The sequence below is a fragment of the Diadema antillarum genome, unplaced genomic scaffold (assembly GCF_040938485.1).
Source record: "Diadema antillarum isolate AM-2024a unplaced genomic scaffold, OU_Dant_1.0 seq00001855_RagTag, whole genome shotgun sequence".
Lineage (NCBI taxonomy): Eukaryota > Metazoa > Echinodermata > Echinoidea > Diadematoida > Diadematidae > Diadema > Diadema antillarum.
The window spans coordinates 144,536-288,714 of record NW_027272527.1 but is presented as its reverse complement, the minus strand read 5'-3'; the positions used below and the strand labels follow the sequence as shown (position 1 = coordinate 288,714).

At 38.6% G+C, this 144,179-nt stretch overlaps 6 protein-coding genes across 6 annotated transcripts in view; 1 reads left to right on the top strand and 5 right to left on the bottom strand.

Moving 5' to 3' along the window:
* Positions 1–28,088, bottom strand: part of LOC139712783 (uncharacterized) — a 31,383-nt gene extending 3,295 nt beyond the window's left edge. Inside the window, exons 1-19 of the mRNA XM_071624575.1 lie at positions 27,850–28,088; positions 27,190–27,225; positions 25,850–26,044; positions 25,181–25,360; positions 24,705–24,878; positions 22,334–22,506; positions 21,910–22,067; positions 20,523–20,701; positions 19,865–19,912; positions 15,218–15,407; positions 14,780–14,898; positions 13,991–14,101; positions 12,303–12,431; positions 11,474–11,631; positions 5,958–6,078; positions 5,511–5,696; positions 4,015–4,257; positions 3,306–3,332; positions 2,354–2,464 (exon numbers count right to left, since the gene is read on the bottom strand). Coding sequence (XP_071480676.1) covers positions 2,354–2,464; positions 3,306–3,332; positions 4,015–4,257; positions 5,511–5,696; positions 5,958–6,078; positions 11,474–11,631; positions 12,303–12,431; positions 13,991–14,101; positions 14,780–14,898; positions 15,218–15,407; positions 19,865–19,912; positions 20,523–20,701; positions 21,910–22,067; positions 22,334–22,506; positions 24,705–24,878; positions 25,181–25,360; positions 25,850–26,044; positions 27,190–27,225; positions 27,850–27,931 — 2,620 coding nt within the window. The 5' untranslated portion in view covers positions 27,932–28,088. The remainder of the gene's footprint in view (positions 1–2,353; positions 2,465–3,305; positions 3,333–4,014; positions 4,258–5,510; positions 5,697–5,957; positions 6,079–11,473; positions 11,632–12,302; positions 12,432–13,990; positions 14,102–14,779; positions 14,899–15,217; positions 15,408–19,864; positions 19,913–20,522; positions 20,702–21,909; positions 22,068–22,333; positions 22,507–24,704; positions 24,879–25,180; positions 25,361–25,849; positions 26,045–27,189; positions 27,226–27,849) is intronic.
* A 4,444-nt stretch (positions 28,089–32,532) lies between these two features.
* On the bottom strand, positions 32,533–67,398 carry LOC139712782 (uncharacterized). Its single transcript, XM_071624574.1, has 27 exons — positions 67,140–67,398; positions 66,512–66,789; positions 64,401–64,476; positions 57,768–57,971; positions 56,764–56,943; positions 55,330–55,503; positions 54,385–54,557; positions 52,672–52,829; positions 51,742–51,920; positions 51,232–51,279; positions 50,379–50,568; positions 48,589–48,707; positions 47,784–47,894; positions 47,094–47,222; positions 45,830–45,987; positions 45,009–45,129; positions 43,796–43,981; positions 42,619–42,861; positions 41,400–41,426; positions 40,410–40,520; positions 39,572–39,688; positions 38,511–38,681; positions 37,486–37,740; positions 36,517–36,693; positions 34,628–34,743; positions 33,413–33,602; positions 32,533–32,804 (listed from the first exon to the last, which is right to left on the bottom strand). Exons 1-27 carry the CDS (start codon positions 67,396–67,398, stop codon positions 32,533–32,535), a joined length of 4,422 nt encoding a protein of 1,473 aa, XP_071480675.1.
* A 6,905-nt stretch (positions 67,399–74,303) lies between these two features.
* LOC139712781 (uncharacterized) lies at positions 74,304–90,761 on the bottom strand. Its single transcript, XM_071624573.1, has 11 exons — positions 90,662–90,761; positions 89,633–89,952; positions 88,468–88,623; positions 87,409–87,524; positions 86,668–86,750; positions 85,609–85,657; positions 84,045–84,278; positions 78,808–79,032; positions 76,843–77,013; positions 75,501–75,683; positions 74,304–74,432 (listed from the first exon to the last, which is right to left on the bottom strand). Exons 2-11 carry the CDS (start codon positions 89,931–89,933, stop codon positions 74,304–74,306), a joined length of 1,647 nt encoding a protein of 548 aa, XP_071480674.1. The 5' UTR covers positions 89,934–89,952; positions 90,662–90,761.
* A 3,312-nt stretch (positions 90,762–94,073) lies between these two features.
* On the top strand, positions 94,074–109,609 carry LOC139712780 (heparanase-like). The gene is made up of 10 exons (XM_071624572.1): positions 94,074–94,168; positions 97,659–97,817; positions 100,067–100,221; positions 100,775–100,945; positions 104,104–104,317; positions 106,661–106,921; positions 107,228–107,339; positions 107,773–107,912; positions 108,678–108,824; positions 109,411–109,609. Exons 1-10 carry the CDS (start codon positions 94,074–94,076, stop codon positions 109,607–109,609), a joined length of 1,653 nt encoding a protein of 550 aa, XP_071480673.1.
* A 2,370-nt stretch (positions 109,610–111,979) lies between these two features.
* Positions 111,980–122,682, bottom strand: LOC139712779 (heparanase-like). Its single transcript, XM_071624571.1, has 10 exons — positions 122,546–122,682; positions 121,416–121,556; positions 118,840–118,988; positions 118,222–118,392; positions 117,565–117,760; positions 116,421–116,672; positions 115,828–115,945; positions 114,115–114,251; positions 112,644–112,793; positions 111,980–112,139 (listed from the first exon to the last, which is right to left on the bottom strand). The coding sequence occupies exons 1-10, from the start codon at positions 122,680–122,682 to the stop codon at positions 111,980–111,982; spliced, it is 1,611 nt and encodes a 536-aa protein (XP_071480672.1).
* A 7,307-nt stretch (positions 122,683–129,989) lies between these two features.
* On the bottom strand, positions 129,990–131,066 carry LOC139712778 (uncharacterized). Its single transcript, XM_071624570.1, has one exon. It carries the CDS (start codon positions 131,064–131,066, stop codon positions 129,990–129,992), a length of 1,077 nt encoding a protein of 358 aa, XP_071480671.1.
* Between the last annotated feature and the right edge of the window lie 13,113 nt (positions 131,067–144,179).

Below are 144,179 nucleotides of genomic sequence, written 5' to 3'. Positions count from 1 at the left end.
TGAGACTTTTTTAAAAACACACACAACTAGGTTGGCATGTGTTTGAGATAAATTTCTTTTTAGGCAAACTTAGCTCTTCAAAAGTGGCACTTTATTCAGGCCCGTAAACTAGGGTTTTCAGGGGGGGGGGGTCAAAATTGGAAACAGTGGACCTTTCTGAGGGAGTTAAGCAACCAAGCGGGATAGGGTCTCACTCTGGGAGAGGTATATTTTCAAACGTAAAAACAATAAATTCTTCACCTTTAATAGTTCGGTTTGACACATGTGTCAGCCATAAAAAAAAGTCTCTGATCATCTTCGTGCCTATACTGAATTGTTCTTATACAAGCGCGGCGGAACCCTTTTTTTTTTTGGGGGGGGGGCAAAATCTCGATCGACGAGCATTTAAAAGCAAATTTCTAGGAAATTACACATAATGGAAAAATTTAGTGCGAAGGACTATGCTTATAACATACGGGGGGTACATTTATGTGACGGTGTAAGATCCTCGGCGAGGGAGCGAAGCGACCGAGCGGGGGGGGGGGGGAGGGTGTGGGAGGGGGGATCCCACGGTAGGAACTTTTTGTAAAAACAGACTACAAAAGTCGCGTTTATAGAGCATTTAAAAATAAATTTCTAGGAAATTAAACTTAGGTAAAAAAAAAATTAGTGCAAAGGACTATGACTATAACATACGGGGGGGGGGGTGTACATTTTGATGTGACGGTTTGAGATCCTCGGTGAGGGAGGATGTGAGAGGGCGAATACCCCCCTCCTACGGTAGGGACTTTTTGTAAAAACAAAGTACAAAGGTCGCGCTTATAGAGCATTTAAAAGCAAATTTCTAGGAAATTAAACATAGTGAAAAATTTGTGCGAAGGGCTATGATTATAACATACGGGGTACATTTATGTGAACGTGTGAGATCCTCGGCGAGGGTGTGGGAGGGGGATATCCCCCTCCCACGGTAGGGACCTTTTGTAAAAACAGAGTACAAAAGTCGCGTTTATAGAGCATAAAAGCAAATTTCAAGGGAATTAAACATGGCGGAAAAAAAATAGTGTGAAGGACTACGATTATAACATACGGGGGTACATTATGTGACGGTGTGAGATCCTTGGCGAGGGTGTTGGAGGGGGGTAAAACAAACATCTCTGCGAAGGACTATCATCATAACTTATGAAAACTTCATTTTACTATTAATGTACGGGCAGAGCGAGCGAGCCACTTTCACTTTGCCATTCGTCTGAAATGTATTCATTAAAAGCTTAAACGTGATCCTATTGTTCAAGCAATAAAAAATATTCTTATATTGCTAAAAAGCATAGAAGAAAGGGAAAATGTAAGGTTCACAAAAGGTATGTTTCAGGAGGCACACTCGAGGACGCGAGGCTAGCATCTATCATACACTAAATCTACTCATAAATAAATATCAGTGTATAGATATCATAGTGTATATTAGTAATGAATTATGATTTTCGCCCCGTTAGGGGTGAAAATTTTGCATTTTCGGGTATGAAATTGACACCTTTTAGACAAGAAAAGTGCCTTTATTGTTCATATTGGTCTTTAAATAATTGATTAATTATTTGTTACAGGGGGCAGGGGGGGGGGCAAAAACTCGTTTTGCCCCCAAAAAATTTTATGGGGGGGGGGGGCAAGTGCCACCCATGCCCCCCCCCCCCCCCCCCCCCCCGCTTCCGGCGCCCTTGTTCTTATACCTATTACCTATACCAAGTTCAGCATCATCCTTCTTGGATTTGTGTTGCTGAAGATATCAAGCACCTCTTCCAGTTTGATCACTGTGTGGTAGTGAATATGGAGAAGCGCAAGAGACGTTAGTTGAGTTTGGGTCATGCTGGCTATTTGTTTTTGCTTTTGTTTTATTTTGGTTATTTTTGTTGTTGTTTTATCTTTAAGAATCATTCTTCTGTCGTATTTGGAGCTTTGGAAAGACGTTTTCACTTTTTTTTTTGTTCAAGCGGACCCTGCTCGCTAGCGGGGGGGGGGGGGGGGGGGGGGTTCGTTCGAACCCCCTGAACCCCTCCTAATTACGGGCCTGTTATTTGAAATCCTCTTGTAGGTCATAATTTGGGTACATCCCACGAGACCCGAACCCACGAGTCATACGGCCCATGAGTTCGACACTGGGCAAATAAAGCTCATGAGTTCGATACTAGTGAGCCCTTTTTGCCCAGTGTCGAACTCATGGACTGTATAGCTTGTGGGCCTATCATACTTGATGTCGAACTCGTGGGCTGTCGTGGGCTGTATGACTCGTGAGCATGGTGGGTATCGGTCTCGTGACGTGCATCCATAATTTGAAGAGCAAATCAATAATTATTTCTGAGTTCCTGGAAATAGAAATTCTTACCTCCCTGCTCCTGGCAATACACTTCGGCGTCGTACCAGCTAAGGGAGGACTTCACGGGGAGGTAGCAGGCTGAGTTATATTCTGCCCAGCCACTGTTACAGTTGTTTGTCTCTGTGTGGAGGAGCAATGGAAGCCTTGTCACTTATGATGGAACACTGCATGACAAACATTATTGTGTCGCAAAGTGCGGAAACAAAAACATTAACTCTTTCCATTTCCATCTGTAGCTCCGTGCGCCTGTCACGTCCTCCTCCTTCTCCCAGTTTTCTTGATTGTGTTTCTGCCTCAATAAAATATATTATATTCGCTATAAGATTATACAATACAATACGATCAGATCATTTATATAGCGCTCTTACACAGTCAATGACTGATTTCACCGCACTTTACAACAAAAATTCAGTCACAGATTGGCATTGAAAAGAGAAGTCTTCTTGAAGAATTTTATCGAAAAAAAATGATAGATTTGTATATGTTCACTATGATTTCGTTTCATCAAAGTCCGATGATACACCAATTTATAGCATAACTTTTCTGGACAAAATAATCACATTCAGTTATTTTGATGAGCGTTCCTTTATTGGCCTGATACGAAAATGTAGTCACAATTTGATCGCTCAAAGGTGTAGCTGAGGTACACGTTTGATCAGTTGTTCAGCCACAGCGAGATACTAGTGCTCTATGCTTGAAGCACAATATCAACATGACTTCACAATCTCCTCAAATCTTTCTTCCCTTTGAGCAGAATCCAATCATGACAAAATGTGTGAGTCGTTCTTATTATAATCGGTTATTAACACTTCTTAATTCTCCGTTCTGGAAAATGAGAAGATGTCATGTTCAGTTGAACTCGGTTAGTGGTTTCAATGCCCATAAACAATACATGGATTATTCAGAATATGAATCATGGCGTCGGTATATTCCATACATGTCGGATTACATTTTGCGTTACCTGCTACTGGGTCTTCTTTTCGATCAACTGTCACAAAGGGAAAAGAAATAAAAAGGAAATACTGAAAGAGAAAATGAATGAGCGTAATCTCAACACTTTTGTAATCAGAATGAGCAACAATATTAGAATTAACGGTATGGTAAACTCGGCCCCGTTTCATAAAACTTGTTATCAATAGCAAGTTACGATAGTTGCTTATATAAGCATGATAAGCTACCGAAATCCTTGCATCTGATTGGCTGAGAGCAAATTTGTCATAGAAATATGGCAGTTGTTACTGATAACAAGATGTATGAAACGGGACCCAGGTCTAAAGTCAAATATCTTTTAAGAATAAAGAGGGGTATTAACTGCATTGGAATATCGTGGAAACATAACAATAGATTGACAACATTAAATGCCGTTTCATAGGATTTCGTGTGTATGGTGGTGCTAAATTCACCTGTTGCAAACACAAATGTATGATAAACTGATGTACGTTTTGAAAACTTGTGCACAGTGCAAAATTATTCTTACAGAGCTGCATACAATTGACCATAAATCTGTAGACTACACTGCCACAGTTTCGAATAAATGATCAAGTAAATGTCCAGTCATAATCCCTACTTCGACTGTATATAAAACACGATGCATATTCAATTTTGCCTAATTCACACGTATAGGTAGAGAATCGTCGCTCTCTGATTTCATCTGCAACAATTATACTTACAAATGCGAATGTACAAGTGGTAGGTGGAGTGGGTGGATGCGCTGACAGTCTGGTCATTCTCTTCGCTCAACCAACAGGTGTTTGAGGATGGCTGGAAGTCAAACGATCGGCAGGTAAAGGTGGTTCGAGATGCGCACGCCGCTGCGCAGTCGTTTGGCGTGACGCCCGACACGACTTCGTTGTTGTAGCCTGAAATCGCCATTTTCTTTATCAGCATAAAGTCCGTTCGAGATGTCACCAGAACTGTGAAGGAGCATTTCATCAAAGAAGTGATGGTTAGACTGTCCAAATGGATGATACAACATATTCAGATACACTGCACGGTCTCTCGTTGGAATAACTGAGACATCAACTGACGTTAAATTTCTAACGCGAGCATTCTATCAAAGAATTTCATTCAAACACGTCTTCACGTAAATATTCTTTTTTTATAAAATGGGTTCAAGAATGTAGCCAATTGGAAGCGCTGAAATGAGTCACGTGTGCGTGCATTATTTTCTTCGGGTATGCACTAAGAAGAGTCTCTCTTCCACCTCCCTGGCCTGACGTACGTCACAATGTTTTACACTAGCAGTGCGCACTCAATCAGTTGTGACAAGTGCGTCACGCGCTACTATACGCGCTGTCAATCCTGTAAACAACTTCTAGTTCGGGCCGCGGGCTGCCACAACAGCCGGCGGCCTTTCTTGTGCATAACAGTACGTGGCGTACTTATACTCTTATACGTACGTACAGTACTTATGTGCGGGATTTCCGAGTGCGACGTGCGTAAATGTTTGGGACGAACATCTTCGGACATCTTGACTTTTGAGCGAGTGCTACATGTAGCTGACTGGTATTGACCCACAAAGGTACGTGAATAATGCTGTTAGTTTTCGACCCATTTTATAAAACAGATGATGCACAGGATTATTTCGTGGCGTTAGTGAAGGTGCGGCTCACTCTCGAGTATTGACAACGGTTGCAAACATGCACTCGGCTGCGCCTCGTGCATGTCGCACCATTGTCAATACTCTCGAGCGCGCCGCACCTTCACTAACACACTCTATCCTGTGCATCATTAGTATACTATTATGAAACAACGTCGTGTGTTAGAAAGTTCAAGAGCTCAAATTTTGAAGAAAGTTTCCAAAAATAAATGGAAATGGGCAACAATATATGATATCATTGCAACCCTGTAGAGTTCTTCCCAACGACAAATACTACAGCTGCAAAATGATGTAAGCCAGCCAAATGAAATTGTAGCAGTATAATAGCGGTATTAGTAAAATTGATAAGTTCAGTGCAGTCGATACAAAAATTTTATTCAACCAATCGTTAAAAAGAAACTGCTTTTCTTCTTCTTGTCTCGGTGATAGGTGCTTTAAAAAGTCAATACTCTTAAAATTTGACGCATATAGAATGCATATTTAATACAAGGAGTCAGGGGGAACACAACAAGCAATCGAGAATATCTTTGAAATTATTTTGGCCGAGAATGAATTTCACAGACTTACATGATTCGTCGCCCTTGCAGTAGAGGGGTTCAAGGGTTATGTAACCCTCTTCGCTACCATCCCCGGTATCACCAAATCGTATCTCGGTCACCGGTAAGGTTGTCTTGTCCGTTAGATATCCCTCATCCGTTCGCCAAGTTGCATCGTTGTTGTTGCAGTTGCAAGCCTGTGAGTTTGTGCACGTTCCTGCCAAATTATGTTAGCAAGAAAACAGCAGAAAGTTTTCACCGGAAACATATCGGATAATTGGATGTATGGTATAAATGATATCGTGTTGGCCGGCATACTGACGACTCTCATCACACGTACACAGAACATGACAATTTTGACACTAATGATAACATAGAATCTACAGAATTATGCAGACAGCTATTGACAGAGGGGGTAAAGATAGTGCGTAGAAAGAAACAGTCTTAAAGTGACGCAGTCTTATTTGCAAATATTTACCTGCGGTTCCGCAGGCACACTGGCCACTATCCACGCCGGCGCCACCCCAGTAGTTCTTGCGATTTCCGTCTCGGTCGTACCACGCAGTGTATCCCGAAACATAGGAGCCGTGGCACTCCCACTGCAGGAAGTCGTTGTGACGTAACAGAGAAGAAGGAGATTACCCCATTGCTCGCGGGAACTTGGTTTACCATGCATAAACTTTAATGAAATTTATCAAATCTCACAGAAAGCGGGTTAAACTAGCGAAAAGTCGTGGTAACTCGCGTACAAACAGTCCATAAAGCAATTTCTTAGTTTCACTTTGCACATGAGCAGAAAAGGATCATTTTGCCATAAGAAACTTTTTTTTCACTGAGATAAGCATCTGTGATGTAATGAATATTCATGAAATTCTTATAGCTATTACTTAAAGGCACATCCACCAGACAGCAACAAAGTGTTTATAAAAGCCCAGTATTTGGCAATAATAATATAAGATGTTTGTTATAAACTTAGAAACTTAAAATATCCGCAGGTTTGTTTTTTTCCACATCATGTTATATACTGTTATAATTTCATTTTCATTTCATTTCATTTATTTCCACAGGGTAGATAAAAAGACATACAAACATTACATGAGCGCAACTTACATCATGCAAGATGCAATGCAATAGATATACACACGTGGGGGAATCAACAATAGGCCATAAAGGCCTTTCAAAGGCTGATCCCTGACAATTAAAAATGGTACAATTATTAATTACTATCACAGAACAAAACATTACAGAATACATTGGACTATACAGATGACAAAACATTACAATAAACAAGTGATTAGGCAAGCAATATATTATCTAAGTCATTCATGCGTGTGTCAAACGAGATTACTAAATCAAAAGAAATTGTTTATACTTTCTTTTAAATGACGAAAGACTAATGGTACTTTTAATGTTGTCTGGTAAGTTATTCCACAAAAGTGGGCCAGCATACCTTATAGTACGTCTAGAAGCATTGTATTTATAAAATGGAAGGTATAATTTATTACTTTGACGAGTACTGTATACAACACGAGTATTGTTTTCAATGAAGCAGTTGTCTAAGAAATGTGGCAAGATATTGTTGATATAGGAATATACAAATGTGCAGGTAACAAATTTATTAATTTCATACACAGAAAGCAATTCTAGCTTTTTAAACAAGGGACCTGTGTGAGTTTGGGGCTGTGAATGGGTAATAATACTTATTGCACGTTTTTGTAAAATATAAATACGGTTTGAAAGAGATTTAGCACAGTTCCCCCAGATGATATTGCAATACATAAAATGAGGGAAGATCATGGAATGATATAAACTTAAGAGTATGGCAGGAGGAACTATTGCACTTATTCTATTCATTGCTCCAATTGCCCTAGATACTTTAAAACATACATCCTCAACACGATTTTTCCATGTCAGATGATCGTCAAGTGTAACTCCTAAAAAATTTACTGTATGTATAATGGGAAGGCTGATACCTGCAATAAAAATATTAATATCATTAACTTTTATCACTTTGTTTCTTGTTTTAAATATCCATGATTTCTTGTCAATATTCAGCTTTAATTTGTTTGCTAAAAACCAATCTTGAACTTTGGCTAATTCATTATTCAATATTGCACAGGTACTGGTGATATCATTGCCAGAGATAAATAGATTGCTATCATCTGCATATAAAATTGAGTGTAAAATATTACTTGAATACTGCAGATCATTTATGTACAATACAAAAAGTAACGGACCTAAAACAGAGCTTTGTGGCACACCAACATTAATGTTTTGAGTTGGAGAAGAATAGCCATTTACATATAGATACTGCTTTATACGATTTTGTAGATAACTTATATGAACCATTCTAAAGCGATACCTCTAACACCATAAAAACTTAATTTGTGTAAAAGAATATCATGGCTTATGCAATCGAATGCTTTAGAAAGATCTAAAAAGACACCAATAACAAACTCCTTTTTCTCAAACGCCTGTGCAATGCTATGGCTATCACAAAAGTCAAGAAGAGCCATATACGTTGAGTACCCAGGTCTAAATCCAAATTGTTTGGGATATAAAATCCTAGCATGACACAAATAAGAGAGAAGACGTTTATGTACAAGTTTTTCGAATTTTGGAAAAAACAGATAAAAGAGATTGGTCTGTAATTTGATAAACTAGAAGTATCACCTTTCTTATAAATTGGTATAACTTTGGCAACTTTTAATGATGTTGGAAATACACCTTGTTCAAGAGATGAATTAAGGATACTGCACAGTGGTTTGGCAAAATTTTGAATAGATTGCTTTAACACATAAGAATCAATTTCGTCACAGCCTGGAGTCTTGTTGTTTTGAAATGTTAAAACAACATCAAATAATTCTTTTGGCTTTATAGGTTTCAAGAAAAAATAAGCAGAAGACTTTCTAAAACAGAAGTAATCACTGAATTTTCTGGATGTATTCGGTATCTTATCTACTATATCGGACCCAATAAACCTGAAGTAATTATTAAACAAATTATCAATTTCTTGAGGATCAGATATGTCCTTATCATTGTGTTGAAGATGTATATATTGCACTTTGTCCCTTGTTTTATTCAAAATATCATTTATTATACGCCATGTCCCTTTCATATTCTTACGTACTTTATCAAAACGGCTTTTACAATAATATTTCTTTTGTTGACGAATACAACGGGAAACTATGTTTCTGTATTGGGTATAAACCGATTTCCTATAATCTGTGGGGTTCTTCATGTATTTACGATACAAAATATGTTTTTTTCTATACAAATTCTTTTCAATTCTTTTATAAACTATGGATTTACATCTGGTTTTTTTTAATACAATTCTTCTTTCTGAGGGAAACATTCATCATAAATAATAGACAGTTTAGTCATAAAATATCAAATCTTCCGTCAACATCATTACTTTCATTTACATCGTTCCATTCTACAGAGTGTAAAAAACTATTAAATCTATTGATACTATTGTCATCTACAAAACGTTTACATAATTTAAATTGGGAACATTTATCTTTTTGATGATTAACAATTGCAAATACTCTTAGATGATCACTAACATCATTTACAAGAATACCACTGTTTGTTAGTGAATATATTGTCAATGAGGGTAGCCGTCTCATGAGTTATCCTTGTCGGGTTTAGAATCAGTGGTATACAAGAAAAAGATGTTAAAAGATCAATAAAACTATGGACATGCTGAGTGGTGGCCAAAAGATCTATGTTAAAATCACCTACGGTACAATAAAACACTGTTTTATTTTCACAACTTATTGCACTTAGCGGTTTTTCCAATGCAGATAAAAAGTCATATATACTTTGCCCAGGTAGCCTACAAACAGTAACAAAAATAATATTACCTGCTTTAAAAGATATTTCTATGAATATGGTTTCTATGCATGAATCAAAAACTTATAGATCTTTGCGCCGTTTACTCCGTAAGTCTTGTCTTATCAAACAACACACCCCACCCCCGCGTTTATTATTTCTCCCACTTCCCAAAAACTTATAATTTGGTATATAAATAGAGTCGACATCTGTTAACCAGGTTTCTGACAATGCTATACATGAAAATTGGCAAGAAATACTGGCAATAATGCTGCAAAGGTTATCGAAGTTTTTATTCACACTTCTACAATTGAAATGTACCATTGACAAAACATTGTTGTTTTCTGAACAAATGTTATTCATCAAGTCGTTAAAATCATTTGGAAGAATATGATTCACATCATCAAGAGTCATATATTCACTGGAAATGCTTTCGTATTCATGACCATTCAATATACACGCGTCACAATCTGAGTTGGAGGTATTTGATACAGTTTGCCTATAAAACACACAATTTGGACAAAGGAAACATACACATACACAGGGTTATAATTACATTCACAAAAATACATTAAATAAAACTGCACACATGCATATCAAATATCAACTGAAAAAATGCAATTAGATGTAGACTTATGAAGAAAAAAAGGGTATTGAAGTATGCAAAAGCTTGCCTAGAAAAAAAAAGTACTTATCAAAGTAAATCAAATTAAATTACATTACACCTGGAGATCTATTGCCAAAGAGCCAAAAGCGCCTTTTTCTATGTCATACATTATAAATACACTGTGTGTCGATTCATGTTCGTCGTTTCACATTTTGGCAAGATTTCACAAACTATCCAAGTCTCTTCTAGAGTGTACCAGCTTCGTCAGAGTACCGCCACTTGATGTGTTGATCGACACACAGATTCTGCCATCCACACTTATGCATAGGCGATTTTGCTGTTTGGCTTGCCTATCCTGGAGAAGGCATCCCACAACAACGCTCTATTTGCATCTGTCAAGTCTTCATGGATCGAGATCCCAGTTTTTTTCTCCTTCAGTTCCTTTCTGTTCATCAACAGGGTCTGGCGGTGCTGGTACGAAGTCAGCTTGACGATGATGGGTCGTGGCTTGCCGCGCATTCCTTCCTGATGAGGATTCCTTCGTCGCACCCGATGACTGCGATCAATGGCGCTGGACGGGAGATCCACACCAAGCATCTGCTTGGCGATGTGGCATATTGTCTCGTTGGTGTTCTCTTTGTCTGCCTCTGGGACTCCAAAGAAACGAAAACAGTTCCTTCGGGAGTATTGCTCCTGGTCATTCATTTTTGTTTTGAGCTTGCTGATCTCATTCATTGCACCTTCTCTCTCCTTCTTCAGTTGATCAAGGTCTTTTTCACACTTGTCAAGTTTGCACTGCAGGTCAAAGACTTTGCCCTCCTGTTGTTCCATGCGATGGAGGAGTTCATTCACTTTGACTTCAATGGCCTCTGCACCAGCATTTTTGATGGCTGTTAGAAATGTATTATCCTCAAGAATTTCCTTCAGTAATGCTGCTGTTTGACGGGTCATTGTTCAGACCAAAGGTGAGAACACAGGATTGCGGAATATCAAATAAGTCAGGTGTCCTGTGAGGGATAGATGCTGGTCACCGACCTGTACGTGTGCACTGTAGTATAAAGGTCTGGGAGCTGGTAAGAAAGAATAAATCCACCCCACTCCAAAAAGATCCTGTGGTACTATACGATATACTTTGCCGCAACAGTTTGAGAACACCATACAAAACTATCGGATATCACTCAAGAATATAAAGTTTTGGATCTCCAGGTGTTCAACTTACAGCTTATTCAAACATGCAGAATCCTTTCTGTAGATGTGAAATCCTCCAGCACAGTCCAAAAGTCAGAAAATAAGACAAATTAACACGACATCCTTCCACACAACCACACACAACACTTCACATGACACCTGAATATAAATAATAATACTGATGTTTGCCTTTAGTATTCTGTTATTTTGATTTTATTGTGTATCAATTAAACATAATAAGTCAACTTTAATATTGTGTATTTGAAATGAAAAGTACACATTGCTAGAATATTAAGTGTGGCTGATTTTAATAGTGCGAAGCGTGCAGGCGTGATAGACAAACCAGTGGAAACCCTACGTGATACCTTAATGTGCTGGTAGCATTCATTGCTGATGTCGGCGACAGTAGTGACTTGGTCTGTGCTGAGCTTTTCGTAGCGAATCGACCGAGAGTAACCCAAGGGACTCTCGTATCCAATGATTCTTGATCGATACGCCTCATTGTGGGTGAAGGTGGTGATACCTTGATGAAAACGACAACAAAGCATTCATTAATCAATTCATTCTGGTCCTGAGACTAACTCGGTCAATGCATAATTAAGTACGAAATTATCTCTCAGTTGAAACACATCTTATTGGCGTTTTGTGTCGTTGCTTTTATTCTGCAAGAGAAGCTAAACCTACACTCCTTTAATCTTTCGACTGATACATATTTCAAGTCAAGCTGGCTTGTCATTTATTTTTAAGATAATGTTTGGAGGCAGCTTTGTCGATAAACTCGCATGTTTTAATCAATGAAACTATTCTAATTCAATATTTCCAGGAGAGAGAAGAAATAAAAATACCTCGCTGGTATTCTGCTCGTTTGCCCATTGCAACGTATTATGTCCAACGGTCCAATGGCATAAGTCATAATAACGTTACTCTATCATTGAATTCTTGCGTCGAGTTGTTTTTGATTGCAACTGATTGACAAATTACCCTTCTTCGATCATTTGGTGGTATACCAGCAGCCACGATAAATATAAAAGCATGGGCGTATGTAATAATTAGGATACACTAAATAATCCATGCCTACTTACAGAAGGACAATTTTTTTATCAGTTGCAATAGATACAATAATGTTAATTTCGTACAACATTCCTGCAGGTCTTCCATTCTTCCCTGTAACTCTTGTCTTTGTTGAGAACGTACCCGTGTTTCCGTCGGATGACATGTCGCAGTAGACTCTGAAGGGGTCCACACCGTTGTTCCTTCCGTCAGGGTCTATGGTATAGTATCCACTGGAGGTATAACCCTTCCGTTTCCATTCGGCGCATGAAACTAAAGATCGTACAAGAATGACAGACGATTGCGGTCATTCATAAGGCTTGCACAGAACTTAATTTGCCGCCTTATTTTTTCTTGTTCAATCTCAAGTGAAAGTGGTATCTCGCACATCAAAGGCATATTCATTCAAACGCATACTTGTGGACAGCCCTTAGTATTTCATGGATAGCCGATGTTCATGCTTTCTCAGATGTCTTGAAATTTTATTACTTTCAGCGTAAAGAGATATGATCTGTACAAAAACTCTTTGTGTCTCGCTATAAATGAAACAAATGAAAATCATGAAACAAAGTAATCGAAAGGCAGCACCATAAAGCATGTGAACATCCAGCTGAGTTATGTTACCATTGCCTTTTAATATATGACACTTTAAAAGCAGCATCAATCACTATTTATACTATCCAGAAGACCCTACGTTATGACACATATATAAATACACATCGTTATCACAACTTGTATTCTTGTATTCTTGCATGTTTCGTTTTTTTTTTTGTCATTGACATATTGTAGTAAACGCTTAGATGGAACCTACATCCTTCAAGCTTTGCTTTTGATAGGTTTCTTATAATTACACATCACTTGTCCTTTACACATTATTGTGCAATTTTGTTTCAAATAGACTGTTGTGTTTAGCATTTTTTTTCTTCTGAAATCAAATGGAATATAAAACTTGTACGAAATGTGGAATATGGAACAAGAATAAAAACAAAAACAAAACTTTACTCCTACTCAGTAAGGCTACGTAGCAAACTTTCATCATTCCCTAATTGTGTGTTCGGCTTTATTTTGGAACCATTTTCATGCTTATGCTCAAGTTACCACGGAACCAACCACTTTAGTCCCGTCTGGATGACGACACGCAATGACAATGAGGTACCTTATCCATCATAAGGGACATTGCATTCAACACGGAGTCTCACATTATTTAGAGTAGTGACGGTCATCTACTGAACCACGGCAGCACCTCAGAAACTACTCAAATTTCTCTAGCTTGATGCTGTATATACTTATCTTGATATTCATATTCATAATCTATCAAATCATTATATTTATTGCTAGCATTTCATTAGTTACAAAACAAATGTATAATGTTTCATATAAGCCTCATTCTAGTGATTTACCACTACAAATTAAGGTTGACCAATTATTCCAAGCCTCTAAATTGTTAAATCCACATCTTATCCCTCAGGCGGCACAGTATTTTGAAAAGATCAGAGTTTAGGTTCTTTTACCCTTCAACTCCGTGGATGATTTGCTGCCGAAAGTAACATCTTTTCCCTTCAACTCCGTGGATGATTTGCTGCCGAAAGTAACATCTTTTCCCTTGAACTCCGTGGATGATTTGCTGCCGAAAGTAACATCTTTTCCATATCAATTCAGCAGCTCTGAATTCAATTGTGTGTCTTGTGTCGCGGAAAGACTAAGTGGAACCAGTGACTACAGTGTATTTATAAAACTACGAAATCAGAAAAATACAAAAACCTGCCAATTTACTGATAAACCCTTAAAATCCGTCAACGCAAGGTCCCAAAGACAGGTGGCGCATTTCCTACCCATGTTCAGCGGGTACTTGCAGATGTACCCGTAGGTAGACGAGCAACTTGCATCATTCCAAGATCCATCTTCACTCCATCTCAAGACCCCACAGTGCTCCGTCCCTCCAGCTGAGAGATAATTATTTAGACAATAAAAATCAATGCTACGTCATAAAGAGCTTTCAACGGGCATCATGAGTTTACACGATCCTTTACTGTCCATTGATGTCAAGGAATATTATCTCATGAAAGGAAAACAATATAGCATATTAAAAAGAAAAACAGTTTTTCAATTACAATGTTCTCGTACTTCTGTGATCAACCAATATGAAGCAATTCATATTAATATAATTTGGTGAAGTGTCACAGTAATGATGCTATCGTACCAAAATAATTGTGGTATACATCGTGTGGGATACATTACAAACTGCCGCTAAACGTTTTTAGAGATGTATGAGGTGAGACATGCGGCAAAAATTGGTCGACAGTTGGAAAAGTTAGTGGAACAACCAGATTGGGCTCATTCAATGCTTGTAGAATGCTTGATGACTACACGTGTAAGCTACAGATACTGCTAAAATACTGCACGAGCGAGGGGCGTGTATTGCGCACAGCTTCATATATTTCTTTATTTCGAATAACATGTCTAGAAAAAAAACGAAACGCCATGGACCTCTCTTTCAAGTCAATGGGCTCAATCATTTATTTCTCCCACACAATCTACCTACATAAATCCTTCATGGCGAGACTTAGTGAACAGTAGTTTGTAACCATATCGCCTTGTTGAAGAAGGCTCTTTGCACTTACACGGCTCGCCCGAATTCCAGTTGGTGTAGGCCTCTGGTGTCCCGTCCGTCCACTCCCACGTACCCTCCTCTGTGAGATCGTTGAAACCTATCCAGTAGGCGTTGGTTTCAAATGTGTGCCTGACACAAAAATACAAGATACACTTAAGTTAGCGAAAATAAACCAAACATGAAGAAAAATAAACATCACACACACACACACACTCTCTCTCTCTCTCTCTCACTCTCTCTCTCTCTCTTTCTCTTTCTCTCTTTCTCATAATGCAGATAAAAAAAAACCCCGCAGTGATCGGCCTATTGTATTTATATAATTAGGTAGATATACACTGTACGTGTTTTTTTATTTCTTGCTCTGTTTATGACAAATGGAATGACATCATTGCCTAGGTATATGTTTCGAGTTGGATGGTTGTGTTTGTGTTCACTTTGAATAACAAACCTCGAAAGAGTGAGGATAAAGTCGTTTTCGTTCTGGTCCATGACGCTGACTAGATCTCCGTAGTCATTGAGGAAGCGGCAGTTAGCGAGGGCCATGGTGTAGTCGACGGCGGTCTCGACCAACTGGTAACACGCGTTCCCGTTGCGGGTCCAACCGCTGTCGCATATCGTCGTGTCGTCCGTACCGTCGTCTAGAATGTGAACCGAATCACACATTCCGTGAATCTTTTTGAACTCGTCCATATTGTGATTTGTATGCCTCATTTCCCTTTCTTGGTCTATTTTCGCATGACATAAATTACAATACAATTACGTCAGTACGTGGAGCTCGATCTCTATCAACTTAGGTTAACATTTGCAAGTCCTTTTCAGTGTTCCCTTTACCCTGAATCAGATGGGAAAGACATGGGTATCTACCAATGTAATTGTAAATGTTTCGGCAGGAACCTCTGAGCCTGCTGAATAAGCAGTATTTTGTAATATATGACCATGTTGGGTTTTCTTTTTTTTTCCGCACCAGAAGTATATCCCTGGATGATGAATAAAACTGCTCGCAGGAGTTCTCATTGGAGGGGAACGTATCACCATAATTTAGCGCAGCGCAGTTTTCTGAATGATAATAGAGATTCAGGCAGTGAAGAAGGCGATCTTCATGTCAGTATAGTTAACAAAGATTATGGTTACCACAATTATCGTACTGGTGACTGGTAGAACATCATTCCGATATTAATGCACACTGTACAAATTTACATTAAGTCAAGATCAGATAATCGGTTCCCTCTCTTGGCATGTTTGGATCTTTTCCCTCCATACAACATGTACAAGAGCCGTTGTACCTTAACACTGAATACAGTGGTTTGTCGGGGATTCTTTTTTTTGGGGGGGGGGGGGATAACAAATGAATTGTTAAACAGATAATGAAATGAAATGAAACTTAACATTTCAAAAAGACAGTTCCGATGGGTTAATCATGTTAATTGTGTCAGGGAAAGACTACGGTTCCCTTTTTGACTGGATTTCCCTTCACCACTTGTCAGATGCTGGATATACTCATCGTTTGGTGACAGAATGAAGTTATTCACTGGCCAACTCGTTTCACTCCTGTTATTGTTGTGCATTCTGTTGTGCCTACTGAGACATTAGCCACGTTCTACATGCTGTCTATTCATTGTTTCTTATATCATTTCATTTTCTATTACACTATCAGCACTTCATTTCTCGTTAACAGCCAACTAGCCTTGTTATACAGTCCGCATGAATACAAAGAGCACGTACCTTTCACAGTCACGCATGATCGCTGCCCACTATTCTACCTTGCATTTGCTTTTATTCCGCAGTATCCCGTTTGGTTTCATCAATGGCGCGGATAATATACCTAGTCAGTAATGTCTCAATCCAGAATGGATGACGGAATAGATGTACCTTTTCATTCTATGTTAGACGATGAGTTCTTTGATTTAATCAGACCAACTACGCCTGAATCTGATCCCATAGAAAGAGAAGTTTCTAACAAACGTGCATTTTTTTATGAGGACTTTTTAAATCTATCCATATTAGCAATAGTTCATCCGAACCATTTTTAGGCGTAGGGTAACCCAAGAAAACTTGTCTTCCTTTTGTGCTTCTTTAGATGATCTCAGTTGGGATTATGTGTTTGATACTGATGACATTGATTTGGCTTTGAATAATTCTTTGGACATTTTTAATAATCATTTGGATATTTACATCCCTAAAAGAAAGGATAAACGAGGGAGTTATAAAACAACACCAAAGCTTCTTTGGATTTCGAAGTCCATTTTACGTTCGATAGATAGAAAAAAAATAAATTGTTTTATAAACTTGTATTTAAAATGAAAAAAAACTGAACAAGCACGATTGAAATATACCTCGTATAAGAATACCCTTATTAAGATAATACGTATTGAAAAGAAAAAATATTATTATAAGTAATTAGAAAGATATAGATGTGATATAAAAAGTACATGGAATGTATTAAAACAAGCAATGAATGTATCAAATGAAAAGTCTGGTATATCGAAAATAAGATTTAATGATGAAATTATTGATAATTCTGCGGATATAGCAAATATTTTTAAGACATATTTTACAACAATTGGAGAAAACATCGCTCAACAAATTCCTGATACTAATAAACATTTCTCTGATTTTTTAAATCAGTATAATATGCATTCAATATTTTTTACTCCTACCACTAGATATGAGGTTATTGATATTGTATAAGGCTTGAAAAAAATTCAGGTTATGATGACATAAGCAATATGACATTAAAAGGTGTTATATCTTCTGTTACGGATCCTCTGGCACATATATTTAATTTGTCAATGTCAACGGGTGTGTTTCCAGAACAAATGAAAGTAGCTAAAGTTATTCCTATATATGAGAAATGAGATAAGTTAGATATAAGTAAATACAGGCCTATTTCTTATTATCTTGTTTGTCCAAGATTTTAAAGAAAATTATATATAAAAGAACGTTGAAATTTCTGAAAATGTATGGTGTTTTTACAAATTCGCAGTTTGGGTTCCGAGAAAAGCATAGCACCTATCACGCTTTGTTAAATTTTGTTGATAAAGTAGCACATGCTTTAGATAATCACTCTCATTTGATTGGTATCTTCCTGGACTTCTCCAAGGCCTTCGACACTATAAATCATGATATTTTACTATACAAGTTGTCTCATTATGGTATACGCGGGAAGGCCTTGGAGTGGTTCAGGAGTTATTTAACTGATCGCAAACAGTATGTTTTTTTTTGAACAATCATGACTCTGATATGAGAGAATTTAAGTGTGGCGTCCCATAAGGTAGTTTATTGTTTAGAGGAATGATTTTTGTGTTTCTTCCGATGAGTTATCTTTCATACTTTTTGCCGACGATTCAAATGTATTTTATTCACATGAAGACCACAATACCCTAGTGCAGACAGTTAATTCTGAGTTTAATAAAACTACGTGAGTGGATACGAGCAAATAAGTTGTCTTTAAATATCCAAAAAACAAAACATACGCTTTTCAGTAATACTTTAGATAATTTGAATGTGGATATTTGTTTTGGTGATGCTGTTTTAGAAAGTGTTTCCCATACCAAGTTTCTCGGAATTACAGTCGATAATAAACTTCCCTGGAAATTTCACATTGATAATGTCTGTGAGAAAATTTCAAGTAACATAGGTGTTATAATAGACTAAAATTGTCTATTCCTCAATATTCGTTGTTTACATTGTCTTCATCTTTGATATTACCGTATTTAAATCATGGAATTTTAGTATGGGGAAACACTCATCAAATATTATTGGATAGGGTTTTACTGCTACAAAAGAAGGCTCTTCGCATTATTTGTAACACCGTTCCATATTCTCATACAGATCCTTTGTTTTTTTTATAATAAGATTCTGAAAATTAAAGATTTGTTTTTGTTTCAACTCGGGCAATTTATGTATACTTATAATAATAGCTGCCTTCCTTTTATCTTTAACTCCATGTTCATGCGCAACCGGACATGTATCATGGATATCCAACCAGACAGTCAAATGAATTTCATTTACCTTTATTAAGAACCGTGCTTGCTCAACAGACTTTCATTTATGTAGGTCCAAGATTCTGGAACTCCCTTCCCATGGACATAAAAAATACACCGTCATTGAATTCTTTAAAAAGAGATTGAAGATTTTTCTTTTGAAGTCTTATGATGCAACCGAACAAATATAATTCTGTAATGTATTTGGTAAGCACGACATTTTCTCCTCTTCTTTCACCATAGGCTGCGTTCTCTTGAGGCATCGACCATTTTTTACCGCGTTTAGTATTTTTGTATTCCATACGTGCACTCACGGTTACAGTGTGTTCCGCTGGAAAGCAGCTCGACACTGTTTCACTCTCGAAAACGCGTGGCTATTTGTCTCTGTGGGCTTCGCCCCTTGGTGTATGCATCAAAATAATTTAGGGTTTTTTCTCTCTCTCTTTCTCTCTCCCTTCCTCTTCTCCCTATTTTCTGTTTCCCTTTTTCACACTTTAGCTTTCTTTTTTCTTTTTTCTTTCTTTCTTTCTTTCTTTCTTTCTTTCTTTCTTTCTTTTTCTTTCTTTTGTTTTTCTATTTCCGACTTTCCCTGTTTCCCGCACTCTTTGTTGTTGTAAGTTTTCACCCCCCCTTTACTTCCCCTCTTTCCCCCTTTCCCTCAGAGGTACCCACATGTTACAAGCATAGTCTTTTGAGTGGGTACCTCCACTTTTTTTTTCACAGAGTGTATAAATAGAGTGTAAGTTTCTTTTTGTACTAAACACGTAGACATGAACATGTTGTTATCCCTGTCTGACTATGTATATTATCAACGACTCGCATGTCAAACCTATATCATATTGTTTCTTGTACATCCTGTTGGAAAAAAAAAGGGAAAATAAACTTTGAACTTTGTCTTAGGAAAAATGAATGAAACATTCACGCTTGAATAAGGGTTTGAGGGGACGTATATGAGCCTTTCAATAACAAAGGTGATCATAAGAAAGATCGTGGGACTTTGCTTTCGTCATTTCATTCAAAGTTTGATATTCCAGGATTGCAATCATACGTCACCAAGGCTATACTATAATTGTGTAAGAAGTCGGTATTTCTCGCACAATGTTATTACTTACGGTAATATTTATAGAAGATTGCAAACACATCTGGAAACCCTCGACTCCCTGACAAAAGAAAATGTACCGAAATTAATTCGACATTGCGACATGAGAATGGTTCTTTTTTTTCCTTTAAAATGAGATGTTCACGAAATATGTCATGCATTACTTCTGTTCTAAATTGTGATATTCTATTTAGAAATAGAAGTTGAATTGCACTAAATCAAATTAAACTGACTTTTCAAAGTAGATAGACTGTGGATACGATGGGTACGAAAAAAAAATAACTAAGACTGCTCCGTGACTTTGAAAAAACTTTGGAAAATTTTGAACTTTGACTAATTGTTTGTACAAGTAACATCTTTTGTACATGAATGCATGTATCATTTCTCCTAAATGAAATTGCACTGTTTGTCCTATACAGTCTAGGATTGTTCACATGTGTAGAACCACATAATTCAGTGTAAACTAAATTGAAAATACTACTCTGTATGTTACATTATTGCACCTATTTGCTACCCATACAGCAATACTGAAAAGTACCTTCATTGGTAATAAACGTTCAAAAGTATGGTCTTAAGCAGGAGACGCACAAGGGGGACAATCTACATTTAGAGACTAGTTATTAAAGTCATGACAGCCGAATGGTAAAAGCTTCATTATTAAATCAATTTACCTGACTCCCACACCGTATACGTGGATGAAGTGCTGTATATGAAATACGGTGTGGAGTAATATCCATCCCAAGTACAGTTGTAGTTGCTTCCGTAGTCGACGACTACCACCCAGCCGTTGTCGACGTTGCATCCACCGTAGCTTCGATTCATGTAGAAGCGACGATTTCCACCAGACGCACTGGCGATCCGAAGAAGGGGAGTCGAAGAGGTTAATCAGATCACGCTTTTGGAGCATTGCAAATTAATGTGTAAACACAAAATAATACGAACAAAATGATGGGGTTTCATGTTACGTAAGGATCTGATAACTATTTCCTAACTTCATGGCACACCACCTCCCCTCCCCCCTCCCCCAAGACACACACATTCATGTGCGCATACTTTGATGTTTTACACCCACGTTTAAAGGCAGCCGATTACCATCCCTTATGGTGTTCGTAAACTACGAACGACCGAAGTTTGTGCATGCAATTGCGCAATGACAGACTTGGTGCTATATCCATAAACGTGTGGGGCAATGCTGCCACTGAGACACGTGTGTGTGCGTGTGTGCGTGTGTGTGTACACATCATACACAAACATTGTCACCGCGAGCTGCGGTGATTGGAGGAGAGAGGCCAGAAGACGCGTGGCCCTTTTGGCCTCTCTTCATGCGCATGCGCACTGAGAGTGTGCGTCCATTCGGAAGCTCTCGTGGCTCGCTCGGACAGCCATTTTGGGTTAGGAGATTTGTAGCATAGAGCTCTTGTAGGTTAGCGTGTTGTTCGCTGACCCATTGAGCCAGCGCTATTCTCATTCGGGGTCACTACATTTGATACAGAATGGGGGTGGCAGCGTGTTGCGTTCGTCTCCATGCCGCACAAACCACTCGCCACGACTGAGTGCCTTTAAGAATGTTTAAAACTCGCTGGGTTAGGCAGACAAGTGAAATTCCTGTTGGCAAACTTCATTTTATGAAACTTTTTTTAGCCTCAAAGACCTCCCCCTTCCAGTGTCATTATGTCAGTCACCGTCTAACTATTGGCAACTATACCAATTATAATGTTCATCCGTATCAGGGCAATTACCCCCGAGGACAATTACTCCCCGGCTATAGTACTCGTTAGTGATAAGGTTAGAGTAAAGATTAGGGTTAGGTTTAGGGTTAGAGTTTGGTTTAGTGTTAGGCTTAAGTTCAGGATTGGGATTAGGGCTAGGGTCAGGGGAAGGGTCCGGGGTAATTGCCCAGGGGGTAATTGCCCCAGACTCCCGATTCAGACTTATGCGTGTACGTATTCACAGTAAGGACTCCCTTCGAATAGCCACGTGATCGGCAAGTATTATCCCCATATTATCAATCGATGATGTCAACAAGGGTCAAACAGGTGCGAAGTTCTCATGTCTTACCCCGCCATAGACTCGTAGTTCTTGGACTCGGACCAAATGTCGGTGTAAGGTGCGTAGGTGAGGTAGGCCGTGGTGTACCAACTTGTGTGACTCGTGCCCGACGTAGTGAAGGTGAAACTCATAATCTCCACTCCGCTTGAATAGAAGGCGAATTTTACCTGGTGTAAAAGGTGTTAGAGAGAGGGAGAGATGACGCACAAAATTGTGCTATTATGACGTCAAAATCGTGAGGCTCAAACTTCTTTTTTAAATTGGCTCTTCTAGTTTACCGATACTGCAAAACTCAACACTGACTGAGCTCAAAATGTGATGAGTTTATGACACATTCTGTCTTTTCACAAAACGAGCAGGGAAACATTTTTGGAGATGAATTTCACCCAGCTATTTGGAAATGGCAAAGCAAGGAGGCGGAAAACCCGCTGACCTCTTCGATGTCGCTGCTGTCATAGCTGTTGACAGCCGAGCTCTTGTACGACTCCGACGTGTCCGTCAGTATGTTGGCCGTCGTCGAGCCGTCGTTGTACGTATCCAACCCGGTGTACAGATTGTATGCGTTCAAGGAGGACCCTTTGAATGTCTTGAAAACCAATTGCCAATCTGTGCACACATTAAAGAAATGTCATCATTAAGGAGTTTTATTCTTGACCTGAGTCGGAAATGGAGAATGACCAGATAGGTGCTTGGGCAAACCGTCCGAAGAAACAGGTATTTTTTACGGTCCATTTTCTATTCTCCGCCAATAACCTAGAAATTGCAGCTCTTAAACCACAGACGGTTTCCTGACGATAAGGATCTTTGGGTTGTTAGGGCAACCATAACATCTGTCCATGTTGTGTCATTCACTCATGAGCAAAATGATGATAATGATTATGTAGGATATGGTTGTCTATCTAAGGTAAGTAGTCTGCTCTCCCTGAGAGGCATGTCGTTATCATTGTCATTAACCCTCTGTATGCCAAATTAATAACCTGTCCATAGGTTTGTGTGTGAAATTTGTGCACATTTGACTCATTGGCACAACAAGGGTCAAGGAGCTTTAGATTTTCGCCACACGGAACTTAAGAGAGAGAAAAAAACTTATTGCGCACGCTTACATTCGCTTATAAAAATCGTCCTCGCGTCGTGTGAGTTTGAATTTTCACTGTCGGTTCCGGGCCATTTTTGCGTCATCTCAAATTCACACAGTAGAGAGCCACTCGATACAATGATCCTATGGGGGGCGCCATTTTGCTTTGTAGAAGTTGCGTCCTCGCGTGATCTATACACAGCTACTAGGGAGTTTTCGCTACTCTACGGGAAGACCGAGAATATGCGGAAGCAACAGTCTAGTTTGCTGGCACAAACCCTTGTTGGTCGTAAGGGAGTCTGCGTGCGCCAAGACTAATACACGCACCACTGCACTGCAGGTGGAGTGGTGCATGTATTAGTCTTGGCGCAGACTCCTTTACGACCAACAATGGTTTGTACATATAGAACCTCTTTGTTTGTGCCTGCAAACTAGTGACAGTCCCCGTACTCGGACTCTCGTCCCCATATCCAAGCAGTTTCGCTTTCCTGTACAGGACGGAGGCGTGGGGACAAGATTGCTGATTGGCTGGCTGGCTGGCTGGCTCACTCCTGCCCAGCATCGGGACCGGACGCTATTTTGGCCACTCGTTTTCCCCAGGACGGGGACGGCACGTTCAATTCCCGGTCGCGTCGTGCTTGCGAAAACTCCCTATTTTGCAACACGACGCAGGGAGAGAGGAGAACAGCCAATGAAACCGTCATCTTAAACGTCCGCGCCGCAAATATAACACTCCCTAATATCATGAATGTCAATTGGAGAGTTCTATTGCAAAATGAGCTAAGAAACATTTTTAAACATTTCAAAGTAAGTACATCATCAGATAGAACAAAATTAAACCTTTCCATTAATACCTCACTTTTGACATAACAAGGAATATTCTATATTCTAGAAGTTTTGATTTAGAATATCCCGTAATTTTTTATTATTTTCTTTGTTTTTAGCAGCTTTTATCATGAATATCTCAACTTAACGAGAATGTATCTAGTTTGATCGTTTTGCGATAAAAGTCTTCAATTATTGTACCCCTTCACACACCTATAGGCCAAGAGGGATACTGTGGGCATTAATTTTGTCCAGGAATTGATTAATGCACTAGACAAGATTCGAACCCCGGAGACTTTGTTTACAGATCAAGACCATTATCCACCATATCACGGAGCTCTCATTGTATAAGTGAAAGAAGTTTTAATCTGTTCAGACTTATTTGACTACACTCTTTGGTCACTTAGTTGTACTGCATCTTACTCACATTCAATTATGAGTGCATTATATAATCAAATGAAAAGAAATTAAGTTAATGAAGTAAAACAGTATGATTTCTACATTATTTACAAAAAAAGTACGGGACTAGAAACTTATAAAAGACAAACAAACAGAACCGACTCATCTGCTGAATTAATACGTGTATGCGCTAAATACCTTTACATTCTATTCGCGCCTATTCACCACACTACCTTTCCTGTCACTTATACCACTACCAAACCGCCTTGTAGCGAATGTCACGAAAACTGACAACCTCATACGACACATGCTATTCATCCATGAAAATCATTTAACTTTATCTTAGTCCTCTCAAAACTCGCATGCATTGCTAGGCATTGCTTGAACAAATGAAGAGCTCGTTGGTTATGACATGACAATGATATAGACGATAGGATTGAATATGAAAAACCAGAAAAAAATAGCCACCTTCCAGTCAGAACGATGTCCCTGGGATTTGTCTTACCGTCGATAAGTTCGTTTGCATCGGAGCCACACTCGGAGTAGCTGGAATAGTAGCACTCGTTTGGATAGACTGATCCGCAGTGAGTGCCCCCGGTGTAACAGCAGGCACAGTCCTTACGAGTCGAGTCAAACGGGCAGGCACACCCTGTCCTGGTAGCAGTGTACTGGATGAGGGCTGATGAATGTGTGGTGAATACAGAATGATCATATAGTCATAGAGGGACAATTTACTCTGTGTGTAATCAATATCACGAGAGCTTCAAAATGGTGAAATATTTTCATCATCTGACTGGGTTGAATCTTCAATAAGGTGGTTATCACATTTTATAGACATAGTACACACACCACGTTGATGCCAGTATCACGCAAACAAACTTATGATAATAGTGATGATTATTGATGATAACAATAATGATAATAATCTTATATATTTCAGCTTACAAAACAGTCAAAGTCAAATGACAACGTCTGCCTTACCTTTGCAAACACTAACTAGTTGCGTCGTGCAGGGATAGTCATCCCACGTGCCGCTGGAATAGATCCCTCCGCAGTTAGTTTGGTAGTTGCCGTTCGGTTCGCCACCGTTCCAGTTGGTGTAGGTATTCATACTGCCATCGTACCAAGTCCACGTTCCATCCGCATCCAAATCAGTGAAACCTGCGTCACGTGACATCAGCCATTTATGACATGAAGTGGAATCGGCGCAAGAATTGATGTTTCTCATCACTCTCATTGTGATGTTTCAAAGAGTCATCAAAAGTTTGTATTGGCCTCTTGTGACTTCGAGACTGAAACTCTTCCTGCATGACATTCATCATATTTGGTATAAGAAATATCTTTGGGGTTCATTTTGACATTATACTATAAACTATAGATGGGAAATAGCGTAGTATCAGTAGGCCGTGCAATTTTCAATTTCCCAGCAACATGGGTATTACTCACTTGTTACCATTTTATGACTGCCATATTTCCGTTTCCCATTACAAAACTAAGTGATCACTAATCACTAATTCTATATCGAATTAACGTTTAACCAGAAATTTAGGAGATTGTAACAATGAAAATATGGAAGTCGATGTCACTCGCACGTTGAAGCAAGCAATTTAATGAAGATTTAAGATTTAAGATTTCATAATTATGATATACCGATATGAGCTTTGGAGTAGCCGCTGATGACGCTGGTCACGTGACTGTTGACGCCACTATCGGCGATGCTGGCGAGATTCCCGCCCTGCGTCACGCACCATGCTTGGGCGTCTGGCCACGTTAGCGTGTCCGAGTTGAGGTAGTAGCAAGCCGTGCCGTATTGCTGCCAATTTCTACGGCACTGCGACGCTCCGTCTGGCAGATAATGATAATAATAATGATAATAATAATAACAATAATAATAATAATAATAATAACAATAATAATTATTATCATCATTATTATTATTATCATATTGATAATAATGACAATATATTGATAGCAATAAAAAGGAGGAGGAAAATAATTCACAGATTTTTGTCCGTCACATTTCTTTCGAGCTCATTCTTTTCTTTGAAATCTGTACGTATGCATGGATATTTGCATGCTAACCGAGAACCTAAAAAAACGCCCATTATACACTATGATATTTACCACAATGAAAGGAGCCGCATTTCTGTTATTTGTTGAAGTTTCTTTCTTTCGTAGTTCTTTTAATGTTCTATAATTGCTTCATAAGATTTGGTAAACATATAATTCATGATATATATGATTAAATACTCATTTGATTCTTTAATTGCAGCACACTCTAGAAGATTAAAGTTTCTTTTCCCCTCCGAAATCGGCATATCTTTTTTCTTCTCTTTTTTTTTAAATGTCTTTCTACGTTTTTATGCAGATTAGTGAACATAATCATATAACGGTTCCGTAAAATATTTGTCAAATAGAGAACGTGTAGTAAAATTTAGAGGTGCCTTATTTTTAATCATGATAACTTTTGCTGCAAAAAAAAAGTATTAGTAGAAAATGCTGGTATTAAGTAGTCATCCGGTTTGAATATATTCTTCTCATTGATTCAAATAATTTGTAACGATCTATTCATCTGTTTGTTTGTGTTTTTTGAGGGGTGACGAAAGTGACATCTGTTGCAACAAAGAATGACCAATACCATTTATTCAGATTTTTATGGGATTGCTGAGGTGAATAACTTTTTAATCATAATGCAAAGAATAAGCGAATAGCAAATTGTGCTAACCTTTATAACATTTGCAGGGTTTACAAGAAATGTCATTTATAATGCTATTATACTTTTGGTCCGAGTGTGACTTGCGTGTCTAAATTCTCCCAATGATGGAACATAACCCCTGTCAGTTAGAATCGAGGTCGTAGATGTGGTTGTGAAGTTTACACATCTTGTAAACACATGTATTTTAGGATAAATTTCATTAATATTCGATACAAGTTTAGCCCAAATTGAAAATATCGTATCTCTAACAGATTTTGGAAAGAATCCGTCTTACCGACGCAGGACTTCGTGACCAGGAGCACAATGAGAACTATAGACAAAGAGATAGAACCAGTAAATATAAGTTGACTGATTTGGTATAGCATATCAGAGCTATCACTTGTGAAATCAAAGAAGATTTTTAAACTTCTAACTATCAAAAGAAAAATGCAGGGTGACCATTATCAGAAGTAGAGAGATCGTTATATTAGTACAGTGTATATGAATGCTTACGTACATTACGCCAACATTGTTGCTTAGCATGTAAAGAGAATGGAAACAATGATTTCACACTAAGTATAAAATAAATTCAACTGAAGTTATATTGAATTGTTTAGAATTGAAATGAATTCAACTTCAATGAAACTAAATAATAAAGACGTACAATGGCAGACATTAATACAAATATAGAACTCGAAATTAGTAAACCACAGAGCTACCTATATTCAATATGAAGTCTTCTGAAACTTTGCAACGGACATTCAATAAGTGATTGTATAGTCCCTATGTATACACGCATCTATACATCTTACATGTCTTAAGACATCCAAAAATTTAACGTGCATAATGCTTCCACCAGCAGACATTTTGATAAAATGACAAGCCTGAGCATAATATCTCACAAGTATATGTAAAAAGAATAAATCAGAGTCAATGACATGCGTAACAATATTACCTGAAATCCACGCCCTCATATTTGTGGCCATGGGAACAGAGAAATTATTCCCAAATCTTCCAGATAATATCCCACGGATCATACAGCGCGGCTCGCATCCAGCGCGACGTAAACATCACCTAGTACAGCTCTTTATCGATCGTTTCTTACATCTCCCATAGATCTAACATAAAAGGAGTTCTCTCACGAAGATACGGGAACCTTTCTTGTCACTTTAAAGCCGTGGTCACAACTCGCCGTGCGTGCTTTTGGTCCGTATGTTTTTGGCGGAGGCCACGGCATTCACGTTTTTTTCAGAAAACGTGGGGAGGGAATGACTATAGCAGGGAGGAAGTACGTCAACACACGACAATCGCACGGTTGCGCAGGGTGTAAGTACTAGGCCTGCACGCCACGCCTGGTCGTGAGGGGTTACGTGGATCGTACGTTGTGCACGTGGTAAGTGAGTTATACGTGTTTACAACGTACAATCTCCGTGCGATTGCCACGTTATCTTGCGGAGGCTGTAATTACACGTACTGGTCACGTACGGTATCCCTATATACTCTCTCGCATGTTGTAAGTGCGTGCAAGCGCGATGATTTTTTTTTTTCCGTCAGATGTTGGGGGTAGGCCTATAGGACCACCTTCTGAGATTCTTCAGATAGATAATCATACGTCTTCTCCATATGTGTACATGGCAGTTCAATCTCCTGTGTGCCCACTTTCATGTCCATAGGTTTGTATGTGAAATGTGAATATTCGACTCTCTGACAGAGAAAGGGTTAATACATCAGGTATAAACATATTGTATACAATGACATCGTATAACATAATTTTGGTTTAAATAGCCTAACACACTGGCACTAGAGATGAGCTGAGAATAGACGTTTGTTATTTCAGATGCATATGATTTGCTGTTATGAAGTCTGCCATCTTTACACCCAGTTTCAGAAGTCGCCAGTAGTTCATTTCAGCCACCCAGGCATATTTTGAGCTAGATTAACAGCATATATTGCTGGAACGATGAATGTAGGCCTATGGTTTTGCAGTTTTCTCTGAGTCTGAAGGTGTCACGTTTGCAATTTATATAAGGTAATACTGCTATCATAGTAATTTCTTCCTTGCTTAATTTCAAAATACACATTCTCAATTTCAACTAACTGAGAATTGTACTGACTTTATCACTGCTCTATAAAAACAATGATGACCAATGCATTTTAACCAAGCTTGTGCAACTCTTTAATGTAACAATTTTTCAGAGATAATTAGCATTTGCTTTGTTTCCTTCGACACATCTGCGTTGTCGGCGAATGGGGCATGGCTGCATTGCCTATTATTACTAACATTGTTTAGTTAAAGAGCAGGAAACTACGATTATTACAACCGACTAATCGTGACTATCACGAGAGAAGACACGACCGAAATTTGTGTAAATAAAATTATAGTCAGATAAAGACGTCAAAAGAACATACAAAGACTGAACAGGAAATGTAAATTGTCATAAATTGTTTTAATTGAAGCTTCACTCTAATTGTTACAAATAAGGTCTATGTATTACCGCCTACTTATTTACTTGAATACATCGTGATTTTTTTTTTTTTTTTGGTTAAGCATTCATTCAAGTTATTCCTATTCTATGCATACGCTGTACTCTGTCTGTGTATGGTGCATGGTGTTGCATAAAATCACATCTATCTGTTTTGAAATATATTTATGTTTTCAATCACGACCTAAATTTACATCAAACTGTTTTTACAAATGCAAAAATCAACTAGGCAGAAACTTCAGAATATTCCTTTCAAAGAGACACCAGAGCGACACGAACATTGGCATGGAGTATTGTGTGACAGTGATCATGATGCCCGACATGTTTCTTCAGCCACAATTTGCATTGTTTCAGACAAAACAAAAACAGTACACACTTAAACATATTAAAAGTCTCAAGTTTCAAAAGTAGTTGTGTTTCAGGCAACGTTAGTAAGCAAATGCCAGACGTGAAATTTGTTTCACATAAAAAAAGTCTGATGGTAAAAATCAGAAACAAAAGCCTGACTCTGACTAGTAGATTCTAGCAATGTCTACAGTGCACCTATCTAAAAGGACACACCGTTTTGTCTCAATCTTTCGCAAAAAGTTCATGCAGTTGTAACATACAATGAATGTAACTGAAGAAACTCAAATGTCATAGTGATTAAATACATATTTGCTTATGCAAGTAAAAACTACTCAAGGACCGTTTCTTCAGTTACAGCAACTTGAATATATATGTATACATATATAGCGTGATGATGCTGATACTCGTACCGTACGCCTCTGTCATCTTAGGAAGAATTATAGTTGAGACAATGTAGATGACAAAAGATGTCGCATGAAGCCGGCTATTACGAAGCTTTCGACCTTGGTCTTCCTCAACTTTATTATCTGTTTATGAAATAGAATATATGTTTTTGAGCATAACAAATCTGGAGTCATGAACACAATATATTAAATACAAGTTCAGCATGAGTTAATAGCTTCATAGCTTCATGTTGAAAAGTATGCCATGAAGCTATTAACTCATGCTGAACTTGTATTTAATATATTGTGTTCATGACTCCAGATTTGTTATGCTCAAAAACATATATTTCATTTCATAAACAGATAATAAAGCTGAGGAAGACCAAGGTCGAAAGCTTCGTAATAGCCGACTTCATGCGACATCTTTTGTCATCTACATTGTATACATATATATATAGATATAGATTAGGTTGTCCACGTGTTGGCAAGAAAAGATAAGAAACAAAAACTGGAACAAAGTCCATGCTGTATTCACCAACGGTTTATTTCTGCCCACAAATTTTCGAGCGTCTCGCCACCCTTTCTCAAGTGTTGATAGGAACAAAGTTCATGCTGTATTCACCAACGGTTTATTTCTGCTCACAAATTTTCGAGCGTCTCGCCGCCCTTTCTCAAGTGTTGATCAAGAGTACCAACACTTGAGAAAGGGCGGCGAGACGCTCGAAAATTTGTTAGCAGAAATAAACCGTTGGTGAATTCAGCATGAACTATATATAGTGAAAACTTTGAGCACTATTTATTAGTTTTTGCTTATCGTTCCCTTTCTTTGTTTCAATATATATATGTATATATATATATATACATATAGAAGGAAATTGACCAAAGATCGGATTTACTAGGACGTTACAAATTAAAAGCTTACCTTATCACTGCCACATCTTGAATTAAAAAAAAAACCGACCTCCTGTCACATGAGAAGTTCTCTAGACTAAGCTGTCATCCGTTTTTTACAAGGGACAGAAAGTTCTATTGGTTATTTGAGTTCATTTTACAAAATGGCTATATTTTCATCTAGTCTCTAGAGTATTTTAGTGATTTTTTGGTAAATAATCATATCGAAATGTTTGTATGTCACGACAACAATCATTATAAAATGGGTTCAAGAATGTAGCCAATTGGAAGCGTTGAAATGAGTCACGTGTGCGTGTATTAATTTCTCACTAACATGCACGGCCTGACGTCACAATGTTTACACTAGCAGTGCGCACTCAATCAGTTGTTACAAGTGCGTCGCGCGCTACTATACGCGCTGTCAATCCTGTAAACAACTTCTAGTTCGGGCTGCCGGCCGGCCTTTCTTGTGTGCATAACATGTGTGGCGTACGTATACTCTTATACGTACAGTACATGTACTTATATGTGCGGGATTTCCGAGTGCGACGTGCGTAAATGTCTGGGACGAACATCTTCGGACATCTTGACTCTTGAGCGAGTGCTACATGTAGCTGACTGGTATTGACCCACAAAGGTACGTGAAAAATGCTGTTAGTTTTCGACCCATTCTATAAAACAAATGATGCACAGGATTATTTCGTGGCGTTAGTGGAGATGCAGCTCCACTAACGCACTCTATCCTGTGCATCATTTGTATACTATACATGGTGCGCTGGGGTTTGACTGCTGCAGTTGAATTAGTATATTAGATTTTTAAAGGTACGTTCTGAGATCTTGTACATGTTAGGCAATATACCTTACGTTTACCAGATTGATCTGGAAGGCTATCAATTCTGGACTTTATTTGGCTTAAATTGGACGACACTGTCTAGATCTCCTGGTCAAGACATGTATTACAGCTGGAGGAAGATTTCTGCGATAAGAGTTACGTAGATTCAGTAAAAGTCATGGAGATCCATAATGATTTAGGTTTGATATTGTTAAGTGCCGGTGAAATCAATTGAACAATAAGAGACGAAGGATGGACAATTAGCTGAGCACAATCTCCACCTATACCGCAACAACATTTCAATTTTCTCGTCATAACATGACTAAGAAATCTCTTCGGTTGTATGAAGATTACTCGATCTTTAATATGGCTGATATACCTAAATATGGTTAATCATTTTTTTTTTTTTGCATCGGCAAGAGAAGTTTTGATGTGCCCAGATCGAGTTCAGGGTCGGCTCAGAACTATTGAACCTCGACTCCCACTAAACCATTACAGAAACATCAGAACTAGGATCTATCAAAGTATTTCACTCCACCAGTTCGCTCATAATGTACGTTGATTAATACAATGCGAAGCCTTATGTGACATCTTTTATTAAATTACTGCAGTTCAAATTTTCACATAAGTGCAAACGTGCAAGCAGAAGTGAGAAAATGCCACACTTGTGTAAGGAACAGAAAGTGGGTTCATACGGTAACTTAAAGTCCATCAATGCTACCGTAAATATATTCATCGTCGCGAACAAAGTCAGCATCATAATTGGTATGTGTTTCGCTGTTTAAGACGCAGCGCTTGAGGGATGCATGCGTCTTTCTATGAAAGTTCACCGAATAACAATTGTCGTCTTTGGTGCAGGAATTTGTGCATTGCGACATCTTGTACACTTCCACTTCGTAGAGGACGTGGTTCACCAGCTTGTAGCCGTTTTGCATCACGAATACCGCATTTCTCTCTCTTGAGCCGCGGACAACTGGAATGTAACCATGGTAACATGATGCAAGTCAGAAACGAAAACAATACCATCAGAAGGTTCAAAACAATGAATAAGAATCTGGATCTTTCTGGGGTATATTGTGTGTAGAATGCATAATGTAGTACACCTGTGAATACTATCTAATTTATATAGCCTCCTGAAAGATTAGAGTGCTAGCTTTAGAAGCTAGTTAGAGATAAGACTACCTCGTAGGTCAATGGGGGGGGGGGGGAAGGGGGAAATGGCACCCAATGAAGATGATGGGGGAGGAGCAAACATTATCATTTTGCCTCCACCCAAAGATATCTTGAGTTTGTTATAAACGTGCTTAGCATCACAAATCCATAGCTTTCGAAGTTTTATCCATTTTTTTTTACTATTCTGATAAAATTTCATTTCTTCTCTATGTTTGGATGCATCATTTTCTACAAAAGTTAATTTTACATGGAGTGAAACTTCTCTTAGGCTTATTTCTAGGCGTGCTCCCAAAATGATGACATTCTGTCGGACTACCTAAGTATTAGAAGATTGTAAGAATCCTGATAATTATGATTCATATTGTTTGCCATACAGACGACTATTTTGCTTCTAAGTAGTCAGGATACCTGCAGTCTCCGTAGTGGCGTTGAGTGGAGGGTCGCTCTCTGGGCCCACGCCGTAGTCGTTGTACGCTTGGATAATGAACTCGTAAGATTCGCTGGAAGCCAACCCCGTCAGAAAGTAATAGGACTGAGACGCAGGTATGTCGATGGTGTGGTTGTTCGTATTCCTCTTATCTCTCGGCCAGTAATAGACCTTTGGCGTGAAACGAGATGAACATATTATTATCATTACACATTATAAGCACAGGCAAGACAGGTACGGCACTCAAATTATATGACTGCAGTGAAACACAAAAAAGGTTCAACGCAATCACGAATCCAAATCAAACACGCTTTAAGCCACGATCCCACTATTTAAAGCTAAATCAAGAACGGACCAAATTCTTTCCGGGGACAATAGATGTTTATCTACAGAAATTAAGTGATATTCCAAAATTATGTCTAAATTATGCAATGAAATTTGATTTAATTGCATAACCTATCGGAACATGCAGAAGAGGTTGCAGAAGAAGTATATGAATATGATATTCAGTGATACAACTGCAATCTGTCAGTATCGTATGGTAAAACAAAGGAAGTTAAACCCAGGGAACACACAATTAACGCAGACATAAATGGAAGCTTGTAGTGGCAAAAAGTTTCGCGATTATTACCAAGTACGAAGGGAGAAAATATAATCACGTGAACATGATAATACAGATGAGAAGAAAGTGAGTTTATCAAGAAAAAATATATCTCGCAACGGTCAAATCCTGTAAATCTAACGTTTTACTGACAACGTGGATAAGATAGGAATCAGCAACTGTGACAATGTAAATCAAAATATATCCTTTGTGGAAAGATAAGATAATAATAATGGCATTCTCTATTACCATTCCCCACATAATACACCAGCTTGTTGGATGCGTTGAAAAACATCTGGAGATGAGGTTGTCAGTCTTCTCTTAGTGGTTCATTCTCGATATTTACTTCAGATAATTCCGCCCGGTTTAAGTTAATGTCAACATCATAGACAATTTATTAGAAATGTTGGTTTATCAAACCTCTCTAATACTCTGCAGTCCGGTACAGCCATCCAATAACCGTAACTGCTGTCTGTTAAGAACAAATTTCATGTTACTCTTTTCTATAGGTACCCCGGTTCTACCAATACAAATCTGACTTCAACAATACTAATATTAACAGCAAAAGAATGTTATTTGCCTCTGCATGACTTACGTAATATCCCACCACATCTGCGTTCTGCACAGCCTGTGGTATGGCTCCCCACGTTAAGAAAACGGAAGTCGGTCCCTTCACCGCCACACTGAAATCAGTCGGATACGACGTGGGATCTGATGGGTTAACGAACGAAAACAGGAACATGATTACAGCATCATGATAAGACGTTCAGATTTCATCACATTAGGTCAATTCATTTTATGTCATCACTAAGGTCAATTCATTTTATGTCATTTTTTTTCTTCCACAGAACGTAATATAATATACGAAAAAATATCAAACATGATCTTGAATTCATAAGAGTTGACTGTACCATGAAAATTAGAGGTGATTATGAACTAAAAAGCATACATAGCAACAAATTAACCTTGTTAAATGTTACATTATGTTACATTACAAAATAATGCTGCCCGTTTAGTTTCACTGTCACCTACAAGAAAACATGTAACGCCCTTACTTATCTCTCTACACTGGCTCCCCATTCATTATCGAATCATGTTCAAGTTACTGCTATTTGTTTTTCATTCATTACATGGAACTGCTCCTCACTACAACTGTAGTTTGATTACCCCTTACAATCCTTCTAGGCACCTTAGGTCTTCAAACTCATCTCTACTTGCCGTACCACAAACTCACAATTCTTGGGGTGATCGATCATTTCTGTATGCTGGCCCATTCCTATGGAATAGACTCCCACATAACATTCGCAATCTGTCCTCTCTAAGTGAGTTTAAGAGCTCACTGAAAACTTGGTTATTTAGACAAGCTTTTTCGTAAACATTTCCTTTATTCCTTTTCTCATACCTCCTTTTCACTGTTTTTTTTTCTCTGCCTCTCTTTCTTGCGCCATGAGCATCTTTTCATGATGGATACCGGCGCATTACAAGTGTTCATATTATTATTATTATTATTATTATTATTATTATTATTATTATTATTATGCATGCTCCGAGGTCAGAAAAAAAATAATTGAGGAGTCCACTTAAGAGCAGAGATTGTACATTGAGGATATCTCATGGAATCTACTAAAAAACTAGCAAAAGAAAAAAAAACTATAAAGGCATTCTGAACAAGACAGACATTACATCACAGATGAGACAGAAAGAACAAAACACAAATACAGTTATACAAAATCACAAGAACATTACATGACGGTATGATGCCTGTAATGCTTATAATGCCTGACTGTATAAATCACCATAGCCACCACAATAGAGTTTCATCGTCGAAGACGACGTCACTTCAAGGTATAGGGAATGTTATCCAATATTACAGCAGTAAATCATCAAGCAATAACTCGTTTGAAAAATAAAAAGAAAGGGTTGATATGAAGCATGAGGGGAGGGGTGGAGATGCAGGTGTAATAATTCAAATGATCCGTAAGTTCTGACTCTAAATCAAGCGTGGATCAACATGTACCAACGTTGGCAACTCACACACCGAGTATTTGATGAAAGAAGAATAGATCATCTCTTGAACTAGACACATTCAGACAAAGACAAATTCCCATAAACTTCCAACGACAAAGTATTTTTTTTTCATTTTCGTGCAAAAACAGGTTGAAAGTGTTGCAGCTATTGAGCGATCGTGAGCTCTCCACCAAGATAATTTTCGATGACAATTCACCTTATGAAGATTATGATAATTGAATGTAATTAATAAAAAAAAAATACAATTTGTCCGAATTTTCTAGAATTCATTTTGATCCGCGTTGCGCCTTTAAGTGAGCTTGTTCAATGAAAAAAAGAAAAAGAATATATATATACATATATATTTCCTTCGGCCCACTTCATACTGACCAGTGGAAATCAACCATTGATGCGACAAGTGTTGTCTAGTTTTTGTAGCCCCCATCCCTCGGATTGTGATGATATAATATGACTTACATGTGTCCATTTCACAAATGTAATAAAGTCCCGTAGAGCAGGCCTCGTCGCTGTAGGTGTTGGATGTGTCCAGCTCGACGCAGTGGGCACCCGACTGACTCCCATCAGGTTGCCCAGGCTTCCAGTGCGTACCCTCAAGCGACTCGTAGAAATGTCTGGTTTCCCATCGGTAGGCGTCTAACAAGATAAATCACAAACAAAAACAAACAAACAAAGAGATTGCTTGCATATGTAAATTCATGTACTATCTACAATAGCATATTTTCGGGTTTAACTTATATGTGGGAAAAACGCAATGCGTGAAACAAAGAATATTCTTCAACATTATTTTTTTTTTTGGCAAGTGATGCATTCCAGCGCAACAAATGCCTGGGGCAAAAAAAAAAAAAATCGATGTTTTATCATTCATGTACAGCCAGAACAGACAAGGGTAATTATTGCCACGAAAAGGGCAAGACCGACAGAAAAAAAAGAGACGTTTCATGCAAAGAAACTTGTACTCTTTCATTACAGTTCCTAAAGAAACGTGGAAAGGCAAAGGTCTAGGGTGACACGAGAGAGATACAAAACTGTACAGCAGTATGCCAAAATGCCTAAAGTGTGTTTCCGTATAAGATATGAAATAACCATAGAGATTTATCCCCCTCCAAAGACACGCACACACATACACACACACAAAACAAAAACAAAAACAGGAGAGTGCTAATTCGCAATGCACATAAATATCATCGATTTTGAAGTAGATTCATCTATACTCGAGAAAAAGACCGTTTTCACTTAATTTGCTAGCGGCTATAATTCATGAACTAGGTAACTTTTCTCTGTTTTTGAATGAGCTGCGAAAATTTCTTGTCGTTTTCGATTAGATTGTTCTGTTGCTTAAAGTAGTGATATGATGTCAGGTTTCCTACATAATGGTACTTTGAATTTGATGAGGTCCGCCCTCTATAGTTCCCCAATGGAACTTACCATCACCAGAACGGTACTTCAGACCAATCCAGTGTCGTCTTGACGAAAATCGGTATCGATAGTGATTGACTAGGAAGTTGAATTCCCGATTGCTCTCTACCGTCACGAGATCGGCTCCCTGATCCCGGCAGTAATCCTGAGCACCCGACCACGACCTCGTGTCCGAGCCGAAGAGATAGCAGCTGTGGTCGTCCCAGGTCCAGGAGCTACTGGGGCAAAGAGGGTGTGTGGTGGGCTGCGAGATTGCCGATGCACCTGTTTCACAGAAGAACCGAAAAGCTTGGTATTTTTTGACATTTCATTCCAAAAGATTGAGGAAAATTTTGGAACAATGTCAAAAACGTATACGCTGATATGGTACATTTGTTTGTGATGTTTTCTTGCAAGTTCCCTGGCATCGGCATACTGTATTTAGGACCGAAGAAGTATTTGACTTATTCGCAGGGCAGTGGATATTTCAACTACTGAAGCCTTTCAAGGTACGTGATATAAACGAATACTAATATTTTTCTTCCAGAGTAATCACAACTAGGCAGCTATGATATCATCTTCTTCTTTTTTTTTTTTGTCATCTGCAACGGTTTCTCTTCTTTGTATAGAAGTTTCCTCTTGACCTTACATTAAATTTTAGTGTAACATAGATTCCAATAATATAATATAATATAATACGATCCAATACAATACAATACAATACAATACAACACAATACAATAATGACATTCATCAACGTTTGACAAAGGGCTCAGATTATTTAGGTATAACAATGTGGATTATAATGATAATAGGGCCTAGTATCAAGAATTAGACATTTCTCTTGAAACTATAGTTAAACTAATTTGTAGTCGTACCAGCCTTCACGTTTCTCGTTAAAAGTAATCCTCGTTCTTCCCAAAACAGATTACCATTGACTACGTAATAATCAGCCCCTTCCCCCACCCCCACCTCCATCCCGGAAAGCCTGCCACAATCTATGTACACATTGATTTCAAAGATCAGGTTTCTGAGAGAGCCATATTTAAACTCACCTATGGCAGCCTTGCACATGAAGTAGTAGGAATTCGCCACACTGACGTCAACGTACTCCGTGCTGTCGTGGACGTACATGACGACACCATTTTCGCTCACCCCGCCATTCGGTTCGCCACTCTTGAACCTGATGTAAGTGATGTCATTACCTTCCGCGTCCTTCCAAACACCTGAGTGATAAATGCAGTTTTTATGGTAAACAAAGAACGATCTGGGACACGTTTCATAAAACTTGTCATCAGTGACAACTGCCACATTTCTATGACAAATTTGCTCTCAGCCAATCAAATGCAAGGATTTCAGTAGCTTGTCACATCTATGACAACTTGTCACTGATAACAAGTTTTATGAAACGGGCCCCTGGTGTTATGGTTGCCCTAAATACTGTCGTAATTTCCATTATTACAGTTTTGTATTTTCGTCACAGTTGTCAGGTGTATAAAAACCAGTTTAAGTGTCATCATTGATAGATACAATGATAGCAGAGTACGTCTTTAGATTGGAAAACGTGTCTGTTCATAAAGTCTGAACAATTTGCTTAGCCTCCTCACTTCAGACGTCGATGAATTTCCGTGACGTGAAGGTTGTGAGTGAAAGGAGAATCGGATTAGCAATAACGAACAGAGAGAGTATAGATGTTTTGCAGGTCACGCAGAAATTGATTAAAAAGTGGATTGCCTAACACAGCTTCCGGCGACAATTGCACAAAATGTGCGTGATTTTACTGGATTTAGTGAGACAATCAGTTAAAAAGCAATAAAGAATTCCAAGTAGCTCACAATTTGGTCAGTCACTGCATTTATTTTTTTTTCATATCATCTTTTGCAGAGAATTCAGAAAATAGTATTATCTTCCTCATCGATGTCATTGACAGCAAAAATAGATTAAAAATATATTGCATAACACTGTTTCATGCGACAATTGCACAAATCTACTTGATTTTACTGGTGAGACAATCAATTAAAAAGCAATAAAGAATAAAAAGTAGCTCACAATTTCTTCAGTCAGGGCATTTATTGTTTTTTTATCTTTTGCAGACAAACACCGAAACTAGCATTACCTTCCTCTTCGATGTCATTGAGTCCAATCCAAAAGACGCTGGTGGTGGTGATGGACCAACGGAACATTTTCCTCATGTAGTCGTACTCGTCATCACTCAACGGTGTTGCCAGATGTCCTACGAATTCAAGAGACACAACCATTATACGTGTCAGAACGATCAGTATCAGTGCGATTTCTGCTACTTAAAACTGTCAACTAAAAATAAATACTAATAGACGAAATTATATCATATACTATCTTATACTCTAAGGGGTATGATATACATTATATACGGTTTGTACATTCCGTAGATTTTATTATAGTCTCGTCATATTGAATTATTGCATGTGTTTCGTCATCTTTCGTAATTACCATGTTGTACTAAACGCTTGTATTGGAACCTACATCCTACAAGCTTTGCTTTTTAGTAGGTTCCTCATACCACACATCATTCTATACATGTCCTTATACATATGTGCAATTTTATCTCAAATTGACTGTTGTGTTAAACATACCCTTTAAATTTGTTGGATTAAAAAGTAATCTAATAGACCATAAGGAGGGACAAATCCAAATAAGATCGTTAATTTCAAATCTAATGGATTTAATTTCTAAATCAATTAGACTAAGAATTGTAATCTCATGTGGATTTGTCCCTCCTCGTGGTCTTATTAGATTACTTTTTAATCCAACTAATTTAGAGTGTATCTTATTTCGAAATCAAATGGAATACAAAGCCTGAATATGAAATGTTGAATATGGAAATGAATGAAAAAATGACTGCTATAGAGGGCTTTGAGAGACAAGTAAAATGTATGAGAAAGGTAGGCATGTACGACGATATAAAGTGCAGTCACCTCCTTGCTCTTGACAGTATGTTTCCGCGTTGAGCCAGCTGAGAGAGGAGTGAACAGGCTTGTAGCAGTACGAGCTGAATTCTGTCCAGCCGCCGGGACAGTTGTTACTCTCTAGTCAGAGAAAACCAAAAATAGTGGAGAGGGGAAACATCAGTAGACGATTAGAAAAAAAAGTTTAAATGTTAATTGCATAACCACTGTGTATTGGACATATTTTGTCTGGTGATCATGGTTAAGCATGTACATATCACAGAGACGAATACGGATGTATAGCTGTAAAAAAAAAGAAGAGACACCGGATGTACTCCATTTTGATACCCCGCACTGAGCATGAGATACGAGTGAAAACTGGTCGACAATCTTTTCAGCAATAATCACATTTGTGATGGTTTAGGAGTGAACGATACGATTCTGTAATCACAGGAGGAAAAATCAACCAAATCTGCTCCTTACCGTGTGACCATGGTGACGCTTTTCAATCTTTTATTGATTATGCCAGTTATCACTCCATAATTATCCATACAGGCCCCAATTCCAAAACGCAGTTTAGATTTAAAGCACCATACAATGTCCCAAGCGGCTGACTAAAGAAGTTACGGTTTAAACCGTTGACTAAATCTAGTCGTCGGTGATTTAGAACATTGTCAAAATGACATCATTATGACGTATTTAGAATATGGTCAAAATCAGATCGGGTTTTGGAATTCGGGTCACGGCGTTTATATCTACGTCGCAGTAACTACGTATAACATTTCATTATATCATCGTGCTGCCCCCACGTATCCCCCTCACGATCATGACGAAGGCATATCAACGGTACTTTTTGACGACGACATTTGAATAGCTTAAGTTTTACACACATCTGGGGCTGTCACAGAAACATACAAAAATACAAACTATTTTATGCGCCGAAATAGTGTAACAAACGTAATGTTAGAAAGAGGAACATGATCAAATCAAGAAGCATACAAACATTTACAAGTGACATACCTGTGAACGGATCAGTGACTTCGTCAACTGCGGATTGAGAACAAACGACATGCGTTGTTATGTAAACTGTTACATTTTGGTATTATAGCACGCTACGATATCGCGCACAGAGCTTAGATTTCAGCTGTTTAACGGACCTACGTCACGAGTTTGACATCCACGGGTAATACAGCCCACGTGTCATACAGCCAACAAGTCACGAGTCGACACTAAGGAAATGGTCCATCAACCCCATGATGTAAGGTCGGTCTCATGGGCCTTTTTGCGAAGTCTCGAATTCATTGGTCCTATTTGCCTAGTGTAAAGCTAATGGGCCACCTGACTCGTACCTTTTTGCCAAAGTCGAACTCGTGGACCATATAACTCGTGGGTGTCAGTCTTGTGGGATGACCCCTGTACCTCACTTAAAAAAGGAGCATATAACAGTGCTGGAAATTCAAATAGACAGCTGTTTTTTTAAGTAACTCCTGTCAAATCGTTGCGACCTCTCTTTATAGCATTAAAAAAGTAAAGTTATATCGTGAATTTCAGACGCAAGAGGAATTTACATGCTTACGAAAGAACGATGTGCTTATTTCCAGCAAAAATGAAACTATGATCTTATACTTAAAAAAAGAAGAAATTTCAAGGTTTTACGTATAGATACTAAATTAACAAATCTAATCAAAGGAATGCCAGAGATGTAAGACATTTACATCAAATGTATAATGATTATTTTTTCATTTGTTATTGAGTGGATAGAACTGTTATATGTGCTTCTTGCCCTACCTTAATGTCTTTTATTTCTTTAAGTTTAGTTCTCGTCTTGATATCGAATAGGAATAGTTTTGAGTTTCTTTGCGAGACTGTGATAAGATACACTTATGTTGTGATCATAGCCAGTAATGCCTAACAAATGATTAACATAGGGGGTGTTGCTAGAAAGTCGAGTTGCAATTAATTGCAACTTTCTTGCAACACCCCCATAGACTGGCAACCATTAATATACCATAAAATGCAAGGCAAATGTCATGGGACATAGAATAACTGTAAAAAAAAAAATGAAAACATACACACAAAAGGTGCGACAAACTCATCGTAACCTGACGATTTCTTTTCCCTCAACAAACAGGCCTCGCAGTTTGCATTGTCTCACTGTTACCTCGTTTGTGTAAGAATCACACACATAGGTTTTGTCGTTTTGCCTGAATAAATTTTTACAATGTATGTTCATACTCACAGATCCGAATGTACAAGTGGTAAGAGGCGGTCGTGCTGGCACCAACAGTCTGATCATTCTCTTCGCTCAAGTAACAGGTGTTTGAAGATGGCTCGAAGTCAAAGGATCGGCACGTAAAGGTTGGTCGGGATGCGCACGCCGCTGCGCAGTCGTTTGGCGTGACGCCGGACACGACTTCGTTGTTGTAGCCTGAAATCGCCGCATTCTTTATCAACATAAAGTCCGTTCGAGATGTCACCAAAACTGTTGTGAAAAGTGAGTGTAAAAGAAACATGGGTTGATACGTAGCTGGTTTGTTACGAAATAAAGCATCAATACTTGGAAACTCCTTGCACCAATAGAATCATGGACCACAAACTGTCTTTCCTCTATCGTTTTTATTGATTGTACCACGACTAATTAATATAACAACTCCATGACAGTTACGAATTAAGTTAGTGCCTCAGAGTGAATCACTTAAGATCTGTTATTGAATTGACAGAAATATATTGGAACAAACTAAACGACTGCAAAACACTGAAAGCAATACCACAAAAGCATCGATGAAATAATGTTTCAAAGAAAAGAAAAAAGACAAAATCGCAATCAGCATTATGATTATTTTTTTCAAATGTGAGCAGTGAAGGATCCCCGTGATTATCCCATTATTTTTTTTCCTTATTTCCATCCAACAAAGAGTGTGTATTACACAATCATAATTCAGCTTTTGTTGAGTTTGGAAGACTGTCAATTATATGATAAGATATAATATTTTATGCAATAAAGTACAATAGTTACGAACAAAAAAAAAAAAAAACCATACCTCGAAGGTCGACAGATACTTAGCAATGAAAAGAGTGATCCACTAAAAAGCACCATGGTCTATAACTCATATCAATCCTGGCCATAGCTGTCTAGGTATGTTCTCGATTACAATTAGTTTAAAATTAGATCATACAGACTACAATACACAGGCTGACATAAAATATTTGATACATGATACATGCACTTGCAATAGTTAATATTGTGATAGTGACAAATTGGAGGGGAGCTGGGGTACAATAAGGCCCTCAAAGTTCATATCTTTGTAAGATATTACGAGATTTCACCACTATAGGAAAAGGAATACAAAAAAAAGCACATGTACCATTACAAGACAATTCTTACGTCTAACTTTGAGATTTGAGTATTAACTTACAGGATTCGTCGCCCTTACAGTAGAGTGGATTAAGGGTTATATAGCCTTCTTCACTACCGTCCCCGGTATCACCGAATCGCATCTCGGTCACCGGTAAGGTTGTTTTGTCCGTTAGATATCCCTCGTCGACGCGCCAAGTCGCATCGTTGTTGTTGCAGTTGCAGGCTTGTGAGTTTGTGCACGTTCCTGTGAGAGTAAGACAATCCGTAGCAAGAAAGTTTTAACCGGATACCATTAGGTATATGACACACACACACACATACACACAGAGAGAGAGAGAGAGAGAGGGCCATCATTTGTCTTACATTTGGCTCATTTGAGTTCACACGGTCCAGAATGTTCTAGGCAGTGCCTACATAACTTATTTAGCTACTGATATGGTAGAAGACGCTAGAAGTACTTGATAATGTTTAAGCACAACACTCCTGATGGGTTAGCTTTGAAATGAGGTCATTCACATAGATAGACAGACAATGAGTCGAGGCTATTTGGGAATAAGATTGTAGAGCTTTATAGAATGTGCCAGAGTGGTTGAAGGAACTAAGCGGTTACAGATCCTTACAGAACATTCAAGAAAGGTTGAAGGGATCTACATTACAGTAAGCCACAAAAATTACAAAGTAGGCAAAGTACCGCTAACGCCTTTGCTCTGAGAGTGACGTCACTTCTGGCTCTGAAGCGACTCGTTAATAGTCCTACATAACCTGCTGACCGGTTAAGCGGTAGTTCGTGGAGAAAAAGCTGATTTTCCTACGCTTGTGGCAGACTCCCCTTTTTCATGTTCATGGACATAGCTGCATTGAAGCTTTGACTCGCTGGACAATCACGTTGTTTGATCATCAGTGGCACGTTGGCTGATCGATGTCGTCACGAAATTTTGATTCCATACGTATGACTGTGGATCTTTGGAATACGATAACCTGTGTCCTTTGATTTACATCTGAGTGGATAATTCATACGATTTTCTGACTTGTCCTAGGGATTACTTGGAATAAGTGGACATTGAAATCATCATTGAAGTTCATTAAGAGAAGGCAAATGTAAGTGATCGTATCATTGATATTGTAGGGCCTATAGATACTGATAGTGATTAGGTGATGTAAATGCTATTATTCATAAACCACCTGAACATTAATTCAGTGTTTTGTGCGATCATTCTCAGTGTGATTTTGGTCGCAGCAGTATCATTTCGATATGGGTAATCCATTGTTACCTGAGCTTCCGCACCCGCATTGCCCACTATCAACGTTGGCGCCACCCCAATAGTTCTTATAGTTGCCGCTCCGGTCATACCATGCAGTGTAGCCAGATACGTAAGAGCCGTGACATTCCCACTATTATATCGAGAGAAACGACAAAATATGACATAAAATTAGATTAGTGGAAGAAAAAAAGAGTTGACAAATATGTGACGATTATTTGATGCTAGCGACAAGAATGTAACATTATAGGCTCTTTCAAAAATCTATCTATTACTCTTCAACCATGTATCTTTTTTGCTATGTAATTATTATGTATAGAGGGATATAGCGACGACTTGACGAAGAAGCGATAAAAGTATCTATTTAAGATCAGACAACTTTACTGATTGCATCGGACAATGACCTTCAATTACGTACCTAATACACATACTTCGCCTAACTGAGGGATATTTGAAAGGAAACAAACAACATTTGATGCTGTATGAGGGCGCTGTGGCATAGTGAATAAGACTTCGACTCCCAGTCGGAGGACCCGAATTCGATTCCCGCCCAGTGCTTAGGCCCTGCTTATCCTTGGCAACGCTAGGGTAGTAATAATAATGGCAGGGCCCTCTGGTAGAGCAGTGGCAACAGTGAAGAGGCTACTCTGGATTAAAAGACCCTATTATTATTTTTATTATTGTTATCATTATCATTATTTTTATTATTATTATTGTTATCATTATTATTATTATTAGCATTATTATTATTATTATTATTATTATTATTATCATTGATATCAAATTCCTCAGAATCAATCAGAGGTCAGTCTAAGAACGCAGCTGCATCATACCTTGATGTACTGATAGCATTCAGAGCTGATGTCAGCTGCCGTAGAGACTTGGTCCGTGGAAATCTTTCCGTAACGGATCGACCGAGAGTAGCTCAGAGCACTCTCGTATCCAGAAATGCGAGAGCGGTATGCCTCATTATGCTCAAACTTCATTATACCTGCAAATCAATGTTTACATTCATGAGTGTCACAATCACGAGTCAAATTTGTGATAGTCGAGTGGATGTTAGCTTTCATCTCCGATCTTGGAAGTGACACTTTCTTTCAGAAACACTGAATGCAATAAGCCAGTTCGTAGTTCCACTTTGCGCATGAGCAGAAAAAGGTCATTTGTCCCGAGAGGCACGTTGGTTTTTAAATTCACTGAGATAAGCATCTGTCATATAATGATTATTCATGTCATCCTTGTAAATGTTGCTTGTCAGTACATCCACCTGACAGCAAACTTGGTATTTGGCAATATGAATAAAAACAGTTTTTTTAATGCATTCAAAGCAAAACAATGAAATGGATGCTTGCCCGATGGTTGATTGACGGACCATTCTGGTCACCTGGTCTATGCAAGTTAATTTATTATTTGAACACGAATTCCATGAATTGTTACGTCTGGTAAGCTTCCCGGTACGAATAATGTCTCTTTGAAAACAATTAAAGTGCCTAACCAATTGAGAAAAAAGAAAGGTCATTTGTACCAACGTGCCCATGAGCTAATTACGAACTGGCTTATTCCAATATAATACGGAAAAAAAAAACTGTTGTCAAAGAGATTTAATGCTGTGATTAAAGCGGACACTACGCCCAAATGAATGCACACACCCATAAACACGCACACACACACACATACACACACATATATATATATATATATATATGCACGTGCGCGAAGGCACACTCAACACAACATAATTTTGACATAAACATTTACGCTGAAGGGGCAGACAACACCATATACTATTCATAGATATTCAGTAACCATCCGAAATTGATGAGAAGTCATGGTAAATCGGAATAATAACCTTGATTAATTGACAGGGTCTTTGTACAATCCAGTTGATTGTTCTCTGTGTCATGAATTGGCAGAAGATATATTGCGTACTTACTTATGTTCAACGGTCAAGACAGGTATACTTTCAAGGCACTACAATATTATACAGATCTCTTTTGAATCATTTAATTTCGTCGTCAAGTGACGTGTTTGGGAGAGAGAAGAGAAGATGGAGGGGAGAGGGAGGGCAGCGGGAAGAGCTGAAAGAGGAACTTTTACCCGTGTTTCCGTCGGATGACATGTCGCAGTAGACTCTGAAGGGGTCCACACCGTTGTTCCTCCCGTCAGGGTCTATGGTGTAGTACCCACTGGAGGTATAGCCCTTCCGCTTCCATTCGGCGCACGAAACTTGGAAGAAGAAGATAAGAGGCAGAAGAGGTCCCTACGATGTAAGCATTTTCATGTTCACATATTTTTGAACTATTTGTTTTCCCATGCAGTGAGGTTACTATGCTATACTTGCTCGCATAAGTGCCACCTTTCCATTGAGCATGCCATGAATCGTTGTACTTAATAATTATGTACCACAAAAAAGTACCAAAAATATTGAAGCACGTTTTCGTCTATTCACTTAGACAAAAATAATATCACAGTAACGTTCAGGGTCTGACGGTATGCATGAATTGAATACTCATAACTTTTAAACCCACTCAATCCCAATAGCCGTCTATAATGCCATATTGCGCATTGGCCATTACAAGAATACAACAATAACAATTAACCCTCAAACCGGTAAAGTTCGACAGGTAAACCTGGCACCCTCACAGAAATGAAATTAAATAGACTAGTTTCAATGCATAATACATTAAGTTCCTATTCCCACAAGACTATAGCATACTGTCTCGCTGCACACTGTCATCAGGGAGGTCTCTCTTCCACCTCCCTGCTGTCATTATCTTGGACCTATACCTGTGTTCAGCGGGTACTTGCAGATGTACCCGTAGGACGACGTGCAACTAGCATCATTCCAAGATCCATCTGTACTCCATCTTAACACCCCACAGTGCTCCGTCCCTCCAGCTGAATCAGAAACATTATTGGACAATGGAAATCATTGTTACGTCATAAAGAATTTGGCAACATCCATGAATAATCATGATTATACATGACACTTTCACATTGTCCGTCGAATTCAAGGAATATGATATCTAATGAAATCATTCCGAAGCAAAACAAAACGATGGTCATGATGGTGTTAGTTTCCTGCATGCTTACTCTCCGGTAGACCATCTCACTAACTTTACATTATTCCAGAGAGAGGGCCTACACAGAACGTTCTTGGAAAACCTCTAAGAAAGCAGCTATTCAGTTTATTCCCTATAGTCAGTGAATTTAGCAAATGTCTATTCCAAATCGTCGTCCCTTTCCACGAGTAACTCTCAAACAAACAGTCCGCACTCGAAAATGTGCATATTTCACAATTTCAAGAACTACCTCGTTCAGACAAATTTCAAAATTTGTGTTATAGAACAGACATTATTCGTCTTTGAATTATTACTTACCTTCCTCTCTTTCTCTTTCTTCCTTTGAACCGACTTTAAACAAAATGCCTTCTAAGAAATTTGAAATTTCGAGACGGTACGTTAATCATAGGCAAAGATGCGACGATACATTTTAAAGAAACAACACCGCCGAAAATGTATGATGTGCAGCCATACAGTAAGAATGTAATGCGGAAAAAAAAATTAATTCTGCCAATCCCTTGTCTACTTACATGGCTCGCCCGAATTCCAGTTGGTGTAGACGCTAGTCGACCCGTCTGTCCATTCCCAAGTTCCTTCCTCCGTGAGATCGGTGTAACCGATCCAGTAGGCGTTTGTGTTCAACGTGCGTCTAGTCAAACAGCGACAACCAGGAACGAAATGATGATTAAGAGGATGAAGATGATAATTACAACGGCAATGTTAGCAATGATGGTATCATCATAATCACCATCTTTATTATCATACATCATTACCATGAGTAGCGGAAGTAGTAGTAACAGTAATAGTAGCATAATAGTTACAGTGATTTGGCTCAGTCGGTAGCGCCTTTTCTCTAGATCTGAAGGACCCAGCTTCGATTCCCGAGTCTAACAGAACAATGTTGTGTGTCTTCTCCAGTATGAAGAGGCAAAACACTCTGTCCCTCGACTCGCACATAAAATCCAGGTCCCGTATGGGAGAGAGACACAACTCATGCACAAGAGATCCCACTTCATTCTTTCATCGCAATTAACATGATTAAGAGCAGGGCGCATAACCCGGTGAAGTGGTCCCACCATGGAGGTGTTACAGAGATGGAGTGGCAACTCTTCGCAATTCATGCAAACACATGTTTGGGTTCAAGGCGTTACAATGGGATGTCTAGCATTCCACTACGCTTTGAAGTCATGCTCGGCACCGCTCTAGTTGCAAGACGAAGTTCGGAGACGAAAAACGCATTTCACCTTTTGTTGAATTACAAGCTTTATTTCACCGTAAAATTTTAAATGAAATACTCGTATTGATTTAGAATAGTTAAGGAAAGAATTCAATATTATAAACATGTATTTGTAGTTTCTTCGTAATGCGCAAATCGAAATGAAATGAAAATTAGGCCCTCTTAAAAACCTAATATTTTTCTATAATGCGCACATTTCCGCATGTTAGTTTTTTATCTTTTAATCTGAGATATTTTGATCTTTCAAAAAAAGTATTCCGCTGAAGCGTGTTCCAGCGTGTTTTTAAACTATTTGCTGTCAAAATTGTCAGTTTTACGCTGCATTTTCATTCGCTGCTCCAATTCAAGGTACACAAATTCATTGTTGCCATCACATTGAAAGAGAGAGCGAATTGCAGGAGGGGCAAGTATTTCTAGATGTGAGAGCGCTAGTCCCGATTATTGATGCTCTCTTTTGTCAAAGCACCTGGTTTCCACCTGTAGTTGAACGCATAACTTCTCGGCGGTGCCGCGCATGACTTCAAAGGAGAGCAGTAGTTGTCTCTCCTTCTCTAGCACCTCTCTGGTCCCACCTCACATCCAACAGGCGGACTACATGGAAGACCAGCTATAGTGTAGCTGAATATCGGCAATCCAGTCATCAAATGATAGAAAAATGAAACAAAAATACATAAATCGCTGAGAATGTGTTTGTCTCTTCAAGCGTTTCAATCGCTACAACTCCTACATTTCTCGTGTATCCCTTCCTTTTATTCATGCTTATGATTTCATAATCTTGAAAATTTGTGGGACATGACCTGCAGTCTTCAATAAAACTGCATAGTTCTCCCATAAACTCCCATAAACCATTAACCATATAGTACATGTATTATGTACACTACGCGCAGATATTGCTCTTCAATATTTCATTGACGTGCTAACATTATACTACTATACATCCATAGTACAACTGTAGTACTTGAATTGAATTGAAATTGTCGATAATATACCTCTTCGGTCATTGTAGTAATTTATATTATTCACCAGCTAGGATTTGTTTCGGTTTTATATGCGAGTATGAGTATTCTTCTAGTCTTAACAAACCTCGAAAGGGTGAGGATAAAGTCGTTTTCATTCTGGTCCATGACGCTGACAAGATCTCCGTAGTCATTGAGGGAGCGACAGTTAGCCATCGCCGTGCTGTAATCCACGGTGCTCTCAACCAGGCGATAGCAGGCGTTCCCATTTTGGCTCCATCCACTGTCACATACCGCTGTGTTGTCCGTACCGTCGTCTTTAAATGAAAGTGCACAAAGTATGAATTATCTGTAACTTTGAAGAGTATTTGATACTTTTATAGGTGTACTTTCCACACGGCGGTAAGTTAGATACAGTCCTTATGTGATCTTTGTTAAACATTGTTTAGAAATACAGAATGTTATATTTTGTTGAGCTTTATCTAAACATTAACAACTGAATGCTGTTATGACAGCGTATTTATGTGAAGAGAGCAGGCGCTCATTTATAGCTTGCACGATATCTCTCATAATGATACAGAGTGCAACGCTTTCTTTCCCAACTGAAAATGCAATATCGTTTGATTCACTTATTTAATTAAAAGGCAATATTGTGTCGTGACTATTGAAATTAGGGTAAAGAGAAGAACACATATGGTAACATCTCTATGCAACCATAGATAATGAATGGAATTCGGTTTCATATCATGCTTTTCTACTTCATTTATTGGTATCCCTTGCTTTTCTCATCAAAGCAAATCCCTTAAGGCAGCCTTAACCTAAAACGTTTGTTAAGCACACTCTCGAGGAGATTAACAGCTAGCTGGTCTTTGACCACGACAAAGGCCAAATAGTGTCGCAATTTATTTGACATAAGAAGGCATTACTTAAAGAGTAAGATCGTAAGATGAAATCACTCCGGCATCAGCCTTATTACTTACCGTAGTATTTGTAGAAAATCGCGAATACTTCTGGAAATCCACGACTCCCTTTCATAAGAAAAAAAAATTATATGAATCATGTATATATATTTGACATTGGGTAGTAGCAGGTTACATACGGTTAATCAATACACAAAGTAATAAGGACTACTCTATATTGTACTTGGTACTTTTTACATGTACAATGTGCCTGACATTTAATGATAGTGAAAAATGCAGAGAAAAAGTCAATGGGATGAACTCGAAAATACGATCACTTGCATAGTAGTTAGTCAAACAAAATTATGTCCCGTGTTGATCGTCATGTCCGTGATCATTCTTTCATGATTATGATGATTGGCGGTTTGCGGGCAAATGAAATGTAGCAATGATACAGGCAATGGTATAAGGCATTTATTACCATAACTTGAGGAAAAATACATAATGGACTTTCACAGAACGTAGCAATGTCTTCATTACAGTTTATTAGCTGAGTGTGCGACAGTGCAATCAAAAGAAGAAGTCATTTACCTGACTCCCATCTAACATACGCTGTCGAAGCGCTGTATATGAAAAACGGTGTGGAGTAATAATTATCCCAGTTACAGCCCCAGTTGCTTCCGTGGTCGACGACTACCACCCAGCCGGTGTCGACGCTGCATCCACCGTAGGCCCGATTCATGTAGAAGCGGCGATTTCCACCAGAAGCACTTTTGAATATGAAACAAGCATAACAAATGAAAAACAAATGTGCTCGGTGTGTCAGCCATGTCAGTAGACAATGCTTGATAAAGACAGGTTCAGTGCTATATAAACATGGCTGATCGGGTTATGTTTGTTATTACAATGTGTGTTATTCAGATGGTTTATTTCGAAACACACAAATTCAGTATAGGCCTGCATAGGTGTTCGTTATTCCGAAAATGCGTAGATTAAGGTTAATCCGAACATTTTATTCTATAACGAAGGTTCGTTAACCCGAAAATGAAAAAGGAACAAAACGAAATGCACACTAATTAAATAACCTCATTCCTTTTTTTCGGATGAACGAACCTTCAGAATAACGGAACCTTTTTTCTTTCATTTAAATGTATATTGTCGCTACATGATTTCTCGAATTTTTTTCTTACCATGTGGTAACTTTATTTTTCATGCAATTACCAGATTCTCTATTTTAGTATAACTTTTGTTTATTGTATTGAAAACAAAAAAGGTGACATAAATTAAAATTGAATTTGAACGAATTGAAAATAATATCATGAGGGAATTTTCATTCGAGTGTTAAGCCCTTCGATCATGATTTATACAGTGTTTGTTAGTCCATGTCAACAGCTGTCTGCATTCGGAATTAAAAGTACATTTGGACAGCCTTGTTTACTCATCAAAACGACACCAATACGAAGTCATTACGACGTCACAGCAAGGACCATTACCGTGTAAGTATGCGCCCTAATGTCTTACCCCTCCATAGACTCGAAGTTCTTTGACTCTGACCAAATGTCGGTGTAAGGTGCGTAGGTGAGGTAGGCCGTGGCGTACCAACTCGTGCGACTCGTGCCCGACGTAGTGAAGGTTAAACTCATCATCTCCACTCCGCTAGAGTAGAAGGCAAACTTTACCTAGTGTGACGAAAACAAAATTGGAAAGGGGGGCATCAGCGGCTGTAAATGAGTTCACTCTCGCTCCTTTCCCCTCTCTATCTGTCTCTTTACCGTGCACAGTTATACACACAGACACACAGACACACACCCGCACATATATCTATTTAGCTATTCCTGGTTTCTATTGCAAAGTGTGTATTGTTTTCTCGATATATGATTATGCGAATATATACATTATTTTGAAATATATTTCATGATTTGTATTTTTTTCTTCAAAATTCCTCAATAGCATGAATTGGCAAAGACATACTTTGTCTTATGTACTATTTTTGGTGATGGAAATTGAATGAAATTGAATTGGAAATTGAAAAAAAAAATGTTTATAAAATAGTTAAGTATATGACTGTGTTTCATACATACGTATATGATAGTTAAATACATAATAGTTCATATATGTATATATATATATATATATATATATATATAAATATATATATTTATATGCACATACATACACATTGGCTTGCAAAGCACACATCTACATAACATAGTGCAAAAGGAATGATCATCAGTGCGATTTATGTCCAACATTTTGACATTGAATATGCTTTAAAAATAGCTGCTGAAAACTGCTAATCCACTAGTGGCGAACCTATGGAGTAAAATGGAGTCAAAAGGGCCTGAGCTTTCGATCCCAGCAGAAGAATCTTCGTCGGAGGCAAAATGGCAAACAGGCAGGGAACGCAATCACATGTAAGGACTTCACACAACAAGAACAGTCAGGGACAGGCTAGGGACACAGAACAAAGAAAACAAAAGGAGAGTGTGGCAGGTCATGGGCAAGGAGCCCAACAGGTAAAGGGAGGGGGATTAGAGCAGGAGGGTGGACAGACAAAAGGCAGAGGAATGTCAATAATGATCCTGAGGACCATGGGGGGGGGGGGGGGCAACCACTGAGGGAAAAGGATGGATAGGAAGGCAACATCAAACAAGGTAAGGAACAACAGAGGGATAAAGAAAGGAAAAGAGTGAAATAGCAGTAGCAAGGGGAAGGGGGGGGGGGTGGGGCTGAGCAACAGCGATCCCTAATAAGGTATACCAAGAAGAGGCAACAAAATGAAAGTGAGAGTCAACCAACAATTGCAAGTAATCAAACATATCAAAGTATATATACACAATGATGATAATAATAATTACAACAATGATGATAATAATGTTTATAAAAGAAATTAAAATAATAATAAATTAAGCACAATGGAAAAGGGATCGTAGGGACACAAAATCCAAGGGAGAGAAAATGTATATGTAGTATAGGCAAGCATAAATGGGCATGGCAAGCACAAGTACATATAAACACGAACAAAAACAAGTGTGTGTGTGTATGTGTAGGTGGCAAAAGGCTGTCTAAAAGAGACTGACAAGAAAAAAAAATTAATCGGGAATAAAGGGTCTGTAATTGGAAAAAGGGCATAGAAAAAAAAAACAAAATTAGAATTAAAATAGAAAGATTGGAATAGAAATATAGATGATTATGCTTTATCTAATGGCCGATAGAATAGACACACCCACTGACCTCTTCGATACTGTTAGTGTCATAGCTATTTGCCGCTGAACTCTTGTACGACTCCGACGTGTCCGTGAGCACGTGCGCAGTGGACGAGCCGTCGTTGTACGTACTCGACCCGGTGTACAGGTTGTACGCATTCAGGGACGATCCACGGTATGTCTTGAAAACGATCTGCCAATCTGTGGTGTCAGAGACAGAACGAACAGCGAACTTTGCGTTTGAATTAAAGCACGACGCTTTTTAGCTCTTCATATTATACAGCAAAGTTCTGGATATTTTCTATCTATATCTTCAAAACAAAGGGCAACATCGCATGTCCACGCAACACTGTGTAGCAAAGAACTGGGGGGGGGGGGGGGGGGAGGGGTGATAAAAATCTAATATGATCGACTGTTCGAGTGTGTATAATGGGGTAACCTTCCGAAACTAAAGAGAATTACGTCCCCTATATACAATCATGCAAATCTAGAAACATTTTCAAGTAGCCTTACACTTTCCTTTAAAATCAACTTAGTCACAGTTTGTATTTTGCCATCAAGTATTCGTAGCTCATGTCTGCTTTTTTTCCTTTTGCGTCCTACGTTGTATACTAAAGTGTTCATGTCCATTATTGTACTTGTATGAAAAAGTGTATGTCCATATTGTTTTCTTGAAGTATTGATACATGTATTATTCTGAGATGTGTCGCCAACAGGTATGATAAGCGCTCACTCATGATCCCCACCCCCACTTGCTGTGGACCATTGTTTAAAATTCGAGACACTAAATCTGGCCGCAATCAAAAGGAACGCACACATACACATACACGGGGGCACAGTCACACGCTCATACATACACACACATGAATACATAATTATCATGTATATACATTATGTATACGATATATTAGCATCTTTTTATTATATATATATATATATATATATATATATATATATATATATATACTCTTACCATCGATGGGGTCGTTTTCATCGGAGCCACACTCGGAGTAGCTGGAATAATAGCACTCGTTTGGGTAGACCGATCCGCAGTGAGTACCTCCGGTGAAACAGCAGGCACAATCCTTACGGGTTGAATCAAACGGGCAGGCACACCCCGTCTTGGTAGCAGTGTATTGGATCAGGGCTGGAAGGAGTGAGTGAAGGAATGGATTCGTCATGAATAGTTTGTTTGTTTTGTTTGTTTGTTTGTTTGTTTGTTTGTCTTACATGGCAAATCATCTAGGGAAACTCTGAGAGGGAATCTCGATAGTCTTATACTTCTGTGTAATTATTATCATGGCATTCAGCAATTTCTTCATTTCGGTGGTGACATTGCTTTAAATATGTATTAACCTGAAGCTGCAATATCAGGTAATTCCATCACGGAGCAAATACAAGATGAATAAGTTTGTTGCATGATATTACATCCTCGGTCTGTTCCCCTTGCATGGGACTTCGTAATCCTGTAGAATTTTAACGTGATGAAATCGTAATAACAATAATGATAATGTTACTACTAGGGCTACTACTACAACAACAACGACTACTACTGCTACCATTACTACTACTTCTACTACTACTGTAAAATGATGATAAGAATAAGAATAGTAATAGTAGTAGTAGTAGTAGTAGTGAGTAGTAGTAGTAGTAGTATAGTAGTAGTAGTCAGTGGTAGTATTTTGGTAGCAGCAGTAGTAGAAGTATACTATTTTGATTATTTTTGGTATTCATAATGTTAGTAATAACAATGATAATGATATAGAAAATAGGATGTAATTTTCAAAATGGAGAAACCAATAAAGGGCTGTAGATCACACACTAACTCTCAGATCCCCCCCCCCCCCCCCTGCCTGACTGATGCCCCGAAGAGGGGGAAAAAAGAAGACAAGTGCATTCGTCGTCAACTTCTTCCCGGGATATTCAAACCCTAGTTGAATAATCCACTTTTAAAATCAGACATTTTCAGATGGAATGGAAGTTATTCATCCAGACAGAATCAGGCGCCACTTCTGATGAGTAAACCCCTCCCTATTCGGGGTCATCCCACTATAGACCGACATCCACGAGTCATACAGTCCACGAGTTCGACATTGAAAACAGGTCCATGAGTCCTACAGCTCACGAGTCATACAGCCCATGAGTTCGACACTATGTAAAACCACCCACGAGTTCGACAAATACAGAACGGAGCTTAATGTGTCGGTCTCGTGGACCTTGTTAGCTTAATATCGAACTAATGGGCTGTATGACTCGTGGGCTGTATAACTCATGGACTGTATGACTCGTGAGCTGCATAACTCATGGGCTGTATGACTTGTGAGCTGTATGACTCGTGAGCTGTATGACTCATGGGTATCGGTCTCGTGACGTGTACCCCCTATTCGCCGGGCGCATTGCTTCTTACCTTTGCATACGCTGACCATGGAGGTACTACACGGGTAATCGTCCCACGTTCCGCTGGAGTACATCCCGCCGCAATTCGTTTGGTAGTTGCCATTCGGCTCGCCTCCGTTCCAGTTGGTGTAAGTACTCGTACTACCATCGTACCACTTCCACGTACCATCCACGTCGATATCACTAAAACCTAGCAATGACATTTGGTGTATTAAATTTCGCTGTTTCACACTAAATTGATGTCTTATAATGGCATTCTGCGTATTTCATTTCAGTATTCCCCACTTGGTTATTGGCTGCGCACACATCAAATCTCCAAAGTAGCCACAAGGCAGTGACACTGCTGCATTCTAAATGTCCCCTGTATAATACTACATCAAAGTGAAGGTAAGACTGTTAAAAGAAATATTTTACAAGTGTTCTAAAAAGCAAGGAAAGGTCCCAACACACAGACAAAAGAGGCCAGTTTTAATTACTCTGGCTATGACCGATCAAGGGGATACGATTGGTAAACTTTAAATATCAATTCTTAAGTCTTTGTTGTTGTTTTTTTGCCAGATACTTAAGAAATCACTGCATGAAATGTTAAAGAGCATACAATATTCTAAGAGCAAAGTTTATTTCATGAAAATCGGTTTTGAAATGGCTGAGATATCCATCAACAAAGCAAAACAACGCGATCTAAATAATGGTGCATATGGTTCCACCTTTTGTTGGGATTGTTTTGTTTTGGATATCTCAGCCATATTTCAAAACCGATTTTCATCAAATAAACTTTGAGTTGCTCTTAGAACTCTATGCTATTCCATATTTCATAAGAGGACGCCTGGTTTCTCAATATCTTAAAAACAATCATTTTCAACAAACGTTGGAAACCTTAAGCCCCATCTCAACCGAAATTGTACCATATCCCCTTAAGCCAACGCACATACCCCCCCCCACACACACATATACAAAATAACATGCATTTTAATATAGACAGCTTCAGTGATAGGAGCCTACACATAATTTTACCGATATGTGCCTTGGAGTAGCCACTCATGACGTTTCTGACATGATTGTTGACTCCGCTGTCTGCTATGCTGGCCAGGTTCCCGCCTTGTGTCTCGCACCAGCTCTGAGCATCCTCCCAGTTCAGACTGTTGCTGTTGAGGTAGTAGCAGGCGGCGCCGTACTTCTGCCAGTTTCTGCGGCACTGCGAAGCGCCGTTGACGTAATCTTCAGTTAAGGGGAAATAAAGTTCAGTTAAAGATATCGTTTATACCACTTGGGGCCATGATTTAAAAAATGTTCGAGATATCACATGTGATGCATGTATAGGTCAGTTGTATCACAAAACACCCTATTATATAGAAATTTTCGCAATAAAGCCTAAAAATGTAAGGAGATATCATTACGTTTTACACTAAACCATAACTGTAGATGGTTTAGTCTACACTCTTAAAACATCCGAGTCAGAACTGACCCGGAACTGGGTCCGTTAGGGTCACACACCGTTCCGGGTCAGAAATGACAAGGAATTGGGTCAGATATGACCCATTCAGAGTCATGAATTGGGTCAGGGTGACCCCATTCGGGGTCTTCATGACCAAATTCCGAGATATTTTTTACCCGGTGTGTTACCCCAACGGACCCAGTTCCGGGTCAGTTCTGACTCGGATGTTTTAAGAGTGTACAAACGTTCTTGTTATAACTAGGAATATTGTTCAGATTTTGAATATTTAACAATACTTAAATTGATTATACTGATTCAAATTTCCACATTGGTTGTTTCTATGCCTAACTCATATTTTAGAACTATTTTGAAGCACTAAAGCTGGGTTTCTGTTTCATATGCAAATGCTAAGTGATGCCTTTAACATTGTTGAAGAATGATGTTTCATTTTTGTTTCTTTCTTCCTTTGTTTCAAAGATGTGCTACATGTTAATTATATATATATATACATATATATAACGATATGGCTAAATACACAAGCAGTTATAATTATGAACGCACGGTATCATGTTTATTTTTAATTTTCATAGGTATGAATTGTCATAAATCAGATTAAAAATTAGTCGAATTAAATTCTCACAAAAAAAAATGAAATATTTTAAACAACTTTGCAGGAACCTATCAAGTTTAGAAGCGACATGTTATTGTTTCAATCACTTCCATTAGAGCATTTATTAACATATGACGACAGAGGATTGACGCAAGGAATTAATTTTCAGAAACGTGTTCTTACTTTACACACGTTTGCAGAAAGTGTATCAACATTTTTCTTTTAATTCTATATTGTTGCCAGGTGAGTATTCTCTGTCATTCATCATGACACGCATAAACTGAAGCTGGGTGACTGAGATATTTCGGGGGTTTTTAAAGCTTTTTAGAGTGCCTCAAAATTCGCTAAAATTGTTAATAAAACTAAAGCAATTGATACACTAGATATAAATGTTGTCTTTCACACGCACTGTAAACGGCTAACAGGATAAAAATCGGATTAGTTATTTGAATACACACGTCTTAAAGGTGGGGCTACTTACTTGCATATCCCAAAATGAAGAGGAGTGCTCCTGCAAATACAATTAGAGAGACAATTAATTAATTGTTATTATCGATCTTTACGTATATCATAATTATTTATTTTTGATAACATGAGAACTTTTAAATCTACAACGTGTTCATTTTCCCCTTGATATGTACAGAATATCACTACAAAACATCAAATACATGTACTATAGTAAATACGTATCGACGTATCGTGGCGCCCAAATCAACTTTTGGTTAATGCATCATCGACAAAAGTCAAATGTCCAAAAGATGTCAGCAACAGCAATAGTGTGCTGATTAGCATGTATTGAAGTAACTCGTCGCTCCGTTGGACAACGCTCTCGAGGATGCTCCTTCATCGAAAAAAAAGGATGTGCGCCAAAACAGAAATGAATAAAAGCTTACCTATGACATGCATTGTCCGACCATTTAGATGAATAAATGATTAAACAGTGTTTTTCTCTAAACAGATTCTGCAAGGAGTTGCCGGAAATGGAATTCCGCCTGGTGCCAACACTCCAGATTAGGAACCCCGTACGCTTGATTCTGGATCACCCGAATTTTGGTTCTTTCTACGCAGGGGTTGAGAGATAACTGGAGGGATTATACTCCTCGACCCCCTATTGTTTGTGGAAGTCTTCTTGCCCCCAACCGGTCCGCCAATCGAAATATTGAACCTTTTTTCCCTGTCAAACTTCATAGGCATTTACTTAAGTCTTTGAAAGTCACCAATGCGCAACTCATTTTGACCAGGTAATCGATCGGGGTAACCAATAGCATCTTTCAGCTTTATTGAGCTATACCAGCAGCAGGTGAATGTGTATGATTTGTTGTTTTTATTAAGGGGCGGGTGTATTCGTGTGTGTGTGTGGGGGGGGGGGGGGTCGTTAAAGGGCCAAGAAACACTTGTGTTTCTTAACCCCGGACTTTCTCTGACCCAGGACTATCGTTAGTCCCGTACCAATTTTTTCAGCTTTTTACACTCGCCAATTAGTCCCGTACTATCTCTTGTCCGGGGTTAAGGAGAAAACTGACCTTTTTACACTCGTATTTCTTAGCCCCGGACTTTCCAAACCACATGAATATTCATAATTACGCTGTGTACTGTACACGTACACGCACGCACCGACAGCACTTGACTACCTCGTTTCTGATTGGTCAGTGAGGGTAGGACTTCGTCTCCGTCGCTTAGCCCAGGATTATTTTTTCGTTCTGTTTACACTCACTTGCTTGTCACCGCAATTGCGGTGCTAACCCCTGCTATTTTGCAGGGCCAGATAGTACCGCACTATCGGTGGGGCTAGCCCACTTTGGTAAAAACGAGTGTAAACAGAAAGTGGGCTAAGGATAGTCCCGTACCAACGGTGGGGCTAAGGCCCCCCCCCCCCCTTAGCCCCACCGTTGGTCCGGGGCTAAGCAAAATTTTACAAGTGTAAAAAGCCCTTTATTGCTTTATTTCCGAGAGAGGGTGCCTCAAGTGAAGAGGAGCGGGGGGGGGGGGGGTTCAAGTGTTGGTGGACTCACCCCCTCCCACACGCACTCGCACACCGCAAGCTTTCCGATGTAGGCCTAGTGCTGCAAGCTGAGTGAGAGAAGGCCGTAAAACACCTTCCGCTGATATTTGGCGCCAGAGTACTCACAGCAGGGAGCTTGGAAGAGACCTTCCAACCTCCCTCCTCATATCATAGCTATGTTTGTCTGTCGCCTCTGCGGCGCAGGAGTAAAGAAGCTGTCATTTCCTTGAGCAAGTACTATACAGTGTGTTCCTAAAAAAAGGTAACATGAGTTATAAGGTCAGCCATATAAAGAATACTTGTTTTATTCTTGTGATTTGTTTATTAAAATTCAAAGTAACTCATCAGCTTTCATTTGACACCTCATTTGCGTCAACATTGTCACGGGTCACTGAGGTAGGGTCCATGGAAGGAGAAGGGCACAAAAGCTACTTTTTCCAAGTTTTTGGTTTGTCGGGTACAAAACCTATTTTTTTCTTTTGCATTATTTTTTTTCATAGCAAGTTTCAATGAAATGCTTTCCTTCTGCTTTCCCCTCTGCTAGCTTTTAGTGAGTGAATGTAATGTGACATAACCAGTGTCTAACTGCTCTCTCCAGTAACCGCATCCTTCCATCCATTCTCCTCAATGAACGAAAATAAGAGATGACTGAAATTGATTGCTACATTTTCAGGGTAATTGCCCTGCTTCAATGTTCATTTACATGCATAATCTTCCACTCTTCTGAATGATTGAAATGGCTTGATTGTCATGTAACGGGGAAATTGCCCTGTTGCAATGTCAGGTATGCATAACCCCGCATTCTTCGGAATGACTGACATTGCTTGATTGTCAAGAAACGGAGGGAATGCCCTGACATCACACATTTTTAAGATTTCAAACAGAAAAGAAACTACGATTTGATTATTTCTTACAGCGTTATTCCGGGTTCTGATTTTTTAAAACTTGGAAAAATGGATATTATACCTATTACCTTCAGAAGCATCTAATTCAGTGACCGATGGTAGTACTTTTACACGCTTGGTGTCAAATGAAAGCCAGAGAGTTGCTCTCTTATCCCAACTAACCATAATGATATCAAACATTTCATTTTTCAAATACCTGACCTTTGAACTTGTGTTACCTTTTTTTAGGAACACACTGTAGTAATAGGGCCTATACAGTGAGACAGAGAGATAAGATTAAAAAACATATACGCATATACCACCTTCATCATTTTGTTTGCATTTTATTTCAATTCTTTCAATGATTCAAAAGTTCTATTCACAATGAAACAATTACACACAAATATAATTGACTGCATTCTACTCATTACTGTTACTTGATCACATAAATGCACGCATACAAAGAAACAAATGAATAAAGAAAAGCCATACCACCAATATCTTGATTAACACTTAACGTCTTGATTAAACCTGATCAAAATAAATGCATTTTTTCAACATTACTCTACCCTATTGTCTCTTTACGATTTTGCTTGTGATAAAGCTTGGTGTGTGTGTGTGTGTGTGTGTGTTTATGTGTGTGTGTGTGTTTTCCAACCGAATTGGTCTGCGATGGGTCAGCGCTTCACTGGTTCCCGTGGTCGGTTGTCTGTCGGATAAAATAATAATAATACACTGTACTAATATAATACATGTAATGTTTTATTTATCCAGGATAGCCTCTTCAGTTTTATCACTGCACTACCAGAGACCCCTGTCATTATCATTACCCTAGCGTTGCCAGGCACCCATTAATACATCTGGGTCGAGAGGGACATGGTGAGTAAAACCATCTTGTACGAGGACGTAAGCACTATGGGCGAGAATCGAACTTGGGTCCTCCGACGCGGAGTCGGGAGTCTAGGTAATCCAATATACCACAGCGCCCCGGATAGGTACATGTTCAGCAGGGAGTGGGTTTTATCCCACGACGAAGAAGTCTATGACATTAGTGATAGCTATCATATAATATATAATAGCTATCACAGATATCATTTTCAATGATATTATCATTGAAAATGCTACTGTGGACGCCCATGTTTTGCATGACAGAAATGTATGACCGACCGCCACCCATAAAATATTAATCGACTGCAGCCTGGCAACTCCGAATTGCTGTTACAGCCACACAATAATTACTTTTGTAGACCATAAACCCCCAATCACTGTCGACTGATATGAATACAGGTGTACTAGTAAGATATTTTTTTCAGCTGAAGATTTATATGTTCTGTTAACAAGAGTTATCCCTTAAACATACAAAGGAGGGACCTTCTCTTCTACCCTACAACTACACTGATGTACCGTTGTTCACAACGTATCACATCACATGCATGAGAATAATTATTGAACAGTAATTGTTGGAGACAAAATATTTATTTCACACTTCACACTCCTCTAAATTAACAATATTTCGAGTGGATTTTAGCTTCTTTTTTTTTAGATGACCATCATGTGTACGACTACTCACAAAAGTGAGCATCTATGTCTGCATCACAACTTGAATACAAGCAAAGAGGAAATTTCATTAAATTATGCTCAGTGCAAACTCTTTATGTTAACAGGAAGTTACTCATAATTATCTATAATTACTTACACTCAAAGAGTGCATCTTCTTACAAGTAACGGTACTTATAATGAGCAGTGCGGTGTGTATCCACAAGGACTACTGAACCATCAGCCAGTGTCTTGGTACTGAAACAATACTGAGAATATCCTACAGTACTAATCATACTGTAACGTAATAAATAATAGTAATAATACTGGAGGATACATCCACAGATGAAATGAGTCAAGGTGTTTAAGAAAGTACAGAAGTGCATTGATATCATGACCCATGTCTGGAATAAATTAGTCGGATACAAAACCTGATATTTACATTTGTGCTTTGTACAATGTATCTATCACCCTGATAGTTTGTGATAAAATGAATATACTTTACACCACATACAATGACATAGACTGGAACAGAACAGCATGGAATAGAATCGTATTCAATCATCGCAAGATTAAGCCTTCTCTGCGTATACACTCCAAGGTCATTAACATGACATATACAATGACATCAAAGGACACATCTGTTAATCGTAAGGTTATATGATTATGCAGCATGTAGTTGTGAGAATATCTATAATCCAAAACCACGTCATAATTGGTGTAACTCAAAAATAAAGTAAATTTCACCTAAGTCAAAAAAATGCTAATTCGAAGAAGAAAAAAAAAACATCCCGGATGGACATAAAATATGACTTTGCTGTGTAAGTCGGTATTCACGTAAGTGGAAGGATTTTGTTCGTACCCTTTGATCCGACTGAAAAGATGTTGACTGCATCTTGAACTTTATCTTAACCAGTGACATATCATTTTCCTACTCGAGAAATGCTACCTTTTTAATGATAATAAATGCAAACAATGGGAAATTGACCAGAAATGTATGTAGCCTAATTCATAAATAGAAAATTGAGCAAAGAAAATGAGATTCCATCGGGATTCGAACCTGAGACCTCCGGATTGCAAGAGAATTGGCTGCAGAAGATGAGTATTATACATTTATACCTATAGGACACATCAAAATCCTCCTCATGAACAGAAAGGGTATAGATAGCATTCATTTTACCAAAGAAGACACAGGACTTGTCTGCTACAGAGCTCTCCTCATGACGGAGGGTGAGTTTCAGACGGACAGAGCGCCACTGACCATCCAAGACATGACCAGTCTTTTGTACCATCAAGTTTTGCTCGTTACCAAAAAATGAATAGATGAATAAATAAATCCTGCCCAATAAAATGTGAGGATTATGACGAACAAGGCTCCATACAGCATAGTAGACCTTCAAAAGGAAAATACACGCGCTTGATATTATACATACATTCACTTGACAGTAGAAAAATGGGTGGAGGATTGATACAGTATAAAGAACGATGTACTCTGTATAGTGCTATGTGACATGTAAACATCATGAACAGCTTCCACACTCCAGTAGAGAAAATAAACACCAGTAATTGTAACCCTTGCGCAATCTTGTTGAACTTGAGAATTAACTTGAGTTGAGTGTAACGCCTTACACTACCTGTCTTCATTTTACCACATATCAGGAGAACATGAAGAATAATACCTCTATTACATTTTGTGACATACTTCTGTACGTAGTTACCCTTCTAAACGTAAACACACAAACAAACACACACGCACACACACACATACGTACACACAAAATATTTAAAGAGCACCAAAGCACTGCATGGTGGCGCTTTGTTGAGTACGTTGGTACGCTCTTCTCAGTTTTTGACCTTTGGGAGATTATGAAACTGACGGGAACTGGAAAAATTCAAAAAGTTACATTGTTTAATAACGGAACTAAATTATTATGACCAATTGAATTTTTTTGAGAGAGACAGCATTGGAGGGAAACATCACAATTTAATAATCACAAACTCATCTTTGGAGGACATCTTCACAGTCTAAATGATTCTCTCATACATTTAAATGTACGATAAGACAGAATGCGGTTGCTGGTGCTCAGCATTTGTTTTCCATTTCCATTTAAAGAAATAACACACGTAATACATTAATTTGCAATATAAATCACTGCATGTCATGTCTGGCAAACTTCACCAGAACGAGCATGCTGGTTCAATTTTCACAAAGGCGGCGGATTTTTGTAACACGCTTAAGACTCAGCTTACATTTCCCGATGTGTTAATGAGTTGCTCTATAGGATGTATGGTAGACTTCTGTCTGTTGACAACACTCTGTAATTAATATTATTATCATTTCCTTTTCAGCCTAAATATTATTCTCAGCCTGATATCTATTTTGAGCCCGATATCCCTTTGAACCTTATTGTATCCTTTTCAGCCTGATATCAATTTCATTGAATTGACATCGATTGGTCGTCGTTGAAAGCAAATTTACAAGTTCTGTTCATTGTATTCTGTTGTCAGTAACGCTGAAAAATATTTATCAACAATGTCATTTTGTATTGAAATATGAAAAAAAATAGAATAAAACCAAGCCAAAGCAAACCAAATATCTATACACAAACCTTCACTATCAAAACAGTTTTCCTTTCATGCGGGCTGTTGGCAAGTATTCTTGAAGATCATTAATCATTAATCACGAAAATCTAAACGAACATGATACACAAACATAAAGGTGATCTATGACTGACATGACTGGACTGGTTACACAGCTAACACGTCATAAGGATCATAGCACTCTAAAACACTTTTGGGCAAGAAATGTGTGACACTATATCTCTGATAACGACAAACAATGAATGAAATATTCAGCAAACCAGCGATGACATGATCATCTATGAATGGATAGCACTAGACAGCAGATGTTGCAGGACTTCTGCACAGTGAAACAACTTTGCCAACAAACAAGAAACATACTCATCAAGTTCATGTTTTGATCGCCTCTGGAATACACTGCTACCAGAAACGAAAATGCACTTACCACAGAAAGGTATAGGCTTACCGAGAATGTATCGAACGACGACATAAATTTGTCGTCGGCAATAATTGTCCCAATTCTTTGCTCTCATTGACAAATTTTGATTTCTGATGAAGAATCCACACGACTCTCATCACACACAAAGAAACAAGTATTAGAATCGGTACGGTGTAAACCTTCTGGTCAATTACTGCATCATGGGGGTACAGTAAATAGACTGCAAGAAGGAAAATGAGGAAGGAAACCACCACCACGACCAACACCATCACCGCCTTCGGAATAGGTGGTTGGTGTTGGAGCCATCCCCAGCGCGGGAGAACACGGGCGGCGAAGGCTTCCAGTTGGCTCCAGTCCTCCGTATCCATCTCCACTTTCTTATCCAGTCGGCCGCAGATAATAGCGAGGGAGCAGAGCTTGAAGACTGTTGGCTGTACGGTGCGAAAGTGAGCCATCCTCGTCTCTTTCAGCTGGGGATTATGCCCAGAACGATCCTTACAGTTGAACTGACCCTTGAAGTCATGGGCAATCACAGCAACTTTGGATTTTCCTATACAGATACGTCGAAAAGAAAAGAAAAAAATCCCGCGTAACATATGAACATGACGAAAATGGGATTCATCAGAATAATTACGTAACGGGACGCAGTTAAATGCGATTACAATGACGCTAACAATTAATTGACACATAAAGTAAATACATCTTTCTTTTTTCATGTCTGCACAAAAAAGACATTCATTGTAATTATCTTTGCCCAATCTATACTGTCAAGAACAACTGAAAATGTGTCAGCTACACTCGACCATCCCAAAGTTGGCCAGTGAGTTAAAGCTAATCTGCATCTCTAGATTTGTATAATTTAGATTAGAAGTGAAACAAAGTACAGTATAGGAATCCTACCAAAGTTCTTAGCTGCGTGACGTAGGAATTCATTGTAGAGGGCATCCGGTACATCTGTGATGGAGAAACGCCGATTGTGGATGGAGTGGCAGAGAATTAGCCCATCAATCTCATCAGCTGGTAACTGGTAGTTGTCCAAGTTTTTGTTAGGCAGATCAATGAACCTAAATCGTAGACCACGAATTTCTCTGTTCAATTTTGAAAGGAGACCGTCGATACTAGATTTCCCGGATGATGTACACACTCCTAAAGTCGACATGATGTTATCTCCTTCAGAATGTTCAGGTAGCTAGATCCCTGTGAGGATATCATAAAGCAAAAACGACACTACATCACACATAAATGATTTTGAATCTAGATTTATTTCTCGTTATTATTTCACGACAACAACCAAATACAATACACATCACTAAAAGGACAGAGCAATATCGAAATCATTAAAATACAATTAAAAAAGAATAGAAACTAGTGACAAAAGTAAATGCCATGGTATAAACAAAGCTATCTTTCAATTACGATGGAACCAAAACTTAGGTTCATAACTATAGCGACAGAAATGTGACGGAACTAACTAGAAGCAATGCTTATTATAAGTTCCTTCGGATGAACGCGTTTTTAGAGTATGATAAAAAAATGTAGATATAAATTGTCGGAGGATAGAGATATTACGTTTTTGCTGATATTGATATTAATTTTACATGTGGAAAGAGATTAACATTTTACACAAATTCATCAGATCTTGACATTCAAAAAATGCAAAAAAAAAAAACAAACAAACAAACCACAAAACAAAACAAACAGTATACACCATAGTATCAGTTGGTTTAAAATATGGCATAAGAAACATAATGTAACATATTTAATTTTGCTGAATGTGTTTGGCAAAATATACGAGGATATTTTGATGCCTGTTGATCATGAAATTATTTTGTCTCAAATCTGATCAACTTAGCTATGTCATTACGTAACACCTATTCAGAACGAGATTGTCTTTTGGCATTATGAAATAGTATAAATCCCAGAGTGGGAATCCATTTCTTGCAAAACCCACGAAGGCAAATCTTCAACGCTTCCCTGAGATTACCGCTTATGGGGACAACTCACGGATTTTCCTGAAATATTCTAATAGGCTAGACATCTTTAATTTGTGCAATACCAGAAAAAAAGTTTCTGTTTTGTTTGTTTGATTTTTAGTGTTGTGTGTGAATACATGGTTTAGAAAAAGATTCATGATACATAGACGACATACTTATCTGTAAAACGCTAATAAATCAAAAGAATGAAACAGCAAAGCTGCGTATGATCTTTAATTCATTGTTAAATTTCCTTCAGAAGTACAAAATAAGCAAGTACCCTAGTGAATACTGTGATCAAACGTAGGAAATTCATTTTGCTAAACGAATGGCTTGGTTCGCTGTGTGCATAATGTAGAAATAATCATTGTCTCTGTTGAAAATGAAAATCTTACACTGAATGCCTTGAATAACTTAGGAAGATTATTATCCTTCATAGGATTATTTTGTAGGATTTATCACATTAGACTATGTTATTATATCTTGTGTAAACATTTTTTTTTCAATGCATTTCATTTCATTTCATTTCATTAAATAATATTGTTACTTGTATTTGTTATTGTGCATTTTGTGTGCTCTCTCCCCCTCCAGCTCTACCAACCACCCCTCCCCCCCCCCTCTCTCTCTCTCTCTCTCTCTCTCTATATATATATATATATATATATATATATCTGTGGGAAAGTGAAAATACCAACATGGTAATCTGTTATAATACCTAGCAAGATTACCGTTTCTCGCCTTCCAAAGATAGGCTTGAAATAAACACTCGAGATTGTTTTGCGGTGTATATGTGTAGCCATCACTTCCACCCTCTCCTTTTTTCTTTTTTGCTAAATCTATCTCCTTCTTTGTTACTAATCACTTAACTTGTTTTATCACAATTTTAGTAAGTCCCTATATAGCATGATATGCAAGATTTGAAGTATAGAGACCCTATGTACCTGGAAACATCTTCACTTGTAAACTGGGTCACAGTCATATTGATCTATGTTACAGATGTCTGTATTATGCTTCATTAATTCAGTCAACAGGTTGGGCTGCCCTAGGTCTGCTCACTGTACCATTCCAGCTATATAATAGCAAGTACCGATGGCTGTTCGTTGAAAAAGAAAAATATGCCGTAGTGATAGCAGCTACATCTACACACTATTCAAATTGCAGCAAACACATTTTGATATAACGATCGATGAATTGCTCCCATAAATATCTTAGACTTCGGATTTTTGTCATTGTGTGTGTGTGTGTCATGTGTGTGTGTGTGTGTGTGTGTGTGTGTGTGTGTGTGTGTGTGTGTGTGTGTGTGTGAGTATGTGTGTGTGGGCGGGGGGGGGGGGATAAAGGTAATGTGTAATTAAGTGCAGCCATGGAGCCATGAAAGAGCTGCTCCATACCCAGTAACCCACGAGGTGGTTTGACTTGCCAACAGAATTCAGAACGACTTAGAAGCCTAGAACCTGCGAAGGCGATTAACCGAAAGATCGGTCTGTATTTGGTCGTCTGGGAATAAAAAACTCCTCCGGACAGACGGATATTTCTGTCTACGGAGGCGGAATCTTTCGTCATCACAGAAACAAAACTGTACTCACCAGGGCTTGGAATTTTGTATCGTCCTTCCGTTTCTGGTCTGGTCTTTGACAATCTAAAATATGTACTTCTCTCGAAGCTGGACGCAGGAATGCTGCTTACTCTATATTTTTGTATTGAGCGCGGAGCTACAGCAACTGAAAACCCTGAACAAAGGACGCGACATGGGGATTCCCCGTGACCTCATTAGTCTTGTTTCAGGTGTCATATATTCCATGACCGTTTGAAATACCTGTATTATTATTTTTTTTTAACCCACACAGCCCTCATCAATCAACTTCCATATTCATTTGGGCCTAGTCTTTTTATGGTAAATGCCTCCCAAAAGAATTACGCGTTTGTTATGAACATGCATCTAAAGTAAGGTTATGTTGTTTCCTCCTACAGATGATTAGTGACGTGGCTTAACTGTCCAGTAGAGAAATGATGCACACGTATATGTGGTTGTTTGATCGTCAACATCCCCTCCTCGAGGTTGTGACAATATACACTATATGCGTGCGTGTGTGTGTGTGTGTGTGTGCGTGCGTGTGTGTGTGTGTATGTGGGTGGGGGGGGGAGGGGGAACGTGTGTGTGTGTGGAATCTGTAAGCCTAAGCGTTCACTCCTCACTACTAATAGTCTTTCCTCACATCAGAATAAAATGATCTACGATTTACCAGCATAATCCTTCTGGTAGTATACCAGAGCAAAATATCCCCATTTTTTTAATCATTTCTTACAACTTTTTCCCTTTTCTCTCTCTCTCTCTCTTCTCTGTCCCACGTTCATTATCTCACCGTTTCCTCTCTGTCAATCCGTCAATCAATCAATCCATCCATTAATCGATCAATCAATCAATCAATCAATCTTTACTCAATCAATCAGTCTACCCACATTTCTTTTCAGCTATATGTATTAACATTTCTTTATAATTATTACATGCACTTTCTTGAACACAATGTATTCAAAACGTACAAATGTCAATGCAGACTTGCATACACTCGTATTTACGATAGAAAGATATGTTCCTTAGGACATTTATTTCACATATTGAAAAAACAAAAACAAAACAACTACCAATTAACTGCTATGTCAAATTCCCTTTGGGCAATCACATTAAAGCTAGAGAGTAAACACGTACCTGAATATATCTCATAATTAGAATTTGGGTATTTTATACCGCAAACTTCACATAATGCCTTGACAACCATGGTGGGGGGGGGGGGGGGTATTGCAACAAATTTTCTTTCACAAGATCACATAGTCAGCTGAGAAACAGAAGTGCTTTATCGCAATATTTGGAGTATTGAGTTATTTGATAATCATGTTGTAGAACTCGATCTCATCTACACTATAATGTCATCAATTTCAATTTATTTTCATTTTCAGTAAAATGTTAAAAATTGAAACTACAGGGGTGCTTTTTAGCCTTATATATGGAACAATGCTTACAAATCTACCCACTTTTGACTAAATAAATGTTTTATCTCATAAAAATTGATTGCTTCATTTTCTATCTCGCTCAAATCTCAGAATGCAATAGCGTCCTTCTGATTCCCAGCTGACGACATGAGAGACATTAAAGGGACTGTACAGTCCTGGTTGAGGTGGGGATTCATGTTTTGAACATTCCTAAGTGAGATAATGAGAAACCTCTTATGAAATATGAAAGAGCATGTAATTTTAAGAAGGATTCAACGTTTACTTGATGAAAATTGGTTTTCAAATGGCTGAGATATCCAAAAAAGTGATGATAATAATAAAAGGCGACAGGCCACGCCTTTTATTAGCATCTCTTTGTTTCACCTTGTTTTTGGATATCTCAGCCATTTCAAAACCGATTTTCATCAAATAAACTTTTGATACCCCTTAGAATTGCATGCCCTTTGACATCTCATAGAGTGGATTCTGAATATCTCGCAAAATGTTAAAACTTAAATCCTCACCTCAACCAGAACTGTACACACCCTTTAATCATATAACATGTAATGCAGTACAGTTAAAACAAAAAAACAAACAGGAAATCTAACCCAGAAACTTATCATCCTTATCGATGAGGTCGTGGAGGTATGCTGTCATCCAACTCGAAAATATCCTAGGGCTTTATGGGCTAAATATTCTCAGGAGTATACTGGTATTTGTGCAGATGAATGTAAATTACATCCTACATGAAACAATTTCAGGCAGTACAACCAAATTTGGAGTAGGCGCAGGTTATGTCGGCAAACAACAGTAACAAGTTTTCTTTATGCATGATAAAAAAAACAAAACTGTGCTGCATGAATGGTATTCATCTAGTTTTACTGTCAGATAACACACACTAGTTACATTCAGATGGTTATCCTTTACTTCAAGATTAGCTAACTCTGATGATAAACTCATGCCACAAAGAGTTTATCCTTGAAGTTAGCTAACCTTGAAGTTAAGGATCACCGTCTGAATGTAATTACTGATTTCTGTTGTGCATAATTACTACATCTATACCCTCATTTCTTCTTCTTCTTCTTCTTCTTCTTCTTCTGATGATGATGATGATGATGATGATGATGATGATGATGATGATGATGATGATGATGATGATGAGTATAATGACACAGATAACACTGCCGGCATTTTGACACAAAAGATTGCTAAAATCCACAGGCTTAAATGCTTATTTTCAACATATACAATTATTGCAAGCAAAATAGCAAAAGGATGAATTATGCATTTTGCACATTTTGCCATAATCCCTCAAAGAATATCATAATGATAACACTAAAAGGAGAAAAATGCAGTTTCATCTCAGTCTTTAAGTATTGCTTTTGCCTATAACCTTTTGGCTCACACCATCACAGTAAAATGATCTTTACAATTTAAATATAAAAGCTGAAGATATTCAGGAAAAAACAAAATATATCAGGTTTGTGGCAGTATAATTCAGGTACAACTGCAGGTTATGAGAAATCAATATATATATATATATATCTTATCCAACAATTACAAAATGTTGTTTGATGTATCAAAAGTTTGAGACAAACTGTTAGTTCCTAACAAATGGACACATGCAGCTGTGCATGTATTTTTGGTAAATTTTGGTGCTATTTCCAAGCCCTCCTCAATAAAAAAAAAAAAAAAATGTAAGGACAAGGCTAAGTATTGGTGATTTCATTCCCCACGTCACTATAATGAAAATCTTGGTTCCCTCGTAAACTGGGGAAAAATTGTGACCCAAAATTATGAATAAGAGCAGACAAGAAAATGCTCGCTACCACATGCAGATATCTCAGCAATGAATCTAATGCCTTGTGACGCGGCTCACAGAGAGAGCCACACAGTAACAGAAAAGTTTTCCATAAAGGAGAAAACTGGAACAATCCTACTAACCACCACATCTTTCACAATTTGAGGTTGATTAAATTGCATGAGAAACTAGAGAAGCACTCTGAGGGTGCAGACCTCCGCCAAGTGGCTAATTTCCACCAATGATCTGATTCTTCCATAGAGATCAGTGATTTCCACCCATATGTATGCATGCTGAAAAATCACCCAAATTCCAAATACTGTGTTATACAAGCCTTTTGTTACAACATCAACCCTCAACTGCGCAGCGCAGAAACTAGAACACGCACTTTAGTGCGCGTATGAAAACCTCAAAAATGCGCAGCTTGAACTCCCAAGTTCACTGACCCTACCTGCCAAAATATATAAAATCCTTTATAAAATCCATAAAAATTTCCGGATCACTTCCAAAATTTAATCATCTGTTCCTTGTGTTATTCTCAACCTTACCTGCAAATTTCATCCAAATCCGTTCAAAACTTTTTGAGTTATTTTGTGCACGGACAAACAAACAAACCAACAGAACACATAACTTTTTCCCTTGGCAGAGGTAAAAAAAAACAAACCAAAATCAGCCTTTTCACTCAAATGTAGGCGTAGCAAGGTGAAATGCAAATGTTGTTCCACACACATATCTACGTACAATATTCCATATGATTGATGAGAATGCACCACTGAATCTTGAATGCTCTAATAAAACTACTGATATATGATACATATTCTGGAAGTCAGGAATATCAATTGATCCTAAGGTTTTGATTGGGCATTATAAGTGTCTGACATGAGCTGACAATCATATCAAAGATTCATACATAAGTAGTATGCATCAAAAAAAAATAGGAAGGCATAGCTATCAACAACTGGACTCTCAAGCTATGTTCGAAGATATCACAGGACGAGATATTGAGTGTCAGGGATAGAAAATGCTTTATTTACTGATGGGACAATCTAGCTTCAACAGGCTAGTCTTCAACAATCCATTCCATTTCAGAATGCTCTTGAGGAGAAAACAAATATTCCACAGATTACTTATCAAAGGACTGTGATCCTCTGGAATAATGCTGGCAGTACTTCACTTGGTGGAACAAAGTAACTGGCAACTACAACACACACAACAATAATCCACGGGTCGATTGCAGGCTGCGATGTCACTGCAGTGCTCATCGTTGGCTTGTCCTAAACTTCACCAAGATTGTGCTCATCTTTACCACTGACTCCATTTCGTCTGGTCAACGCGACAAAATTCTCCAGTGTCCAAATTCTTGGCCATAACTAGGTTGGGGTCTGCATTTGGGACTCGGTGATACACATGTACCTTCTTGTTGCTTACGTCCTGAAGTAGCAGAACACAAAGAATGAGAGAAAAAAGCAGTGTGCTTCAACATCAATACAATGCACTTTATTGAAATAAAGCATGACAGCTATAACTAGTATACCATAGTAAGCATCCAGACCATTCAGTAGCCATTGTAGTTTCTGTCATTGCAAAATTGCTTTATTCCTTCTTTTCTTTCTTTTCTTTCCTCTTTTTTTTTTTTTGTGGGGGGGGGGGGGGTGGAGGTAATATTCTAACAATTCCCACGATACTTTGTATAGTCAAACTTGTCCATAGCTGACACCCACGACATCATACTTATCAGCTTGACTATATGTCTCTGTCCTCTACCACAAAGACTTAAAGGGCAAGTTCACAAACTTTTTACCTTGACATTACATCATTCATTAGCCAATTGAGGAAGGGTTGATTTGGCTATAACACGCATTTCCCATACACACATGTCTGAGTACACTCGGAACTTGTCCTTAACGGGTTAAGGTTATCAATACCTTGCCATTACAGACTCATACATGTCATGTGAAATAAATACATCCATTTGAAGAAAGATGTTTTAAATTTTTTGTAGGATTATAGATTTGGCAGTGAACATAAACCTCCTTGTGACAAATATGGTTTGGTGGATCAGCTAATTACTTAGATTTCTACAAACAAACACAAATTCTGAAAACCTACAAAAAAAATTCTGAAAACCTATAGAAAAAAAAACATGCTGAAAACATACTCTTGACGCTTCTTTTTGTCAATTGATACCCTACATGAAGATTTTATGTATTTTAATGTCCTCTTTAAATAACTATAAATAAAAAGCAGATCTCACAGTAATTGGTGATGATTTTGAATACCTAAAGAGGGCTAACAATTACACAATACAAGGTTGTGAAGATAATATGTTTATGTTATAAACAGAAAAACAGACAAATAGATAGTTCATCAAATACCATCAAATCGCGAAACCGCTGTATTATTGAAAATAGTGAACAAAATCAATATTGAAAAAAAAAAAATGATGATTCCCATGGAGTGACATGCAATGCAGAGGAGAAGAAAGTTGTTTGGCCTCACCTGAAGGTACCTTGTTGCTTGGCCAGTGACCTTGCTACATCCCGACACAAACAAGGCCTTGAGGTTGGGGCAGTTGTTGGCCAGGGCCAGGATGCTCTTGTCCGTAATGTTCTGGATGCCCGCCAGACAGATGTCCTGCAGCGGACAGTATCTGGCCAGCTCCACCACACCACTGTCAGTCACCTGAACATCAGAAGTGAGAACACAACGCAATTCAGCTCTCAGCTTCAGGTATGTGAACAAGAGAAACATTGTACGGGTAGACCCACCCATGGATGCCTTTTCTACCACAGTCAAATTGTATTCATTTCTGTGCAATAATGGTTGCTCATGGCAACCAAACAGCTTGTCTTAAAGGCCCCATTCCACTGACCATGGGAGGATCATCTGATCCCAAAAATGCAAAAATTTTGCTGTACTGCTTAGTACCAATGAAATCTGATATTACAAGCTCCATAGACATGCAACATGGCTTACTGAGAGTGATAGAATTGCCAGAAGAGCCCCAGAACCAAGACTCCAGTTAACCCGTCCAATGACTGTTTAATCATTGGACACTCATCACTGTCATAAGATACAGGCTGGACACACCCAATAGCTGCACAACACAAATCTTACACACATCCAACTAACTTAGGACTCGCCGAACTGACTCTACATCTATCCAACACTGACCGAGTTGTGCCCGCAAATGACATCTCACAGCAAACTAAGCTCTGAGCTTAGTTCCTTCATTGGACGATCTCGCCTTGCTTAAACACACCCTACATGTCTGATGAATGAAGCTTGTTATTATTAAGTCAGGCACTCCATCCCTCCCTGTAACCCCAGACATGCAACAGAATTTGCCTTCTATAGGCAGTGGGTATAAAACCTTTTTGGGGCCTGCCTGACACAGCAGAATGTAGCATGCAAGCTAGCTTCCATGTTTTGGTGGATAGAATAGCTGTCTTCAAGGTCCTCACTGGAAAAATGTCCCTAAATTTTCATACACAAGTTAACTTTGGCTATGGGAACTAAAAAATAAAAAAAATGTTATCATGATATGCATGTACATGTTGTATAACCGGTAAGAGATAACCGGTAAGAGATATAACAAATGACAAATGACAAATAGTTATCATCTGGGAGAAGAATGTTTCAAACTAGAAGAACTTAGGAGAAGTTGACAGTGTATAATTATACTCCAAAAACTAATTTAAAAGTTTACTTTTCATGTGTACTAGTCACAAGTGGCACACTGATCTTGTGTCCAGCCACTGAAACAGTCAGTAGGGAGAAAAGGGCAAAATAGGGGGACATGACAATTTCCATGTTACCCAAGCAACTTGCTTCCACTCACCGAATCAACACTGGAGCCCACACAGCTCTTCAGTGAGATGTGCACGAGATTGTGCATGTGATTGGCGATTGAGAACAGCAGAGTGTCATCAACGCTCTTGATTCCGGCGAGAAAGAGCTTTTCCAGATTGTGGCAAGATTCACTGAGGTCCAGGAGAACGTCGTGCGTCATCTACAAATATATATAAACCATCAACAAATACAATAATCATTAAATGACAAATAGCTGGGGTTCTTTATGTATGATAATAAAAATATGAATACGGAGAAAAATAAAGCAAATCAACAATCAAAGTAAAATTGATACATTGAAAATTTCTTCAAAGAAACTGGAGACAATATGCTTAAACTGTACACAGCAGGATGGCAGAGCCTTAAATACAAACATGGACATGAAATGATAACAGTCACTCTGAGAAATCTTTCAATACCAGGCACTTTGGAAGCCATCATCACATTAAAATCTGCGACCTGATATGGAATACCTGGTTAACCCATATCGGGCCAACGCACCTGTGTAAACAAACACCCAAGTGGCCCAGCACCGTTCGCGCACACGCGCCGATAAAAAAACAACTCTCCAAACAATCGCTCTTCATTAGCAAGCAATGAAAAAAACATAGACAAGTTATATATCATTTGAAAGAGGAAAAACATTTCTTTAATATGGTATATAACATGTTGCCATTCAATGCATAGTAGAGTCATAGTACTCAGTGGAAGTGAATGACGTCGTTCATGTGTCATTTCATTCACTACGGGATATTCCGCGGCATTGGGACGAACTACGGAATATCCTGTAGATGGCCCGATATGGGTTAATATATCCCTCACCATTAAATAAGCCAGTTCTCAGTTAGCACTAGTCTACAATGACCTCTGGAACCACAGACTTTACAAAACACAGATATTTTTTTTTTTTTTTTTGGGGGGGGGGGGAGCAGTTTAAAATAGCCAAGTTGAAAAATGTCAGTGTTGCATGAAAATATTTTGTTACTGTGAAAGTGGGAATTTTCGCACATTTTGTGCATCAAAAAACTAGGGCAAAACAAAAGCATGCAAATATTGTTGCTTGCCATATGTTCCTGTAGTTGATGTCTTGATTCCATGGAAGTAAAAACACCTGAACCTCAGCTTACCTGGCAGAGCGTGAAAAATTAATCACGCAAAAATATCTACTTTTACAGAAATCTATTCAAAAATAATGTACATTGACCTGCACATTCCAATATGCACCTGGTTCATATACAAATGTTTATGACATAGTTTTTATAAAGGCCACATCAACTGTTTCAAATACCTCACTTACAATCACTTTAAAAAAGTTGGTAATAACCTTTATCTGCATGTACTCAGAGAGTAAATATGAACTGGCTTACAGGGAAAGCCTCTCTCCAAGTTCATGTTCTCTTAGTTTGAAATCAATCTCACACTTAAAAACAATCTCCCCTCCCCTCCCCCCCACCCCCATCCCCCCCCAAAAAAAAAAAAAAATTAAGAGGACTCAGAGAGCACTGACCTCCTCCAAGCAGCTCATTTCTACCCATCCACACATGCTAAATATTGTCCAGTTTCCCAATCTAGAATCTTTTTGTTTATGTCATCAGCTTCCAGCTGCACAGCACGCCTCGCCCAAGCAGAGCATGCACTTTAGAGTGCATGTGCAAACCTCAAATACATGCAGCTGGAACTCTCAAGTTTATAGACCCATCTGCAAAACCAACACAAATCTTTTAAAAATCCATAAAAATTCTTGGATCACTCCCAAAATTTAATCATTTGTTCCTTATGTCATTTTCAACTTTTCCTACAAGTTTCATCCAAATCCGCTCAAAACCTTTTGAGTTATTTTGCACAAAGAAACACAAACAAACGCCGATGAAAACATAAGCCCCTTCCTTGGCAGAGGTAATAAATAAATACACCATGAAAAGAGGCTGATTCTGATGGACATAGACAATGTCACCTCTTTGCATCCGCTGAATCGTAGCAGGGTGAGATACTTGGCTCTCTGTTTGTCCCTGAACAGCCTCCGGAGCGGCTCTCCCGTCAGCTTGACACAAAATCCCAGGGCGAGCTCCTCCAGAGAGGTACAGTGCTTCACAATGCTGCGTAGCAAGTCGTCCGTCATTATCTGGTGACAGCCCGTCATGTCAAGGCACGTGAGTTGGGGTCCGATCGCTTGGAAGATCTGTTCACATGACACATGTATTCATTCTGAATTTAGCATTTCCAAAGTAATCGAGTACAATCTTTAGATTTGAAAATTCTGAAGGTAATTCATTACATTTGTGACATACACAAACCAACATTCTTATACTCAATTCTCTCTTTTTTGTGGTACTATTTCACTTCTACTTTTGACATGTTCTTGCAAATGTCAACATTACACAACCTTGAATTTTCCTGTTACATAGCAATTTGTAAGTTCATCTGAATTTTTCTGCATGAAACAACACAAAACAAAGAACAAACAAATGGCTAATGCTTTATGGGTCTTCCCTCTTCCAAACTGTACTAAAAGCATGCAATAACTAGAGAGGGGCCGTCAAAGGCGGCAGACCCACGCCTAAGTACAAAGTCGGGGTAAACATAATGTGCATTCGGTCATCTACCAGAATTCGGCCACTTAATTGCCAGTGTGCTTTATCACCAGTCAGTGAGTTCTACCAAAGATCGTACACTGAAGTGTACGATCTTTGGTTCTACAGTCACATCACACGCAAATCACATCATTACACATACGGTATTAACACTAATTCACGTACAGGAAAGTCCTCAAGTCTCCTCCAAAAATCCATCGAAAATCCCAAATTCCACAGTCAAAAGTGCAGAATCGGAACTTTTCCAAGCGCGCGCGAATTAAGTCCAGTTTTAAGAGTATTGTCTACGCGACGGGTCGCGGAAAAAGCGCTAAAAATCGAGAAATACGCCGTTTTCTTGCGGGATATTTTGATTATAGCAAGCCGAGAGTGTGATGATATCAAAGGTCGTATGAGTGTACGATCTTTGATGGTATCCACAAAAGCGCAAAAGAAAAACAAAATTTACGTACCCCCTAGGCAATTACCCCTATGATTAGTGTCTACGGGAATTATTCGATGCAAGGGTTGAATGCAAATGTCTACTGCACCAGTATGCGGCCACCAACGAGCGCCGCAACGTCCCCGATGCAATTTTGCACCAACAGTGTAGAGCGCGATGCATTTTCAGCGGCCTTGCACACGCATTGACATTGAGCACGCATATCGTGCAGTGTGACTGCGACCGAGCAAATGCTCCTCCAACGAAAAAAACAATCAATGTTAATTTGAAAAATCATCAAAATACGGGCCAGTTTGTGATGACGGAGAACGAACTTTCATAAATCTAGAAGGACATAGTCCCTCAAATAGGCCTAAACGTAAATTTCGGAATTCTTACGAACATTTGAGCAGCGAAGTCGGATCGTTTGGGAGTTTATGTTTTCGTATGGTAGCGGAAAATCGCAAAGTGAGAAACGGGAAATTTTCGGAGTGGTCACTATACCATGGGGTCAAAACTTCAAGGTCACACAGAATTTGCAAGGGTCAACCGATTATCACCAAAATCTAATCGATTCTTTCCTGCCATTATCCAAACATCCCCATAACATTTCGTGCAAATCCGTTTACCCGTTCTCTTGTTATCTTGTACACAAACAAACAAACAAACAAACAAACAAACAAACAACAAACAAACAAACAAACAAACAAACATACAGAACCCTTTACATAACCCCCTGCCGATTTTCATCGGCGTGGGTAAAAAGAAAAACAAAATTTACGTACCCCCTGGGCAATTACCCCCCTACGGCAATTATTCAATGCAAGGGTTGAATGCAAATATCTACTGCACCAGTATTCGGTCACCAACGAGCGCCGCAACGTCCGCGATGCAATTTTGCGCCAACAGGGTAGAGCGCGATGCATTTTCACCGGCCTTGAACACGCATTGACAATGAGTGCGCATATCGTGCAGTGTGACTGGGACCGAGCAAAATTATTTCATGATTGAGGAATGCTCCTCCAACAAACAAACAAAAAAAGAATCAATGTTAATTTGAAAAATCACCAAATACGGGACAGTTTGTGACGACGGAGAGCGAACCCCGAACTTTCATTAATCAAGAAGGACATAGTTCCTCAAATAAACGTAAATTTTGAAATTCTTACGAATGGTGTTGAGCAGCGAAGTTGGATCGTCTTACGAACAGAGTTGCATGCAGCGAAGTCGGATCGTTTGGGAGATACGCTTTTGTATATGGCGCGCCGATCGACCAACAACACTGTTTATCGGCGATAAACACTGTTTATCGCGCGATAAACTCTGTTTATCAAGATGAAGCTCTGTTTATCACACCTTTATCAACTGATAAACAGAATTTTTCTCGATAAACACCGTTTATCGGCGGTGGATAAACAGTGTTTATCACAAAAAAACTCTGTTTATCGGTCGATCGATAAACATAGTTTTTCCTCGATAAACACTGTTTATCACTTGGTCGATAAACATAGTTTTTCTCGATAAACACTGTTTATCACTTGATAAACAGTGTTTTTCGTTCGATAAACACTGTTTATCGCCGATAAACAGTGTTTTTTCAGTGTTTATCGCCGATAAACAGTGTTTTTCGGCAATGAACAGTTAATCGGCATTATTGATCAAACTAGCAGCACCCGTGGAAATCCACGGGTCTGAGGGGTTTTATTTTTTTTTCTCATAATACGATTTTGCACATTTTTATTGAAGAAATAAAAAGAAAAGTCTTCTCATTCTTTCGTTAATGTGCTGTCTTCTAAATGACCACCTTTCCCAGAAATTTTATAATACATTTTTGTAGTATATGCCCGGCGATCCGGTCCATTGGTAGGGATCATTCCCGCCACTACTTGCTTTTATTATAGAACTTGAGTTTCGAGGGGTTATTTGCACCCGTTGAAGTCCAACAGTTGTCTTGTCTCACCCCTCACGCACACACACATTTCCACCTCCGCAGGGCAAAAAACAAAAACATTCAGGGAAAATTACCAAAAACGCAAATGAGATTCCCCGAAAGTTCTGCCCACAGGTTGTTCCCGTCGAAACGGGAAGATATTAACACTATGACTTTGATTACCCCCTGCTCTTGCATCCACGCGGGCACCCGCGGGAATCCACGGCTGGTCTCAAGGCCTCGGTTTGTTTTGTGTTTGTTTTTTTCATGTTTCTTTTCCCCACGTTATGAGAGAAAAATAAGATATTTTCGTCTTCATAATTTTGCTCCCTCCTTTTTGTTTTTAATCACCAAAACTTGGCTTGATATATCATAAAGAACTACATCTGCTTCAGACTGTACATTATCATAATTAATATTAGGCCTACAATATTGCTCCTATTATTGTTATTATTATATTATTATTATCATTATCCTTATTATTATCATTATTATTATTATTATCATCATCATTATTTGGGGAGGGGGAGATCATAGTCATCAGGTTTAATAGGCACCCGTGGGAGTAGGGTCTCACGACCTCGTATTTTTTTTTCTTTAATATTTTTCCCATGTTATGGAAGAAAGAAGAATATATACATCACTGCATTCGTCTTCATTTGCTCCCTCTTTTTTTTGTCACCAAAACTTGGTTTGATAGACCATAGAACCACACATTCTATTTCCACTTGCAATTTTAAAAATAGGCGGTCGGCAAAGCGAGGTTTTCCTCTACGTCCGCTCATCTTATGAATATGTATGATTACAGCAGCTCTGCAGTAAACGAATGGACACAGCTGCGCGTGTAATCTGATATGTAAGGGTACGATCGGCAAATATATTTAGCCGCGTCCTAAACAGTCTGCGTACAATGACACCGGACTTGAGAGCAAACGGCGAGCAAACTAAATGACGTACCTGAGCTGCATATAGTATTCTGCAGTTGTGCAAAATACAATTACATAACCAACGTTCGTTGTTTTCATTTGGGGACGCCAATATAAATGGCGAACTGTACGTAAATGCCCTTGTAGTCCATATCACGCACACACAGATTCGTGTAACCATCGTCAATACATTCAGTACACGTAACAGGCGGAGGCAAAGGTACATCACAGAACTATATATACACACAGTGTAGAGTGTGTATAGAGTTCTGCGAGGTACATTGTGTGTGTGCGTGCGCGTCCGCCGGAAGATGTCAGAGATTTCGCTGCACCATCATCTTTAGTATCCCCCAGTGTCTCTGCAAGCTAAAAGATGGAAGATCGAGAAAGCAGGAGGCCAGCGCAGGTTTCGTGAATATTGAAACGCTCGGCTCTTTCGTCACGCACAAAAATGCATTATGCATGTAGCTAATTAATTTTTCTTTTTCGTCCTCGACGTCGACACGGAGGCGGAGAGGGGACGAAACCCACGCCATTCGATGTAGGATACTCTCCTGCGGCCGACGGCACCGGTCGCAACTGCCCGGAGCCGACGGCTCGGGAGGAGATAGAGAAACCAGCAACGCCGAAATAAAACAGGAAATACATAAAGGCCGCGACAACAACAACAACTTCGAGTATTATAGTATAGGATGGCGCGCCATATTTGTATGGTAGCGGAAGATCGCAAAGAAACGGAAAATGTTCGGAGTGGTCACTATACCATGGGGTCAAAACTTCAAGGTCACACAGAATTTTCAAGGGTCAACCGATTATCACCAAAATCTAATCGATTCTTTCCTGTCATTATCCAAGCATTCCCTGAACATTTCGTGCAAATCCGTTTACCCATTCTCTTGTTATCTTGTACACAAACAAACAAACAAACATACAACCAAACAAACAAACAAACAAACAAAAAAACAAACAAACAAACAAACATACGGAACCCTTTACATAACCCCCTGCCGATTACATCGGCGTGGGTAATCAAACAAAACTGTACACCAAATAGTTTACGAGTACATTGTATGATATTTTGCAAATTGGAACATGCAAGATTAATTCAGAAAAATTTGAATTCATTATTGACAACCATAATGACAAACTGAGAAATGATTTTTCCTCCATTAAAGGAGAAAAGTCAGTAATTTCCCATCTTGGAGATGATATACAATGCATTTGGATTACAGGAGGTCATGTTTTTGGCAATTTGTCAATTTTCACACGTCACTCAACTCCTAACTGTATCCATAAGCAATAAAATATAATTGATTATGGCACCTCTGCCGCTGAATCCTCCGTGAGTGAGTTGACGCCACACAGCCTGAGAGAATGGAGCTTGGGCAGCCTCGACACGGCTCCGAGGATATCTTGTCCCTCCAGGTGAAGTCCAGACAGGACTAGGCTCCGAAGACTGAGAGGGAGATGGACCAGGAACTCCTTGTGCTTGGGTTCCTGGAGCTTGTAGCTGAAGGATATATCCAGATTCTGGAACTGTGTACAGGCAGCAAACAGCTGTCGTCATGAATAACAAAAGAAAAATGAAAGATAAACACAGAATTGGAGTAAAAAGGTAGAAATAAATGGTTCGATAACACAAATCTATGAATACATTCTCTGTGACATTCATATAGTGAGAGAATGAGTGGTACTTAATGGTGATAGATATATATTGATAATTTAAGATGTTGATATATATGTGACCCGCTGCAACAAAAGGATTCTAAAGTCGCTGACAGCTGAGCCGAGAAAATCGAGTTGGAAGTCACATCATCAAAATTGGTCAAAACAAAAAGATTTCTGTCTGTGGCACAATTTCATAGTCTAATGTTTTGTCTATCATCTGCCAAAATTTCGAAGCTACATGATCAAAGGAAAGGCAAAAAATCAGCATTTTTCTGGGCCATGATTTTCCGACTTTCAACGTAACAGAAATAAATCTGAAGATTTGGATTTGGTGCCGCAGCGAGGGAGTGGTCTTATTGGTCAGTGCGTGGCATCCTAATAAGTGATTGGTCATGCGTAGAACGCTGGCACTAAGCTTGAATGAACATCGTGGAGGTCAAAGAGGTAAAATGTGCCTCGCCTCCCCTTGATTATGATAGCATTGGAAGAAAAACTTTGAAGGCGTTTTTCTCGAAACTGATTTCCTCAACCACTTGACATGTGCTAATAAAATCATCGATATCAGTGAAATCGAGTACTTTTATGAGTTGTGCCATATACATGTATGAAATTAAAGTAAAAGAGTAAGGAAATAATGTCATGCCAATTTCAGAAAATTGTCCTCCCCCAACTTTCGGATCCTTTTGTTGTAGCAGGTCATATATATATATATATATATATATATATATATATATATATATATATGTATTCATTTATAAAGTGCACTTGCACACAGTACTTAACAAAGAAAAATGAAAGAAATCTCACACAAATCTCAATTAAATGAATAAGTCTTCAGGTAAAATGCACTTCCATTATAACGAACATGGTAATTTCCAGTTACAATGAAGCAAAAATTAAAGCCCAACATTATCCATTCTATCTTTTTTTATTTGTGTGGCTATAACAAAATCTTGATTTAACATAATAGAAATGCGGGTTCCATGGACGTCCTTATAATGGGAGTCCACTGTATCTTTTATTCAGTTTCATGGGTTTGAACGTAGGGTGATGTCACATTGGTCAGTGCCGTACATGAATACACTGTTGATTGTGTTTTATTCATCCCTAAATTCTGTTAGTACAAGTAGCATCTTAGAAACAAGAGAGTTTGCAATCACTTATCTGGTAAATTTTATCTTTATTTCACACAAAGATTGATATTTGAGGTTACACTTACAGGTAATAATCCTGCACTTGTGATCCTGTTACAGCCATGCATTACCAACCTATGTAGGAAAAGAAAACTTGAAAGTTGGTGATACAGCTCCCAATAAATGGCAGCAAGAACAATCCAGACATAATCATTGAGCCTCGCAATTATACATGCCTCTAAATTTTCCCCCTTACACACCTAACAGCAGTAATGATAACAATTTGACTTTAAAATTGTCACTTGACTATGAGAGCATCTTGATTTAACTCATGGACAAATGCACCCCAACGCCTCAACAGAGATTGAAGATCAACTTGCTTAACACTTCTGGCAACAAGTTGAAAGTGCTAAATATGACTGCATTTCTTTTTCTAAATCATTCTTGCAAATAGTAGCATATACAGACATTAGTATTTCATCCCATTGCACTTAAATCATGGCAGCAAATTTAGAATAGACTTATTAGCTCTAAATTTTCCTATTACTAGTATCTCTCACTCTAGGTCTTTACATTTTTGCCCTGCTCTTTTTTTCTTTAACAATGATTCATGTGATATCAAGGACATGACAAATACCAACATTTGACATTTTCAAGAGCTGTACAGGGGGTAATTATCACTAAGTTCCTTGCTGAGATTCTTGATCATGAATTCAACCACGCGATAAATGTCTGACATGTGTTATCTCATGAATTACTGTAAAACGAAGAATGTTCGCATGCATTTTAATTTCGCGAATTTCGCGAGCGCCAAGATTCGCGAAATTAAAATGCACGCAAAAGTTCTTGTCTACACTATATGCACTGAACACCAGTGGCAATTCCCGAAAATTTCATGCCACGAAAAAAGGCCATCGGCTCCAATTCAAAAAAATTTACTGCCGCGAATATAACATGTTATACAGTATATGACTTGTACAATAAATCATTCAATATACAAAATGATAATACGGTGTAGATGCTGGCAATTTTTAGAGGACCACTGGAACTATACAGCACTCCCTTTCAACTTGCAAAATACAGTCCAAGATTAGGCAAGACATTTTGGTGTCTCCTTCAGGCCAGCATGATAATTATATTCTTACCCTCTTAAGCTAGTACAATGCTGTGACAAGGTGATCAGATCTGAATCTTCTAATGTGTGAAAACTTGTCAAATCCATGTGCTCCTGCAAAAATGACCAAAAAAAATATTGATCATGGTCTTTCATCTGTATCCCTCAGCCATGAATTAACTCTTACAATACACTACTTTGCTGATATAGGGCCTACATCAGAACAGGGTAAGTTAGATTAAATAGGAAGCTATCGATAGGTGTGAAACTTTTGATGTTGTCCGAGTTCCTCAGTACTCAAATTGAGAGTCTTGAGACTAACTGCACAAAAGTCAGACTCACGCTGAGGCAAACTAGCAGGATACAAATCTCAAGATTTGCATTGCGATCAAAATCTCTAGATTTTTGCCTGTGTAGACACAAACGTACTAATTTGTGCAATCAGCCATCGCAATCCACGTCTCAAGAGATCTTGCACTCATTTCTACAATTATCGTGATAATTTGCACCGTAGCATGTGTATGAACATTTAAAGAGCAAATAATCTCCAATATTTCCAATCTCGTCATTCAAACCGTACATCACAACAGTACTGTAGCGTGCACAAGCATAAGGGCAAAGGTACGCAGTGAAGCACACTGCATGCACGTCTATATAATTACGGTCACAATGCACAGTTTCGCTGGCAAATTACTGTGATCTGCAACATTGCATTGCAATTTAAAAAAAAAAAAAGAAGACAAGAAAAAACATGGTTGCCACAGAAACTCACCAGATTTGTGTTGAGGGAGGAAGCTATAACTGGAATGATTTCATTGTTCAATTTGTAGCAAGTCCCCAAGTTGAGTGTGGAGATGGTGGGATTTCTACTCACAACGGTAAGAATACCTAGAGTAAAGACAAAGCAACATGGGACAAAGGCACTTCACCTCACAACACTAGCACACATGTGCACCCTATCATGAACAGCGCCATGTTTTAATCACTGAAAACAACCTGGAATCCCAGCAAATTAGCTACAGGCATATGTACAGTGTCCTATGAAAGTGTAGTCTCTGCATGTGACGTTGAAACCCCATTATACTCATCGTTCAACACTTTCCCTACAATAATTGTTTTGGATATAAACTCCAAATGTTATTGTCCGAAAATGGAAATTCTTTTTTGCCCAATTGATCGTGGGCCCGGCAGCCACTGAGCAGCGCCAGATCGACGTTGCTCTAACCTTTTCAACTGTTGAACGGCAAACAAGGTAGCAGCAACTCCCATCTTTTAACATCTTTGGTATGACGCAGCCTAAGTTCGAACCCACGACTTCCCGATTGTGAGGCAGCCGCTCTACTTACTGATCAAGCCAAACATCGGTGTTGTCTACAGCAATCTCCAGCAATCTCCAAATGCAACTATTAGCAATACGACCTTCCCACCCCCTCCTCTGTAAAATATCATTATGCTGGTGTCCTTTCCAACAAAAGCATCCATTACTTCTCATGCATTCTGTATCAGTATCTTTCATGGCATGTGACTGTTTACACTTTAAAAGCCATATTTAATATCCAATCAGTCACATACAAAAGAATGGTACTCAACTTCTTGTTACTTTCCCAGCTAGTCTTGCTAATTATACAAACATCACAAGAAAAAAAAAACAATCACACCACAACATAATGGACTGACATTTCATTTTGACACTTATTGATCAGTAAAACAAAATTATGATGAACAAATAACTGTATTTCCCTTCTTTGTTTGTTTTCATATTTGTGTAATCATCAATTGTTATATTCAAAGAGGAAAGGAGGGGAATATGGATTTAAATGCAAAGACTTACTCCTGTTGACTATGTTGATGCATTGTGTCATGTCGACTGTGCACAAGTTTGCCGACACCAAAGCCTCTAAGCCGGTGCCAGTAAGCTCTGGAAGCTCATTCAGAGTAAGCGACTTGAGTTCGGTCTGGTGGCTAAGTAATGCTGATATACCAGCGTCTGCGAAGCAAAATAAAAGACAGGCATATACTATAGATAGCTGTACAAGAGTTGTTATTTCATGATGTAATATAGATAGCTGTACAAGGGTTGTTACTGTATACACGATATATTTCGCAAGTTTAAATTTTCACGAATCGGGAATCCCAAATGATTTCGAAAGTGGTTAAATTCGCGATCGTAGAGTCCTGTACCGAACGGAGAAATGTACATGCGAACGTCACAGCCACATCAGGATCAGAGTCAATATTTTCGCGTGTCTTTGATTTCGTGAATAGCACCTGACTTGCGAAATTCACGAAAATAAAAACCTTGTGAAATATTTGGTGTAAACAGTATTTCATGATAATGACAAAAAAAAAAAAATCACTTTACAGTTCAATAATCACTGCTACCATGGCAAAAGGTACAAATGTCTTGACCTAAATGGTTGTTGTCAAGCTACACTGTATTTAAGTTAAAAATAAAAACCTCGCGATATATTTGCGTGAACAGTATTTCATGATAATGGCCAAAAAAAATCACTTTCATACTTGTAGTTCAATAATCACTGCTACCATGGTAAAAGGTTCAAATGTCCTGATCTAAAAATGGTTGTTGTCAACCTACACTGTATTTTTAAGTTAGCAGGGATTACCGTTCACAATTTACCTGGTATACAAATTGTATGAATATGAATATCTGACAAATGAAACAATCACTCACTGCAATGGAAACTGCTGTCTCATTCTTATTCTGCATCACAATTGATCTTTTAGCATTGAGTCTGTGTGTATGTGGGTGTTTTGTTCTCTTCCACATTTGTTTGAGTGCGTTTTCCTTGAAATATAAAAGACTGTGGCATTGTGCATTCTGACACGCTCTAAAATTCTTTTCCACAAAGCCAGAGATTATCTCAAGTCAGATCATTATACACCATCTCAAACTCTACTTTTTGATGCAGCATGCACTTATATACCCACCAAGATAGGCATCATAGCATCACAACCAGGTAAGATGGCTGACTCACCAGTTACATCCTTGCAACCTTCGATGGTGATACTCTCTAGGCGACACTGGCAGGCATCCAACTGGGTGAGGAGTTTGTCGTTGATCTGCTCGCAGTGGCAGAAAGAAATGGTCCTCAAGGCGGGTGAAAACAGGTGGTAGGTCACATGGGGGAGATAGTCCGTGGTCAGCATGTTGTGATCCACCACCCACTGTAGGATCTTCTCCTTGTGGAGGGTGGGGAGCTGCTTCCCGACGCTGCTGATGATGTTGAGGTTCTGGGCTATGCACCCAAAGCACAGGTCCATCAGCTGCTTGACCATGATTGCACTAGATAGATGTCTGAAGGTATCATTGAACAGGTTAGAAGAGTAGGTCATAAAATGATGCAAACATGCAGTAAACAGGTACACTAACATTATATATTTAGATCTATCATCTAGACCTAATTCTGCACCATCCAAAGCCACACTACTGTCAATTATAACCGCATTGGCAACCCAAACACATTAGTGTCGCTGGTTACAGTGCCTCAGGATTTCAAACAATAAATGTACAGGCAATCCACACAAAAAAAGGTAATCTACTTACCATGATTAGACTATACTGCATACAATGGTGACAATGCTCAAATGCCATGGTAAACCTTTTTCTTTTTTAAGATAGCCTCCTCAACACTTTCTTTATTCATATGATATTCTAGTGCCACTGATTCCAAATATTCTTGCAGAAAAAAATTACTTTTTAGACTCTAGCCTTGCATACACTGCACTGTCCGGGATTATTTAATGTAAGACGAAAAAGAATTTTGACAAGACATCCATACGTCCATAAATGCAAACACGTTTGTCAGTGACAGTGTGTGATGCACACATGCAGCTACACAGCACACTGTCACTGCACTGAACAGGTCATTTTGCATTCAACTATCATCGGTCTGTGGATGAAGCAGAAAGGATCTGCAGCTGGTGCACTAAGAAATGACTTAACCTCTGCTAGTAGGCGATCCACAAAATGTACCAGGATTACTATTACTTCACATCTGACCTACCTCGAGGCTCGATACACCGTTCAAAAGACTTTCGTCGTCTGCCTGACAAGCTGCCCAGCACTTCCTGAAACTAATATAGGAATGTGTCAATCTGTGCGTGTTGCAGCACTATGGATCCGATCCCCTGTAAACAAAGCTAGCTCAGTGTGGTGGGGTGGGTGGGAGTGTCCGCGGGTTACAGAGCTAGAGGCAGGCTGACTGCGTTTATCGGGCGGCGGACCGAGCATTCATGCAAACTGCGCCGCGTCCGTAGTTCCCGTGTCTACCGTACCGCTTAGGATGGGCTTGTTCAACCTGTATGTACGTGTACGTGCGTACATCGGTTACCTGGTATTTATACGGCGAGCAGGCAAGCTCTATCTTTAGCAATATGAGTAATTAGAACTCACACAGCTCAACTGATCGCTGGAGATCAACCATGGAGGTACAATGTACTAGCCTATACAGTCTGCTGTACTCCTTGGTTCAACCACAACAATAATTTTCATATTAAAAGTTTTCGTAAAATCAGTGTACCTATAAATTCATCGCTATGTATAGATGGGTACTTCTCAGCCGTTTATGACACCACGATGGTGGCAATATTTTGTGCTTTCTTTTGGTTAATAACTATGAAATAGCTCATTGTGTTGCAGTCGATATACGCCAAAGGTATTGATTCCACGATCCGTGAATATAGAATGAAAATATATGAATTTTACACAATGGTTTCACGAAAACTATGAAGTTTTATGAAATAATTTTGTCTTCACAAAGAGTGTTATATGAAGATTATGATTATACGTTGTATAGTTTATGACATCACGAAGGGATATATAATAAAGAAATACAAACAATTCAAACATTTCATTTGATAACAATAAGGAAAGAGCTATAATGCTAGGTGTTAAAAAAATCCCACTTCTGATGCTCCTACTCAAAAACTATATGTCACACAACACTGACCTTGATATGAGCACTAGCTGAATAGTGTACAATTTTGTTGGAGATAATTTGAAAATGATAGCATAAATCAGTTTCATAAAATTCAAGATTTACTTTCAAGTTAGGTTTCAGATTTTGCTCTGTTTTCAACCCTCTGTACAAAATTTAATCTTTGCACAGGGGTCAGTTGGTGTGTAGAGTGTGTGGTTAACATCCTGACAATGGTCCTGAACAATGGCCAGGATTGGAATGTTCTATTACATATTCATTAATTCCACTATCGTAGCTATATATAGTCTTCATTCATCCTGAAATGTAGTGTATGCAAGCACATGAAAACATGCGCATATTTCTTTCATGTGCATGCATTTTTTACCCTAGCCTTAACCATGAATTCAGGACAATCCATTATGAATTATTGAAGCATCCATGTGCCTTTGGACTCATTGGAGCACTCAGTCCTGAAGCCTATATAGTCAGCAGAACTCTGAAAAGGTGGTATTCGTGCATGCGGGTATTCATGGATTGTTCAGAGTCATTGTAAGCACACACTCACATACACATCATCGGTTATTGTATAAAGTTCAATTTTATACACAGAGAGTTCAAATTTGACCAAAATCCGGAGCCAAGTTAACTATCAAAATCAATCATGGATTTAACCAAACTGATTCATGCTCTCTAGTCAAATCACCTCCAACTATATAAACTGTACACTTTTCAGCTACTACTCATATCAATGACAGTTTTATCTGATGTGTAGTTTTTGAATTATAAGGATTAAAGTGGGAAATGCTTTTTGTAACACCTAGTATGATACCTGACTTATTTATCCTTCAGAAGGCGAGGGAGAGTAGGAATGTGAGTAGGCCTATACAGGTCGTCTCAATTATTGATATGCACTCTCATTTGAAAAATGACACTTTATAAATTGTATGATTTTTAGGCGCAATAACAGGTAAAACAGTAGCATAGCCCCTATCCGCATGCAGTAAACATAATGACGGCACATCAAATAGAGCAATTTTGAGTCAATGAATCCACATTTTGTTTTCTAACTGCTTTCCAAAATGTTTTCATGTCACTCATTACTGGAGAATTCTATCAAAACTTCTGCATCTACTGAATTATATTGATGTTCAATTCAATTTGATTTAATCGATTCCAGTTTCCTCCTCCTAAGATTATAACATAATGAATTACGAAAATTACAAAATTCTTCCTGAGTATACACAATAGCATATAATAGTTGGCTGTCTATGATGTATACCCGTCAGTGTGCAGCTGCTTGTGTGTGTGTGGGGGGGGGGGGGGGATGGATACATCGTGGTCAAAATGATAAACTCAAAGCCCTTCCACATGATGATATGATACAACATCAAGTATATAAACATAGGATCATAGGAATTATATAAATGAAAATGTTTTGCTTCAAAGTTAAAATGATAAAGTAAGTCGTTTATATCAGTAGATTGGGGTATATTTAGCATTCAAGTTTTCTTCGTATACCTGTACTGAAGCAAACGCGCAAGTGGCTTACCCAGTGATAACACTGGAACAATGAACTGGATCCTTATTGAATTGATTACTTTTTGTATATAGAATAGGATAGATTATCCTGCAAAGAAAAATGAATTTGAATCATATTGATAAACAAGGGGTTGGGTATGGTAGCTTTGGAAGGGTTATTACAACACTGTGTCAGTATCAATCGCAGATTTTTTATCTCGGTTTAATATGTATCCCACCCCCCCCCCCAAAAAAAAAAAAAAAAAAAAAAAAAGATCTCAAATGGACTCGATAGTGGGGCCTATACACTTGGAAATTTCAGTGAATGATTGTTTGATAGGCCTACTTAAGAAAAAAATGCTTGCAAAAACTTCTTTTGAACGTTTACTTAGATGTATGCATCGATTCAGGGCAATCATATCAGCTGCGATGAAAGCAACTCTACGCACAAAAAAAACCAACAACAACAAAACATTGACATGAACATATCCATTATAGTCTCGTTCCCACTTCCCTGCTCCCATCCTGTATTTCAAAAATTCCGGCCCTGTTCGAGCTGCCTGTTATACTCTCTCCCTCTTGTGATAACGGCGCTCCCTCTCTATCTCTCTCTCCCTCTTTCGACCCCCCCCCCCCCCCCGAAACTGATAATGAATAAAGTTCGATGAGAGTTTGCTTTCATTCTGCTAAACGCGCGGCTTGACTTCCCAAGCGTTCGAATATGATAGTGAATTACAGTAATGTTGTTCTGCCAGGGAGCTATTGTGCACTGGAAGTGACGGAAACAAAACTACAATATAAGGAAGCCATTTTGTTGTCGGGTTTGCAGTGAACAGTCTGCAGTGAGACAAGTCGAGGTGCTGCCGACACTATGGCTGCATTCAATCTACTGCAATTCTTTAGATTTACACTGTGCCTCGGCCTGGGGCAACACCATGATGGCTGCGCAAGAAATGACACGTCTCTGAAGTTGTCGAAGATGTCAAATTCTGGCAATTTCGCTGAAGGGTTTGAAAACGTTTGGATTGGTGACCGTCAAGGGAACGGGAACAGGAATGGAAACGCGCATGACCGGTGAGTTCATTATTACGTCAGATCTGAAACAATTTCAAGAGCACAGGCGAGCATGCATCATACACACATGCATGCCAAGCTAATAACATTAACAAACTTCTTATTCTTGAACTATGCTGCCAAGTTCCACTTTCCAATTTTATGTCGTCGGGTTGGGTGGGTAAACAAGAGCAGATCCCCTGATCGACTTTCGAGTTGCTCTGATTTTTTATTTTTATTTATAGGCAAAGGTGTTTTCCTTTCTATCCTACGGTCTTTCTCTTAATCATTCTGTTTTTAATTAGGCTTTTGTGGTCTATTGTTAGTTCTCCAGTCAAATTGACATTGTGATCATTCATTTTCGAAGGTTTTGGCCATGTCCGACCATTTTTTATCTGTCAAATAATTTGTATTTATGTCAATCAAGTCTACATATAGACAGAAAGATCCGTCTGTCCGGAGGAGTCTTTTATATCTTTGACGTTATCGCTCTCCTCCGGAGGGGATCCGTGAAGCCAGATGCAGTCTCCGCGGAACATTCCCCGACGACCAGATACAGACCGATCTTTCGGTCAAGTCTATACATAGTGATGTTATCATTCATATCCGTAGAAAGTGCTCCAACTTCGCGAAGTGGTCATTCAATATTTTATATCATAGACACGGAAATGTGATTGCGCAGTGCTGTATCAAATTCGTTTCGAAGCAAACTATATGTTATACTTCCAGCAATCAACGGTATTGTTTCGGTCACATTTATTTTCATAATCATTGGCATGCATGATTACGCATTCCAACCTGTTGTCATAAATGGCATGTGCTTTCCATTTTTTTTTTTTTTTTTGCGATCATAGCAGCTCCTTCTGCCTATAATCACAGCAGCCAATGAACTTGGTCCGAACTCGAATGCTCACGTGCAAATTTGAATGCTCGAAAAGACGCCCCTCGCATTCCCACGAATTTGAATACTCTCGAGGGGGCGTAATTTAAATGATACAAGTTGACGGAGGTGCGAAATTGAATGATCGGAAAAAGAAGTTGAATGGCTATATCTTCATGGCGTTGTCTTCTTGCGAGATTTAGAATTACCCGATTTTTAACTTGAATGACAAAAGTACAAAACCGACAAGAAAAAACAACTAAAATTAAGGAAAGTTCATGAAAATTAATATGAGGGCCTGTCAATAGAAGATTTGTAAGGCAATAGCTTCATTTGGTTATACGTCATCTCATTTGCATGTGTGACCGATATCGGTGATTTAACAAACAAATGAAACCCTGATTGAATTCATGTCCCGCAGAGTAACACCCAAAGTATATATATTTTCTCTCTCTCACACTCCTCGAGCTGGCGTGATTAAAAGAAAAAAATGGAAGTACGCCTTATTGGTGGTAATGGTAAAAAGTCACTGAGGGCGGGTGATGTCATTTTTTTTTGACGTTTTAATGACAGTATAACTTTCGAAATTTTACTATGCTATTATTAGCTCATGAATGGCTAGTTGAAAGCGTTAGAAGAAATCAGTCTACTTTGAGGCCTATAAACCAGTAAGTTATTAATTTCTTTTCACCAAAATCACATTATTAAAACAGTTGAGCGAAATCGAAAGATGAATTATCATCTTGATAATGTTGCCCTTCACGAATACTTTTTTGGCTCGGTTGTTTAGTTCTCAAGGCAGATTCAATAAAGACATATGTATATAGGGAGTTAATTATGATGATTACTCATCATTGATGAGCGTAGATATCTCCAAAGAGGAAGTTACTCATCTTCATAAAAGTAAAGGGAAATCTGTAATTCCAAATCTCGCAAGTTTTAAGACAGCGCCTTTATATATATATAATATAAAACTCGTTTGCCCTCTTTTCACTACCCCATTCTCAGGCCACCCTTATTTCATAACACGTATATAGCATGATTTTTATGTATAGATGTGCGACCTGCTGCATTTTTCCCTTCATGAATATTATTTTCTTTGACATTGATTAGTCGTCGTTGATAACGAATTTGCAAGTTTTGTTTGCAGTGTGTTGTATATATTCTGTTGTCAGTAATTATTTAAAATCATTATCAATGATGTCGTTTTGGTTTGAAATGTTGAAAAGTGCAGAAATGAAATCAAACCGAAATAGGGCAACTCATTTTTCATTTTATGCTTCCCGTTTGGTTGTTGTTGTCTTTTTATCAACAACATTCATAGAGACTGCATCATATAAAATTGTTTATTTTAGCATTATCAATACTTTCTTCGACCTTATCGACCGTGCACATCTACGTTTATAGCTAAATTTGTATATGTAAAATATACTAAACCAAAAAAGTTCGTTCCCCCTAGCATTTTAGATATATCTCAAAATGTATTTTACCGATTTTCATACTTCAAACGGGAGTGGATATAGTATAGGGAATTTTATTACTCATAACATGAATTGCATATCATTGCCACCAGATATCATTATTGGTGTAAAAAATGCATTTTATGTCAAAATGCGTGGACAAAAAGTTGCACTTTAGTGATTTGCATTGACTTTTACAGAAATAATCAAACAATCACTCATGATTCTGAAATCTTAAGCATGGTTCATTGCATATTTCTGTATCTCTTTCTCTTCATCAGCGTACTGTCAATGACCAGCCGGCATCTCTTCCTCATACTATTAACTAAAGTTTGTACTTGGCGCTGCTTAATGTTGGCCCACGCTCTCTGCAAGATGCGCTGAAATTGCCTGACAGATGTCACCCTTGGTCAGCCACTTCTTGGCAGATCTTTGACCTCTCCAGTTTCCTTAAAGTTTGCTCTAAGTTTCTTTGTGGCATTGGGCGAAACCCCTAGTCTCCTGGCCACCTCCTTACCGGAACCCCAGCTTCAAGGAAAGCTGAACTCTCCCTCTTTCAAAAATTTGCAGACGCGGCATGATGCAAAATGGCCATAAGCACATAAATGTGATCAACCCAAATTGGAATTAAAAAGCACATGGCTTCGACTAACATTTTCATATTGAAAAGGCCTATTGTTTAAAAAACATGCATAACATCTGTGTATGTATAGGGAAGCACATTGTACCTGAAGAAATTCCTGAGAATTACACATCGATTTAAAAAAGGTCATTTGCTAACTTGCATATTATACACAATGTGCTTCATATATCCTTAAGTGCCACTTTTTTCCCCATGCATTTTGACATAAAATGCATTTTTCACACCAATAATGATATCTGGTGGCAATGATATGCCATTCATGTTATGAGTAATGAAATGCCCTATCCAAACCCGTTTGAATTATGAAAATCGGTAAAGTACTTTTTGAGATATATCCAAATGTGCTAGGGGGAACTTACTTTTTTGGTTGAGTGTATACATAATATATATATTATATATAATGTATATCAAATATATATATGAATATAAATACAAATATATATATGTGTGTGTGTGTGTGTGTGTGTGTGTGTGTGTGTGTGTTTTATGTCCTCCCTTTTCTTGATATTGCTCCTTTTTTCACTCTAGCCGGTTCAGCGCTACACGTGAACAAAATCAAACATCATTTCTGGTGTCCATTAACACGAAAGACGTTTTACATCGGGTTGATCGTCGCTTTTTGTCCACTGGCGTTGGTACTGGCAGCTTAACATGCGATCAAGACCTGCTGCATGGGCTCCCGCTCAGGTAAGTGAAAAGAAAAAGGCCACAAGTCTTGCATCATGAAACATGAGAATACGGCACCAGTAGATCTGGTGAAAAGGTGCAGCATACAAGTTGGCAATTCTAGGCAAGTTTCTCACAATTTCCCTATCACACTATTAGAGTCCAGCCCATGAAATCTGACGAAATTGAAATGTTGTTGGTTCTTTTTGTGGAACTTCAAGATTTGTCAAAGTTTCCCAAACTTATCGAAATAAGCGTCATCACTGGTACATAGCAATTTTCACACAATACTGTTGCTTTTTGTGTTGGTTATCTCTCCTTAGATTATTACAATGTCTGCTTTGATGCTGTGTTATCGTAGCGAACATACTAGTATCCTTCTTGCTCACACAGATACTATAGAACAACATAAATTTGTAGTAAGATTTGCAAGGCGTTCCCTATAGACTTAAGTTTGTGTTTCTTAACCTCAAAATGGTGAATGTTATCATGCGTGTGATTCAAGATGTGCGAGAAACAACACTGTAACAACCCTTCCTCTCCCGAAGGCACTGCTGGCCATTAAAACGTGTATATATACCATATCGGCGTGAAATTGGAAATCAGGAAAGCGGGGTATTCTGAATTCGTGTGATTCCATGTTGAAAGGTTATGTAAGCTAGGATATCAGACCCATGACAATCAGCGCTCAAAGATCAATGACTTTGAAACCTTAGTATTTGTAGCACAGAATGCTTACGATTGCCATGACATTCTAACTCTGACGTTTGGCGTTTGACATTTTCACCACAGACAATTATTTTACCTCTTACATTAACTACTTTTTAACCCTGACTTTTTTTCGCTCTGAAAATTTTACCCCCTGACATTTTGGTATCTCTGACATTTTAACCTTTCGATATTTCCCCTGAATTTTTTTTTACCCTCGACATTTTTACCTCTGACATTTTCACACCCAACCGAATATAATAATACAAGTGGTGAGAAGCATAATACAAAGTAGTTTAACTCAACGGAACTATCATGTCAAGATACTGAGTCTCGTTATGCCCGTTTTCTCAGTTAATATTCACTTATGTTGATTCAAAATACCCTGATCATCGCTAATGGCCAAATGAAAATCTAAACACGTGCCATATAGGCCTAACAATGTTGTAACAACTTTCTACAATTTTTCTTCGTGTATAAGTGTTGGTACGCCTACCACAGACAGACAGACAAACAAACAAACGAACCACTTTCTAAGCCAACATTTTGTCGGCGACATCATCTGCCACTCATTGCTAAATATACAGCACTGCCAGGTGATATGATAACAAGACTTTGGAATGGACCTTCCTTAGACTGAACATAGACTTCCATGATTCCAGTGCCTTTTATTGTTTATCATAACTTGCATGGAAAATGCCAGTTATGCTCAGATAATTGGAGTTGCAATCTATAACACTATTTCAAAAAAGAAAACAAACAAACAAACAAACAAACAATGGCACGTATTTAGATATCCATTTGGCCACAATCGATGATCAGCGTATTATAAATCAACTCAATTCAACATGCATTTGCACTGCTTTAGTCCTTCAAACCACCTCGTGTCAATGCCATCTGGTTTCATGATAAGAACGGCGCTTATATATATGTTGAGAGTACCGTGAGCGAGATATCATTTGAGTGAACGTCTGTTATAGGAAGGCAGGACCTGAACTTTGCTCTTGTTTCGATCAAAACAAAAGAATTTGTTTCAAGTGTGTAATTTGAGAAACAGCATGACGCTTAAATGACGCTGACTGGCATAGCTATTATGCCTCGTACAAACCCGTCAAAAGGATTATGGAAGAAAAAAAAATCTATCGATATATCTATCGATAACGAAAAGAGGATATCAATAGAAGAAATTACATCCATCTATGGACTGTTTGAACTTTCTTTCAGTGTAAGTCATGAATACATATATAAAATTATATATATTCGCTCTTTCTCAAGTGTTAGATTTGCATTTTATTGTATCAAGAACACTTGAGAAAGAGTTAAGAGTGAATCTCTTGGAAATGTGTGTGCCGAAACTGTTGGTGATTACATGAACTTGGTTTCAGTTTATTTTTGATGATAATCACCACATATACATGATGTAATATATATATATATATATATATATATATATATATATATATATATATAAATTATATATATATATATATTATATGTATATATGTGTGTGTGTGTGTGTGTGTGATGTTTTCATTGTCTTCATTTCATGACTTCTGTGATAGATCAACGTCCGTGAGAACGTTGGCCCGTGGGTTGTCTCCTGCTGTATTTCGCATCGGTGGTAAACAAGCAGATGAGACGGTTTTCTCTCCAGAGCCTACCTGCAACAACAGTACCGTGGAAGCGTCCGATATCTTTAACAGTAGAGTGCTGACCGGTATGGAGCCATTAGAAAATGGATAAACTGTACAGGCTGTTTTTCTTTTTTAGTTATTTTTTAAAAGTAAATTGCAGTCATGACTGAATATACATGCTATTGTCAGTAGAATGAAATGATGAATCTTTAAAAAAAAAAAAAAAACCACACACACAAGTTTTTGTTTTTTATTCCTGACGCTGTGGTGATAACTATGATGTATTAGCAGTAGATTTGTATTTGGTTGCATGCTGCTTGAATATGAAGTAGAGTTGAATTAAAATTAAATTCATGTAGTCGAAATTAAGAATAAGAAAACGTCCCGAGTAAAATAGAAATAAGGTCGGTTTTTTTTTTTCAAGTTTCTCAGATCAGTGGAGAAGCATGTAGTACAAGGATTTGTTTGTAAAAATTAGCAAATTTTCGAATATTTTAAAGACATCGTCCACGTAAATAACGCATCTCCAACACCGTCCTGATTGATCAGGTCTCTTGATCAGCTCGATTATAAGGCAGCATTAACTGCTTTAAAATGCATATCTGTCATATTGTTAATTTCATGAAATTTCAACAGCTACGGCATGGAAAGAGCTGCATACATTCGCCACTTCCACTAGTTTAGACGTAGCCTATACCCTCAATCTGTGTCTTCGCAACGGCAGCGTGTGGAACTCCACCAACGCTAAACAACTCCTGCAGCACAATTCAAAACTTGGATATAGAGTCATCTGGCAGCTGGGAAATGGTAAGCAAGCGACTCGTTTCATTTCATTTCATTTATTTCCAAATTCTCATACAAAACAAAGAACAAAGTGAGAATAATAACGTTACATTAGGTAACAGTACACATGTACAACAAGAAGAAAAAAAAAACATAATGGAGAGAAAGAAAAAAAAATGTTAAAAGGAAATTCTAAGAGAGAAAATGGAGGAGCCAGCACAGGCCACTGGCCTTTCTACGGCTGGACTCCCATTGAGATTGACTGATGTTCTAGATCGCGGCTTTCATCTATACAGTCTATATACTTTCCTGATCGGAAGTGCTCTCTGTTTCGATTGACCTACTTCCTTTTATAAGCCAGTTCGCAGTTCCACTTTGTGCATGAGCAGAAGAAAGGTCATTCGTACCAACAAGCTGTTGGTTTTTTTAATTCTCTGGGATAAGCATCTGTGATGTGATGATTATTCATGTAATCCTTATAAATGCTGCTTGCCAGCACATCCACCTGAAAGCCAAAGTGATATTTGGCAATATCAATAGAAGGAGACTGTAAATACATTCAATGCAAAATAATGAAATGGGTGCTTTCCCAGGTGTTATTGGCTGCGTTTATCAACTTTCCCTTGTGTAAAGGAAACCAAAACCCAAAGAGAAATGTTGATTGAGTGAAAGCAGCAACATTAGTAGAGCTCATCAGTGAAAGTTTGGGGAAAATCAGACAATCGATGCAGAAGTTATGAATTTTACAAGTTTTTGTTTTGGAACCACTGGATAAGGAGACTACTTTAGTTTATAACGTATGTGTGGACAACAATATAAAGAAAAGAATAAGAAAATTCAACATGCGTTCACTTTTCTAGCACAATGAAAGAGCACTTCACTAACCGCGCTGTCGGAAAGCAGGGGGAATTAGTACTGCCCTCAACATAATATGTCAGTATCAAGATGATGGAAAATGTAATTGTCATGAAAAATTAATTTTTGTGGAATTCTCTTTATATTTTCGTTATATTGTTGTCCATGACGTCATGAACTCTTGTAGTCTCCTTATCCAGTCATTACAACACCAAAACTTTAAAGATGTGTAACTTTTGCGTCGATTGTCTGATTTTCCTCAAACTTTCGCTGATGTGTTCTACTAATGTTGCTGCTTTCACCCAATCCACATTGCTCTTTGGGTTTTGGTTTCCTGTAAACGGCTTTCCAAAGCCCTTTCCAAAGCCCTTTCCAAAGCACTGTACTATTAATGTGCCGCTTGTTTTCTAAGAAGGGACGGAGCAATTACCATCGTAAAGACATATCTTCCTTTGAGAGTGACGAGTCATGATGCAATGCCACATGAATCAATTGTCTTCCTACCTGTGAGGCAGCTCCAGTTTAGCACATACTTCAAATATTTCTGAGTGGCGGCATGAGACTTTGGCTGCGTTTATCAACTTTCCCCTGTTTAAACGGCTTTCCGAAGCCCTTTCCAAAGCTCTTTCCAAAACCCTTTCCAAAGCTCTTTCCAAAGCCCTTTCCAAAGCCCTTTCCAAAGCCCTTTAGAAACGGCTTCCAAAATAGTTGCGTTTATCAACTCTCTTCGCGAACACGATAACTGGCATGTCACTGCACAGCTGCATTGCGCAGTTCGACCCGAGGAGAAGAGTCATAATAACAAGGCGTATATTGCTCGTAACTGCAGTACAATACTACAAAGCCGTTTCAGAACAGCTTTGCGTTTATCAACTTCAAAAGGCTTTTACAAACAGGTTTCTGAAAACCTGTTTAGGAAACCTGTTTGGAAAGCCACAAATTTGCGGCTTTCGAAAAGGCTTACCGAAAGGGCTTTCAAAACAGCTTTGCGTTTATCAACTCGTAAAAATTCCTTGAAAGCTGTTTTGAAAACCTGTTTCTGCCGAGAAAAGGAGAGTTGATAAACGCACCCTTTCGAAAAGGCTTTCCGAAAGGGCTTTCAAAACAGCTTTGCGTTTCGTCGGCCTCATGCCAAAAGGGCAATAACAGTGTACAAAGTCTATGGTGTTAAGGCCCTTTTGGCATGAGGCCGACGGTTTATCAACTCGTAAAAATTCCTTGAAAGCTGTTTGGAAAACCTGTTTCTGTCGAGAAAAGGAGTTGATAAACGCACCCATTGACGGATCATTCTAGTCATCTGGTCTACGCAAGTTTATTTGGTTGGTCAGGTTCAATATTTGTTACTTATAAGTTTACGCATTATGTCGCTCAAAAATGAGTGAACTGCCCCTTACCGACTGAAAACACAAGAACGGTCATTCGGACCGATGTGCCCATGAGCTAACTCCAAACTGGATTATTGCTCTGGTGTTTTGTGAGATTCTTCTTGTATTACGCGGTAATTAGTTAGACATGAATATTGATGCATGATTTTGATGAAGAGTACATCGCTGACATGATCAATCAATATAACCATGATGCTTACAATACATAGCATCGACATATTATTCTAAGTTTCTCTCAACATCTCAGATTATAGTTGTTTATAATGATAAACAAAAACTCGGTATATTGTGGTTCATAAGCTATATGGGGCAAAGCATCGCAGTATTTAGTCTAGACTCTATACAAATCGTAGTGACAATAGAGAACTGTCGGGCAGCAAGCTGTGTGACATCCGGTGTGACACTATAAGGGGAAGAAATCTCCTTTTATCTCGTCATTTCTTTTGGCTGTTAAACCAACGTATTGACGCGAGTAAAAAAGATAAGAATCAAGAAAAAATCATTGAAAGATTTACTTCTTCTCCTTGATCTTTCTAGTTGCATTGGGTTGTTGTTGTTGGGTTTTTTTTTTGTCCTTAGTAGTATTTCAGATTAGATTATTATTTTTTTTTTTGGTATACTTCCTGGCAAATATGCACAACACACTTAAGCAAACCTCTCAATACATGTTATATACACAAGAGTAGTAATAGTAGTAGTAGTAGTAGTAGTCGTACTACTACTAATGATAACAATAATGGTAATAACAATAAAATAATAATGATTATAATGCCTCCAAGTAATGACATTGTTCTCGGAGTTACACCTAAATTCTTATGGGGAGAAAAAAAGAATACAGCATGTGTACATGACATACAGATATAATGTGTATGTTTGTGTTTGTTGGACGCTAACTTGATTTTCTGTCTGTCTATGTCCACTTAATGCTGTACAATGTTTAAGAGCCAGGCCTGTTCCCGAAGAACTGCAACATGTCACTAACGTCCGGACAGATTGCCCAGGACTTCCTAACCCTGCGCGGACTGCTGTCCCTGCCTCAGTACAGAGACGCCGGGCTCCTGGTCGGTCCGGATCTCGAAAAGCTCCACCTGCACTCTCGTTTGAGCGATGCTGTTGCGGCACAGGCATCCATGAATGTAACAGCCTATTACGAAAGGTAAACAACAACAATGATAATAATAATAATAATAACAACAATAATAATAACAACAACAATAATAACAACAACAACAACAATAACGATAATAATAATGATAATAAAGATAATGATAATAATGATAATGATAATAATGATAATAATAATGAAAATAACAATGATATTAATAGCAATAATCATAATATTAATAATCATAATAATGACATAAATTAATGTATGGTAGCATGCGTCAAATTATTGATGTTTGTTTTTATACAGAGGATGAAGGACATGTTATCTAAAATACAATGTTTTAGAAATTTTGTGAAATAATATACAGTAGATAGGCCTATCATGATATATCCAGTATGTGTGTGTGTGTGTGTGTGTGTGTGTGTGTGTGTGTGTGGATCTGCTTCGCGAACAGATTTATGGAGGCCATAAGTCCACGTCTGATGCAGGCGACTGAAGAGTCCGATGAGGGACAGGCACTGACAGGCAGGCAATTGGTTGGTTTGGGTTGGGTACCACGTGTTGGGTTTTCCCTCCTTTGTTCTTTTCCATCAGTGAGGTGCATGGGGTCTATATGGTGGTTCACAAGGGACATCACAGACAACACGAAATTTAAGTCGGAATTCACAAATAATTCACAAATAATTGTGAAATATTTGTGAATATTTTGCGAATTTATTGCGAAAGAATTGTGAAGTATTTGTGAATCTTGTGTAAAGAAGAAATTTGTGAAATAATTGTGAATCATTTGTGAACATATTGTGAAATAATTGTGAAATTTTTGTGAACTTTCAGCACAAAGTTGTGTTGTATCGGCCCTTAGAAGCCACCATAGGTCTGTGATATGTTTAGTAGCAATAGATTATCATCTGAGCTTCAGTGAATAGGTGAAAAGTTTGCTATACTCGCTCAGTTTGAACGTTACGCCATCAAGGTGAGAGAATGCCATACACTATCGCCCCCGTCAGCCTAGGAACATATAGCTTTGGTTGAGACCTAACTTAAGTTTTCAACATTTTTTTTTGTGTGTGTGCGTGAAATAATGAGAAACCTCTCATGAAAAAAGAAAGAGCATGTAATTCCAAGAGGGATTTAATGTCTATTTGATGAAAACTGGTTTTGTAATGGCTGAGATATCCAAAACAGTAGTCTTCATAAAAGGTGGGACCATGCACCTTTATATGAGGATTACTTTGTTTTATTTTGTTTGTGGATGTCTCCTCCATTCAAAACCGATTTTCGTCTAATAAACTTAGAATGGTATGCTCTGTCAGTATTTCATAAGTGGTTTCTTTGTATCTCGCAACGATTTAAAAGCTCAATCCACATTCTCCACCACCGTCCTTTAAACGGTGTGTAAACTGTGTTGCGAGTAAAAGGAAACACAAGAGTTGAATTCGTCGCATTAAAATTCCATTTCATTTCATTTCATTTATTTTCACGTAATGAAACATGCATAGGCCTACATAAAAAAATATGACATTAGTATGACAAGTATAATATGACAATGTGACAAAACAAACAAACAAACAAACAAGCTAACAAACAACCAAAGTTATCAAGTGAAGGGTCTAAAGAGAAGGCAACGGGCCTTATTTAAAATTAACCCCGGGAAAGTAAATACAGCGTTTTGTTTCTTCTTTCTATAAATTATAACTGACTAAAAAGTCGGCACACGCACGCACACACACATACATACGCAAACAAAACATACACAAGCACAGTAACATTTCCGCATTAACCATACTTTTTGACGCTGGACTAATTCTGGTGACTGTACAAGTACCCCAACGCTATCCATAGTAGCCATTGCGATATTATAGCCATCGAACCAAAAGTTTTAGTTTGGACTTTGACCGTGAGACATGCATCACCTTTTTTTATAATTTATTTTGATTCATTTCAATTCTTTGCTGACCTATGACCTCTATACACAAAGACGGAAATCAAGTGGATTCCGATTCGGCTTTCATTCTGATCCCTTTTCATACACGCGCGGATCGTGATCGCCGTAAGCGATGAGCTTGATGCCATAGTGACATGCATTTAACACTGACCCTTCCAGCAACTACAGGCCTATATACAAAAAGAAGTGCCTTGAACGTGAAGGGAGAAAAGCGTAAATTGGTTTTCACTTCGGTAGAAAAGAAGAGAAAAATCATTGATAGTAGACAATCAGTATTGCACTATAGACCCTATTCATAATCATGAGCACATAAAAGTAAAGTATATTGTAGGTGTATTGTGGAAAAAATAGAAGAAGGAAAAAGCAACGAAAAGGAGAAAAAATACCCCAATTTCTTAGATTTACAAGATGAAACAAAGATAATTACCATTTCCGTTGGAAAACAGATTAATTCTGAGGCAAGCAGGCTCTGCCATCAATGCCACAACTGTTCACTTCTACAACATGCATCAGGACAACACCACGAGTGTCTCCGACTTCCTCGATCCCGATATCCTCGATCGCACCACTATCGAGTTATCGAAATATCGGGATGCTGTCCACGAGGCCATGCCGGAAGCGCCGCTGGATCGCTGGCTGGGTGAAACGTCGTCCGTCACTACGGGAGGCTTGCGACACGCGTCTTCAAGATTCGTAGCAGGATTTCTGTAAGTCGGTAAAGGGCACGAGCTTTGTTGTCTTGTTGCTGCTTGCACATATACCAGAACACCTTAGTATTATTCGCCTGCAAACAATAATTACATCAGGAAATCTAAACATTTATGAATCGTGTGTGCGTTTGTATTTCTGTTTCATTTGTTTGCGCTATTGAATTGTATCGCCCTGAAATCTATATCTATTGTGCAATAACTGAAGAGATGCAACATATTGGTATTACACGACGTCTTCGCAATCATTATCTTTTCATTTTCGCATCCACTGAACGCGGGTGGCCCTGACGAGTTTTACAACAGACTTCTGAACAATCTTGGACTAGCGGCAAAAATGAATATCGGCGTTTTCATCTACTGGAACATTTTTGGCAATTCCTACTCCTTGATAACTATGGACGAGCGTCCAGCTGCGGTAAGTATGAATACAGAAGCAAATAATGATAAAGGAAGACTTTCTTTGAACGTTTGCAATAATAACAGTTATTTTACTCTATATGCAATTCAGTGAATATCTAATCATCAAAAGAAACTGAGTTTGTGATGCACCCCCCCCCCCCAAAAAAAAGGTATTGTCAATTTCTTTTGTCAACCAGAGAAAGCTATCAAAGTATGTGGGTTTTTTGTGTTGTCACGATCTTGTCGAAAAATCATCAGTTTTATTGTCTTTTATGTTTTACTTTCTGCTGACTTTATTTGTTTTGTATTATTGTTACTCCCTTTTCTTGTTCTTCCTCAAAAGAGTAAAGAATTGAACGTGGACCTTAATATAATCAATGCATATCTTTTCATGACCGGTAGTGATTAATGTAACAGATGTAGGCCTATTTTTATATCTTTGAGCACAGTTGTACTGGGTATGTCTGTTACATAAACGCCTCGTTGGACAGAAGGTGCTCTCATTGGCTCTCGACGTCGATGCGGACGTGAAGGGAGCATCCGATCGGCAGCGCTACGTGCGCGTTTTTGCACACTGCACATCAGATGCGTAAGAATGAGCGAATGATTAATGTCACTTCCGGTTTGCTTCACCTACAGCCTTTAACCCAAGACGTTCCGCTCTTACACGATACGTGTTTTTGATTATGTGGAGAGAGATTAAAACACCGATATCTAGTGCTTCCAGTCATGATGAGAAACAGTTCATTTGTCACCAGTTTATCACATCTGTCCCTATTCCGTGCATTTCTTTTCTTTAATAGATAATATTGCATACTGCACACATGTATTTTGGGTCATCGTATTTGTTAAAAGAATGCATCTTTGAACCAGTATCATGCTTAAGGACGCCTGATAGAATTATTTTATTTTGTTGCGATTAGTTACGCTTGTATATGCTCTTGAGCGTCATGATTAGTGTTAAACTCGGTATTTCCATAAATAGAATTTAACAGTCCCATTCTTTCCACACATATAACTGTGTGCCAGTATACTCTTCGATCCCGGAAGTATTTCATTTTCTTCAATTCTTGTTTAGGTACCGCTTGATATTTGCGACTATTCTCAAGGAATTAGATGATGATGAACATCTTCTTACTTACTCATAAGGGCAGAATAGGGCAACTTAAACAGCAAATTAAAATAATAGAGGCATCATTCATTTGTCTGCACAGAAGTGGAGATTCATTTTGTTCGGGTAAGGTTCCTGATACATTGTGAACTCACTGTAGATGTAAATATTTAGTCACGTGCATGTGCTGACGCATTCGGATCCATTCTCAGGAAATATTTGCTCTTCTCTTTCCAACTTCAGCTCGTCATATGAAGCTGGGTCGCTGACTATCATAGCCATGAACATGATGAACGACACTACAGCTCTGCTGCGACTTACCGGCGATCTTGCTCGGAAGAATGTGGACGAATACGTCCTCACCCCGCAGGGAGGAGACCTCACAGCCGAGTAAGAATAAGAGTTTTACGAAAAGACCTGGGTGTCTACCGCAGCAACCGAAAAGCGAGGAGATATCAACAGCTTCATCATAAAACAATATTATTTGTGTACTGTGTGCCTGGTATTTTGTTTCACCCTATATACATAATATGGATGACGTAAAAGATTGTTGGATGGAAATTATTGAAACGAATTGGATTGAATTGAGTAGAATTGAATTGATAAACTGAGTAAAAACAGATAACTGAATAATCTTAAATATCAGTTGCTTCCATTAAAGAGAGAAGTCCGGTTTCCTGGTATTGGACAAATGAAGTCTGGGAGGTAGCAAAAGCAACGAAGAGGGAAAATTGTAAATATAAGAATGAATTAATGTAATAATTGTTATATTTACCAATCTTTATACATTGTAGCTATCAAAAATCAAAATCTACTATGCCTTAAGTATTCAGTAGTGTTTTTATACCAACTCTTTGAGATGGATGACGTAAAAGATCAACGACAATGTAACTGTTCCCTGTCATTGGGAACTGGCATTTCAAAGAAGTGCTTTTTTTTTTCATTAATTTTCTTTGCCCGTCATTCCTGACACCAGATACGTCCAGCTCAACGGCGAGACTCTCGAAATGATCGATAACAGGACGCTGCCCAAGACCCTTCCACGCCCTCTACCGACAGGATCTAACATAACTCTTCAGCCATTGACGTACGGTTTCTACGTCATCAGAGACGCCAGTGCTGCAGCGTGCAATGGGAAGGCGGCCGGTCTAGGCCCTTCATATGAAGTGATTTAGTGACGGTGAAATCGTCATTTAATACATTTTCTATGTTTAGAATGCTCATTTGGGAGTCCTTAAGATATTTTAATGTTATTAGCCAATGGATAAAGCCACCAACTCTCCAATCATTGTAGGTCCCGTGTTGGAATCCTCGGAAGCATGTCCAAACCTTTCCTCACTCCTACGGAGGAGACTAACATCCGTCGGTCACGTGATCTCTTGCTTTAAACAATATTTAAAAGCTTCCTCAGTTACCATGAGATGTAAATGTAAAAGGTCTTGGCCATAATGTGATTCCGGTCTGCATTTTCCCTGATGCAAAGCCGAGGCGGGTGACTAAGCGTTCAGTCAAAGAAGAGTACTGTATCCTGCACGATTTTCATCATAGTCTTTGACAGAAGGCACGGTTATGTTATGGCGAGCAAAAAGAATAGAAAAACAATATTGAATATGTAACTTTTCCCTGTCAGGCATATCAAAGTAAAAGATGAATACGCGCCAAATAAGATTTTGATAAGCAATTACAAGTATTGGTAGCCATCACTGACGGGTGTGTGTAAAACGTGAAGCATATCGTGTAGGTTGGTGTCTTATTTTGGCTTTATTTCTTTGTGTTTTGACATGCTTAGTTAGAGTCTGATGACAACTTCTAATTGTTGAAGTGTTTTACTGGAGGAAGATCCGCAATGATTTGTTTTGTAATGTGCAAATTGTTGGGTTCATGTGACATGATAGTATATATCTGCACGAATGATATTATTTTCATTCGTTACTAAGCATGCTAAGTAAGAACTTTTCACGAGGAACACAACGATTTCAAATTAGTTACACAAAATAGCTATTTAACAAGTACATTGACTGTAAGCACAGTGATTACAACAAGCTGTGTAGATATGACATTGAAGAAAATCAAAATCAGAGATACTTAAAAAGAGGTAATACAAATCGATGATAGAGCATGAGGACGGAAGAAATCAAACAGAATGCTTAGACAGCGCTGTACATAATTTTCTTGACTCATTTCAACTAAAGCCCATTCCGGCATTCTCTCAACATGTCAACATTATGTTTATGTTGTCACTAATGTGATATTGTATTATGTTACAGTGTATCTCTTATTATACAGGTTTATCTCCTCTATATATACAGTGTATATACCTCGTCATATTAACGGACTAGTGATACAGGGTGCTGAAGGAATATGATTTTTCGATATCGTTACGCACAATGTGAAAACATTAAGAGCTTTTCTACACAGTGAAGAAAAGCAATTGTGAGGATATTTTGAGGCTGTATCATTCACATGAGTGGTTCTTGTATTCATCGTTTTTAGTCGAGGGCTAAAAATGGTGACAATCGCTTTAATTCAGATGGTGATTTAATATGAAGTGTGTGAGGACGACTCTGACATTGATTTTACCTCGGTCTTGATGTACGATTGTTTTTAAGTTATTCAAGATTTAGCGGATTTCATTCTTTCTTATTCATGACTTATTATTTTATCGCATGGCTTATGGAAGAACGTGCTGAAATATCAAGACAGTTAAGGAGCATCCGATCTTTTCCAAAATATTTTATTATCATCTATCACTTCCTATAGGTCAATATCTTTGAGGATTTGTACATACACAATTTTTACAGGCACAAGCAAATAAAAATACAGGTAAAATGGTACGATGGCATGATATTGATGATAGTTTGAGTAATTTGAATTCAGCATAGACACTTCGTGTGTCTTCATATGACTGCAGTTCAGAGTGTGCTATCTTGCCCCATAGTCAAAGAGATTCTATGCCTATATTGAATATCTTATTCCATGCACAATCCCACTTTTTTTTGTTAAACATGTTTAATGATTTAGCGACTGCGTTCGTATGCTTTATGTTGCAGCGCCCTTTTACCTTTATACGAAAGAGGATGGATGACGTGGAACACCAGTGCATTAGAAATTTCTACGACCAAAAGTAGGCTTAAAGTTATAATATGTTTTTTCTTGATTGACACAGCACGAAACATGACTAACTTAAACACCCTGGTAGGATTCTTTATTGGTAGTGTCTAGATAAGCCCAAAGAGATTTGACTTCAAATATTGGTTTCAAGTTCATCTTCTGTTCAGTGCTAATAGGTGAACTGCACTTCTCGGAATGTGAATAAACATACCCGAAAGCTGTTACCTGTGACGTGGTGTTAGTTGAAGTTACTGTACTTTTTAATTCATATGCATTTATTTTGTTCTCCGTTGTAACAACAAACAAAAATCAACAAACAACCGAACCTAGACATCATCACCTACGTGGCACACCATATCGGGTACTATATAGGATTTGAAACACCACATTTAAGAGGTTGGGCACATTTCTGGCGATAATTTCGGAGACTTCCTTCATAAGCAAGCGGATGCGTTTGCCTGCGGCAAGACGAAGAAGCCATACGTCTGTGGGAGCAACACGATGGGCGAGCCGGCCGGCAACTCTCGGGGTGCATGGTAGGGTAAGGTGGAGTCATCGGGCATAGCCAGGGGCTGACCATTCATCTTCGCGTTCCTGGTGCGAAATGGGTGAAATTTTCATTAATATATTGACCAAATATTTTTTTTTCAAATGTTTCACCATCATGCAATCAGTCACTGGAGTAAAGCTCACAGCCCCGGAGATGGCCTCATCACCTCCTTAAGCTTCCTTTAAGAGTGGTAGGAAACGACGTTGTTTCTATCTGATTTTATTCACTTCCATGGGAAACATGCTGCCGACTAATCAAATTTTATCGTCATCATCGAAGACTTCACTTTTTTTTCTTTCATTGCTTAATCATTGTTTCATTTTATATCGGACGTACCTCTCAAGCATAAAGATCTCAATCTTTGGCACTTCGGCACTTTGGATTTTTAACGCATCCTATCATAAGATTAGCTGAATCACCGTCAACAACAATGTTCACTTCAGTTATTACTTGACGACGACAACAACGACAAGAACAGCAGCAGCAACAACAACAACAACAACAAACGTCATCGAGCAGGGCTAAAAAATGATATTTCATTAACATACTCTGATAAGATGCCCATTGAGCCATGCGGGACGAAGAGGTACTCGTGCACGGTGGTGTGCCGGAGAGCTCCCGGTAGGACGAGGCGAGTCTGGTGCACGGAGTCCATGTTAATGACCATGAGTGTGATGGCCCCTCTGGAATACATGGGACTGTGAAGGAATGCCAGCATCAGGCATCAGATAATGGTAAAAACTCGCTCAGATAATGGTAGAAACTCGATCATATATGTCATTTATGACAAGGGTCATGATCATATATGATATAGTTTTGGTAATAATAATAATGATAAAGGCGACAAAAACAAACAGCAATAACAACAGTTGTGAACATGATCATGACAAGGTAATGATAATAGCGATGATTGTGATTATAATATAACTGCAATAACCCTCTCTGGTAATGTGCTCAAGAAGAAATAAGATTATAATTATCATGACTGCGCATATCTCAAGAAAACTAAAGGCTAGAGTGTCAGGGCTCGACATCAGCGGTAGGCCGGTGGTCCGGGGCCACTAAAGATTTGTGTCGGGCCACCAGTCAATCTTTTGGTGGCCCGACCAGGCGACTAAGATTCAAGATGGATTGCTACTTTCCATTTATTTCGAGTTCAAATCCCCGGCCGAATCCGAATCTGGTTGATGCAAGTCTTGTATCAATGCGGGTTTTTAGATATCGATGATGGCCGCCAAAAAATTGAAATTCCAATTAGAATATTCCCTCACAAATGGGGAATAAATTGAATAGAGATTATGGTGTTTACCCTTTTTTGAGGATGCAGAATCAGAGTCCGGTTATCGCAACTCTTGCATCCATGGGTGTTTCAAAATATTCAAGATTTTGATGTCCACTTTGGCGACCATCTTATATATATCTCAAAAACCTCAAGGATTTTAGTTGTCTCAACCAGATTCAAATTCAGCACCCTTGAAATAAGGTGCAATCATACATTTATTTTGTTTAACCATTTGTAAGGAAATATATAAAGATTCCGATTTTTGTCAGCCATTTTGGATTGATTATCTCAAAATTCTCAAGGATGCAAAAGTAATTGCATCATTCAGATTTGTATTCAGCACCATCGAAATAAGCCAAAACGTGTTTGTTTTGGTCCAACTTTTCACCATTCATAAATAGATATATAGCAATTTCAGACTTCGGCAGCTATTTTGGCTGCCACCTTGAGTATTTCAAAACATTCGAGGATGCAAGAGTTGTATCATCCAGATTCGAATTCAGAACCCTCGAAATAGGATTAAACTGTCAAAAAAGCCCCAAAACAACCAAAAAACGGTGACAACAAGGTCCAGCCCCTCGCATCCAGACTAAAAGTGAAACTGCAAAGATGAGGTGAGCTTACTGCTAATACGCTAACTGTACGAAGCAGTGCACTTACAAAAGCAATTCTGGGATCCAAAATTTGCTCATATATTTCAAACTTATTTCAATTTCCTTGAACAAGTTATTAGTCACCTTATCTTGGTGCAATGTGCGTATATGCGGTAATAACGCGTGAAGTTGAAATGCCGTTGTCTGGTTGGGTAGTCCGTTGAGAGGACGCCCTCACCCACGTCGTGCGTCACGTTGAGTACTCTGACACCCATGAGCCGCTTGTGGTATAACAGAAGCCAGAATTTCTAAAGTATTTGGGGTGAAAACAAATACTGTCTGCTTTTGTGTCTCATTAATGTACTGACAAACAGAGGTTAACTATGTTCAAAATAACGAATAAATAAAAAAGCCAACATAGTCTGATATTATCTTATGTCTGATTGTTGAACATGATGATAATATACAATATAAATAAACAAAACTTCAGAAAAGATCTGAGGTAATGGTGGGTTTTACGATGTTAAGAAGGACTGGATTTTAGCATCCTGATATCTCCAACGTCACGGAAATAACAAATTACACGTTTGCAAGCAAAATCTGTCTCATGTCTTCGGAAACTACACCTTCGAAATATTATTGTATTTTTGACTATTTCGCGTTGATCATAAACTTGGTAAGCATCACATGTTGCAACAAAAGTTGCATAATGATTTTAAGCGTCAGCTGTGTGTAACCTGAAAATAACAAATATCATCCATGTAAGAAGCAAAAACCCGAATTCGTGTTCTGTTTCTAAATGTTGTCTTCCATTCAGAACAATGTCTGCCGCACTTGATTAGAATAATAATGATAATAATAATAATACATTCTGCTTATATAGCGCATGTTACACTGAAGTCTCTATGCGCTTTACAAAATGTTCTATAATAACAATACAATTAGAAAATACATATGTAATGCAATACAACTGACTACAACAACAATAAAGAAATTAAGAAAAGTGATCAAAGTATTGATTAAATAAATACGTCTTTAGTTTAGTTTTGAAAGTCTCTTGTGTTGGTGCGGTGCGAACAGAGTTGGGTAAGGTGTTCCATAGGGTGGGTGCCATGACAGAAAAGGAACTTGAGCCATAGTATTGAGTGTTGAAGCGGGGGACTTGAAGAAGTAGTTGGTGTTGTGACCGGAGAGCACGAGGAGGTGTGTAGACGTGGATGAGGTCAGAAATGTAGGATGGAGCTTCACCAGTGAGTGCTTTGTATGTGAGAAGAAGTATTTTGTATTCTACACGCTTGCAGACAGGGAGCCAGTGGAGGTTTCTGAGGAGAAGTTTGGTACTGGTGTGTGTGGTCGCCCTTTCTGTGATTCTTGCTGCTATGTTTTGTACCCGTTGGAGCTTAGCGATGGTTTTTGCATGTGCGTTACCGAGAAGTGCATTACATGCGTCCAGTTTTGACGTGACAAAAGCATGAATAAGTCTGAGGGTGGTGCCACGATCTAGGACAGTGCGTATTGGAGAGATCTTCCTGATAGCTGCCATGGCGGATCGGCAAGTACTGTTCATCTGTGATTCTCGTGATAAGGTGTTATCAATGGAGACTCCCAGGTTCCTAACCTCACATTTCTCCTCAATAACTGTGTCGCCTACAGTCAGTTCGACTCCTGGGGGCCTTTCGAGGAACTTAGAGGATAGATGCAGAAGTTCTGTCTTATCATCATTGATGACTAGTTTGTTTCGCATCGAATGATATTGCGATTGTGATATTGGCATTAGTCGCCGTAACCACCAATAGACTGACTGGTAATACATGTATATAAAAAAAGAGGGGGTGTTGTCCTGGCTCAGATACTCACAAGTCGCGGGTAATACCCGGCGCTGGAGTCAAGAACGCCCCCAGATGCACCTGCAAGGTTTTGCTGCACCACCAAGTCTGCTCCATAGCGTGCCGATACACCCAGTTTGTCTAGGAGCCTGGATTGATGAGAGACATAATGTGCGGCTGGGTTATTCCATTCGGTCAAGAGAACATTAAGAAAATGAAACGGCATTTTCTGGTCAACGCCAATACATTCTGCTCCCGTTCCCCATTCTCAACTCATGGACTATGACTCGTGGGATGTATAACTCGCGGGCTGTATGACTCATGGGCTATATGACTTATATGACTTGTGGGCTGTATGACTCATGGGCTGTATGACTCGTGGGTATCGTTCTCGTGGTGTGCATCCGACTATGCAGCATCACAAGCATATTCAGCCATGTTACGCGCAAGCAATAACCACATACAAGAACACAAATTACAACAAAGATGTCCCCTTCAGTAGTAGGCTAATCATCACAATCAAATAACAAGCCTTTCGGGTTTTACCAAGGAGGTACTATGCTGGGTTTTACTAGTCTAGACGAGAAAGTGAGTGTTCGACATCACGTGACTTTTCTGACTTACAGAAATCCGTCCACGTAGGTATTATCTACCCCGGCATCTCCCCCAAAAGTGGCACCCGTCTCAGTTAGCCAAATCTTGGTACGGTCCGCAGGTCGGTTTTCTTCCACCAACTGCCGTACGATGTCCATGTTCGGCAGCAGAATGTCAGCAGTGTGTGGACTAAGGTAGTCAAGAAGGCCGATGGTCCTGCCGTTGGTGTAGTAAAAATGGAAGGACGTCACGTTTGTTGAGTTGCCGACGTTCTGTAGGAATCTGTTTGGATTGAACGAATTTAGAGAAAGGGACAGTGTTTAATGTCAGCAGTGACATGTCTAAGGAGACTTTCTACCAAGGGCTTGCGAAAACCATTTTCTGGCAATAGTTTGCTACGATTTTACAAACAGAATTATCATCAAGATTGACTGTGGCATAGAGGATAAGACTCAAGACTCCCAATCGGAGGACCCGAGTTCGATTCCCGCCCAGTGCGCAAGGCCTTGGAAAAAATGTATTTACGCACCACGTCCCTCTTGACCCAGGTGTATAAATGGGTACCTGGCAAAGCTAATGGGGTAATAATAATGGCAGGGCGCTCCGGTACAGCAGTGGCAACACTGAAGAGACTACCCTAGACAAAGATGACCTTATTACTATAATTATGATAGTTTATTATTATTATTATTATCGTTATGTATTTTGTATTTATGACTTTGCATTTTTGATATATATTTGTCATAGTCAGACGTCAGCATGTTGGAAAGATTCAATGCATCAATAGTATATTTTAATATCTTATTGTTATAGTCTCAAACTTACCTTTTCATTTCACTAGTATTTCAGTCTAATTAGTTACAATGTACCGTTTGGTGATGTGTCGAATTGTTAATTGATTATCATGTATTTATGTGCCTGTGCATTTATGTGATCTGTTTGTTATTCTTGTGTTATGCTCTGTTATCTTGCCAGTGGAGGAAGATTTTCTGTATTTTTTAAATCAGACAATAAATGATTGAATCTTGAATCTTGAATCTTGATAATTATCATTATTATTATTAATTATTATCATTATTATTATTATTATTATCATTATTATCGTTGTGTGGGGTTTTTTTCACAGCCAACCACGAGGCACACGAATCTGCATCACGGGCCTATCTCATCTTACTCTTCTAGGTACTCCTTCGGATCGTCCAGAGTGTTGTTTGACTTCAGTTTCACTGGGCTGGATGTGTCTGGCCCGAAAATGAAAGCACCCCTAAGAGAAGGAGTAGAGGAGATGATGTTGCGAAGGAGTCGAAAAGAGTCAGCTATCAGCTCCGGGGTTATAGATACATTCGCCTTGCGAAGGAAGCCGTTCGGCTCTGTAGAGAGAGATAAATGAGATAATGAGATATATGTTGTTTTAAGGACACTATTCTCTTACAAATTCCAACACGTAAAACAAAAATAATCATATCATTGGGAGACAGAGAATTTGCCTGTGCAGCTCCCAAACTCTGGAATGACCTACTATTAGAGGTCAGGAAATCACCAACTGTAGCAGTCTTTAAATCACGACTCAAAACACATCTTTTCATTTAACTGTCTATCATCATCAAGTAGATCGGAAGCTTTTGTAGCGCAGAAGAATATATGTCTATAGGTTTTGCGCTTGAGTTTGAGTTCCCCGGAATTTGATTGGAACGAAGAGTGGTATAAGATAATCATCAGCACATTCAAGACGCGATGCAGCCAGAGTGAGCGTTTCAGATGTATTATTCTGTGTCTTAAACGTGTGATCTTGACTTTGGAATGGAACAGTGCGGATTTCTTTTTTGTTTACCATTTCCAAGGCTCCATAGGACGTGGTACCCTTTCTTCGCCGTGTATTCAATGAGCTTGACTGCGTTCGTGGGGTCCCAGTCGGATCCATTGCGAAGGAGAACGTTAAGACAGAAGGCTATTTCCCATCCAACGCTACGAGCAAACTCATTCAGTGTGTCCCAAGTGTGAGCTGTGCCACAGAGAGAAGAGAAAAAAACATTTGAAAAGCTTTTTATTTTTGTTTTTTCTTCCCATGTGTTGACTATGATTAACTTCGTCCAATACAACCCATTTGCGCCTTTTATACACGGAAGTGTTCGAAGCTTATTCAGTTTTACTCCTTTTAAACATGCCGTTGGATATTTGCCATTCTTTTGATGCCTCCATAGGCGATAACAGCAAATGTTAAAAAGAAAAAAAAACAACAACAACAAATAAACAAACGGAAGAAAAAGACTATCAGGAAATCCACATGCGCAGTGATAGGAACGAAATTATAGAAAGTAGCACATTATTGACATGGAAGAAAGGATTATAAATCGTCAGATCCTTAACACATATTTTTACAAGATGACAGAGACAATAACATCATGAACGGAGCGGCTCAAACCGTTCAGAAATACAGTACAATGCTCACACTTTAATGTCACGTTGTGAAAGTCCGTCCTCCCGAGATCGACTCCCTCGTCACTGCGGTCCTCGAAGCGGGTGAAGTCGGCCAAGGCGCCACCGATCCGGAAGACGGCGGGGGAAAGTGCACGCGCAACCGTGTGGAAGCGTTTTGAGCTGACGCGAACGGTACACGGGCAGGCAAACAAAGAGAAGAAACAAAACGTAGCAATGGTGTGCTCGACGTTGAATTTCAAAGACGAAAGAGTTGTTTTTTTTTAATCTGGTGGTTTAGGAGTGGAGATGGCGAACTGACAATGACTTGCACGTGTATCTGATACCAGTCAGCTGTAAAGACGCCATTAGAATGTTTCTTGTTCCTTGCTTGTGTCTATAGCTTCTGTTCAATTCAGTTCAGTTTTATTCACCATCAATTTAGGAGTATACAATAAAAAAACATACACAAAGATACATAACTATATACAAAGCAAACAAAAACAAAGCAGAAAACAATTAAACTTGATGGTGGGAACCCCAGGAGAAGCAGTGCTTATAAATAGGGGCCCCAGTAATGCTTAAATATTAATATACATGTAAAACAAACAAGCAAAAGAATTAATATACATTTCAAGGTTGTACATTTGGTTTGGTGTGAATGGGAAGGGGAAAAAACAGCATGCATATATGAATACATATATATGCACAAATACCATGGAAAACAACAGCGAAAATCCAGGAGAGATAAAAAAAGAATAGAAAACAAGGTGAGTATGATTGGAAAGGTGGGAGTATATAAGCGATAGATGGACTATAGACAATAGACGTAGTGCTCGCAAGCAATGATTTTCATTCATGTGAGTACAAGTGTGACTAGGATGACAAAAGATTTTTTTTCAATTTTCCCTCGGAAGGAGCAAATTAAAGGACAATCTCTTAAATCGTGATAAAGTAGAACTATGCTTTATATCTTCTGGAAGAGCATTCCATGGTTTTGGGAATTTTACTTGGAATGAGTTCAGGGCTAATGTTGTGCGTACCTTTGGTTGTCGCAGTGAGTTTCTCTGACGGGTATCATACAAATGAACAGAACTATTTAATACGAATAAATCATTAAACACATTTGGTAATAAACCAGCGTGAAGCTTATACATAAAGACTAAAGAATTAAATGATATTGAATCAGTAATAGGTAATACACGAAGCTGAGAAAACAGGTTGCTGGTGTGGGCATAAATACAAGAATTAGTTATAACTCTGACTGTCTTTTTTTGGAGTATTTCTATTTTTCGAAGTTGACTTTTGTATGAATGACCCCAGATAATATTACAATAATTCAAATGTGGCATTATGATACTATTATACAATATTTTTAATACAGTTTGGGGTAAAGTGTGCTTCAATCTTCTAAGAACACCAAGGCTTTTCGCTATCTTGAGTGAAATGGCACTGATGTGAGGCCTCCAGGAAAGATATTCGTTTAATACAACACCAAGAAATCTTATATTATCCACCATCGACACAGCGTGACCTCCTATACATACATTTGGGTGGTTACATGGTATTTTTCTGTTTCTTGTTCTAAACAAAACATATTTGGTCTTATCAAGATTCAAAAATAATTTGTTACAATTAAACCACTCATATAAATTAACCAGTTCTGCGTTAACTATTGTTATCAGATCATTCAGATTTTTGTGGGATACGAGAATTGTTGTGTCATCGGCAAATAATAAAAACTTGACTATATTAGAAGAAGATACAATGTCATTGATATAAACAAGAAACAAAAGGGGTCCCAGAACTGATCCTTGTGGGACACCACAACAAAGATTACCAAAACTGGATTTAACACCATCCACCGCAACGTACTGTTTTCTATTCGTCAAGTAATTGGTGAACCAATCAAGAGCAATACCACGTACACCATAACATTCCAGTTTACGTAACAGTATGTGGTGGTCGAGGGTGTCGAACGCTTTTGAAAGATCCATAAAGACCCCAACACAATAGTTACCAGCATCTATTTCGCGAGATACTGAGTTCACCAAGTTCAGTACACCGAGTTCGGTTGAGTAGTTTTTCCTAAAGCCGAATTGTTAATTTATAACATCATATTACATATTATTTTGCGCATAAACGCATACGTACATATACACATAGCACTATCTATCTGATCACGTACAAAGATATAGCATATATCGAATGTTATTGTTGCCCGCGATGCCCGAGATGGGAAGTGTAATTTATAACACCCAAATAAAAAGACTTATCTTTCACGTTAACCTTTGTTTTTCCAAACCTCTACCAGTAGACGCTGAGTGTACTGACATCCCGAGACAACCTCCCCTCTTCTGTTCCACTATTTCAGACCACTAATATTCCTTCAACCCATTGACTCGTCAGTGCAAAAAAAAAATGATAAACAAAACAACAACCTTGTAGGTGCATAACAATCTCCAGTTTAAGTTGACATATATGATAGGGCTCTACAACTTGAAGCTAGTTTTAGAGCAAAAGAACAAGAACAAATGCAAGTAAAAAATAAGATAGTCGTCCCTCCCTGGATCATGTATGATTTTTCTCAACATAATACATTGTACTTACTCGAAAGTAAAACTTCTGTGAATGCTTGCCATTGTGGAGCCGACTGATACGAAGCGCTCATCTACTGATCGCAACGCTGTCGTCATGTTAACGGTCACCATGACAACGGATAACTCCTCTCGCTCCGAAGACACCGCAAGTCTGATTGTGACAGATGTTTGAATGTGCATGAAAATAATAAGAATGGTGCATGAAGTTTACGTGGTTGAATGGATGTTCTATACAGTATTCCTCCTCATCAGACAATTCATATCAAGGGAAGCCATTAAAATAATTCATACAATGGGACTCATTCAACAGCCTCCATTCTTCTAACATTCTCTTGAGTTTCAAGATCCACTGGCCACTTTCGCTCTATTATTTGAGAACAAAAATCTTCCTCAACTTTTTATGGATTGGACTCTAATGCTTCTACAGGAAAAGGAAATCTCCAGTGATACAATACTTTAGATTTGAGAGATTGAAAATCATTACAAATGAATTAATGTGAACTGACTTGATCGTCCATACGTGCATGAGCACACACACACACACACACACACACACACACACAAACACACACACACACATATATATATATATATATATGTGTGTGTGTGTGTGTGTGTGTGTGTGCGTGTGTTGTGTGTGTTTGTGTGTGTATGTGTGTGTGTTTGTGTGTGTGTGTGTGTTTGTGTGTGTGTATAAGAGAGAAAGAAGAAACAGACAAAGAAGAGGAAGAACAAAACAATTCGTGAATATCATGAAAGTAAACTAGAAAATGCCTACAGGCAGTATAAGCTTTGATTGTTTTCACGTAACATTTGATGTACCTGAAAGACACTTTGGCAAAACTCAGATGTCAAAATATTCGTTACCTATACGATACTCCTCGCAAATTCCATACACATGCATGTATGTTTAGAGTGTATAAGAGAGGCATGAAAGAAGAGTGGAATCGGTCAGTTTGATCACTACCCCCCCCCCCCCCTCCCCCATACAATGACCACAAACTTAAATCTGTCTTTTAGTTTAAAAAAAGAAGAAATATACACAAGGAAAATGTTAAAATTTTTACTGACGACAAAAACAACTTGATGCACGCGCACACATTGTGTTTGTGCGCGTCTCTGAAAATGAACAAGAAATACCTGTTGTGAAATACAACGTCAGCGCCTCTCTGCTGGCGGCGGACGTCTTTGTCCAGAGGTCCCCGCCACACCAATGCCGCCAGAACAAGCACCGAGACGACACCAACCAGGGGGAGGGATCTCCTGGACTCAAGCATTTTTCACCCGCTCCTGAGTCAATGACGTGAATTCTTTTACTTATGAATTAAGAATTATGATCAAATGCAAAGAGAGTGGGTGAGATTATGATGTTCCTGAGGTGACAGTTGGGGTATGGCAGCTTTATACCACAATGCAATACACTCCCCTATAAAGTTCGACTGTATTCTGAAGAAATGCAAAGGATATAAAGATATCGATTTCCGCAGGACAGATCAAGGACAAAGACGGACATATTTTTGAAAGAAGTATGAACATGAGTGCATTTCAGGTTTACGGCGAATGAATCGTAATTTCAAGTATTGTTGCATCCCGTCTATTTTAGATCAATTTACGAGTAGCGCTGGACCAGCACACCAGCCAACCTTCGTGAGTTTATATCTGTACTGAAGTGATTAGAGCAAAATAGTGTTCCCTTTGTGCATGGTCTTCGAACAGAATTGTCATTAACAAGAGTCATAAATTGAGAAAATGTCAGCGGAATGTCTTCTCCGTTTTGTACATTGTTTCATTTTCTTGCTTTCTCTTTCTTACTTCATCAGAACATTATGGATGTACAAAAAGATACTTAGGAAGAAAAACAACTTTTTCCACATGCGAGACCAGATCAGATGAGAATTTTATAGCGATTAGATTTTCATTCATTTAAAGTTTCAAAATGAATGATACAGATATTACAATTGAAAAAAAGAAAGAGTGAAGAGATGTCCTCTTAAGATACTTTAGTAGTGTTTATTATGTAGGCTTGTATCTGTGGTGGCACTCGTATCATGATCTAATAACCGCCATGCCACAAGCACCGAGAAATAGTTACGAAGGGGAACCAAGTACGAAAGATCTATAGTAGATGTCTGCTCGGCTGCTACACAGTATGCCCGCGTTTTCGCGAGAATCTAATTTTTACTAGACAATTAATATAGTCAATTCTATGAGCATTGCCAAACTATCCACTTCAAGCTCTTTAATCAATTATGAAATACATCAAATTTGGGTGATTAGAATCATAACTACTGCACTCTAACTCAGGTGATAACGAAACATTTTTTCGATGAAATTGTAGAGCTACCATGAATGCAAACATTCTTCTTTTTTTTTCTCAAAAACACAAATAAAGGTGGATATGGATAACAGACAGGTGCAATTTATAACTTAGCTATTAACAGCACATTTGGTAATCAGCTAGTATCACGTGCCATCCTGCAGAATCGAATCGCGTCTTACAGAAGTTAACATTCTCTTCGTTACTGAAATCATGTATGGCGCAAAAAGAAGAACTTACACCGAGCTGTATAGGATGGGAACTCCACGGTGATTTTTGGTTGTAGGAGCAACTGTTTTTCTCACTGATATGAACGTGCTCGACAATATTATTCACTTAGTCCGCAAGAAGGTACTTGAATCTCGGTTTCCTATAGCTTTCACATCTAATTCGGTTGGCCCCAGCACAGGGGTGTTGGACAGTACCAAAGCAGAAGTAAGCAAAGCATCGCTTTCACCCCGACGTAGTCAAAGGCAAGGACGTATACGTGCTGCGTACACACTAGATCCCAGTTTCTCGGCACTATTGTTGCCGTATTACAGTATTAGCAGTCACTTCTTACGTTTCCTTTTGTCCTTAAAAAAAAAACACCGCTGACCATTGAGGGAGTGAATGTAATCCGTGAACCCGGTGGCGTATTGTGTTGAATACTGGGCGAGAAGCCGAGTAGAATCATGACGCATACATGTATTTGCATTATTTTATCATTGTATTCATATTTGCGATATTGCACTATTATAAAATGTACTAAATGCGTATCTGTATTTTATAACAGCAGGTATATCAAGACCCAAGACCCACTGATGGTACAAATGAATGCCCCTCCCCCTCCCCGTACTGGAAGGCACTTAGGCCTAATGTGTGTTGAAACCCATACGACTGTGCAAATTCATCTACAGTATAAAAAAAGCTTAATAGGCCTACTATGTTCTTCATTGCAGGCTTAGGCAGTTCTTATTATGGTCTAAGCTCCGCGTTCATCGAAGAAGCATTCAAAGCCAGCTTACACCCGATCTCATTGAATCTTCCCTGTCCTGCACTAACGTGATCACAATGAAGTCTGTCAAGTGTAGTTTGTTATAGCATGCTGATGTTTCACTGTTGTGTAGAACTGAAGGTTATGAAGTCGTATTCGCCTCGCTCTCAATGTGACCAAGAGTATAGATCATGATGTCGACGGACTACGACGTCATCACTTTGACAATTGCTTTCCCTTGAACAATGTGGAAGGGTCGGTTATTGACGACCGGGTCCCATTTCATATTATGATATGGATTAAGATGTTAAGATAGCAAGTCTTGTATAGAACAACGACTTCCCGTATGTACCAGCAGCCAATCAGGAAGCTGTATTCTCGTCGTTACTATGATATTCTCGTCGCCCTCCAGCAAGAGTATTATAGCAACTTATTCTGTGAAATGGGGAAAGGAGACATCATTCACTGTCTCAACGCGTAGTGGACGTTTTCCGAAATCATGCGCCTTTGATCACAGTTTTCAAGTGAGTTAGTTTTTATTCGCTGCCAACCGACAGAAAAGCGCGCGTGAAACATTATTTTATGGAGGAGTGCACCTCCTTCAGAAGTCTATTCGAATTTTATGAGCGCCTTGCAAACAAACATTATACAAATAGAAGAACAACATTTTGATTTGAATGGATCTGATGAATTTCAAGGTGCATGTTATAAGTTTGCCCGAGGCTTTACGAAATAGTATTCGTGGTCATGTGACATGTTATGAAATGTCTATGTATTTACAGATTTCGTGTAGTATTTGGTATAATGAGAGGTATTTATCACAAGGGTATACTTAAGTCAATGTATCACGTATACATAAACTATGGATATCGGTCTAAGATTTTCACGAAAACATACTTAGCGATATATCTTCTGCTGTATGTAACAACGTGCCGGTGCGTAGTCAAAACGGATGGATGAATAGTATCATTATTCAATATTCACTGTTCACCATGTTACTGAGATACAGCGCGTTTGAAAACGTAAATTGTATTTTTTTTTAGTTTGATATTTTTCTTTGCTTTCCTTTGTTCTGTTTAGCAAACTACGTGGAATTGCGTTTTATGGAGCCACTTTGAATAATGATATGATGCATACGACTGTATGTATGTATGTACTCTCTAAAAAAAAATCGACTGAAAATATTCACTCTTAAAGGAGTAAATACAAAAAAGAGTGAATTTAGAGTGAAATTGGAGTGAATTTTGAGTGAAAATGTTCATTTTCACTCATTTTGGAGTGACCTCAGGGATCACTCGAAGATTTTGGAGTGATCCCTGAGGTCACTCCAAAACGAGTGAAAATGAACAATTTCACTCAAAATTCACTCGAAATTCACTCGAAATTCACTCTTTTTTGTATTCACTCCTTTAAGAGTGAATATTTTCACTCGATTTTTTTTAGAGAGTATGTATGTATGTGTGTATGCATGTATGAATGCATATAATTCTACTTGAGGTAACGTCACGGCTTGATTTTAACGATTTCGAACCTTGCTGTATATTCACCTGTTTGCATTTTGACCAATCAACGATCGGTATATTATTATGTAGACCATTATGTGTATACGTCATATCATGTTTATTGTAATCATGTCTTTATTGTAGACAAAACAAAAACAAAGGACATGTTAACAATATCTAGGTCCACAGTCCTATTCTGTTAATTATATATATATATATATATATATATGTATTATATACATATTATATACATTATATATGCATATATATATATACATATATATATTATATACATATATATACATTATATTATATGCATATATATATATACATACATATATATATTATATATGCATATTATATATATAAGTGTACAGAGAGATAGAAAGATTATATATATATGTGTATGTGTGGCTGTGTCTGTGCGTGTGCGTGTGTGTGTGTGTGTATAAGAACTAAAATGAATTAATTACAATAATTTGCAAGTATAGAAAGTAATGTTCCCTATTTTGAACAGAATCATGACGTATAATTCACATGTATATATATATATTTATACATATATATACATATATATGTATATATATATACACATATGTGTATATATATATATTGTATACGCATATATATATATATATATATATATGTATAAGTATACAGAGAGAGAGATAGAAAGATTATATATATGTGTGGCTGTGTGTGCGTGTGTGTGTGTATAAGAACTGAAATGAATTAATCACAGTAATTGGCAAGTATAGAAAGTAATGTTCCCTGTTTTGAACAGAATCATGACGTATAATTCACAATATGTATTATTCATTCTGCGATTCGGTGAACATCACAATACACACTTCCGCAGTTTGCACTCAAGAATAAACGAAATCGATCATGTTGCTGCCTTACGTTGTATTAGTTTTCACGTATTTAATTTCTCTCTTCATAAGAGGAACAATGACAATGTCTTTGCATCACGGGTGCAGACTAACTGTTTTTAGAGCGGTGCTTACGCGAAAAGAGAACATTCAAGTGCTAGCTAACTTTGTTATCTTTTTTTTGTAGACCATTACCTTGCGTTGAAATTCGCCCCCATTGACATTATGATACCCGATATACGAAGCTTGTGGATCAGATGTTAGCACACTACCCAACTAAAAAATAATTTTTTTAATCAAATACGTTACTTTCATTTCGGAGTGGAAAAACGTGCAACAATTAATTTTGCTGTCAAAGAATCGTAATACCCATTTCAAACAACTCGTCCAAAAAAAAAAGCAAACAGACAATACAGTATATACCATGGCAATACAGGTACAAAAACAAATTTATACAGTATTTGTCGAGCTAAACGCTAGCACATCTAGACACGGCAAAAATACAATAACAAAGGCGCTGTTAACGTATAGTATTAATTTTGTTCTCTTTTGTGTGGCTGAACAATATTACATGGCACTCAATTGTAACGATTTTAGCGAATACGTTGCAAGAAGCTATGCAGGTTAATTTACAATGAAAATATGAAGGTAAAATTATTTCATACTTTTGTTCTGAACAATGCTGATAGACAGAATCAATAGAGAAAATTCACATTCAAACTGGCCAGACTTTCTACTTAGTGGCTGACAAGAATCATTCCATGTATTCTTGGTCACACGGAGAAGTGAAATGAAAATAAATACGTAAAACCCTGCTGAAATTATCTGTACCTGCGACAAATCCCTGCTCGAATGTGGTTGTGTGTGACGTGTGTAAATATTTCCCATTCATGTTCATAAACAATATCTGTAGTCAAACGCATGATATCAATATTGCAAGTTCAATTAGTTTCTCGTTCAAATCTGACTTCGACATATTGGGCCAATAGTCATGAAAAAGGTTTGCAACAGTTCACTATGGTGCAATGATTGAAATCATGGTAGTTACAGCTGACAGGAAACCAACTAAATATGAGTATCAAAGTCGTTTGAACTATTAAAAAAACGCAGAAACGATGGCATAATAAAACGCCCCGTCTGCCTGTAAAACGAACTATACTGCAGTATAAAATCTTGCTCAGTGCGACTGAAGTCGTGAATTACAGAGTTGTCGTTGCATCATTAAATCCATTATTTGTGCTCTGATCGTGTTGTCATCCGTTTCTTCGCGGTTTATTCAATTAACTTATAACGTTGACTAAACAACCGGAGTGTAGCATACTAAAATTCCCGATCTTACACGTATAATGTCAAAATGATTCAAAATCGAGCATATCACGGAACGTGCTTTCGAGACTAAAGGTGCGGCTGTTAGTTAGTGCGGTCATCTTTGAGCTTATTTGTGCGTTTGAAGGAGCCCGAATACATTAGCTTTTATGACAAATATCGTAAAAATGGTAAATAAATAAGACTGAAAATATATCACTTAATGAAGAGTAGCAGTCGAGATAAAGACAACAAAATGCCCGATTTCCATTAACAATATTGTATAAGAGTTTGCCGCATCCATGTAAACATCAAAACGATTATCAACCGTTCACTATGACTCAAAGAGAATGGTATCCAAATACATATATAATTATGTAAATTGAGTAATGCAACAATACCAGTAAAACACAGCAGTGAAGTTTGAGAAAAATTTGACGTTCCTTTAAAATGTTCAAGTTTTAAATTTCTGGTGCCACCATCGCTAGACACCCTGGACGAGAAGACTTCTACAACCAGCTCTTGGCGTCACTGCAGGACAACGTTATAAAAAAATAGAGAGAATTCAACATATTTTCAGTTTACTAACATAGTGAAAGAGCACTTAACTTCTCTCTTTCAGAAAGCATCAGGGAAGTAGTGCTACCCGTAACATTATGTCAGTAACAAGTCAAGGGAATGTACTTTTCATTTTTTAATTAAATTTTATGGTATTCTAGTTACATTTTTCTCTGTATCATTGTCCTGCAGTGACACCAAAAATATCTCATACATATCAGCATATTATAGGTCCATGAAAATGAATCCATTCGTGTCACAATTTTACAGAGTAAACGAGGCTAAGTTCTTCTGATTGAGACCAGTCAACAACCACTGGTGGAAAAGAAAAAGAAAATGGATATTTCATTCTGGTCATTGACGATGATGGGTATATTTTTATCGTCTTTCCTGTCTGTGAGTGATACAAAATTACTTTGAGTTTTTGATAATCGATCATTCCTTACCCGTAAGACACACGACATGAAATAATCATATAACCGTGTCTGGTCCGTCTCAGCTACTTGACCAAAAGAAAGGATCACGGTCGAAATCAGGTAAATGTTCTGTTCGTATGTTTATCTATCTTTACTTTTAAACGTGACATTGTCAAGACCACATTTCCAGGAGCAAGTTAATATGGTATAGCGTGAACGCAAGAATTTTCACAAAGAGAAATGTTTTACCTCATTACAACAGAGCATACCAAATACAAGTCTCAAATACCGACAGTATTAAAGTCATAATTATTGTTGGCCCGTGAAGCTATCTGAAAAAAAAAATGTAGGCTAAACATTACCAATATCTGCAGCTAAACCAGTTAATAACTCAGGCTATTCATGGTGCATGAAAACATTAGTTTTTTTTTCTTTAAAAGAAAAACATCCCTATGACCCCTACTTTGGAATGATTAACTTTAAAATTAAACTCTTACTTTAACAAGGGGGTAACAGAAATTCTGCCACAAACACGCAAAGATTTAATTCATCACTGATAATCATGACATATCTTTTAATAAATTTTCAACATGGTAATCACACTTCGTAATATCAAGTAAAGTGGAAGATTGTTATCATTAATCTTTACCTGAGACGTCGTCATCAAAGTCTTTCCCTAACAAATTTCTGACACTAAAACTTGAGTTTAAAGTCGCCTCCTTCGATCCTCGGCGACCAAGAGGTGACAGCCTACTAGATTTGACACGGGAGTGTCTGGTGGTCCAATCATCGGATGTCGGTGCGGAGACACACTGCACGTCACTGGCGATGAATCCGCGGGCAACGTGCGTCGGGGACTCACCGGCGTTGGCGGCGTAAAAGTGTATCTGTTTGTCGCAGCTGACTTCATGCAGATCTCTGCCATTAGGAAGGAATTTCTTTGCCGCTGGGGACAGTATGGAATACGCTTGGTTATTTCCTATCGACATCGATGTCGGCGACACGGGCGTCGTCGTCAAAGTGAGCGTTTGATTCTCTTGGGCCTCTCCGCGCCGTTTGCGTTTTCGACGGAAATTCCCGTTGTCGAACATCTTCTCACAGTTGGGATCTAGCGTCCAGTAGTGGCCCTTCCCTGGGTCATTGTCGGCTCTCGGTACTTTGATGAAGCAGTCGTTGAGTGACAGGTTGTGTCGAATAGAATTTTGCCAGCCAGCCTTGCTGCGCTTGTAGAATGGAAAGTTATCAGCAACGTACCGATAGATACCGCTGAGTGTGATTTTGTGATCAGGTGCGCTTTGAATGGCCATAGCAATGAGGGCGGAGTATGAGTATGGTGGTCGAACGAGCCGGTAAAACTCATGATGAGCAGCGAGACTGAGCCAACTTAGGCCGCTTTCTGTCCATCCAGGGGTTGGCGGAAAGAACGGGTGAGCGGAGCCGAGGCTAGGAACAAAACTCGCTGAGCCACACCCTACGCCTCCTTGCGCAAGGTATCTCGAAGTCGCCGGCAAAACTAGATGGGGGTAAGCAGATGTGTCGGGAAAGGAAGAGCGTGACCGAGGAGGGACTTCCCCGCCAGCCGCCGCCACAGCCGCTGCGTTCAGCCACAGGGCCGATGACTGGTACACATGAGTCGGGTAGCCGAGGTGGGCTGATGAATTTAAGTGGTCAAGGGATGCTCCATGCTGAGCACCTGCGACATTGAAAACATCCATTCTCTCCTGCATTTTTTTTTACACGTTGTACTTAAATTATTTGTCCAACGAAACAAAGGCGGAAAGCTGGTAGAATTATAGTTGTATCAAGCTCGAAGCTTCTCGAAGTTGTCTTTAAGCAGTGTGATGATTGACCCCAAAGAGTGTGTGAAGCGAACGAGACGTTGTTGCTTGGTACGGAGTATTGCGACTGTGCTCTTTGTCGGCGTTAATCAGCGACACCTTAACAAACTCGACATCGTGGTACATCGACGACACAGTGTTGGTCTCGGCGTCCCTACTCGACCTTTTCTACCAGCCTGTGAAGTAGACTGTCAGTCTTATTCCTTGGTACCAGCGCTGTTCCTCGCGTAATTAATATCCCGTAACGTTGAGCCAGCCACTCACAGAGGGGCCGCGTTTTACGATTTTGTGACGTACGAGCGATCCTTGCTAAAAACTTTAGAAAAAAAATATGATAAGAAGAGTTTGCGGCCCTCGGGTAACGGGTCTTGTTTGTCTTGTAAGCAAATCACATCCATTGCAGACAATTTTATACCGCCTCTAACCCCACTATTTGTTTAAGTGTGTTTTGTTGCTAGCTACAACAAGGCAAACACTACATGGATCGCTTTGGATCCTTGTCAGCTACCATAACCATCACGATGCGGCTGCTATGCACAAAACAACGGATTGCCTTAGCTTGATTTGTAAAGTGAGACCGCGCTCTCTGAAGTTTGCTTGGTCTCGTGGTCACTCCTGACTGGTCGGCAGCTAAGGTTTCTCATTTTGACCACTGCTGAACCTGAATTTGATGCCTATGAAAACGGGAGGGCAAGGCGCATCGTTCTATTATAACAGGACCAGTCCCTCGGACCAGACTACGGAATGTTTATGAGAACTGACACGAATACAATAACGTCTCACTCTAAAACTAAGCTTCACTGACCACATACCCCGGCCACATTTATTTCACGCAAACTGGTTCAAGGGCGTTAAATATCCCCTTGTAATTCCAGACATGCCAGAGAGATTTTTGGTTTTTCCTTTAATTTCTCAGCCTCGTCGCTCATGCCTGAATGACTGAATCCGCCCTGATTCACTTATACAGCACAGTATTTCATGTTTGTTTGTTTTTGTTTATTTGTTGTTGTTTTTTTTTTTTTGGCTTTACTGTTCTGTGTTATACAGCCAAAACAGTAGTATACAATATAGGAAAAGCCCGAATGCAGCACAATAAGATTAATTTGTCATCACACACTGCTATTGACATACGAAACGCTTCAGTCTCTTTGGGGCACCATTATGTTTGTGGAAACGGCGTAAAGTCAAGGAAATCTTGAACGACACCAGTATAAAATTGAAGTAACCAACTGGACACGAAAAGAAATTAGAAATTAACACACAATAATGAAAGATACACCTATCCCAATCCCCCTCTCCCCCACAAAAAAATCACCAAAAACTGTGCAAATCGAAGGAACCCGTCTCTCTTTATTCAAACCATCATTCTAAGGGCATGTTGGTTGCTTTGTCGGGAAAGACAAGTCATTGTTGAGTATAGTATCCTACAGTATAAGTTATGACAGACATGCAGATATACTAATTCAATAAGGAAGTAATTTATGAAATCCTTAAAGGGGAAGGCTAGTAACCGATCAGTGGAAATCAGTGGGAATGCTGAGGGATGATTGTTCCAATCCTTGTGGGATTCATTTAAGAGTACATTATACATCTACTGTTGTGTGAAAAATATTTGCTTCAGAACAGTCTCATATTCAAGTAATGTGCAGATTAATGCCCCGTCACTGACCAGGCACGCTAACCTAGAAACATTAAACTGCACATTACTTGAATATGAGACCATTCTGAAGCAAATAATTTTCACACAACAATAGATATTATGATGTACTCTTAAATGAATCCCACAAGGATTGGAACAATCATCATCCAGCATTCCCACTGATCAGTTACTAGCCATCCCCTTTAAATACACATCAAGAAATTATCGTATGTCTCACGACTTACGTTCCGCATTAAAAAAAAAAAAAAAAGAGGCCATATCTAAACACTTGCTCTTGAGTGTGGAAACTGTAGGCCGACGGCTTTATTAACCCTGTACTTGGAATTCTAAACTAGTAAAACCTATACTCCTTTCTGATTTATACCCTGTGATCAATAAATTTTGCTTCCGTGAAAACAGTGTCACGCATGAGTCCCCCATGGCTGGACTTCAGCAGTGGTGCCATGGAGTAGGATATACAATAAATTGTAAACGTGCAATATTTTATATGGTGGTTTAATTTTGGCTTTGATACGGCTCTTCGAACAACATAACTTATGGCTTTTTCCAGTGTGGTAGTCCGTAACGGCTATTTGGAGTGGTTTAAGATTTACAAAATAGGAAGTTATGAGAAATTGTTCGTTTATCCTTTGTTTAGATGAAGAATAACATGACATTGTGTCCAATACTGAGTCAATCTATATTCTCTGACAACTCAGACATTCTATATCACTATGATATCATCTCAGAGACACAATATCACAAACTCAAACGAGATAATTATTTGTTCATGAGGGCTGATCAGTTGAATTTTTTCTTTGATGGAATGTTCAGTGAAATCATTTTATGATAATAATATTCACTACAGTCATCCCTCTTCAAAGAAAGGAGAACAAAGTGCGTGTAAATCAATTCAAAACCCCCTGCGGAAATTTCACACAAAAAGGCACAAACAATATGAAAAAGTGGTCATAAAGTCATGGTCTCTCTAAACTCGCACTTCCGCTACTGAAGAGAATTTCTATGCTCTTCTCCATCGAAGTTTATAAGTATTTCTGTTTGTTTCCTTTGAATTAAGTTCAAGACGAACGTCATTCTTGAAATATTCCTGATTTTCAGAGAGATCATGTTCACTTCTGATGGCACAGACCCATTCAGTCTTATACTAGATTATGTATTATGATGATAATGATCGCAACAACCACAATGATATCGATGATTATTGATAAATAATGCTGGAATTCTAAGATGGTTATCTAAAAGGTGTTTACTGTGTCATCTAAACTGCCTAGTGATCCCCACTCGTCATTTGAGTATATGAATATAAGAACGACCCAAGTCCATGGAAGACCATTTCGAGTAAACTAAAAAAACTTTGTATCTTTTTTATTTGTCCAATAATATTCTATTTAACTGTGATGGGAAGGCAACATTGTATATTCAAATTAAAACATATATTATTATGACAATTAACATTTACATTAATTGTGGAGAGGCCATTTTGTGTGGTGGACTTGGGTCGTTCTTTGATTCATATACATGATATTCTGCTATAGAGATGAGAGAAGGATGAGAGAGGGCGCTATTATATGAATGTAAGAATGACCCAAGTCCTTCATTTTTACATTAGTATAAGATTTAACTCATTCATTTCAGGCACTTCCGGGTGGTAATTAGGATTTATCATTTATACACAAGATGAGTCCTTGCATAAGCTACAATTTCCCATGTCAAACTGAATTTGGCCAAAAATTGGACTTGGGTCGTTCTTATATTCAGGTCTTCATTTTCTAGCCTATTCAGATTAACCCTTTGTGTGTTTTTAGTATCGTTTATAGCACGGAATGTTAACCTCCATCACAGAGTTGTACACACTCTCCAAAGTCCGTGGCACAGAAAAGGTTAAAGAAGATGCTCTCGCATTATAAAACACACGAAAAGGCCAATGACTTTGTCTTGTACCATTTTTTTTTTTTTTTTTTGGGGGGGGGGGGGGGACAAAATAATTAAGAAGAAAAGAGAGAGAAGAACAAAATTACGCCGGACTGGGGGTAGTTATGCAACTGATGATATAATCTTTTGTTGTTATTCACATACCTTTTTTATTTCCAAGTTTGTTCTATGAAACTGTCTTAGTTTTTGCAATAAACCACGCAGCACAACAGTATTCATCCACCTCTTTTTCTAATTAGGTATGTTTCTATCAGCATCTTGATGTTGTTTGTTCGTTTGTTTGTTTGTTTGTTTGTTCGTTTGATTTATTGTTATCATGAGGTTGTGCACAAACTGGACATCGTTTTTTCTTCTTTGTGGGGATGTATGCCTTTGTCTATGTCATGTGCGATGTTGGCATTGATTTATGGAAAACTTGAGCTGAACTACTTTCACTCAAAAGTCAAAGCACACGTTTAGCTGAGAAGCACTGCGGAAAAAACTGAAGTATATACTCACAAAAAAAAAGAGCTTTCTTTCATCCCCACATACGTTTGGTTTGTTTTAAATCGCTGCTTTGTATTTTAATGAGGTGTGTTCCTACAGACTTTTGATATTTTTTTTTCCATGAGGAACTATCATTAAAAGGAAAATATTCATTTAAATTTGGATTTGCCGTAAAAGACAAGATCATTTTGTCATTGTAGCTCTCATGACGTCTACCGTTGATAACACAGCACTAGAAAGTAATTTGAACAGTATTTATTACCCCTCTGGCTGAAACGCTCAACACTGAACGAAGATTTGAAGCAAATTATAATATGTACCCAAGATACTTCATAACTCTACATTCTTTCCTCATCAACTGAAAAGCTAAACATCTCACCCTGTGAAATGAATAAATAGAAGAGTACATGAGGAAATAGAAAAAACCCTTAAAGCAATCACAGATAAACGTCTAAAGAATATGTAATAATTGACATAGCGCCTGTAAATCACTTCGCAGACATTGATGAGAGGGGCTTGCGAGCCAGTACTTGAAGAATATCATTAATGAAGGTCTTTCTTCCTCTTGCTTCCCCCTCCATCCCTCCCCCCCCCCCCCTCTCTCTTTCTTTCTCTCTGTGCTATTCTATATTGCATTTGCTTGGGGGTGAAAAAATAATAATAATAATGATAATAATAATAATAATAATAATAAAGATAGTAACAATAACAATAATGATAATGATAAAAGTAATAATGATAATAACAACAATAATGATAATGAGAATGAGAATAATAACAACAATAATATCAATAATTGTTATCATTATTATCATTATTATTAGTAGTAGTAGTAGCTGTATCATTATTATTATCATTTATATTATCATCATCATTATTCATATAAGTGTATTAGTCATAAGTACGTGTATATATCCCCCCACCATTTGCAAAAGGAGAACTATATAGCAGCAGCAGCATATTAAAGGGTATAGTAGCGTACTAGTAGTCGTATAGTAAATCGCTTTTAAGATGTTTAAATTGTGTTGTCGGTGGTTTAGAGGCTACTGTTGTGTTAACGTCATTCTGTGACACAAAGTGATATATAGGCTATTACAAATTGATGAAGCAAGTGAACCCTTTTTCTGAGTCCTGTCAAGCCTTGATAAAATATTGTGCCTCATTGTGACACCCCGACTTTCGAAATATAGATAAAATTAACATAATTAGTCCGCGTGCCGATTAAGGGGGTACAAACATGATTGTTCTAACGTGATACATTATATTTTATTCCAATATCCGCCATGCCAGTATTCTCCGAGTGAAGAGCAATGATAACCCCTACCTTAACCCTCTTCACGCCACATAAATGTTATTACCTGTCCATAGGTTTGTGTACATTTGACTCATTTGCAAAGAAAGGGTTAATCATCACGTTATGTACATGTATATAGTTTTTGGTTTGTTTGTCCAATAACGTAGTTCGGCGGCTCCAGTTGAGTTTCTTCTTCTTCGTCGTCGTCAAAAGTCACCTGGAAGTCAATTTACGCACAAGCCACAGAAATGCCCATTTTGACCCTGAGAATGGTAGAGACTAACGGGAATTAATGCGCAAATCTCCTTGAATTTTACAACTCATCGGCATCGTTTGAAGTTTGATTAGGGAACTCGCTGTCATTGGTTTCAGGGTGCGGCATTCGTGTGGCATGCAGGTGCGACTTGTGATACGTCGAACATATAACCATGTTTTACGAGTTTTCCTTCTTTTTTTCCGCACAGACAGACCCCGCCGGCTTTTACGAGAAGTTTGTTTCGGGTATAAACAGGCGCCCGATCCTCTCACGAATTGCGGCGCAAAACAACCCGCCATCGTCATATCACCGCTTTTACGACGTTGCTCATGAGCATTCGTAACAAGCGGTCTTTCTGGGGGGCACAGAAATTAATTTTCGTTTCGCTATAGTGCAGCCACCTCTCTCCGAGACATTTTTAATGCCATATCAGCTTCATGAAAAGTCAGCGTTTAATTAACGCTGCATCCCGACTTGATGAAGCCGCCACGATGTTGGACTTTCCGGAAAATTATTTCCCAACCCGGCTCTTAAAAGCCTGTTGTATCGATATTTGTTCCGTTGATATGAAAGTCATATAATTCACAAATGGGCAACTTAAAGTACACAATTCCAATATTCTTAGCGCAGCAAATACGTCATTTGGTCTGCAAACTTTTGCGTGTCTGGATTGTTGGCGGACTGCTGCTGCTTATAACGAGGATCTCGGTCACGCTGGGAAATTCTTTATAGTATCAAGAAGTTCTGCAGTAAAATGTATGTACGCGAACGAGGAACCTTAGGGTACTGGAGAGGTCCTGCTATGAAGTTACTGTCATTTTCATGTTGTAAACGTAGAAAATCAAATGAGCTTTCTAAACCTAAAGTTGACGGATACTGACTCTGCAATGTCGTATATAGGTCAGTGACAAATGACCACTTCCAGGTGCAAAAGGTCGGCTGGATAATTTTGGCTAACGGTCTTCTTATTTTGCTGGCTGTAATATGTGCAACATAATAACATAATACGATTATGATGATCAAAATAAAGACACCGTCATCTCAAACTAAAGGGCACGTTTCACAATTACTACGTCTAAAAAAACAAAACCAAAAAACATTATATCTTGTTAAACTTGAGTCAGCCCATCATTCGAAGATATAGTGTGAGATTGTCTCTTACAACTTTGTGCCTTTATTAAAATCAACTCCTTTGGGGAGAGCTTTTCTCAGGATATGTCTAATCGAAGACGAACCTATAATATCATGCCCCAAAACAATGTAAAGATATTACGCTAAGCTTTCAAAATTATGTGTTCATGTATGTATTTGATAACTAATTTTGTTAGTGTTTGTTGGATATAAAGATATGGATAGAAATTTTATTTCACATCAATCGCATGGTACGTATATTAGCTGCCGAAAAAAAAATCAGTGAACAAACGAAATTCAAACAAAATGTTCTGACTGTAAAGGGACCAAAATAAACCTCACCGGCATTACGGCCAGTGTGTGCTAGTGACAACATGTAAAATGGACATCAAAGGCACCGCAATGTTTACTTCCGATGGTGAGTGGGCAGCAGGAGATGTCCGCGTAACTTATAACATAATGGGGGACAGTCTCTCCCCATTCCATCTCTACCTGTGTGTCTTTCTCTTTTTCTATCTCTCCGTCTCGTCTCTACCATGTCTGGTTTATACCTTATGTATGTATGTATGTCCTCCCCTTCTCTCCGTATATCTGTCCACGTACTTACTCTGTCTGTCTCACCAACTCTGTGTCTGCATATATTATGGTTCACCCATAGTCTGTCTGTTTTGTCTGTCTATCTGTCTGTTCGTCTGTCTGTCCGTTTGTTTGTCTGTCTGTCTGTTTGTTTGTTTGTCTCTCTGTCCTTATCTCGCTCCTCTTTATTCTGCCTGTTTGTCTCTTCCCGTATATATTCCCTCTCTCTATCTGTCTGTCCGTCGTCCTACCTTCTGTCTCTCCGTCTCTATATGTCTGTACCGGTTTATCCTCTTTCCTCTGCCCCCCCCCCCCTCCATCTCTCTTCCCATCTTCTTCTCCTTATTGCCCATTGTGCAAATGGGACAGTTTTATGTATCTATACCTTTCTTTGTGATAGTTTGTTTGTTATCACTTTTCTTTTGTTGTTGTTGTTTCCATTTACACACCAAGGATTATCTCTGTTTGACGGATGAATACACATCTGAAACATGGTCTAAGTTGAATTGACAAGGTAAATACCATTTTTTAAGAGGGACAAATAATGCACGAAACACGAATAAGTTGGGGCGTTTAGACTGCACAGGTTTGGCTCCTTTTTTTTTTAACTTTGTGCTTTTTTTATTTGCTGTGTCAAAAAGTGGGCCTCAGGCTGCTTGCAGTTCTGGGCGCAGTGAAGGGAGTTGTGTCTGCATTTTCTTTTCTTATAAATACTGAAACATTTCCGAAAAGTTCTCTATTGGACGAAGAAAAGATACAATATAATGATGACATGTTCATGTTGTTCGGGCGTATATATAGGCGTATAGGTGCTGTTCGTTATTCCGAAGGTTCGTTAATCCGAAACACTCAAATTCCCTATACTTAGAGGTTCGTTAATCCTAAAATGAAAAAGGGTTCGTTAATCCGAACATTTGTGGCGTTATTCCGAATGTTCGTTATTCCGAAGGTTCGTTAGTCCGAAAATGAAATATAGGGTTCGCTATTCCAAAGGCTCGTTTATCCGAAAATGAAATAGGGTTCGTAATTCCGAAGGTTCGTTAATCCGAAAATGAAATAGGGTTCATTGTTCCGAAGGTTCGTTGATCCGAAATGAAATAGGGTCCGTCACGAACCTTCGGAACATTGAGCTCTGTGTCATTTTCGGATTAACGAACCTTCGGAATAACGAACTTTATCACATTTTCGGATTATTCGAACCTTCGGAATAACAAACATTATCACATTTTCGGATTAACGAACCTTCGGAATAACGATCTGTAACCGGTCCGCATATAAAAGCTACTGATCGTTGCCTTGTTTTGACGAAACAGTAGGCCTAAAGGAACAAGCACATTCAAGTATGTGCGTCTGCTGTGAAATTAGCGAACTTTAGATCTACACCGAACGCTAAGACGACGCTAATTAAGCAAAAAATGGTGTTCTGCACATGCGCAAAACAGCTGTTTCCATTGTTCAACCTGGGAGGCTGCGTCGTCTTAGCGTTCGCAGATCTACAGCTCGATAGAACGCATGTGCCTCATATGCATGTGCATGTGCCTTATATTAGATTATGTCTGATTATGAAGAGAGCCATGAGTGGAGAATCGAGTACACCAATTCATGAATGCCTGGTGTTGGAAATTACCTTGCAATGCCCAAAGTCAAAAATTTTCCTCGAAGACACGGTAACATTCGATATCAATGACATGCAATTCATACTGAAATCAGAGCTCAAATTCACTTCAACGGAAAGTGCGATTAGATAGTCCATCTTCTGATTCTTTTGATTCTTTCCTTGAGATCCAAAATATTTCACTATTTTATACAACAAGGATAACGTGGAGAAATGCCTATGTGATTTGCCACTTATATTGTCATATAGTGAACCGTTCCTTTTCGAGGATTCCCATCCAATGATACTCTGATGATAGTACATTGCACATTGCCGGGAACGGCGTGTTGTGGAAGCGTCTATAGGCATTTGTTTGTGCGTGATGGTCCCATAACTTTATTATACAGAAATTAAATGCGAAATAACATAAAAGCAAATTGCTTATATCGACTGCATCAGTATTGTTACGGGCGCTGTTTGTGTATCAACATGGATCTTAGAATGGAAGAGGGGGCGGTCATAAATTTGGGTACGGGCGCATTTGAAATGAATAGGGTCACATAGAATACTGTTGCGTCAAACAAAAAACGAATGAGGACAGGCGGTGTTTCTTTGTGAGTACATCGAGGTGTTCCAGACTCCATGATAATATTATGACAGGTGCGATGAAGCGTTCGTGATATCACAATAGCATTAGAGTATGTATGCGTTAAAATCCATTCGATCGGTGAGTTGGTTTATGACAGGATACAGCTTTGCGGGCGAGACGATATTCAAATCAATACGGCTGTGCTGTAATAAAATTTGGTAGCATGGGTTTATGTAGAATATAATTATTTGTATACCATTCCGCCTTACTCCCATCACACTTGGCTGCGGTTAAACCGGACTTGCGTGCGCACCTCCGGGCAACTACATGCGAGATACGCGCTAGGCACTGTCAGGTGCGGACCAACTGCGGAGAGCTCCGGGTAGCAAATTTGTTTCCCCGCAAGTCAAGCCGCAAAACTTCCGCAGATACGGTATGACAAGGCCTTGAGCATGCTCAAAACTTGTTCCGAGTGAGTCGCGGGGGCTTGCTCGCAGTGGTACACGCAGAACACCAGTAGGAGACCCTTACCGGCAGCACCTCGCAGGCAACTCCGAAGCAGGTACTTCTCAGTACCCATAAGTCGCTCGTAACAGAAAACGGATCAGTTTCAAAGCTCTCACGCAGGTCACACGGAATGCACGCAAGTAAAAGCTAAGTAGCACGCGTCTAGTAGGTAAGAAGCAAGTGCAAAACTTGCAAACATTCTTGTTCGCCCGCGGAAAATCTCCTGCGTGCTGGAAAATACCTCCTCGCCACAAGCCCACGTAGCTTGCCCGGAAAGGTGTGACACGGCCTTTAGTTATAGGCCTTTTGATTTTTTTGATTCTTTCCTTGAGACCCAAAATATTTCACTACGACAACGATAACGTGGATAAAGGCCTATGTGATTTACATTGCAATATAGTGAACCGTTCCTTTTCGAGGATCGATGCCCGTCGAATGATACTCTGATGATATGAACTGTACATTGCCGAGAACGGCGTGTTATGCAAGCGTCTATAGGCATTTATTTGTGCGTGATGGTCCCATAACTTCATCATATAGGAAATTAAATGCGAAATAACATAAAAGCAAATCGCTTATATCGACTGCATCAGTATTGTTACGGGCACTGTTTGTGTATCAACTTGGATCTTAGAATGAAAGAGGCGGCGGTAATAAATTGGGCACGAGCGCATTTGAAATGATAAGGGTACTATACAAAATACTGGTACAAAAAAAAAAACATGAATGAGGACAGGTGGTGTTTCTCTATGAGTACATCGAGGTGTTCCAGACTCCATAATAATATTATGACAGGTGCGATGAAGCGTTCGCGATATCACAATAGCATTATAAGAGGAATAGAGTATGCGTTAAAATCCATTCGATCGATGAGTTATGGTTTATGACAGGATACAGCTTTGCGAGCCAAGAAGATATTCAAATCAATACAACTGTGTTGTAATAAAACGTGGTAGTGTGGGTTTATGTAGAATATAACATTCCGCCTTTATTCTCCCATCAGAGTTCATCTGACAAGGGCGGTCGGTTCTCTGTAACATAACGCATGTAGAGTTGCAGTCATAGGTAATGGATACGCATTCTCCGCTTTTCCTCATATTCTCGCGAAGTCTTCTCAAATCTATTATTGTTCGGCTGCTTTGCAGGGCTTCGAGGCATTAATCTTGATTTGCCAATCTGAGCTGCGAATAACGCGCTCTGATTCGAGACACTCACATTTATATAAAAAGACAACAAGTCGTCACCTTGTGACAAATGGAACCGTATTAGGGATAGGCTTGATGTTGAAAGTGACGAGACTATATTATATGCAGTATCACATGCTTGAAAATCTAGCCGATTCTGAAACTAATTTGTTGAATCTTTATTAGAGTGGACTCTGTTTTTCATATGAACATTCCGCATCAGAGTTTGATGTTTTCCGTCACCCAGAGAACACGATAACGTACCTAGCGACCATACTTTTAATTGGCGACGAGCATCCTTTGTGAAATGTCGTTTTGCCCCTTATTAACATAAACCCGATAGGGTTTGTCGGCTGGTTATTGATAAGCAGAAGCTATTGGAGTCACACATCATTAAATTAGGTTTAGTGGTTGACAGTGTCTTGCTTTCGACAGAATTGAATGAATAAAAGGAACTAAAGAAAATGGCTCAAAGCGATTACTGAACGTATCGACTATCATGGATTGATCTCAGCATAAACAGACCCCCTGTACACTGTCATCTCGCAAACGCTGACGGAATCACCAAGGGTCAGCAACAGTAATGCGCAGTGAAAAACTGTGATTGAGTAGATATGCATTTATTTTTGTTAATTGACAGACACACATCTTATGACTTAGATTGATCGGGGATAACAACATACCGTTAACAACAATGTTCACAAGAAAGTGAATGGGCCCCAAAGAGAAAGAAAACGAGAGAAATGCGCGATCATGATGCAACGACGAAAACGAAAGAAAGGGGAATTGTCTGATTTGTCAGTATTATTTGCATAATGTTATTCCTAAAGCATCGGAGTCGACTTGACATTGTAATACAAAATTAGATAGATTCAGTTTTACCTTTCACCTTATCAAACAACGCAGTGGTGAACATACGTGATATAAGCTCCTCATAGACTTGCTGACATTCTACGTTTTCATCGTCATCGTCATCATTCTTATGTGGGCTATATAGAGTTACCGACCTTCATCATTTTTATGTGGGCTGTATAAGAGTTACCGACCTTGTCGGAATCGTAGGAAGCACTTGCTGTCATTTCAGTCGTGTTCAAAGCAACAGAAGAAAACAAAAGAAGAAGTATACCAGTAGGAGGGGACGGGGGAGGAGGAAAAGAAGAAGAAGAAAAAGAAAAAGAAAAAGAAGAAGAAGAAGAAGAAGAAGAAGGAGGAGGAGGAGGAAGAAGAGGAGAAGAAGAAGTATAAGAAGAAGGAGGAGGAGGAGGAAGAGGAGGAGAAGTAGAAGAAGAAGAAGAAGAGCAATATCTAGGAGCTTCAAAGCTCCTTCGAGATACAAAGAAGAAAATAAGCTGAAGGAAAATGGAATGACGACGAGAAGAGAGGAAGAATTGAAAAAGGAAGAAAAAATAAAGACAGGAAAGGGAGAAGGAAACCATGGTGAATAAGATCTCTGCTGTGATGGTTGGCATGGCTACCCAAATAATAGACTTGATTGGTTGGATGCAGCAATATCAGGAGAACACCTCAGTGAGCTTTAAGGAAAATCAGACGATCCCATTATTAAAGAGTTAAGAATCTTCAAAGTTTTGGTGCCACTATCGCTGGATGAGAAGTCTACAAGAGTTCGTGATGTCCCTGCATCAGGACAACGATATAAAGAAAATAAAAGGGAAATTTCATTAAAAGTCTATAATATATAGATTTTTAATGTTTAAGGCATAATATATTCCTTTCGACTTTTTACTGGCTTATATGTTATAGGTAATAATTTTTTCCTGATT

What these genes read in the sequence shown, in the direction of transcription:
- LOC139712779 (XM_071624571.1), bottom strand. Translation starts at nt 122,682, where the DNA reads ATGCTTGAGTCCAGGAGATCCCTCCCCCTGGTTGGTGTCGTCTCGGTG. An exon ending in TCACAACGTGACATTAAAGT is followed by an intron (nt 118,393 to 118,839) that starts GTGAGCATTGTA and finishes TCTGTGGCACAG; the next exon opens with CTCACACTTGGGACACACTG. An exon ending in CCGGGTATTACCCGCGACTT is followed by an intron (nt 114,252 to 115,827) that starts GTGAGTATCTGA and finishes TTATACCACAAG; the next exon opens with CGGCTCATGGGTGTCAGAGT.
- LOC139712782 (XM_071624574.1), bottom strand. Translation starts at nt 67,398, where the DNA reads ATGTCGACTTTAGGAGTGTGTACATCATCCGGGAAATCTAGTATCGAC. An exon ending in ATACTGTCAAGAGCAAGGAG is followed by an intron (nt 39,689 to 40,409) that starts GTGACTGCACTT and finishes TTGAATTCGTAG; the next exon opens with GACATCTGGCAACACCGTTG. An exon ending in CATTTGTGAAATGGACACAT is followed by an intron (nt 34,744 to 36,516) that starts GTAAGTCATATT and finishes TTAACCCATCAG; the next exon opens with ATCCCACGTCGTATCCGACT.
- LOC139712778 (XM_071624570.1), bottom strand. Translation starts at nt 131,066, where the DNA reads ATGGATGTTTTCAATGTCGCAGGTGCTCAGCATGGAGCATCCCTTGAC.
- LOC139712781 (XM_071624573.1), bottom strand. Translation starts at nt 89,933, where the DNA reads ATGGTCAAGCAGCTGATGGACCTGTGCTTTGGGTGCATAGCCCAGAAC. An exon ending in CAAGTGCAGGATTATTACCT is followed by an intron (nt 84,279 to 85,608) that starts GTAAGTGTAACC and finishes TCATGACGACAG; the next exon opens with CTGTTTGCTGCCTGTACACA. An exon ending in TGGGCTCCAGTGTTGATTCG is followed by an intron (nt 75,684 to 76,842) that starts GTGAGTGGAAGC and finishes TCTGATGTTCAG; the next exon opens with GTGACTGACAGTGGTGTGGT.
- LOC139712780 (XM_071624572.1), top strand. Translation starts at nt 94,074, where the DNA reads ATGTCAAATTCTGGCAATTTCGCTGAAGGGTTTGAAAACGTTTGGATT. An exon ending in AATGGAAACGCGCATGACCG is followed by an intron (nt 94,169 to 97,658) that starts GTGAGTTCATTA and finishes TTTTCACTCTAG; the next exon opens with CCGGTTCAGCGCTACACGTG. An exon ending in GCACACTGCACATCAGATGC is followed by an intron (nt 107,913 to 108,677) that starts GTAAGAATGAGC and finishes TTCCAACTTCAG; the next exon opens with CTCGTCATATGAAGCTGGGT.